At 37.4% G+C, this 125,164-nt stretch overlaps 16 protein-coding genes across 41 annotated transcripts in view; 8 read left to right on the top strand and 8 right to left on the bottom strand.

Moving 5' to 3' along the window:
* Positions 1-5,823: 5,823 nt before the first annotated feature.
* LOC135582427 (leucine-rich repeat receptor protein kinase MSP1-like) lies at positions 5,824-11,813 on the top strand. Of its 7 annotated transcripts, none has more exons than XM_065119420.1 (4): positions 5,824-6,079; positions 6,241-6,298; positions 6,817-6,896; positions 7,520-11,813. In XM_065119420.1, the coding sequence occupies exon 4, from the start codon at positions 7,610-7,612 to the stop codon at positions 11,516-11,518; it is 3,909 nt and encodes a 1,302-aa protein (XP_064975492.1). In that variant the 5' UTR covers positions 5,824-6,079; positions 6,241-6,298; positions 6,817-6,896; positions 7,520-7,609; the 3' UTR covers positions 11,519-11,813. The 7 variants fall into 7 exon arrangements, with proteins under 7 accessions (XP_064975492.1, XP_064975493.1, XP_064975491.1 ...); XM_065119421.1 differs by having other exon boundaries at positions 6,241-6,629; XM_065119419.1 differs by having other exon boundaries at positions 5,824-6,112.
* Positions 11,814-14,300: 2,487 nt separating this feature from the next.
* On the top strand, positions 14,301-15,988 carry LOC103994402 (uncharacterized). Its single transcript, XM_065121297.1, has 2 exons — positions 14,301-14,571; positions 14,657-15,988. Exon 2 carries the CDS (start codon positions 14,903-14,905, stop codon positions 15,986-15,988), a length of 1,086 nt encoding a protein of 361 aa, XP_064977369.1. The 5' UTR covers positions 14,301-14,571; positions 14,657-14,902.
* A 5,504-nt stretch (positions 15,989-21,492) lies between these two features.
* Positions 21,493-24,219, bottom strand: LOC103994150 (protein XRI1). Of its 10 annotated transcripts, none has more exons than XM_018830625.2 (9): positions 23,927-24,219; positions 23,281-23,339; positions 23,082-23,207; positions 22,877-23,007; positions 22,711-22,789; positions 22,535-22,637; positions 22,399-22,439; positions 22,144-22,233; positions 21,493-22,026 (listed from the first exon to the last, which is right to left on the bottom strand). In XM_018830625.2, exons 1-9 carry the CDS (start codon positions 23,959-23,961, stop codon positions 21,746-21,748), a joined length of 945 nt encoding a protein of 314 aa, XP_018686170.2. In that variant the 5' UTR covers positions 23,962-24,219; the 3' UTR covers positions 21,493-21,745. The 10 variants fall into 10 exon arrangements, with proteins under 10 accessions (XP_018686170.2, XP_009412742.2, XP_064975066.1 ...); XM_009414467.3 differs by having other exon boundaries at positions 23,082-23,204; positions 23,927-24,217; XM_065118994.1 differs by lacking the exon at positions 23,927-24,219 and adding an exon at positions 23,725-23,885.
* A 1,259-nt stretch (positions 24,220-25,478) lies between these two features.
* LOC103994151 (small ubiquitin-related modifier 1) lies at positions 25,479-29,545 on the bottom strand. The gene is made up of 3 exons (XM_009414468.3): positions 29,387-29,545; positions 25,777-25,926; positions 25,479-25,701 (listed from the first exon to the last, which is right to left on the bottom strand). Exons 1-3 carry the CDS (start codon positions 29,462-29,464, stop codon positions 25,603-25,605), a joined length of 327 nt encoding a protein of 108 aa, XP_009412743.1. The 5' UTR covers positions 29,465-29,545; the 3' UTR covers positions 25,479-25,602.
* A 2,376-nt stretch (positions 29,546-31,921) lies between these two features.
* LOC135618148 (uncharacterized) lies at positions 31,922-36,420 on the bottom strand. Its single transcript, XM_065119000.1, has 9 exons — positions 36,319-36,420; positions 35,671-35,797; positions 35,169-35,310; positions 34,823-35,086; positions 33,692-34,748; positions 33,352-33,587; positions 33,206-33,279; positions 32,394-32,502; positions 31,922-32,278 (listed from the first exon to the last, which is right to left on the bottom strand). Exons 2-9 carry the CDS (start codon positions 35,715-35,717, stop codon positions 32,246-32,248), a joined length of 1,962 nt encoding a protein of 653 aa, XP_064975072.1. The 5' UTR covers positions 35,718-35,797; positions 36,319-36,420; the 3' UTR covers positions 31,922-32,245.
* Positions 36,421-38,294: 1,874 nt separating this feature from the next.
* LOC103994152 (RPM1-interacting protein 4) lies at positions 38,295-42,872 on the top strand. 2 transcript variants are annotated; one of them, XM_009414469.3, is made up of 6 exons: positions 38,295-38,421; positions 38,611-38,719; positions 40,339-40,564; positions 40,652-40,842; positions 40,924-41,112; positions 42,474-42,872. In XM_009414469.3, the coding sequence occupies exons 1-6, from the start codon at positions 38,378-38,380 to the stop codon at positions 42,504-42,506; spliced, it is 792 nt and encodes a 263-aa protein (XP_009412744.3). In that variant the 5' UTR covers positions 38,295-38,377; the 3' UTR covers positions 42,507-42,872. The 2 variants fall into 2 exon arrangements, with proteins under 2 accessions (XP_009412744.3, XP_009412745.3); XM_009414470.3 differs by having other exon boundaries at positions 38,301-38,421; positions 40,927-41,112.
* An 873-nt stretch (positions 42,873-43,745) lies between these two features.
* On the top strand, positions 43,746-51,278 carry LOC103994154 (uncharacterized RING finger protein C548.05c). Of its 4 annotated transcripts, none has more exons than XM_009414471.3 (5): positions 43,746-43,900; positions 44,315-44,652; positions 45,292-45,370; positions 47,396-47,526; positions 50,918-51,278. In XM_009414471.3, exons 2-5 carry the CDS (start codon positions 44,338-44,340, stop codon positions 51,152-51,154), a joined length of 762 nt encoding a protein of 253 aa, XP_009412746.2. In that variant the 5' UTR covers positions 43,746-43,900; positions 44,315-44,337; the 3' UTR covers positions 51,155-51,278. The 4 variants fall into 4 exon arrangements, with proteins under 4 accessions (XP_009412746.2, XP_018685338.2, XP_064975485.1 ...); XM_018829793.2 differs by lacking the exon at positions 50,918-51,278 and adding an exon at positions 48,393-48,714; XM_065119413.1 differs by having other exon boundaries at positions 43,764-43,900; positions 44,365-44,652.
* Positions 51,279-53,163: 1,885 nt separating this feature from the next.
* LOC135618515 (stearoyl-[acyl-carrier-protein] 9-desaturase, chloroplastic-like) lies at positions 53,164-60,190 on the bottom strand. Its single transcript, XM_065119412.1, has 3 exons — positions 59,925-60,190; positions 54,423-54,924; positions 53,164-54,039 (listed from the first exon to the last, which is right to left on the bottom strand). Exons 1-3 carry the CDS (start codon positions 60,047-60,049, stop codon positions 53,479-53,481), a joined length of 1,188 nt encoding a protein of 395 aa, XP_064975484.1. The 5' UTR covers positions 60,050-60,190; the 3' UTR covers positions 53,164-53,478.
* Positions 60,191-64,514: 4,324 nt separating this feature from the next.
* On the bottom strand, positions 64,515-68,358 carry LOC103994156 (transcription and mRNA export factor ENY2). Its single transcript, XM_009414477.3, has 5 exons — positions 68,311-68,358; positions 68,130-68,217; positions 67,839-67,933; positions 65,860-65,936; positions 64,515-64,789 (listed from the first exon to the last, which is right to left on the bottom strand). Coding segments are annotated over exons 1-5 (336 nt in total). The 5' UTR covers positions 68,313-68,358; the 3' UTR covers positions 64,515-64,715.
* Positions 68,359-70,799: 2,441 nt separating this feature from the next.
* LOC135618514 (UPF0235 protein At5g63440) lies at positions 70,800-78,413 on the top strand. 3 transcript variants are annotated; one of them, XM_065119409.1, is made up of 8 exons: positions 70,831-70,964; positions 71,482-71,556; positions 72,547-72,647; positions 73,439-73,592; positions 75,531-75,627; positions 77,095-77,183; positions 77,351-77,419; positions 77,811-78,413. In XM_065119409.1, exons 2-8 carry the CDS (start codon positions 71,548-71,550, stop codon positions 77,868-77,870), a joined length of 579 nt encoding a protein of 192 aa, XP_064975481.1. In that variant the 5' UTR covers positions 70,831-70,964; positions 71,482-71,547; the 3' UTR covers positions 77,871-78,413. The 3 variants fall into 3 exon arrangements, with proteins under 3 accessions (XP_064975480.1, XP_064975482.1, XP_064975481.1); XM_065119408.1 differs by lacking the exon at positions 71,482-71,556 and having other exon boundaries at positions 70,800-70,964; positions 72,533-72,647; XM_065119410.1 differs by lacking the exon at positions 71,482-71,556 and having other exon boundaries at positions 70,830-70,964.
* Positions 78,414-79,703: 1,290 nt separating this feature from the next.
* On the top strand, positions 79,704-84,123 carry LOC135618512 (probable arabinosyltransferase ARAD1). Its single transcript, XM_065119407.1, has 4 exons — positions 79,704-80,268; positions 82,020-82,316; positions 82,428-82,523; positions 82,986-84,123. The coding sequence occupies exons 1-4, from the start codon at positions 79,768-79,770 to the stop codon at positions 83,409-83,411; spliced, it is 1,320 nt and encodes a 439-aa protein (XP_064975479.1). The 5' UTR covers positions 79,704-79,767; the 3' UTR covers positions 83,412-84,123.
* Positions 84,124-86,375: 2,252 nt separating this feature from the next.
* LOC135619360 (uncharacterized) lies at positions 86,376-87,134 on the top strand. The gene is made up of 2 exons (XM_065121290.1): positions 86,376-86,854; positions 86,966-87,134. Exons 1-2 carry the CDS (start codon positions 86,376-86,378, stop codon positions 87,132-87,134), a joined length of 648 nt encoding a protein of 215 aa, XP_064977362.1.
* A 746-nt stretch (positions 87,135-87,880) lies between these two features.
* On the top strand, positions 87,881-94,783 carry LOC135618511 (mitochondrial import receptor subunit TOM20-like). Of its 2 annotated transcripts, XM_065119405.1 has the most exons (6): positions 87,883-88,100; positions 88,299-88,377; positions 88,497-88,666; positions 88,758-88,805; positions 92,393-92,476; positions 94,294-94,783. In XM_065119405.1, exons 1-6 carry the CDS (start codon positions 88,002-88,004, stop codon positions 94,417-94,419), a joined length of 606 nt encoding a protein of 201 aa, XP_064975477.1. In that variant the 5' UTR covers positions 87,883-88,001; the 3' UTR covers positions 94,420-94,783. The 2 variants fall into 2 exon arrangements, with proteins under 2 accessions (XP_064975478.1, XP_064975477.1); XM_065119406.1 differs by lacking the exon at positions 88,758-88,805 and having other exon boundaries at positions 87,881-88,100.
* Positions 94,784-96,597: 1,814 nt separating this feature from the next.
* On the bottom strand, positions 96,598-107,744 carry LOC135618510 (uncharacterized). The gene is made up of 12 exons (XM_065119404.1): positions 107,409-107,744; positions 106,937-107,065; positions 105,981-106,073; positions 104,775-104,854; positions 99,385-99,498; positions 98,955-99,028; positions 98,684-98,760; positions 98,288-98,371; positions 98,100-98,192; positions 97,905-98,012; positions 97,752-97,820; positions 96,598-97,389 (listed from the first exon to the last, which is right to left on the bottom strand). Exons 1-12 carry the CDS (start codon positions 107,706-107,708, stop codon positions 96,931-96,933), a joined length of 1,680 nt encoding a protein of 559 aa, XP_064975476.1. The 5' UTR covers positions 107,709-107,744; the 3' UTR covers positions 96,598-96,930.
* A 5,462-nt stretch (positions 107,745-113,206) lies between these two features.
* Positions 113,207-114,847, bottom strand: LOC135618508 (F-box protein At5g50450-like). The gene is made up of 3 exons (XM_065119403.1): positions 114,426-114,847; positions 114,147-114,309; positions 113,207-114,062 (listed from the first exon to the last, which is right to left on the bottom strand). Exons 1-3 carry the CDS (start codon positions 114,713-114,715, stop codon positions 113,376-113,378), a joined length of 1,140 nt encoding a protein of 379 aa, XP_064975475.1. The 5' UTR covers positions 114,716-114,847; the 3' UTR covers positions 113,207-113,375.
* A 1,967-nt stretch (positions 114,848-116,814) lies between these two features.
* The window catches only part of LOC135582048 (calmodulin-binding transcription activator 4-like), a 14,548-nt gene continuing 6,198 nt past the window's right edge, over positions 116,815-125,164 (bottom strand). For 2 of the 4 annotated variants that reach the window (XM_065119401.1, XM_065119400.1), the window contains exons 6-11: positions 123,029-123,536; positions 122,261-122,541; positions 120,783-121,468; positions 120,059-120,650; positions 119,120-119,413; positions 117,777-118,144 (exon numbers count right to left, since the gene is read on the bottom strand). In XM_065119401.1, the coding sequence (XP_064975473.1) occupies positions 118,121-118,144; positions 119,120-119,413; positions 120,059-120,650; positions 120,783-121,468; positions 122,261-122,541; positions 123,029-123,536 (2,385 nt within the window). In that variant the 3' untranslated portion in view covers positions 117,777-118,120. Of the gene's footprint in view, positions 117,179-117,776; positions 118,145-119,119; positions 119,414-120,058; positions 120,651-120,782; positions 121,469-122,260; positions 122,542-123,028; positions 123,537-125,164 lie in introns of those variants that run through there. The other 2 variants (XR_010489042.1, XM_065119402.1) reach the window with 2 other exon arrangements.

Here is a 125,164-nt window from a genome sequence, read left to right as displayed (position 1 = left end):
ATTAATATTTATTAAAAATTATTTTAAGACTGAATTACCAAGTTAACAAATAGGGTTACAATGTTCTTATTTTAGTAACAATAAACATTATAATCCTATCCATAAAACTTAGTTGGTCAAACCAAAAACAATATAATTTGTTTGATTAAAAATAGGTTTCGATAAGAAAATTCAAAATTAAAGCTATACGTTATTAGTGAGGGCATCATCTTTGTTATTTAAAAAAGGAAATTCCCTTTGTAAATTTTGAAAATGAGGGATATTATTTACTAAAATTCTCGTACATTTCTAACAAAATCGTCGTCGTGGAGGTAGAATTTCTAATCTCAATTCTTTTTACATACGTAAAAAGGTTTTATAAGTTTATAAATTTATAAGTAAAAGAATTTATAAACTTAAATATTTTTATAATTTTATCAAATGATATTTTGAATCCATTTTAATTTTTAATAAATAAATTGATACATCAATATCGATGCTTTATATGTAAAGACATAAACATTGCTATGACAAAATCGATCAAGCTATTTACATGTTATTCATCGTATCATAGTTGTTAGTGAATAAATATATCGTGGTTGATGAGTTAGCATGGTTAAGTTCGTGGGTCGATGTTAGGAGCTTTCTGTAGAGTGAGCTAGATGATGAAGTGATCGTGCCCTCGGGAAGGAGTACTGGTTGGCATTGGTCGGGATCCGGGCTGATTAATAGCTCTCATTTGCATGGTGAATGGCGTCCGAGGTTGAGATACTCGCCGCTCGCGGGTGGTCGTTCGCTTGCAAAAATGGCCCTCGTCGGGTGATCTCCGGCTTTGGCCCCTCCGATGAGAAAGTCAATAACATGATGGATTATTTTTTTTATCTCCCCCCCTATGGTCGGAGGTCGGCCAAGGACTTTATACTATTACACGAGGGTCGGTAGCAAGTCGATTCGACGTGGTTGCTGACCTTCGAGAGATAGGACGACACTTTTGATCGATCGCTGTCTCAGGACGTGCAGAGCAGCGTCAGACGACATCGTCCCGAGCTCTCGGGACGGGACATATGGAACAACTTCTTGATACAGTTCTGACTTAGCGTGTGGCGTCAACTGTGATGCCTTTGGGCCCAAAATACATCGTATCAATAGTTATATCTTAGTAACTATCATTCGGCTTATGGGGATGAACAAATGCTTTGCTTATTGATTTTTATTTCTTTAAATTAAAATTATATATATATATATATATATACTTCAACCAGCATTAGTAAAAGAGCCAATGCAACTATTATTTATCATGCGAACGAAGTTTCGAATGATGATTTCACATTGATTCTTGCCACTGATGACTATTATTTATCATTATTATTTCGTACTTTAACATATTGTTATAGCATCAAATATTTATTCTCTTTTTACTAAAAATCAGGTAGCATAAAAGGACGAGCCCTCTTGCAATGATGGCTAACTGCAACCAAAAAGGATTACACCTACATGTTATCGGTCTTAGCCATGTTTGAGAAGGAACTAAAGCCATTCCTCGGAAATTGCAACTCATTATGTAACACGTACAAGATAGCCAATGAGACCATTATTGCAAGAGAATTGTGATGGATTGCCAATGAGATCGATGAATTAATCAATTAAAGAATATAAAATAGTAATATTTTTTTTTCTTTTTATGTCTTCCTTTCTTCGTCTCCTCCAATCTTTTTTTTATTGATGTATAAAATCGGATTAATTTTTTTAAACAAATATTTTTTAGACATATAGTGATAAGGGATCACTTGGTCCTCATCGGTGCAGTCCGTAGGCTCATGAAAAATTGTTTATTTTGGACGTCATCCTTTCAAAGCATATAAATTCTAAAAGATATAAGATAAGAAATACCTGACGAATTTATGAGTCATTGGTTCCCATACTCCGCAACTAACATGTGATTAAATAATCTTATCGTGTTGATATGATGAGTCATTTTAGTTCTTCAATATTTTTAATAGATTTATAGTATTTTGATATATATGTCAAATATAATATAAGTTTTTTCAGAAAAAATAAAAATCTTCCTATTTAATTGTTCTTACACATAAACAAATAAAAAAAATTATGTTTGCTTGTATTGATTATAATAGTTTTAAATAAACTTATAATATTTTGATAGAGATGTCAAAAATATTATAAATCCATTCAAAGACTTCATAACTATATGTTTTTTTATGAGATTAGTTCTGTATTTGTTTCCTAATTTTTCTTTATCGAATCGATCGGTCTCGTCTGATGATTTCGATACACGATCTTTCAACTATGCAACAACGATATACTAATCATGGAGATGCGAGAACGACATCGACGACTTGCCTTGTGGAACTTATCATAACCTTTCATTCTTCTCTCTCTCTCTCTCTCTCTCTCTAAAAACCTCGTGCAAAAAGCTGTGCCCGCCTGAGAGGTGAGGGAAGCAGTTGAACAGTGACCAGTGCAGTGGGAGGAGGTGCTGCCTGCACAAAACACCTAGAAAAGGAATTGTGTCAAATCAACCAACCTGCGTCGCTTCGAGATGCGTGCATGGAACGGTGATGGGAGCTTTGGTCTTATCGCGTGAGTACGTACGTACGTGCGGTGGAGAAGATGATCGGGCGGACGACGTAAATCGACCGGCGGTCAGTAGAAGGAGCACGATGGGACTGGGAAACGCTGGATGGTTTTACCGAGGCGTGCATGAGAAGGGGTATGATCACCGCAGGTGTACGTGCCTAAGAGACAACGTACTGACCACAGTGAGAGAGAGAGAGAGATAGGGGTGCTGAGGTTATCTTTCCAAGAGGAGAGAACGCCATTGATGCTAAGCTTAAACCCTTCACGTTGAACCTTAGACACTAAAACCCAACTCCATCCTAAAGTATGTACATCCAAATCTGGATAAAGAAGGACAAAGAGAGAGAGAGAGAGAGATAAAATAAATAATAAATAATATATATATATATATATTAAAGTAAAATAATATTTTTAGATTTATTATTATTATTATTATTATTATTATTATTATTATTATTATTATTATTATTATTATTATATACAAAAGTACAAAGAAAGAGAGACAGAGAAAAGAAAAAAAAACACTTTGATAACTTTATATTCTTTTAATTTCTCTTTCAGTTACAAATAGACAATTCATATACTTGAATTCTCTCTTAGTTACAAAGAGATCAATTTATATACTTGATTTCTCTTTTAATCACAAATAGATCAATTTATATACTTAAATTTCTCTTTTAGTTACAAAGAAACCATAACTAATCTTCCATTGGGCTGTTTATAACAAGTTTAGTGCAGTAATATGATATTTGTTCCTTTTTCTTAAGAGATCAGAATATGTACAAAAGTAAATCTGAAATAATATTTCTATATATCTTAGATGAATCACTTGTTTGACTTGGTAAGCCTTAAACCCTAGTTTCTCATGAAAAACGAATGATGTCCCCCTTCCAAACTTGCCCATCAAACTAGAGAGGGACTTGGGTGGGGAAAGATCATGGCCGGGGAAGTGAACTAGATAGAGAGGGAAACGAGGAGCAATGCAAACCTAGGATCTTATTGCCCTAATTAAGACAAACTCAGTTGGCTTTGGACACCTTTAAATTAGATATATTTGTGATAATTATTTAACATTACGAGAAAAATAATTTTGGCAACCTAAAGCAAATTCTTATTATTATCGTAGAAAAATATATCTCTAACAAATTGTAATGTATTTAATTAGTATATATTTTATTTTGTGGGAATAAATGATAAGTTAGTATATATTTTATTTCCAATATGTGTTCATTGTATATAGGTTTTTAGTTGTTAGGAAATATTTACGTCGTGGTCGAGGTGTCAGCACGACTCGATCCAATACCAGATGTACAAGGTTACCCACGCGAATGCTCGGATGGTGGAAGTGAGCGTCGAGTCGGGTTGAGTTCGAGCCTCGTTTCCCGAGAGCGGTCTTCTCCCTTGGCGAGTTGCTTGCTCCTTCGTCATCAGCTCCTGCACACAGGTCAAGGTCGGGAGGGAGATTTCCCGACTCGACCTATCCGAAGTTTAAGTTAATGTTGAGCAAAGTTAGAGGGAGTTGAATGCTCCAAGTCCTCCCCCTAGTGTTGGTCAAGAGGTTGGCTTGTATACTTGCGAAGGGGGGTCGATCGTACATGGTTCGTTAATGGTTGTTGACTATTTAAGCGATTGACTTTTACCTTGTGGACGAGCACCGACCGACTTGTACGGACCTGCGCTATGCAACATCGTTCCAAGCTTTCTAGAACGGCTATCCGGTGTTTGACGCCAAACAACGCGAGGGCATGTGGTCGTCCCGTTCGGGTCCGAGATGTCGCATCGTGTCAACTTGGAGCTCGTTTGTTAGCACTATCATGGTCGCTGTCTGCTGTCACATGGATGGTGCTGAAATATGTCATATCAATAATATTTTCATGAAAATATCAAAAATACTATAGTCTTATTCAAAAATATTATGATTCAACTTAATCAACTTATAAGTCGATCTAAGGCGATGGATCAATTTTCTTGGCTCATCTCATAAGGGTTATTTTGGGGTAGATAAAATATATGAGATACAAATACAAAAAGGTTCAAAGGTTTTTCTGGGAATTAAAATTTTCGTAATTTAATTTTATTTTTCAGGGCACCGCTAATTATACCTATTTATAAATATTTTCCAACATGTCTATGCAATTTTAATGACCTTCTTCTTTCATCAAAATTAATATACCACTTTTGATGCTCTCAGAAAACCAAATCCACTCTCACCTCTTCTTCCCACAATCTTCCTTGCTTATAAATCAAAGCATGGCACGTAGGCATGGTTAATTAATGGAGCCATGATTAGCCCACATTAAAGGAGTTAACTCGCTCGCCGTAGCCTTCGTGAGGAGATCTGTCACACACACACAGACCACCTTTCAGCTCGACACACTTTTTACCTGCGTTGCATCGGCAACCGTACTGCTTCCAGAGCTCAGCAGGAGTGGTCGTCGTCGTCGTCGCTGTGGCAAACAATAACCGTCTCGCTTACCAACTCTTTTGGCCTGCAGCTGAGGGAATCCTTCTCCCTCCAACCCTTCCCCTTCACGCTTCCCATGCCCGAGAAGAAACACCACAAGTTTACCGTACGCAGAGAGACAAGAAGAAGCAGGCAAGCAAACGAACCGCCACATTCCTCGCCTTTCCTCTCTCGCTCTACGTAGGCGCGGAGATTTCAGACGGTGGGGACGGACGAGTGGGACCCGGCAGCAGCGACGTCGGCTCCGGAGGGCCCCACGTCTCGATCTCCATGACCGGGAGGCCGAGCTGCTCGGTGAGTGGTTCTCGCTCTGCGCGCCGCTGTTCATCAATGGCGGCTCGATCCGATCCGTTGTTTTGCGGGGTTTGTGTCTGCTAGACCGGTTTCATATTGGTTTATACCTCCGATGAGACATTTCCTGTTCTTCTTCTTTACGAAAAAGATTGCCTCTTTTGTTCTCTGCTGCGGAACGAGTTTGTTCTTACGTTGGCAAGAGTTTCTCTCGTCTTCAACATCCAAGCATTTCTCTCCTCATCCCCACAAATCTCTTCCTCTTGACGCGAGAGAGAGAGAGACAGAGAGAGAGAAAAGGCACTTTTTCTTTGTACACTCCCAAATCGATCAAAACCCGAATAAAAAAACCCTAATGGGCGGATTCTCGATCATTTCCCCCCTATTTTATACTTGCGCATAGATTCTTCGCCTTTATCTTAATCTCGTAGTGCGCCAATAAAGAACCATGAGAGCATCCCACTGCTGCGAATCGTGTCATTATTTTATCCCAATCGTGTCATTATTTTATCCGATCCCTCTTGTTCTCTTGTCACAGAAAGAAATCGCTTTTCTCGTCGTTTCTGCGCATAAAATTGCATAAAGATGGCACCTTTCTCGCCCCCATCGCGTCTTCCCAATCCCGAGCCGTCCGAGAACCACAACACCACTCCGGTTAGTGTTCGGTGGGTGCCATCGTGAGGCTTGTGCTGGGATTCCGATGTTTTCCTGCAGCATGGACTGGTCGAGAAGCACACCTCCCCCACTCCGGTTCTCATCTACCTCGAGAGCTCTCAGAGTAGCGTAGTGAGAGACTCCTTTCTCTTCCTCTCTTTCATCTCTCTCTTTGTCCGGGCTTAGGAGGTATTCCTTTTATTAGCTGCCATTTAAAGCCGGCTTTTAATGCGGTTCATCTCTCTCTTCTCCTCCAGCTGGCTCCGAGGGAGACTTGTGTGGTGTGGCCTTTTGTTCTGCTGCTACAGTGGAGTGGTAGGTTCTACTATAGCTGCTGTTTTCGCCTCTTCTGCTTTCAATAAAAAAGGGTCTTTTAATGCTTGGTTGTGGTGTTGTGAGGGAAGAGGTGACTTAATGCTGGCTGGTTCAGTTTCACTTCATTGTGTAAAGCAGTTGCCAAAGCCTACGGCCAGCCACCATCTTCCTCTCGTGGGCCCTTTCATTTTATTTGATATTTTGGATTACCTCCGTTGCTTGCACTGTTCACATAAGCTTCCTTTTCCTTCTGCTTCCGGATTTTGAGGCAGAGTCTCCGTGAGGAATGTAAAACTTGAGGTGGAAAGCAAAGAAGATCACATTCTTCTCTGTGAGTTCTGGTTGTGTTCGCTTAACTGGTGGTCTCTACCATGCCATCTTTATGTTAGTTTTGTATGTAGTCATGGTAGTGGATTCCTACATATCCATTGCGCACTGTTGAAGCTAGATGATGGTGATTACAGGTGTTCAATTCGTACATGGTACTCAATACTCTTTTGTTGCCTTTTTCCTCTCAGGAATGAGGCTTGTTCAACGGGGCTGTTGATGAATTTGTATGTCCATGCTCAAAATTAAGTTCAGGCAGCAAAATTAAATGGTAATGTTGTCGTCTTCTCATGTTTGGTTTTTTTTTCCTGTTGTCGTTACTGCATATCTTTCTTTCTTATGTATTTGATTTTCCTAATCGAAGTTTTGATATTTGCTTTCTTCTGAAAACATGAATTAACCTCTAAGCTGTATATTTGTCTTACTTCAAACATTTTATTGAGGAAGACAATAAAATTGCATTATTTCATTTGTGGGATTTCTAAATAAATCTCTTTACGGATGAATGGCTGAGTCAACAAACTAAAAAGTGAGTTCTTGTTAGCCATCCAGTAGATTCTTGCAGATGGATATATGTGTTTCATTGATTTACCTTTGCTCACACATTATCTTGTGTACTAGACTATATATTACCCTTCCTCAAACTATGTTTCATAGTTTTCCTGTATGCTCACAGTGCATGCTACAAGAGTTAATTATTTCAGTTAAGATGATAGAAAAACATAGTGGCTTTACGATGTAACTAGTTGCAGTAGTTTGGTAGTTCTTTGTTCTTATGGATTTCTTCTTGAATTTTTTGCATATTTGCTTTCCTCCACAAATTATGATCTAAACAGCTAGCTAGAAAGGGAAGGAATGTATTGTGCACATCATATTGAATGTATTTTGCTTTAGTTATCCAGATAGCGCCTCCTAAATCTAGAGACTGAAGTCCTCTATACATCAGACTTTATCGATTTGGAATTAGCAAGTTATCTGCGTAGGATGTCAACAAGAGGAAAGAAACCTCAGATGCTTCGTGCCTTCTCATTCTTCATCATCCTCATTCTCTGTATGCCCATCTCGGATGCAACTTACACTGGTGATATCGAGAAGTTGTTCACTCTCAGAGATTCACTTGCTGAAAGAAGAATATTCCTATCTAGCTGGTTCAATGTGGAAACTCCATGCAACTGGTCAGGCATTACTTGTGCTGGTCCAACAGTCCAGGCTATAGACTTATCTTACACGCCCCTTAACGTACGAATCCCGAGCTGTCTTGGGGAGTTCAGACATCTCAGATTACTGAACTTTAGCAGTTGTGACCTGTCTGGTCATATTCCAGAAACATTTGGAGATCTGCAAAATCTACAGTCCCTGGACTTAAGCAAGAATCATCTATCTGGAGTCCTTCCTTCTTCATTTGCAAACCTGCAAATGCTCAGGGAACTTGTGCTTGGCACCAATTCCTTCTCTGGAGGCTTGAGCACTATAGTTGGACATCTTAAAGGTCTCACAAAGCTTTCTATCTCAGGGAATTCTTTCTCAGGTAGTATTCCACCTGATATAGGGAACTTACAGAATCTGGAGTATCTGGATTTGAGCGCGAATTCTTTCTCTGGGCCACTACCTAACAACATGGAAAACCTCAGGAGACTCTTGCACTTGGACGTTAGCCGAAATGAGCTGTCTGGGTCCATATTTCCTGGCATTGGTTCACTTGGAAATATTATAACCATCGACCTTTCTTCCAACAGCTTCACAGGAGCTCTGCCAAGTACTATTGGGAAATTGACAAGTTTGGAATCACTTTGGCTGGGACTGAATGGCTTCACTGGGAGTCTTCCAGTAGAGATTGGCAACATGAAGATGCTCGAAGTTTTCTCTGTCCACAGTTGCAAGTTAACAGGAATTGTTCCTGAGGAAATCTCTAACCTGAGAAACTTGACAAATTTAGACATTTCAGAGAACAATTTTGAAGGGGAACTACCGCAAGCTATTGGAAATTTGGTGAACCTTATGTACCTGGTTGCTGCTGATGCTGGGTTAAGTGGGTCTATACCAGCACAGCTAGGAAACTGCAAAAATCTAAAGATCCTAGATTTGTCATTCAATTTCTTTTCAGGTCCTCTGCCTGGGAGCCTTGCTGGACTAGATGCTGTTACTACATTTATTGTAGAAGGAAATCATCTGGAAGGTCCCATTCCCACCTGGATTTCAAATTGGAAGATGGTGAATTCCATAAGATTGGGCAAGAACCTTTTTAATGGATCTTTGCCTCCACTGAATCTGCCATTTTTGACTTCATTCTCTGCTGATGCCAACCAACTCTCAGGGGAGATTCCTCCAAAGATATGTGATGCCAAGTCTTTGTCGTCTCTCTCTCTATCGGAGAATAAACTGACTGGCAGCATTGAGAAAACTTTCAAAGAATGTTCTAATCTCACTGATTTGGTCCTAGTGGGGAATAACTTGTATGGTGAAATACCAGGCTATTTGGGTGAGCTTCCCCTTGTGACACTGGAATTATCACAGAATAACTTCTCTGGAATGGTTCCTAATCAGCTGTGGAGATCTCCGACCATTCTGGAATTATCTTTGAGCAACAATCAGCTTAATGGTCACATTCCAAGCAGCATTAGTGACATTTTGGAGAGGTTACAACTGGACAATAATTTCTTTGAAGGAACTATACCAAAATCAATCGGCTATTTGTGCAACCTCACCAATTTGTCTCTTCATGGAAATAAATTATCTGGAGAGATACCACCAGAGCTTTTCAACTGCACAAACATGGTGGCACTGGATTTGAGCTCGAACAATCTGACCGGTTCAATTCCAGGAGCCATATCTCAGCTGAAGTTGCTTGACAATTTGGTCTTGTCTAACAACCAACTTTCTGGTCATATTCCCTGTGAGATCTGTGCTGGGTTTCAGCAGGTTGCTTTCCCTGATTCAGAGTTCACACAGCATTATGGTATGCTTGATCTTTCTTACAATAGTTTAACAGGTCAGATTCCTGCAGCCATTAAGAATTGTTCCGTGTTAAAGGAACTACGGTTGCAAGGCAACATGCTCAATGGAAGCATCCCTCTTGAGCTGGCAGACCTAACGAACCTGACCTTCATTGATCTGTCATTCAATTCTCTTAGCGGTCCAATTCTTAGTCCGATTCTTGCTCAGCTTTCTCCCTTGCAGAACCTCCAAGGTCTTCTCTTGTCAAACAATCAATTTGATGATCTCATTCCGAGTGACTTGAGTTTGATGCTCCCAAGCTTAGTGAAGCTCAATTTGTCATCCAACAGGCTGACTGGTTCCATTCCAAAGTCTATATTTGATATCAAGACATTAACATATATCGATATAAGCCAGAATTCACTTTCTGGACCAATCCCATTCACTGGCAGCATTGCTAGGGGAACAAGCTCCCTTCTGATATTCAATGCCAGCAACAACAATTTAAATGGTGCAATATTGGAGTCAGTGTCAAATCTGACCTCCCTTGCAGTCCTTGATCTCCATAACAACAGTCTCATTGGAAGTTTGCCATCGTCACTTTCCAAGCTTGATTATCTGACTTATCTTGACCTGTCTGATAATGATTTTCTTGGTGATATCCCTTGTGGCATTTGTGGTATCACTGGACTTTCTTTTGTCAACTTTTCTGGTAACAAGTTAGACAGGTACTCAGAGGATTGTGCTTTAGTGAATTCATGTCTGTCACACCACATCCTTTCCTCTCCCGTTGTACCTTATCCACCATCTCCAACACTAACTGAAAGCTCAGTCTGGGGTATTACTCTTGGTGCAGCTATAGGATTGGTAGCTCTGCTATTTGTTTTTCTTAGGTGGAGGGCAATGAGGCAGAAGTCTTTGGACCATGTCTCTGCTGACAAGGCCAACTCAGCAATCATTGAGCCAGCCTCCAGTGATGAGCTACTGGGAAAGAAGTTGAAGGAACCATTAAGCATCAATGTAGCCACATTTGAACATGCTCTGCTGCGGCTAACTCTAAGCGATATCTTGAGAGCTACTGAGAATTTTAGCAAGGCTCGCATTGTAGGTGACGGTGGTTTTGGCACTGTCTACAAAGCAGTTCTGCCTGAGGAATGCATGGTTGCAATCAAGAGGCTTTATGGTGGAGGCCAGTTCCAGGGTGACCGCGAGTTCCTGGCTGAGATGGAAACAATTGGGAAAGTGAAGCACCAGAACCTTGTTCCACTGCTCGGGTACTGTGTCTTTGGTGATGAACGGTTCCTGATATACGAGTATATGGAAAACGGGAGCCTCGAGATATGGCTGAGGAACCGAGCTGATGCTGTTGATGTGCTCAGGTGGCCTGTAAGATTTAAGATTTGTCTAGGATCTGCCCGTGGCCTTGCCTTCCTGCACCATGGTTTTGTGCCTCACATCATACACCGAGACATGAAATCCAGTAACATTCTGCTAGACAGAGACTTTGAGCCAAGAGTCTCAGATTTTGGTCTTGCACGTATAATCAGTGCATGCGAGACGCATGTCAGCACTGATCTAGCAGGGACATTGGGGTATATCCCACCGGAGTATGGATTCACAATGAAAGCCACCGTGAAAGGAGATGTTTACAGCTTTGGGGTGGTGATGTTGGAGTTGCTGACAGGAAGGCCTCCGACGGGAGAAGAGGAAATGGAAGGTGGTGGAAATTTGGTTGGTTGGGTAAGGTGGATGGCAGGGCAGGGAAAGGAGGCTGAGGTGCTTGATCCATGCTTGTCAACTGGTGGCCTTTGGAGGGAGCAGATGATGCAGGTGCTTGCGGTTGCCCGGGCATGCACAGCTGATGAGCCATGGAAGAGGCCCAGCATGCTCGAGGTTGTAAAGATGCTCAAGGAGGTCAAGATGAAAGAGGCCGGTGACACAGTCACCAGAGATGTCTGATCTGCAGGTATGTGATTGAGGAGATTCGAAGTAACACAATCCTTATCATCATGTATCATATTGGAAGTTAGGATGCATACAACTAAGCTAATTGTAGTAAAATGAAATGGTAGATTTTATATTTTATATGTGGAGGTGACATTCTAGCTCAGTTAGATCACTATAAGGACCACCGAGCTTTCTACAAATTCACTTGTAAACTTAGCATCGCTCTAAAATTTTCCTTTCCTGGAAAAGTGGTTTCTTGTCCTTAATGTTCCCTCCAGAAATTATGAGACTTGGAATTTGTTTGTTATGCTGATGTCGTCGGCACTGACTCTTGGAAGGCTTTCAATTTAAAATGATGTGAATGAGCTTGCTGTTTAATTCACAAGAAGTCTTATAGAATCCATTCTGGTGTCCTCTGGAGTGTGAAGAGGGCTCAAGCAGGAAACCGGCATTTACATGTTGGCATCCTCAAAGAATTAAACCTATTGAAGGGAACTTGGTCATTGAAATTTGTTCCAACAAAATGCAGAAATCTGGCAGTATTTTGCCATCATGTTTTAACAGCATGATAGCATTAGGCGATGAAGTCACGAAGCACATTTTCATCACCGATACAACCATAACCTGTTTCATCAGAGATGAGCAGTTGAATTTACTAGGAAGTTTCTTATTGAGAAATCCGGAAACCTTTCTTCCATTTGTTTAAGCTCAATGAGCTGAATCAATCTGGTCTTTTGAATAAGGTTACATGTTAAGGAAATTAATCCATAGTGTTTTCATGCTTTGCTTACTCTTGCTGGCTGGTTGTAGCTTGAGGTCAAATTCTATTAGTTGTTGTCAGGGAACCTTTGTAGAAGTAAACTTTGTGAGCTGACAGATGAGCCTTGATTAGGTAATAACAAGATTGTTTTTGACAAAACCTGAAGAGAAGCATAGGTAATAACAAGATTGTAGAAGTAAATTCATTCTTTTCCTTGTTACATTTAACTCCAGCTTTCTTTGATGAGTTCAAGATCTGAGGTGATGAATGATGCTGTATGTTTATAGCAGTGTTTATTTAATGTACACTGTTCTGCTGTGACTTTTCAACTGCATTGCAACAGTGAAACCGAAGTGTTGCATAAGCCTTTTTGACCCATTGTGCATGATCATGTGATCTTGTTCCTCTTGTTCTACTTTGTTTCTTTCTTTTCATGATTTCAGATCATTAGCCTTTTTGATTCCACTAAATTTAGCTTTTGATGACCAGTGAAGAAAAGGGACTTCAGATTGGGTGTCTACAATATCTATAGATTCTGTACTGCTTTTTCTCTGCACTTGCACAAAAAGTAAATCCAGATTCACTCTTGAGATTTGCCATCATAGATCTGTATCCTTTTTCTATCTGAAACAGTAGAATAAAGAAGTAGACATCGGATAGATTGGGACTCTAAAGTCCTCGTAGTGCTCTGATGATTCCCAAGTTTGATTGCGATATGGCCATTATGTTCTACCATACTGGACGAGTCTACTCAAAACCTACTAAATATGTTATTCTAGCTTTCGGAGACGACAAAAAAATGTTCATTGGACATACTGATATGTCTGTCTTGAGATAGTATGATTTCATCAAACCAGTGGTTACACATCATACAAAGCGATCTCTCAAGGAATGACTTGATTCTCCAACTTTGAAATGAATACTGTTCTTACATACTTTTTATACTCAGTAGCAACTGAACAAATACTAACTTCACCGCCGGTCGGATGGGTTTTCTAGTAATTCACCGTCGGAAATTTGAACAGTTGCATTATGATTCGTGCGTCGACTTGTTACGATAATATCACATAAACGCGCTCCTCCCCCGCGCCCACTATAAAAGAGGTCATATAGGTATGCTAAGAAATACGTCATATAAGGGATACTAAATAACTTAGGTTCGATCTATCCGACTTGTCTTTATGAGATATGTTGCGGGAAACAACTGTATGCCGTGGCCTCGGGGCCGACACGGCTTTGTTCGGGTCCGAATGCGCGGGGATCTTGCACGGCGTTCCTCGGGTCAGCTGTGGTGGCCGGTTGCGATAATCCGGGTGGGATGTAGCGTGGGGGAGTGAAGCCTCGCCGCGGCGTTGGGAAGGTGCAACCTCGCCCTTGTTCCTGCACACAGGTCGGGTCGGAAGCTCGGCCCGACCCCTCCGACGATCAAGTTAGATGATGTAGAAGGAGTTTTTCTTAGTCAAGAAGTGTCCCCCCTTTCGTTTAGAACTCGGGGGTATTTATAGGGCAGTTTAGTGTTACCTGATGTGCCTACCTGCGGGAGGCAGGATCGTACCTCTGATGGTGTCTGACATTGCCATTGACGTTGCGTGGGGAACCGAACTGCCGCAGGGTATGGGCGAGCTTCGGTCGTCGTCCTCCTCTGCCTCGGTCAAGCGCGCGGGGTCAGACAACAATGAAGTCGTTGTCTGAGAGCGGATGACGTCAGCGCATGTCGAGTTAGCATTATTGCTCTCCTCCTCGGACAGAGTGGCGTTAAGGTGAGGCCGACGTCGTGACACGTCATGTCGCCGTTATTACCCCTATCAAGATATATAAGTCTTTTAGTTCCCACGTATTCATTCTCTCTCTTCCATATTCGGATTGCAATTTCATCACTACAACGATATATACGCAATTTCGACTTATTCTCTTTTAATCTTTTTAATATTTCGAAAAAAATATTATTAACATTTTTCTATATATCTCAAAGCACTTTTAATGACCGTCCATCGTGCACCTGCAATCACGTCTGATGCAGCCACCGGCCGTTACGGCTAGTAATATCGGTTCGTATGTTGATCGTTGCGAATCGGTAGAAGAGCACAGCGGAAGACCCGTTCCCGTCCCCCGACAACTCTGTCCTCCACCACCACCAGCCACAGCGGACGATGAGGAGGAGGAGGAGAAGAGAGAGAAAGGACGAGTGAGATGGTGTACGTCTGTTGCCCGCACGGTTTAAAACGACAGCGAAGAGAAGAAAGAAGACGACGGCACGGAGAAGCACTTGGATTAATCGTTCGACGACGATCCCCTCCCTCATTCGGTAAGGTTCGATTTTCTCGCCAATTACACTTTTGTTTTCCTTGCTCTCCTTCCTAATGTCGTCTTTGTTGTTGGATCATGAAAAGATCGGATTTTTTGGCTGCTCTCTTGGTCTCGGAGGAAAACAATGCGACGCCTGCTCTATCGATGTTGGCGGTCTTCGCCCGCGGACTGAGTCGGCAAAGATGCAATCTTGTTTGATGCAGGCTTCTTCATCGCCGGATCTCGAGCTCGATCGCTGGGCTTTTGTCGTAGATTGTACTCTGTGTCTGCTGGAAATCGACTTTAGGTTTAATCTTTTCGGGGTTTTCCGGTAAAAATCTGATCTTGGAATGGAAGGAAGGGAGCTGCCGCGCAGCATGATGACGTCGGAGCAGCTGTCCAACGTTGATTCTTCCGATCCCCGAGACCACGTCAAGGTTCGGGAGGAGGACGAGACCGACCAATCTTGCCGCCAGAGCAGCGATTCGGTGGCTATCACGTGCGAGAAGAGGGAAAGCTCCACGGCCTCAGGCGGCCTCCGCGGCGGCGGAAGGAGGCTGTTCGACGTCATCCAGCAGGTGCGCGAGGCGAATGCGGCCGCCGCGGGCGGGAATTCCTCCGGCAGCGGCTCCAAATGGAAGTCGTTAAGGGACCGCATCCGCCGCGCCGGCGCAGCCTGGGCAGCGGCGTCCTCGGCCCAGCCTCACCCCATTTCGGACCCCGAGCTCGTTGTCCCCTCCCGCCGCAGCCCCTTCCTCGGCCGTTCTGTCTCCCGCTCGGTCTCCGTGAGGAACCCGTACCCGATCTCCGACCCCGAGCTCGTCGTCTCCTCCCGATCCAACCCCGTCCGCGACCGCTCTGTTTCTCTCTCCGTCTCCGTTCGGAACTCCGAGCCTCCCGTCCCAGAACCCACGGTCATGGCGGCGGCCTCGGAGAAAGCGGCCGCGGTCAGCAGCGCAGGAGGAAACACAGAGTTCGGCGGCGGCCAAAAGTACGTTCCTGGCGGTAACTACGATTCGTCGCCGCTGGCAGCCGCGCGAGCGGAGGAGGAGGAGGAGGAGGATGATGATGATGAGGAGGATGATGATGAGGAGGAGGAGGAGGAGAAGGGGGACGGGGAGGGAGATGGAGGGGAGCAGCCGGCTAGGATGTCATTAATGGCGTTACTGGACATGCAATGGGGCGGAAGCGGAAAGGAAGGGTTAGAGGCGGAGGAGGAGGAGGAGGAAGAAGAGGAAGTGGCGGAGGAGGAGGGGGAGGGGGCCGGAGATGGGATGTTGTACGTGTGCTGCGTGTGCATGGTGCGTCACAAGGGGGCGGCGTTCATCCCCTGCGGCCACACCTTCTGCCGCCTCTGCTCCCGTGAGCTGTGGGTCAGCCGCGGCAACTGCCCCCTCTGCAATGGCTACATCCTCGAGATCCTCGACATCTTTTAGCAGCTTTCCTCTCTCGATTGCCATCAAAACTCTTTCTTTTATCTTTCTCTCTCAATTGCGCCTTCTTATAATAATAATAATAATTCAGCAAATTTCTTTTGTTAGGATATAGGGAAGCGGAGATTAGTGTCCAATTTAATTTGATGATGTGTTAAAACAGTTGTTAGGTGTCCCATTTGATGTCATTTTTGCTGGGTTATTATAATCCATGAAGATGGGAGAATAATCTGTTGGTAATAATTATGTAACACATTATGGGGGATTAATATATTATATTAACGAGCACATTGTTGGATGCTGATTTATTTGTTGGGGTTTCTCTCATGCTCATCCAGAGCTCACTATTCTGATTCATGTCAAGTGCACATATCTCTCTCTTGTAAGTTTGTTTTCAATTGATTTCTAGATTATTTTGATTGCAAATGAAATGATAAACTTCACTTCATCGAGCAATGACGTCCTTATCTCCTCTCCAGTGACAACAATCTTATCACCTCTTCGATCAAACGGTATAATCTTTATTTTACCACAAAAGTAAGATATTGAAAAGAACCTAATTTTTAATATTGCTGCTAATGTCTTCTTCAATACTTTATAACTGAGTTGAATTTAAAAAAAAAGAGTCAAGACTAATATATCTTGGAAAAAAATCTCTTATTTCATCACCTATTCACTCTAAAATAAAAAATATATAAAAATTAATATGTTAGTAATATATTATTATATTTTTGAAAAAAATTAAATAGGCTTAGAGATAATTAGAGATATTTATACGAGTTACACTTAAGTTATACTCGATTTACAGGTAGTGGTACTTAACTAAATCCGCATGCAACTTTTGAGTCCTATCAGAAAAGAGTCAAAATTTACCAGAAATTTTGAAATAATTTAAATCTCTAGTTAATGTATGTCATGAATATTGAAGGTTAAGAAAGAATAAACAGAAGCTCCAAATTGGATGTTAAATGGACAAAAGTAGTTATGTTGCAGTGCAAAAATTTTAGACTAGGTTAGAATAGTTCAAACAACAAAAAACAGCAAAACAGTTCTGGCACATATGTACCTTGAATCAAGGCTTATTTTATCATTTACATCTACAATTTAAACAATCCAAATTCGGTAATTGGCCATCCAAAGAAGAAGCAAAAGTATTAAATCGAATGCCTAAGAAGCATAGCATTGATGAAAAATTAAACAAGATAAAATATCATTTAGGCAGTTTTGAACTTTTATTCCACTAGGAACTAAAGAAGAAATCAAGTTGAAAAATTAGAAAAGAAACATGGACAGATATGTTGTAGTGGCTGGCAAGCTAATGCCTTCAGATTAGGTCATAAGCCTCTAGCACCACCAAGAGTTTATTTACCTACATGCAGAAACAAAATAGGAAAGCCTATGCCTGTATTCTTCTTAAGGGTCAAAATACAAGCACACATCTTCAAGTTTAAGCATCAAGCAAAGATCTGCAAATATGACCCTATCTTGCCCTACCAGCAAAGACAAACTGCAATCTGGATTAAGCAGTGGTCTGTAAGGGGACCTTGAGTGCTAAAATTTCATGCTATGCTGCTCAAAAGCTATTTAATCTTTAAGCCACGAAGCATAACAAAGAATTTGTGGTGTTACAAATCATGTCCTACTTATTCAGCATCAGAATCTAATATCGTGAATTGCAGTAAACAGTCCAACATTATCATTCAGCACAAAGCAGGTTTCACTTACAAAAATCCAATGTGGAAGATATTCTGTTCCAGAAAACCAGAACCAATCTTGTATCAGTTAACTCTGCTGTGCAGAATCATGTCCTTGTGATCTTCCTAACCCAAGCCTATCACTAAACAATAAAACTCAGATAATGAATTCCAATGCTCGAACTGTTTGATTTGAACTACTCTCAGCATAAACATTGGCACAGAATTCACCATCAAATGTTCATGAGAGCATCTATCTTCTGTAGCAAATGCCCAAGAAAAAGGATCCATGAACACATACCATTGGAATTCAATAATCGGTTGTACCTGATAGTTCATTTAACTTTTCATCAAGAATGGTCTGCATCTTGCTGCTTGATTCTGGATCTCCTTGTAGTACTTCCTTTTACATAACCTCTTCTATGACTAGGTTGGATCTTCCACAATGAACACTTCTTTCAAAGGCTTCTTTAATCTTTCATTTGTGCTTCTTCTGACTCTTGCAAAGAGAACATCATTCAACATCTTTATCCGGGAAAAAAGTTGCTTTCAGTGGAAACATGAGATACAGAGTGAACATCATTCAAAAGTGGATATGACAGCATTTAGCACTATGAAAGTGGAGACAGACTTCAGCCATTGACATTTGGAAAGAGCTTACTACATAAGACTTGACCTCAAGCTAGATAGCGCCCAACTCCAAAATACAGTTCCAGAGAGTCAGAAAACATTTATTTATTTTAATCTGCCAAACTCAGATACTTGCATCGAAAGGCAACTATAAATCAGTCTGCCAACCCAAAGATTTTGCAACTTAGAAAAAATAAGTCCGCCAAACTTTAAAAAATGAACTTATCCTAATGATAAGAACCCAGAGATTTTGAAATCAACCCAACCTAAATTGACATAATCATTTCCAATATTACCAAAGACCAGACCCATGCTTAAATAATAAAATCAATCTAACTAAACCAACATGGTATTGACTTCTGAAAATTCCTTGCACTACAACATAGGATCCATTGGAACTTGAATTTCAACTAATAAACACCTGCAGAATTTATTCTTTTGAACTTGCATTGATGAACAAAAGATGATTTCACTTTTGACATAACAAATAACGTCAAAAAGAATGACAAGTTTTTGGCACATTGACTAGGTGATCTTCATCCATCAGAGACTCAGCACACTATTCCATCCATTATCTCACACAGATTTACCATCCCACGCAGGGTTTTTAATTCCATTGTATACCATTCAGTACACTATTGACTTATGAAAATTCCATGCAGTACAACATAGGATCCATTGGAACTTGAATTTCAACTAATAAACACCTCCAGATTCATTTGTTCGGACTTGCATTCATGAAGTGATTTCACTTTTGACAAAACAAATGACCTCAAAAAGAATGACAAGTTCTTGGCACACCGGCTAGGTGGTCTTCATCCATCAGATTCTCAGCACACTATTTCCTCCATTATCTCACATAGATTTTCCATCCCATGCAGGGTTTTTAATTCCATTGTATACCATTCAGTACACTATTGACTTATGAAAATTCCATGCAGTACAACATAGGATCCATTGGAACTTGAATTTCAACTAATAAACACCTCCAGATTCATTTGTTCGGACTTGCATTCATGAAGTGATTTCACTTTTGACAAAACAAATGACCTCAAAAAGAATGACAAGTTCTTGGCACACCGGCTAGGTGGTCTTCATCCATCAGATTCTCAGCACACTATTTCCTCCATTATCTCACATAGATTTTCCATCCCATGCAGGGTTTTCAATTCCATTGTATACCATTCATATCAGGTAGTATGTACCAATCCAGTAATGGACCAGTATGCAGACCACCCTATTCTAACAGTGAACCCCAGGTTGCATGACCTTAAAACCTATATACTGTATCTTGGTTCACCTTAAACTGGTCTATGGTATAAATTTAGAATTGAGGTTCATAAAAACCTCTATAATTGTATCTTGGTTCACCTGAAACTGGTCTATGGTATAAATTAATAATCAAGGTTCATAAAGACCTCTAAAATTTGTGTTTTCAGTTCAAGGTCCCAAAAGAAGAGAGAAGAGGAGACAAGAAGAATTAGAATAATTTGCATTTCCAATTTGATGAGAATTCCGATCCAGTAGCTGTAAAAGTTTTTTACTTCTCTTGCTACAAAACTGTTTTCCCCGCGATCCTTTTTTTCCATTTTGTTTTATCCCTGATTAACACCAACCAATCCTAATTGCTATATATTTGTATTGATGTACAAACCGGTCCAAGCGACAACTGGCAAAGAGTTTAGTATGATATTAAAATCCTTTGTCCCATTCAACTTAGACATACAAACTATCCGGCACATAATGACATCGAATGTTATAATCCCACAGGTCATGTCGTTCTGAGATAACTAATGGATACAGTGGTTCATTGGCTTCAACGGGAGGATCACTCATTATTATGATCAAAATAATTGAACATGGAGTACATTGTTATGGATGATTAAAAAGAAAAGAGAAAAAATGAAAAAAACTAAACAGAGAGATACTATATCATTGTCCAACAAAACTTCAGCCTTCAATCATCAAACTGAAATCCAATATGACACGTTGTATACCAGTTTATATATACATTTACTTAAGTCCTAATTTAACTTATGGAAAAAAATCCTATATTGCAAATTTGTAATTCAACAAAAACTTATGTAAAGATACCTCTAAAATATCTAAACTTGAATCATAATGACTTCAAATTTTAAACCGAATTATACATAAAGCAAGGCTTCCAAGCATCAGTATAAGTCCAGATACTAGACACTAAAAAGCAACTTCTAAAAGTAACAATAGAAACACTACAAAAGTCACAAACAAATGCGAACACCCCTGAAACCTGCATTCAGCATGTCACAAACTTAAAATGGAATAATGTAGACCTAAACTGAATGTCTACATCATACCGATAGATGATACTTTAAAACAAAGATAAAGATATATTAATGGACGTACTAGAAAAATTCAAACCCCATATTACTCTTTCAGTAATTCACCTACAAGAATCAGTAACACAGAAAATCACTCCCCAAGTCACTGCCAGGGCATTGATCATTGTAGAAATATTAATGAATGGAAATTTCAAAGATCAAACATATTTTCAGTTTTACATTTTATGTCACTCTAAATATACTGAACATAAATACATAATCATAGAAGGGTTTGATGATAATTGAAAACATTCCTGAGAAAAGATGTTTAGCTACCACGGATAAGGTAGTAATACCAGGCTTGTCTCTATAGCATAGCATTAACATGTATAACAGACCATATTCCATGCACCACGTTATCATCTCATAATTCACAAGCTTTGCTATCAATTTTCAGCAAAATCAATTATACATTTTCCCACTGTTTATCATGTCAAAAATCCACCAAAACTGACATAACAAGTTTCTTTTTCTATTGGTTTAAGGGCAATTTCTGAAGCTGACAATGATAAGAAAAACATAGTTTTATTGCTTGTGAAAACTGAACGATACCGGATGAAGATGACCTGTGAAAATTTATCACAGAAGAATCTGCTTCCTTGATATTTGTATCTTCATTTGTCTTAGTTTGAATTCAGAAAACTTATCTGAAAATTGCTATAAGAAGATTTCCTGCAATAGGGAGAATGCAAACAGGCAAACCAAATTTAACTCATGCACCAAAGAACATCCTACAATGTCGATAATATTCTTGATGCAATGCTTCTCAGATCGGTTAGAGAAAGTTCAACTCAAACAGCTCAAGTAGAAGGTGATAGATACATGTAACACATTAAAAGTTTCCTATCATTAGATGCACAACAACTGTCATTACATAACACCTGAAAGTGTGAAAAATAAGCCCCAAAACACAAGTTCAACAAATAACTCCAACTGACAAATTCAACACCACAAGAAGATTCCAAAAAGCCTAGCATCTCTACAGTACTTGGCAAGTACTTACCATGCAAACCATCAAATGATGATACACATGAGCAAGGCCAAACAAAATATTCAAAAGACTATCAAATATCTACTCAACCTTTCGTTCTCATAATTGTAATGCTACCTTGTCCACCTTCAGTGCGTATTTTTGTTTTGACAACCACAGGCTTCCCAGAGAAAGCCGAGGTTGGATAAGAAATGGATGGATCCTCATCCTTCTTAAGCTTTGATTTTGATGGCAGTGGAGCAAGAATCCGTTGATTTATGTCCTTCAAAGTCACATCCCCGTGAACTCCACAAGGCTTAATAAGAGCAAAAGGATAAGCAATTGAGGTAGTCAACTTTTTTGGACCTTTGATATATGACATTTTACCTGATATGAGAAAAGGTCAATAAACATACTGGTTAAGAGTAAATTTTGGAAACAATATATGGCTATACAAGCCAAAGTGTGCATAAGCAACAAAAATAGAAGAACAAACTCAAGTACCAAGCACACCATTAAAGAATTTCAGATGTGCTGGAGCAGGAGTCTCTGGCACCATGTCAGTTTCCATGGCAGGTGAATCATGGTAGAACTCTGGATAGAAACATGAAAAGTAACAAGCTAATGATGAGATAGACTTCTCAGAGTCAATCATGTCTTAGTATTGGAAAAAGAATTATGTTCACAATTAAATTACTTTAAATCAGTAAATATCAACACAATGTTTGCAACACATGCAGAAGTTTATGTTCTACCAACCAGAAATATCAACTTGCTGATTGAAGGCTACAATATTGTTCCTGCAGGAAGCCAGATAATGACATTAAGAAATGCATGTTAAAATAAAAATGATGGTGGCTGAGCATGATAAATTGAGAACATTAAAGCGGCAGACTTTTCATCAGGGCTGCAATGTGTCTCGCTTTCATTCAGGTAATCTACTAGCCACCCATCGGATGACTGATCCAACCCGTCAGAGTTGATGGCAGACCTATCATCTTAATAAAGAAACAGACTTAGAACAACTATTTAAAGGACTTGAATGTTTCATATTAGCAGAAGACTACAAACCTGAGAAGCCCAAAGTCCACTGTGTGGTGCACTCTAAACTTTCTGAAATCCCATCTTCCATCATGGAGCTCTCCATCAACTGAATAAATATATGATTGAGTTATCATAAACTTAAAACGAATTAACAAAATTCCTTCAAATAAGAGAAGTAAATAACAAAGTCAACCTTAGATTTGAAAACTGTAGAGGTCATTTGGTCGTTTGCAGCCTCATTGGTATCAGTAGTGAACTGGAGCGTGCGTCTCCTCTTAAGTTGATTAGAATCCTTGCATTCTTCCAAACCTTTGGTAGTTTCATCTGAATACAACTTCCCCCTAATTATGAAATTTTCAGTAATTTACAAAGTGAAGCATCACAGACGAAAATTGTACCTCCAACATCAGAAACTTGGTGTCCCAGATCTGCACAATCTTTAATGGGAGTATGCTCATCCAGCATGTATAACAGATCATCTTCATTTTGGCATACTTCGTCCCAGAACAAGTGAGAGAATTCTGCTGAATAGAAAACCATGAGAGGCAAAGCCATGACAGGTCCTCTAGAGAATACAGTTATGAGACAGCAAGAAACCATTTCGCGTGTTTCTCTGAAGACTGTATTCATCTCCTTGCCACTCCCACATCCCACAGCTACAAAGACGATAAAAAACAACGTGGTAAATTCTAATGCATCTACAAGAGGTAAAATACTCAAATTGTACCTTAAGATCAATGTAAATGGAAGGAAGATCAGCAGGAACTAACTGCTTGGTTGATGACAACTATAAAGGATGAATCAACAAGGGAAAGGGCTTGGATTTGAAGGACGTGAGAATCGAAATAGCAACATTTCTCATGTACCGACTGATTCGTAAAATACGGATCGACGAATAAAGGAATTAAAAAAAGGGGGAAAAAAAGGAACAAACGAATCAAACATATTCCGTACATCGAAAACTCGCGAACTTGTGAAACGATCGCAGCAAAAAAAACATCGCGAGAACCGCCGATCTCAATCTTCATCCGATCCATTTACCAGGAGGGGCGAATCAACGGTAGAAGAAGTCCAAGATCGGAAAACCAAACAGGAAAACCCCAACCCCTAAAGGAGCCGCCAATGCTACAAATCATGCATCGCCTTTCGAACCATCTCTGTCTTGAAGTTCCATCAAACAGTACCATCGACAAATAAAGCAAGAAAGCATAGAAGAAAAGAAAACCCCATAACAGAAACCCACTTGTTGCTCTTGCCATTGCCATCCTCGAACTCCATCGTCCTCCGATTCGAAGCCTTCAAACCCCAGAACGACTCGAGCCCATTACCGATCACAATCGAAGGATCAAACACGATAAGAATATCAACAAAAATTGGCCGGGATAGCAGGTAGCATCACTCTCCGTCTCAGCTCTCTTTCTCTCTCACTCTCTCTGTTTGACAGCGACCAGTGGATGGATCGGTTGATGGAAGAGAGTAAATGTTAAAAAAGGAAAACAAAATTGGAAAATAATCCAAAATGGTAAACGGTAAATGAATATTATTCTCGAAGGCGGTGAGAAATAGGCGAGAAAGAGAAGCGACTTAATTTACATGATTTGTGTTTGATTTAATGGGTAATGGCCTTTTTGGATCAAACTTAAAGCGCACATTTCTCGACAATTCACATCATTGCCATTTGCCTCAGATGAGCGCTGCTTGAGCCACGATGGCATTCTGGTATATTTTGTAAAATCTTAGGCTGGTTTTTGGTCCGGCAGGATCCGGGATTCCCGACCTAACCCAATATTTCCGTTACCTGACCCCATCCATGACTCGGAGCGGACTCGTTCGGTTAACGGGTTCAGGGCATGGTCCGGATCCGATAGTTCCGGCATCGAGTCCTTACCCTTGGGAGACTTGCTAATCGGATCCGGGGCTTTGCGTAACAGACCCGAATTAGCGCGTGAGCTCCGAGTGGCAGAAGCTGCCGTTGATAGAAGAATTGTGGGGGAGACGAGGAGGCGTGGGGGGAGTGGGCCCCGCGAAGCACGCTTCCATGTCTCGAAAGTCCTGATACGCCTCGTCCGACACCCAAACAGTACCCGGAACGGTGCCGCGGCGACCACGCGTGGGGTCCACATGATGGCTGTCTAGTCGTCACACAGCTGGGAACGTGAGTACGGAAAGGTCAGGTGGAGAAGGTCCTGCTTCTCTTTTGTTGTGTTGTGTTGTTGTTGTGTTTTGGGACGTGCATCGCTTTTTACCGCGACGGCGTGGCGTGGTCAAAAGACGCGTCACGTGGATCCATACCTCCCCATTATCTCGCCAGCAGCGAGGACGCAGGGCCCCACTTCCCCAGTATCCCCCCCACTGCTCTGTTCCCTTCCAAAGCTTCCAATTGTTGCAAACTATCCCCAGTGGCATTAATCAAATCGTCGTATGCTCTGCAGGAAGCTTTTATGGGAAAACCTTGTCTCGCTATGGCCGTCCCTCCGTCGTGACAAACAGGAGGAAGCGCGACATGTATCATATCGGTATCGATCAACAATGTCTTTCGGATCATTCAAGAAGCTTCTTACTGAAAACAATAATCCATATCAGTTTTCGTTCAAACATAGTTTTTAGTCGCTCATGACGGAAAGCGAATGCCTAACAACAGCCCCGATGGGTGTATTCAATAATCATTAGTTATTAAAAAAAAACAATCAATGAGTTATTTAAGATCAATTATTAACACCAAATCACACTTCAAGGGAATAAGGTATTGATAAGTCAAAAAGAACAACTACTAAAGGAGAATGGAAATAACAACATCCCAAACGTAGACTTCTTGTCTCTGTTATGTTATTAATTCATCCACAAATAGTAGTAGTTCATACTGTAAAACTGATCATTACGTCCAGCAGCTGCTAGTCTGTCTTTACAGAGTTCTTAATCTTAGCCTAAATAGAACATAGTGATCTCTGTGCACAGCAGACCACCACCACCAGTTTGGTGCAACATGGCATCGATCTCATCACCATCTTCCATTTCAAGCTGCAAGAACCAAGTAAAATAATTATGGAAGAAATCACCTGAGAATAAAAGATGTATAACGAAGTGATCAGTTACTTCATCAGGAGTCTGTTCCCCCCTTAGCCTACGGCCATCAAACAAGAAAGCAATGGAATTGAAGTCCACCGATTGGCGATCACAGTAGGCATTCATGAGCTTCCGCAGCTGAGTGCTGCGCTTAATCCTGAAGAAAACCTCATTTCCATCCTAAGGAACACAAGACCCGCAAGCAATTAGCAGATGTTTGATGTGACACTCCATAGCAAAAATTCATGCTACAAGACTAGATAAATCAGTCCATGTGGTGTCGGTTAATATTCATCCAAATAATCAAGGTGGTAGAACAAGGAAATAACTTTTAGCAGAAGTTCATAGCAGTCAAACATAAACTGAATAACCTTTTTTTAGAAAAAAGAAAGCATATCTATATATCAAAATCAAGATATGTTACAAAATGCTCCTGTAATATATAATTTTAAGGGAGAACAAAATAAATACCATACATCACAGGCACAAAGTAAAAAATAAGATGTCCCTACCATTTAGTTGTTTCTAGAGTCATTAAAGAATAATATACATGTACTTGAAAATATTCTTTTTTTGTTTGCACTGATAAGGTATGCAACTATTAGGCAAACTATAGCTATTAAACTTGACCGAACTGACTGGTCAGACCGGAAAAACCAGGAACCAAACCCCTGATTGGTTTGGTCCACTAGTTAGATCATTTAGATTGTAAAAAGACTGAGATACCCTAAATTTTCAAATAATCTTAAAATTTACCTGAATTGGCAACACGTAATTCATATGGTAACTGGTTGTTTTATGTGTTCATTAATTTTGCATCCATTTAATTTTGCATAAGGTTATTTTTCTTACTACATTTGTGCATTAATTCCTATCTCAATTCTAGTATTCTCTGTTTTTTTTCCTTCATTTGTATATTGATCTCTATATCAAATCGACTACTTTTTAAAAAAAAATTTATTTATACATTAATCTTTGTTTCAAGTATAGCTATAATGACAGAAAAAATCTTATACATTAATATCTATTTCAAGCACAGTTACAAAAATAAATATTCACTCTAAACTGATTTGGTTTACTAAGTAAACCATTTAAGCCTTAGAAAGATTTAAACACTCTCGATATATATTTATTATCAAATATATTTGAATTCTAAAGGGTATTTGTTGAAGTCTTCTTTTCTTTATATGGATGGAAGAGAGGATAACTATAGTATCTTTATCTCTCTCACCCTCTTAACGTGTTTGCTCTTTATAAAATTATTTTTATAATCTTATTCTTACATTTCATATTAGTTAATAAATATATTTTTATATTATTCAGAAAATAAGAAACTTGTGGTCCAAACAATTGTCCCAACTGTCCAATCAAGAATCCAATGTGCTAAGACTTGACTTGGGTCAATCTCCAATCCGATTCTGATAACTATTTGTGAAACCCAAATAGTTCTATCAGTTTTACTACCTAAAAGTGTAAGTTAATAACTAATTTTACTTATAGAACTTTAAATCTATAACACAAATCACAATATCAGGCATAAGCATAGTTAGTCACAAATAGTCACATTTGGAAAATTGATTCCGCTCATATATCCAATTCATGATGCTTTTGGTGTCTATATTAAGAAGATATCCAGTTACTGCCAAACTTGTTAACCCAATTTCTTAAAACTTAAATAAGACAAAGGAAAAAATGGATGTGAAAGAACTAGATTACAATATGATTCATGTATTTGAACATTCAGTTAATTATGATAATGTGAATTCACACAAACAAATCTATCTTTAATTTTCTGCATCTTCAATAAATATGGCTCTACAATCTCCTTCAGTGTGTTTTCTGTAATTTTGACATCAGTTGGTTGTAGTTTCTGCAATTTTTGAAGTACAACACTCTTTTATGAGTTTAACGCAAAAAATTATATACGTTATTCTAATGTTTGACTTCTCTAGCACCCCAAAATATCAAACAAAAAGTGGAAGGCTCCAATAAATACTGACCACTATGTTTATTGAAGCAACGAGTTGCCTCAAACACTTAGCATGTAACAGTTGATGACAACCAATTTGTCTCGAAGAATAACATGATACAAAATAAATGAACTAATTAACATAGTCCTCAATGTGCTCAGTCTCACACTGATACCAAGACCTCTGACATAATGCTTTCAAAGCAATCATAGATGTTAACAAACTGCCTGCACTTTTTTCTTGCGAAACTGAGAAAGTTTTTTGATACTTTCATGGATGGAACATATGAGAATCAGGCCACTACTCTTGCAAACTCTTTTTATTTTGTCCTCAAAGATGTTGACACATACATGTGCCATAAATCCTAAAAAAATTGCAGTAGATTAAAATTAAAAATGGTTTTTTTATATATGTTCAGATAATTCCACCATTTTTTTGTTTGACATATATTATTAAGCAGCATCATAAAGTTAAATCTCTTGCGCAAAGAAGGTAGTAAACATAAGATCTAAGCAAGGTTCCTAGATACAAACCACTACTCAATGAACTTCCCTTCTTCACCTACCTAATTCTGCCAGCTGCACATACACTCTAGCCTCTTCAGGCTTTATATATGAAGTTTCACTTAAAAATAAGGCCAAGTTTCAATTGGATCAACAATATATTCTAACTAATTGAAAGTTCTATTGCATAATTGACAAGTGGGTCAACAAGACTGGATAACTTGTCCAACAACAAGAAGCCAAGAATCCAGGTCATCAGGCCAGGCTACATGGATCTTTACGCACATAGATTCGACAATTATGGTGGAACAACAAAGTATTTAATAATCAGATTATACATGCATTAGAACACCTACCAAATATGTCCTCGTTCAATTATATCAACATATTATATTTCTTAAATATCAAGTCCGTCCAGTTAAATTCTGTTGTTACTCTGAACTTAATGTTGTTTAACCCCAACCGAAGATAAGATAGAAACCGCACACGCACTCTATCCTACATGAAACCCAGCATAAAACTCAATCAGTGGCTCTGCAGACCCACTACTTTCGTTGACATATCAATGTCCTCGGTGAACCAAGATCAGCTTTGTGAACCTTAACACACTCTTCCCCAATCCATTGGACCAGACAAATCTATATAGCAACTGAGGAATTCATGAAAAACACAGTTCTAAATATAGGGTTAAGAGTATTTGAAAGGAGTCAGCTTTTTCTTTCGGGAAACGAAAAGCAACAGTCACGAACGAAATGGAAGTAAAAGAATTTAAGCTTGAGATATAGAACATGTCTAATTGATATGATCCAGCATACTCCATAGTCTCAAGTTCAAGACTTAATTTGACAGTAGACCTTCTCATGGGCAGTAGCCAAGTGCATTGGGCCGCTCAAATTTAGACTAAGAGCATAAGCATCGTTCCAAAGACCCAAGCAACTCACAAAACGTCAAATCTTTTGGCGAAGATTTCCATCGCCAACAACCACGCTTCAATACGCGAACGAAACACCAAATCTTTTAATGGAAAAAGGCGAGATGATCTACATCAGAATCCTCAGGCTAGCAACGAAAAAGCAGAAGATCACATAGCACAACGAAATCCATTACATCGGATATAAGTAAAACAGAGAAAAAGGGGCGAAGGAGAGGAAACGGAAGGTATTGGACCTGCCCCTTGACCTTGAGATTGATGTGCGCCGATTGATCCGCCGGCTTCTTGTCCTCCTCTTGCCCCGCACCCGACATCCCTCGATCGATCTCTGCCTTCCCAACCTTGGTTACCGGGACGAGAAGACGAGGGAGGGGAGGTCGAGCGAGGGCGAGATGCGTAGCCCGCGGATTTAAAGGCGGTATTCAGAGTCCGAATCCATAAACTTTTCACGTCCGCCGTAGTGGGGAATCCTGCGGACCAACGGAAGGTGACCGATGGAGTCGCCTTTTCCGGGCCTCCGTTGTGCGAATTGGGCGGTCACGATCTCTCGGTCGAGAATGATAGGCCGTTGGATCGGAGGCACGGGGAAGTGTAAAAAGCTATTTTCGCTTCTCTTTTTGCAGTCGTACGAAAAGATGGTGTGTTTTCTTTTTGCCAGTTTGAGATTCCCTATTGATCTTATCTATATTAAAAAGAAGGAATTTTTCTTTCCAAAAAAAATTAATATCTCAACTTTCAAAAAGTCTCACTATAACACTCACTATCTTTTCAAAACGATAAGAATATTTTTTTAGTAGTTTTTTTTTTAATCTTAAAAGTCATTTTCTTTTCACTCCCATTAAATGCTGCTATTTTTTCTTTTCATCTTTTTAATGAACCAACTAAGACAATTTAATTTGTTCGATCAATCTAAAATTTAAATCGATTCAAAATAAATAATATTAAATAATTTAAAGATATATAATATTTATATTTATTAAAAATAATATTGTATATATATAATTATTAAATATAATAAAAAACGATTAAAACAATTTATCTTATTGTAAAGTTAAGAGTAATGTAATAATAATACTATTTATGTAATTTAAAAAACAAAATATAAAAATATTTAAGATACTTAAAAATAAATTTTAAAGGTCTCTAACCTTTTTTTTATTTTTAAGTTTTTTTTAAAAAAATATTTACTAATTTTGACTCTTAAAAATAATTTATTGTATACAAGAACTAGTCCAAATGCTTTAAAAAATCTTAATTTTGAGAAATTCTTATAGAGCGACCCAACTTTTAAAAATATTCATAAAACATCTCTTTCTTAATCATTTTACTCTTATCTTCGCTAGAGCTATTGTCACATCTGTTGGACTCGTTATCGCCTCCACCCTATATTGTCACATCTGTTGGATTCGTCATTTCCTTTCATCCCGAATAGTCACCTGTGGTGCTCTTGGCTACCTCCAAATGCGAGCCCACCCACCCTCCTTTATCGCTTATGACCCCCTCCTCCTTTGTCCGTTGGCCTTCCTCCCTTTTTTTTCTTATTGTCCCCTCCTTCCTTTACGACGACCCTCTCATTTCTCTTTTTTCGTAAGCAGGATCACGTTGGTGTGATCAGTGTGGAGTTAGCTAACAGTGGAGGTAGCTAGGACTAGCATGACCGATATGTGGAGGTGACCAACGATAGAAGTGAATAGGGTAAAATCATCATTTATGAAAAAAAGAGCTCTTTGTGAAATTTTTTTGAAAGTTGATGCTTTCTGTAATAATTTTTCAAGCCCGAGGATTTTCTTTTTAGAATTTATCCTTAATTTTATTTTTATTAAAAAAATATAGAAGTAATTGATTAAATTTTGATTATGGGTCTCAACAATCCGAGATCACATCCTATCAAATACTTTATAAGCTGATGTATCCACATCAGCGCCAACTTGATATCATCATGGATGGTCACTATCTCGATATGTTAGTCAAAGCTTTGACTAAGGGATAATGACCGATGATTTTACGTAGCTATCCCATTAATCAACTTCCCACTTAACTTCGTACTTGAAGTACATGCCACATTATTCCTAATCCTTTCACTGAAGAATCAGTGGGCTCTTTTTATTTATGATAAGTTGACGTATAGAACAATCTATTATAAGAACAAATAAGGTAACACTTACATATAGTCTATAATTGTCATTTATAGTTATATGTCTAGCAAATTGATATATATATATATATATTAGTAGTATAAACTATGTATAATGTAGGCATATTACCGGGTAGAAGAGTTGATTGTCTATGTATGGAAAATTATGGTGGGTGTGTGAAGGTTTGTGCGGCTTGGGAAAAAAAATATAGAAATTTATTATTATTTTATTATTATTCATATGTTGCAAGAACATACTTATATGATAGTTATATATGATGAAAAGAATAGGTGATATTTAGTGCATGATGTATATGGTAAAATCACATTATCAAACAAACAAATCGAGATATATTATTAGGGTCAAAACTCAAAAACAAGAAGTCATACCACTTCGTACCAATGATATTTATCAGTCCAATCATAGATCGGCAACAAATCATAGAAATCATTTTCAGTCGATACGGATCGATGTGTCATCCTATATACTGGTACTATACTGATCTAATTAGTCACCAAAACCAATATTGAACAGAGATACAAATTCTAGCTCAAAAGCAATCCAACCAGTAGTTTTGAAAGTAATACTTTCATCTAGCATATTGTGAAATACAATGATCATTGCTATCACATAATCTTTGTGAACTCAAATCAAATGGATTATTTGCATTTATTATTCATTTACAATGTTCTGTATCCACTTTTCTTTGTGCCATATACATTTTTCTTTATGCACTGTTCTAATTCTAATGCTACAAGACTTTGACATCTGCATATGGTAACTACTACATGGTAGAAGAAAGGTAAAAAAATGCAGTATTTACATGCATAGGTACAGATATGCAGCATTACATCTAAAATGAAGGTACACGTTTTGCTCATTGCAGGTCCAACGCATAGTTTGATAGGTTCCCTACACAGTTCATGCATTCACTGCACAGTGTCTTGGAAGTGGAGGAAATTACTTGCAGAGATCACATTCATGATGATTTTCCTGAAATAAAATAGATTTTGTTATTAGATTAGGCAGAATTTTATGTTGAGCAAACAAATTTGAAGTATGAATTGCTGGTCTATTTGCTTATTGTCACAGATAATCTGGCAATTACCTGATGACTATGCTCCAGTTGTCGTGCTTCCCCACAATGCCGTTTATGAGGTGTCATTCTGATGAGGCCAGCTAAGTGATGAAGGAATGCGCTCATGTGGTTGTACAAGCTGCATTAGGACCGAGTTACTCATGAGATTTATTGAAAGGAAATTCATAGCTAAATAAATTTGGATAATTCACTATTAAATGTTCCTAAAGAAACTCGGAATCCAATAATGTTCAATCTAGCATTGTTACGTTTGTTGTATTTGTCAAAAGCATATTGAAGTTGCTTTGAAAAGTTGGATAATTGTGAGTTCACTATATCAATAGAACTAGCTGTTTGAATTCTTGGAAGGTGAATCTTTTGTAGCAACATTATAAGCTAGTAGAAAACTGATTATCTGACTATAGTTCTATTATGGTATAAAAGCAGGTCAAAAGATCAAACACACGGACTCTACCCCTTCTTTCCGAGATTTTGCCAAATGTTAGCGCATATATGTGGCTTTGGCTAGCACCCAAAGTTTGAATTTGAGTAGACATGCCAAGTCTAGCGATCTTTCTTACAGCTTGTTTATAAGACCAAATGCCAGATTTTGTATACGTTTGATCACCCAACTTATCATTTTATCAATTGGTATGGCTTTTGATGCAATGGAGAAAGATAAGTACGACCATCCATCCTCCACATATAAAAGGAAGAAACTGTTATGCCATGCGTCTAGTAGCTATGACACGACAGACACTGGGATATATGCCTCTATTGTCAACCCAGCATTGATCAAGCCCAAATAAAATTATTAAGGCAGAATGAAATTTTGTCGATACCTTAGGCGGTGCCGGTTGCATGAAATAAAAAATGCTAGAAGACCATTTATGATGCTTCGAATGGCTCGAAAAACCTGATAAGAAACTTCTGTTCAATTCTTTTATATCAAGACATCAAATTGATGAATCACAGTTTAGATGCAAACCTGCGAAAAGAGATCATTCCATAGCTCTTGCAAAACTGAGCTATCAAATGTACTTTGTTCCGTCTCTGATAGATATGAAAACTCAAAAGTGCTACTGATAGTCTCCCAAATATCCTTTAGCAAGTAATATGATTTTGATAGTAAAGACAGGACACAACTTGCCAAAGTCATACCACAACGAGCAGGAAGAATACAAAGTTCCCAGATGCAACAAAAGATCGGATAAACCAATGTTGCTGAAATTGGAAGAGGAAGAAGACAATGATACTCAAAATAGCTTAGCTGTATAAGACAATATGAAATGAAAATTGATAAAAAAAATAGAGTAGCTGTGGGGTACCTGTAGTGCAGACATATATGTAGGCAACCTCAAATGGCCACAAGAAAACCTCAGCAAGAGCGGTGATCACATTGTACAAGGATTCCATTGAAGACCATATAGTTGAAGAAAATAGCCCACCAATATCTGCAAACACATTCCACAAAGGAGCGATGAAACTTGTGATTTCTGCAAGTGGACCAAATAATGGCTTTGATATCACTGTTAGTATCGCTTTTATTGTACGAGCCATCACTAGAAGCCAATTAATGCTCTTCTGGACATTTTGGAGAAGAAATATTGTCCCAAGGTACTGTATCCGAGTAACCATATCCCATGCTTCTATCCAATCAAAAAGTGGACCGCAAAGGCGAGCTGCTGTGGCCTTTAAAAGAGGTACATTTTTGTACAAATCATAAAACCCAATGATGACTGTCACCAATGATACCAATACATGAAGGGTCTTCACTAGAAGCCGCATCCATGGGCGATAGAAGTGACAGAACAGAGGATAGGAATGGAAAAATATAACCCATGAAGGAAGACCACTCTCGAGCAAAGTTAGAAGCCTAATATCAGACATGATAATTTGCTTCAGCTTGAATGGCAGTAAACTGTCATTAAATCGAAATAGGATTAGAGTATCAGCATAATTAGTAGGTGAGATAAGAGCATCATCCTTCGCATCTATGTCCATCAATGATTTCTTTTCATCAGATGGTACTAACGTGCACAACTTTTGGTCGGGAATATAGTCATTCTCATACTGGATACTTTCCTTATTACATAGTCCTTTTCCATCAGTGTCCATATCTTTCGGTTTGAAGGGAGTCTCTTGTGCATCTGAGAATTCTTTTTCATGTGGAACATCTAAAGAAGATACTTCAAGACCAGATAAGGATCGCGAACTGGAATTTTGAAGATCCAGGTCAGTCAACTTTTTTAGATAGTCCTTGAGTGATTGAGTTTCTGATATGCAGTCTGAGAACCAATGTGATATACAACTTGAGGCATGCTCGGGATCAAAGAATTCCCACTTCTTCATGGTTCTCACTTCCAGTGCTAAAGATGTATCTGTCTGAAAACAAGATATAACTCTCCTATCAACTAAAGATAACAACATGACAAAGAGATGAGTTACATGATTGATACCTGAAGTTCATTTAGGTAATTGATACCATGCACATCTTTCCATGCCACTTCAAATACTATAAAGCCATGGAGTGATTTGCTCAAATTCATGACTGCATGCAAGTACTTTTCTTGCAATTTAGAAGAATCCATTAAACGAAGCCATCGGTAGAACTTCTTGGATTTATCATGGTAAGACTGATGACCATCATGACTGTCACATCTGCTTCCTATATCTAAAGTATTTTGTGCTACCCTAGTGTTCATAAATGGAGACATCCTATACTGAAAGTTAAATAGCAAAATGAGCGATGATCCTTTGAAATGAAGCAGAAAGTGCCAACAAAGAAGGGTGAATAGGGCAGACCTTTGTGACCATAAATTGCCATATCCTTGTTGAGCTAGACTGCTTGTTCTCTGACCAGGGTCGGTTATCAACCATAACAAGGAGTCTTCTGCTTAAGGGAGCAACATATAAGAATGCCTGAGACACATAGGACTGTATGTCCCTGAGGAAAAATCCATATTAGGTATACGTTCATGAACGCTATCCATCAAGATGAAGCGCATGTATGCCGTCTGGACAGAAATCTGAGGGCAACTTTTTCCTTGAAACAAGCAATCCAAGGACTAGCTAAAGGAAAGAGTATTTTTTGAAGCAAAAAAAGTTTCAACTTTTAAGTAGAACTCTTATTTGAAGTATCCTTTAGAAAAGAACTTGATAGAATAACACTATCATATGCCAATTTGAATTTTGGGCTAGAGCAGTCCAAGAATAAGCAAAATCTAACTTCTTGCAGAAAAATGTTTTAGGAGATGAGCAACAATTTCCAAATTTCAGGACTCGATAATTAAAGCAAGCAGCTTACCCAATTTGTAACCCTGTTAAAGGGTAGACATCAGGAAGAGTTTCCATCACTTGCAGTGAGGCTCAAGCTCCCCACACTAGCAGGCTACTCCCCGTATCTGCGACCCATCCTCAAATCTCTACAGGACCTATACCACAAGCAAAATCCAAAAGCAAGGATCCAGATAGGCTTAGCTTCACATGCTCTATCAAGAGGGAAGGAATCAAATATAGGAGACAGAATCTAAAGGAAAGGTGCAAATCAAATCAACCCTTAATATGTAGAGAATCAATTCCAAAGTAACAAAACCATGACATTCTTCCGAAACATCAAATTTCGTATCTAGAGTGAACACAATCCAGCTTCATGGCAACAAAACCCCGAGATTCTCCACAAACATCAGTGGTGGCTAAAGGGAAGCCCTCATGTCTCACATTAACACCTTTAGCCCCCCAATTCCATAAGGAACAGCAGCAAGATTGAGACTTGCACTACTTAAACAAAGGCAAGAATCTGCGAGAATCAAATTCCAACAGGATCTTTGAAAGAACAAAACGATTCTTACATGACTTACATGTTAAGCCAAACTCGCATCAACACTTGCCACAAGATTAAAGGTTTAAGCAAGGAAAAATAGAAGCGTAAAGCCAAGAGGAGGAGAGGGATTACCTCTTCTCGCTTCCGATGGAATGCTCGAGCAGAGAAGGGGGAAGGGCTGAGGCGAGGCCTTTGGAACGAGTCTAATAAAAGCACGACCGATTTAGAGAGGTGTCGACGTGGAGGGAGACAACAGCGACGGACCTCTCTTTCGTTACGACAGCGGGGCGCGTTTCCCGACTCTGGCCAGGTCATCTCCTCGGCGATCAATCGTGCCGATTAATTGATCGGATGATGTCGCGGGAAGTTGACGCCCTACCGAACTTTTCAATTGTCACGCGCGTAGATTTTTAGGCGATTAATTGAGGGGAAAAAAACCATTTTCTCATTTTTTAACGTAGAATTAATTTAATATCAATTTTATCTTAGTCAGCTGCCATAATAGATAACAAAGTATGAAAATAAAGTCAAACTCTATATAAATATTGGTAGAATGACTTTGTAGGACGCAAATAATTTTATTTGGAACCCTACGTTTCTTAGAAAGATCTTAGTGGATATAGATAATTAAAAATAGTTTTTAAAAAATGTTAGAGTAAATTTCAGTGAAATTTTATGAATTTTCATATACAAAAGAGATGCCCTATTTAAATATATATATATATATATATATATATATATATATATATATATTGTAACTTAGATTTGGATAATAATAATAATAAATTTTTAGGAATATCAAATGATGTGAAAATTAAATATAAAAATTTGAAAAGTAAGTTAACAGTCATTCAAACCTCAAATTCACATCCTTGATGTTTTAAATAAGATTTGGGTGTTCCTAAGTATTCAAAAAATCTAGTTTTATTTACCAATTGGCTATAACTTTATCGAGTTAACTTTTTGTAATCTATAAATGAATGCACATTGTATTTTCTAAATTAAAATAATATTTTAATTATATTTTATGTCAGAATTATTTTTGACATACTTATGTTATACTTTAATTTAAATTATTCTTAAGTGATGGAGACAGCATATATATACTATCAGAAAAAAATTTAATTGACACCTTCTAATTTGAACTATATTAATCCAAGATAAGATAAAATAACTTACGAGATACTAAAAAAAATCTCAAAGCAGTTTTAAATGGTGCTTCTAAGATATAGTCCATGATTAAGCCATTATATGACCTTACAAATAATATTATTAGAGATCTTTTGACGACTTAGAGATCATTTGATGACTTAGTCATCCTTGACCATATGTATGACTATAAGACTCAAAGCACAGCACAACTTGTAATAATATAGAATAATTGATGGTGTAAGCATAAAATCTTATTCAATTATAAAGGACCATATAATCTAACAATGAAAATTAATGAGTACATGATTCATATCATTTTATATGTATGTAGAAAGGAGACCTACAAGATTAGTGATCACTTTTCTATCTTCTCTCATCCTCTATGCTTAAGAAAAGTATTTATCTCTTCAATATTAAAGGATACAAAATTATCCATCTAATGTTTGTAGATGACATCCTCTTAGCATAATATGACATATAAGCACTCATATATGAGATTATAAAATAATAAAAAAATTATATTTTTCTAGCAACCTAGATGGGGTTTGACTGACAAAGCTTCTTTCAAGAGCACTTATATATGGTATTTGAATGTTTATCCAAAAATTAAAATCTTTATTTCTCTCTAACTTTAACAAAATGTTAAAAGTATTTTAACTTTTAATATTTTGAACATAATTTTTTATTTAAAGGAATTAATATATTAATTCCACTTAAGAGTGCTTTAACCTATATTTTGGTAAATATATGCTATAATAATACATTTTCTGTTCGGTCGGCGGATCTTTATATTGGAGGGAGAAAAGGATTCCTTATTCAAATAGGGAAAGGATTCAAGACCGTATCCGACCGAGTATGTTTTAATGGATTCAGCCCCCCCCCCCCTTTGTTTCTCCATAAATCGGTTCTGCGGTGAGTGTGGTGTCGAAGACATCCTAAGGTTACCCAGAAACATACGAGTCTTTCTTGAGAGTGCGGATTTCGAACTTGGATTTCTTTGTTGTTGTTGTTAGAAAGCGAAGAATCTGAGCTCTTCTCCATGGGTGTCTGCAAGAGTGCGAAATCACGTAATCGCTATTTCAGGTTTGCGTTCCATTCTTGGTTCTGATGATTGCCTCTCGATAAAGTACAAACGGACATAGTAAAGGTCCAAGTCTTCGCCTGGTCAAACAAGTCGGCAGTGGCATCCAAGTCAACGATTCACTCTCCGCCTCTGCTTTGCTGCTGAAGGTGGCCTTTTTATCTTCTGACGAAATATTCTGCCCCTTGCAGACCGAGAAGGAAGGAGACGAGGTCCACCGAAGTGAAAAGAAGGCGCCTTTTAGCCTTTCAAGGGATTTCTCTTTTTCGGCTCTTCGGCAAGCGTGTCCAGGAAATGTCGGTGAGTGCTCTTTTGGCCTCTTGAACGCCTTCTAGGATGTTATCCTGATTCAAACTCTTGGTGGAAATGATAAAAAGTCCCGATTTTGGCAGATAATTAGGGTTTTCGACTTCTTTTTTGTTACAAGAGAGCTGTTGATGTTATCTATCGTACTTCTTTTTTGGGTATCAAGGAGGTTCTTGATTAGTCTTTTGCACAATCGATAGGGTTTGGGGGCACCATTATTTATCTTTTCTTCGGTTCGCTCTCAATATGATTTCTCCGGATATCATGTGAAATTTCAAGTTTAATGTGTATGTTCTATCAGTTAAATTCGACTTTTAATGTGCTGCTTCCTCGGGGATTGAATTCGAGCTTTATGATTTTTATAACGAGTTAGCGATTGCTGTTGATGCCTTCCAATTTCCTCTTCTGATGGGGATTCATTGTCTGGCACCGATCACGAATTGGGACACCCGAATATAGTTGACAACTTGCATATCCATGATGATGGCTAAGAAATAGGAAGTTCTTGGGAGCATTTGTTATGATCACAGCAGTCCTGCTAGATTAAGTTGTTAAACCTGCTATCCCAGGTGCTAGTTGTAAGAGTCGAGTTGAACTCGAGACTTGCTTGAAAACGTAGTGTTTCCTCTGAGGCTTTCTGACATATGTTGTGTTCTTGATGAAGATTTTTCAGCGTGAAGTTGTTTCTTTCATGTTAATCATATGGTTGTTGCCGGGTTAAGTCTGGTGGTTCTGCAATTATCTATAAGCAACTAGTCATTTGTGCATGTGAAATTAGATTTGATGTTTATAAAACAGAGATAATGGATTTTAGATGCAGTGTGAGGGTTGTGTTTGCATTTTTGTTCTCGTCATTGAATGAATGATAGTTAGTATTCTAGACATTGTTTGCAACTGGTATTGGTTCTTAATTTTAGATTTTCTGCATACAAGATATACTAAGGAAATTAGATATCATAAATTGAATCATGCCAATCCAAGGGGACGTCTACATACACTACAAGCTCCACACCTCTAAAATTTCCGGTGAGCCACATTCCTGCTCATGGTGCAGGTGTAGTTTGTGATTCACATTCACTCGAGGCATCACACCTCTGCTTATCCACCAATGTAGCTTTAATGACCTCAAACCAATTTTGTAGAAAGATTTATTGGATGAATGTAGCTCTTTTGAACTCTGAAATTTGCAGTAGGCCAACCAGGGACTTCTGTGGGTCTCGGAAAGAAACTTAAACCTTGATAAAAATGTGTTATGGAGACTGATATTTAAGAAACTAAGACAAGTCTTTAAGACGAGAATTTAATGGGTGTATTGTGGCTCTGATTACTTTCAAGATCTGGTATACTTTGTTTTTACTTCCATTTTTCTGTCACTAAGATTTACACACTGATTCTTATTGACCAAAAGTCATGTACATATAAGCACCTCAACTAGTTTGACTTATAGCACTACAACTGGTTGAACAATGACCCAAACTGTTACCATTTTCTACTTAAAATGGTAGTTTTTGGTTGATAGATCTTTATCTGCTGGGACATTATGGCTTGTTGTTTGTTGTATTGATCTTCTCATCCCGGAAGAAATAATCATCTTTTGTTCTCTTTTACTGCAGCAACATGCCCATATTCCTAAATTTGGAAATTGGGGAAGTGATGGTGGTCTTAATTACTCACAGTTTTTTGACAAGGCTCTCAGGGAATTGGAAGCAAAGAAAATGAATCATCATTATGACAACCCCAATGCCTTTCATACAGAGATGCCGACAGTTCATGCCCCATCACTTGGGACTTCACCTTATTCAATAGCTAATGGTGTGCTACATTTAAGAGGAGAAGATGGTATTCATCAACTTAATGATTCACCTTTCTATCGTAATTCTATGGCTTACAAACTCACCCTAGACTCACTTCATCAAACAACTTCAGGTGATTATCAAAGGACTGGTAGAGTATGTGATGGATCTGATTACAGAGTCAATCACTCTCCAACACATCCCAATTATCATATGAAGATTGGTGCATGTTCTTCTTCCAAAGGATTGTCAGGAGGTAGCCGTGCGGTCACTTTGAGCTCTGCAGGAAAATTGAGGATGACTGGTGTTCAATATGATAAAATAGTAAGTTTAACGTTTCATTCAATTGATAATTTGGGACAAAATGTATATAGTCAAATTCATACCAGTGGATCTTTCTTGTAGCAGATGAGCAAGGGGTCAGCTATTCCCAAGTTTGGTGACTGGGATGAGAGCAATCCTTCTACAGCTGATGGTTATTCACGCATATTTAACAGTGTGATGGAAGAGAAACAAAGAGTGTCAGCTGAAGTTTCTCAAGTATCAAGCGATAAGACATATGACAAGGATCATGATAGCAACCATGAGCCCTCAGTATGTGACTTTATATATTCTTATGCATATGTCTGTCGTTAAAATTTTTATCAGAATTCTTTATATGGTTTCAATACTCATGGTGCTGATACTGGCCGGGTGCTGTATATTCTGGTTTATCTACTTTAATATTGAGATTAACAGTAGATAGTTTATCATTTTTGCTGAGATAGACAGTAGATAGTTGTTTAAGAGAGAATTCTTATTGGTCTTAAAAGACTTTTAGACACTTGAACATGAAATACTTGACACCCTACTTTGGTTTGTTCACATCAGACGTTCGTCATGGTTAAATTAGTTTCCATCTAAATATTCAAATCTGTGTGCATCTTGAGCATTGCATCCAGTTCATGTTTCAGGAATAGCTGCTTTAATCATTATAAATTGATTAATTCAGGTTTGAGATGTAACCACTGATATCTTTGTCTTCTTATCTATCTTGTAAATCATCAAAATTTGAAATTCTCATGGATGGTATAATAACTATTATTACTTGCTCATCATACAAGTGTCGCATGCTCCACTTAAATGTGCCCAACAAATGCCATTCCAGTTTGTTTACTTCATGTGGAGTCTTGACATGTGGTGCTAGTTCATACTTCACATGAAAGGCTTGGTGAAGATAAACCACTTAAAAGGATGCGAATTTTAAGACTTAGAAAGACAAAAAATGAATTTGTCTATAAAACTTGATAATTCACAATTGATAACTTGGGTTTAAGTACCATGCCTGAAAGACCTGTTCTATGTAATTAACCAAGCTTGTGGATCTTTTGACTGTTGTAGATGCTGTTAGAGCAGTCAAATGAGCCTGTTTGTGTGAGTCAACATAATCAAAGCTAGCTTGGCATCCAAGACGTGGTCAATCTTAAGTCTAACGACGGGAGTAACATTACTAAGTTATGCGAAAAATAGTGTGGATGGAAGTTGTCTTGATTTAGCTCCATGTCGAGAGTCATATGTAGAAATCTGATTAAGCTGTCAGGATTTTTATTAAAGTAGATTGTGACACCCCAATAATTCCATATGATATAGTAAGAGGCAGCCTAAATACTACTCGACCTCAGAGATTATTTCTGAGTACCGTTCCTTGGTATGTAAAGCCCATGAAGATATAGTCATGAGTAACAGTTTGGCACGTTCTACCCCTGAAATATCAACTTTTAACCTTAGTTTGTTGTTAAAGCCATTCAAGTGTTTTAGCCTTCGCATGCCTGCCTATCTTTATCGGTAATCTCAACCAAATTTATTCATTGCTTGCTAGAATGTCAATTTCATGTATAAAACATGTAAAAATTGAGTTTATTGGTAGAATTCTGATCAACATATTTCTCATTCTCTTTCTTCTGTTCTCTTGACAGGGTTGTTGGTGCTTTCACTGGTGCAGAAAGTAGAAAGAGGCTCCTTAATAGATCATGAAGCTTTGGTATTGTAGATAACCACTAGAGGAACAACACACTTTGTTGTTGTTTGTGTGTGCCGGATTTCTTCAGAGGTGCAATCTGTTTATGCTGTGCCTTCTGATAGTAATCAAACAATGGAGAGTAGGTCATATGGCATTGCTTGTGTCCAGTCTCTTATCTGTGACACTACAAAGATCACAATGTTGCAGATTATCTCAATGTGTCTTCATGAGTTGGTATCATAAATCCACCAGATTCATGTTCTGTGTGGCATCGTGGATGAGAATAGTTCTTCGAGCAGTTAGATTCTCTTTGTTAAGCAATTAATGAAGTGTTGGTTTGGGAATTCCAATTGAATTGTATGTGCCGGGCAAGATGGAAGGTTGTCACTTCTTTGATCTGATCCACTCCATCACCATTACTGGGTTACAATTGCTGATTTCTTTGCCGGGAAAAAACCCCATCGACCGATTGTTTAGTTGATATTGATCAATATATTATTGTAGGTGGGTGTTAGGACTTTCATGTAAAATTTACCTAATCGATCCTTATTAAAGAAGTGAAGAGATCGACTAAGGTTAGGATTAGTTTGAAGATTGTTTCTTAGAAAAGTATTAGGAGTTAATTAGAAGTAGGAGTTTTGAGTAGAAGCACTATTAAGAATTGAGATTTAGAAGTTTTATAAATAATTATGTATTCATCATCTTCTGAAAGGAATAGATGAATCTTTTTAATCATATTTAAGCAACAACCTGGAGGAAGAAACAAACCCCCGTAGAGTTTCAAAAAGATAGACGGGAAGGGAAGATAAATGTTAGGGTACAATAGGGTGTAGGATAAAATAAGAGGTTATTGAGAAGAATGAATGGAAAAACATATAAAATCGATAATATAAATAGTAAAATTATATTTTTATTATTTTTTAAAAATATTATCAATATTAAAGGGATTGTGAATACTAAATAGATGAAAAAAAAAATTTTAAATAAAATTATTAATAATAAAATTATTATTTTAAATGTCGTATCTGTGAAATTTACGAGAGCCGTAGGATTTGCAGGCTCCTCCATCCACCACTCGACGTGTATGCCCTGCGCCAATATAGTCCGTTGATCTCATGAGGTGGTCCAGATGGAGCAAATCCAGCGACCGCAAAAAACCGGGCCACGTATGCGCTCACATCAGCCCAACGGTCTGGCACGGAACCGGCTATATAACCGGCGACGTGAGCAGGGATGAGCACGATATCAAACTTTTGGTCTCGCCCTCTCCGTTTCGTAGCTCCTCGATCCATCTCGATCGTCTGCTAAAACCCTAGGGAAGAATTAGGGAACAGCGCCCCGGTTTGTCTCGGCCCGATCGTCCCGAATCTTCGATCGGTGCTGGTGGGTGAAATTTCTCGGTGTTTCTCTCCGGCGAAATCTGAGTTCGTTTTGGGATTTATTTGAATCTTTTAAGATTTTGTCTTTATTCACGTTTGGATTTGTTATTTCGTTGATTCAATTTCTTTTGCCCCTTTTTGTTTCTTGCCTGTCATGCCTTTCTCTTTTTGTTCTTCTAATCTTCTTATAGATTTCGAGTCTTTGTTTCGAGAAATTTTTCTTGAGAAGAACTTGGGCTATTTGGATTTTCTTTATCGATTATACGATTAGTGTTGACGCTGTTCTTTCCCGCTATTCCAATTGTAAAAAAAAAAACAATAGGCGAAAAAAGTTGTCTTTTCTCTATCTTCTGCACAAATTGTTCTTCGATGAAAATTTTGGATTGATTTTTATGCTGTGATGCTTTTGGAAATTTAGGTTTTACTGTATTGGTATAGAACATGAGCACCCTTGGACCATCAAGGCAGGGTTCAAAGAGGCACGCGAGGGATGGTATCCACGCTAAGATGGTTCCGAATTTGGATCTGAACTTTCCTCCGGTGGAGTGCCAGCAGTGTGATGGCACTTCTGGCTCTAGACATCCACAGATTTCTCGAGGAACATCTTTTTCCGCTGTTCCTCATCCCAGCCCTGCTAGTGAACAGCAGCAAGGGTCCTCTGCACCATCAAGTGACCGTTCACACAGTGATTTTATTGATCTAGAATTGATGGAGGATGAGGTCGTGACTCTTTCTTCCTCGAGAGGGCTACCCCTGGTAATTCCTAGTCTCTTGGCTTATTATATACTAATACTTGTCTATGCAGAATTGTATTATCTTTTCTGTCGTATTTGAATTCGTAAGATAAGACACTTGCTTTTAGCATCAGAATATTTATTTTATCTCTGGAGTTTAACTGTCTTACCTTTGTCTTTTGAACTTTCTTGTAATTTTCTCTTTTGTATTTGAATTCCTGTGTAGCCTGAAACTCTTGCTTGCTTTTATCATATTTGAACATTTATTGTGTACTTTTGTGTACTGTAAATTGCATCATTCTGAGTAGATTGAAGAACTTGGTTTTTAGGAGATTTGAGCAATGTTCTTATCTTTGCAGTCATGTACTATATTATGTTGTATATTGAGTTCCTAGGTAAGCTAACACTTATTTGCTTTTAGCAGATTTGACATTGATCTAATCTTTGAAGTTATAGTATAAAGCCCTCATATATTAGCATGATATTCGCTAACATTATGATATTTTTTTGTTTAACTCTAAGGGTTTTTTATGCTTTTTGTTATTTCTTTTATCATCATGCTGTAACTCCTACGTTGACTTGGCTGATTGTTGTTTCGATCTATTTCTTTATCTTATCTTTTCCCCTGTTCTTCATTTGATTTTTGTTCTTATCGGTTTAGGGGAGGAATCACTTCAGAAGGAACCAGCCTGTGACAATGATCCTAGAGGAAGACCTGGAAACAAATTTGAGACAACCAGGTCAGTATATGCCAGAAACTGCTGTTACGTGGGAATCAAATAAACTGAGGCATGTGCTAGTTGGAAAATAAAATTTTCTTTGTTGTGAGAATCATTTATTCATACTGTAGTGGTTATTTATTTCTTAAATGACCTTTTGCTTTTTGTGCATAGATATTATTTTAAAGAAATACTAAGTTTTTAATCGTCATACACATCTAAGAAGATCATTAAAAGTGTTTGACATCGTCAGTAAGTTAAAAGTATTTCTTAAATTCAAGTTCATATTTGTTTTGTTTAGAAGTAAACATCAATTGTATAAGGGCAAAAATGATGTCATTTGAGGTTTGCAATAGGTTGTACTGAGAGAAATTTATTGTGTCAAAATCTGAAATAAATTTGAGTTTGGGTTGAAGGATTGATACAGGTTTTTTAATGATCTGTGAGTTGGATAAATGAATCTGGAGGGCTAAACGGTACATTCTTAAGCTGTGAGTCTCACATTCTTTTTGTCTAGAGACATGATATTTACTGTTTGAAAAAACTATTTTGTCAGGTAGTAGCCTGACTCCTGAGGCATTTGACCAACGAGGGCGAGTTACTCAACCACACAGAAATGTTGTACTTTGGTTTCGCTTGAAGATTATTTATACTGTCTATTTATATTGATCAATTTCAATGGTTGAATAACTTAATATCTAGCATTCTTGTGATGTATATTGACATTATTTTTGTGTGATCATATGGAAATGAGAATGTTGTGGACAATGAATCAAGTAGAGGGACTAAAGGTGATCGGTGGAATTAAAGCATAATATAAAATTAACAATATAAGCCATTGTATAATTTGTGACGTTTGATTTGATCTGGTTTGAAAATAATAGGAAATAGAAGTGTACAGTCTATCTTTATTTTCTAAATCTTGTAATCAGAATGTTTTATCTTAAAATCCAAACTGAATAAAACAGCTTATTTGGTAGGCAATATAAAGAAAGTTTTTGCATGTATGTAAAAGGTAATTATTAATAGTTTTTTTGAATTTTTTAGCTGTTCGATGTTTGGTCTTTGGGTGTCCTCCAACTCCTCCTCTCTTTCTGTCTCTTCCTAGATTTACTGATTTGGTAGAAATAATATTGTACATCATGAGGAGGATGGATGTCATGAGGGTGATTATGATGGACAAGAATGTACCTTTGCACTGAAAAGAAAACTGATAATGATTATCGTATCAATGTCTTACCCATTGACAATGACAAGTTCCTTGAAGGATTTTCCAAGGTAAAAAGCACATTGGTGATTCTCCTTGTTTCAAGGTTCACAATATTGACATTATCCTGGTATAGCCTGTGTGATCTGCTTAGTGATGATCCAGATGGCTGGATAGGATTCCCATTTAAGTTGGAAAGTTATTTAAAATAAAAAAAGATAACACTAACTATTAGACTATAAATAAAAAAATCAAAGAAAATTAAAAAGGTTAAGAAACTTATAAAACTGTACTGTAGCAACCGCATCGAAGTGATAATAAAGGACTGGTACGGTTGTTATTACTGATGATTTGATAGTTATCAATATTATGTGGCTTATTTTTAGGGAGTAGTTTGTTTATTAGAAAAATAATCAAATGGGGGTGAGAGGTGGTGAAATAATCTAGCGGTTCTTTGGCCCCTAAGGTAAGGTATAGTTTGAGCTTTTCTTCGTTCTTCGTCTTTAGCTTCTTCTATTACACAAGTCGGTTCGAATCATGAAGAACCAATCACTATTGGTTTAGGTAACTTTAGCCGATTTTAGCCCCTTTTTGTTTCTGGCAACCCAGTTGATCTATCTCAAGATATCAAACAAAATTGTTTTGGCTACTGCAGATTCTTATCCATACTGAATTGTATATTCCTGCAAATTATAATATAGAAAAACTTCACATCCTGAGAAATTTGATTGGTCTGCTCTTAATGTCTACTATTGTTACTGTGTCTACTATTATTACTGTCATATCTGCTGTTATTCATCCAGTTACTGGTGTTAGCCTGACATTTGTCCATTTTTAAGTCATTATTGTAGAGGAACAAGTGGCAAAATCACCTATGAACACTCGTAATAAGCGGGCTAGAAGTTCGATGAGCAGGACAGCTATTGATTGTGATCATTATCCTGATTTGGAAGAGGAGCATAATGCCAAGGTAAATGTGTTTGTTCTGTATTTTTCTTTGCAATACTAAATATAATTTTCTGTTTATCTATCTATTATTTCTTTTATTATAATGGTAAACAATTTAATCGATTTGTATTTCATCTAAATGACATTGGTTGCTTATTTTCTGGAGGGTTAGTAGATCAAAGTTCTTCACTTGACTAGACTACACCTTAAATGATCTTTAATATTTTTAACTTCTGACTTCTTATTATGCTAATAATCATTATTCATGAAATGAGCTCTTCTTTTTTTGTACAGATGGCAATAGGTTATCACATTTTTCTATACTGGGTTTAAGAAATGGAATTGCTTTCGCAAGTACATAAGTTAAATATATTTGAATGTTTAGTTAGGAGTCAGGGAACTTGATCGTTTGGTTATGAACCTTGTGTTTTCTTTTATTCTGTTCTGGGTGGCATTTCTTGAAAATGCAAAATTAAAAAAGAGGAGAAAGAATTGAGGTATTCATTTTAGCTGAGTTAATTCTTTTGTGAGTTCATTGGAATTCATTCAATAAAGGATGTATTCTGAGCTTATGAGTTACAGGTCTCAAGGGATTAATTAGAAGCTTATTCATGCTTCTTGTTGAGAAAACAATCCACTTCATTAGCTATCTTTATCCAGGTTTTCTATCCCCTTTATGTAATAAAGAATTGAATAGTCATACTTAGTTCACATCTGCTCCCACAGTCCCACTCAAACTCTCAAATCACTTTGAGTATGTTCTTTTGAGTTAATTGTCTATCAATGCATCTATTCTTAATTCTTTATTAAGTGAAAGGCAAGAATAGCAATTGTTGGAATTACTCTCTTGGTTTTTGGCTTCATGATGTTTGTCTCTTTTTCTTTCAGAATCTTCTCAAGGTAACATGAACCTTGAGAAGCTCCATTGTTGGAATATCATGTGACAGTTGATTAATTGAAGGACTGGAAACTCTATCAGCATCATTTTGGGTGGTTGGTGTTTCTGATCAATATATTGCATGGTTGAAGGAATTTGGTGCAGCAGTATCATAGACCATGTTGAACGATAAGAGTAGCATGTTAGAAAGGGTAATGAGTAGTTGTTTCCCCAGGAAGACACTAGCATCTCACCCTTTTGCATTATTAAATTTGTAACATGATATGTATATAGTTTTGATTATCAGTATCTAAATGTCTCGTGGCACTTCAATTGACATGCATAGGATGAGAAGGCCTAGTATCATATCTAGCATGTGACTCATAGTTCATCAATCTTTTGCTAGTCATGCAGTCATGCTGCAAGTACTGAAATAATTAATCGATTGAGGTAACCTACTTTTGAGTGCTTCAGCAAGTAAGATTTAAGACAACTGGCCTGCTATCCAGAGCAAGTTTATGTTAGGCTTAGATAACTAATCTGGATCATTCATAAACATGCCCTCAACCAAATACTTGTCCAAACCAAATGCTAATCCTTATGTGCTTAAATTGTGGAGTAGTCTCTTCTGTCTTTTGTCAAGATGGTTCACATGTTGCATCCTTGCAACAGTAGTGGTGTCACATCAGCTATTATAGCATTCTTAACACAAAAAAAAAGATTATTAAATTTGTCCTGTAAAAGGGTTCAAGTCAGGACCTTTTCCCTATTTGCAGCTGCTATGCAACTGGTAATTAGTGAAATTCCTACAAACAAGAATCTGAAAGATGTCATGTAGAAAAGGTTTTAAATTTCGGTCCGGTGCCACCAATTGGTGACCAAACCAGTATGATGCCCTTGCAAGTTTGCCATAACGGTACTTGGTATGGTTTGAAACTGCCCAACACTGGTTATCTTTCAACCATATAAGTTGACTTCTGCATTTTGAACAAAGTCCTTTACAATTGAAAAAAGAAAATTATTGTCAGGCCTTTTGGTGTATTGTCACTTATTAAATTGTTGGTCCAGTGGAGGCTTGAATCTTAAACCTTTTGTGGGTAAGTGGGTAACAACAATATGAAGAAGAAGCAGAAACTATTCTTTTTTGACTACTTGAAATTGGCTGTGTGAATCTTTTCCCTTCGATCCAGCGAAGGCATGTATACCTTTTGTGGGTATGTGGGTAACAACAATAAGAAGAAGCCATTCTTTTTTGACTACTTGAAATTGGCTGTGTGAATCTTTTCGCTTTCTTCAACTCAGTTGAGAGCTATGTGAGAAATCAAGTTAAGAGGAACCAAGCAAGATTCTTGTACTTTGGAGTTACAACCTAGCTCGATAATAAATCTTGAAAAATTCACATTTTCTGAAAAGATGTGACAAAGTCTTTGTTGGTGTCAACAATTAAATGTCATGCTGGGAATCAACAAGGAAGAAGATTAAACAATAAAAATGCATAGTCAAAGTTATCTTTATGATCACAAGGTAAATGGTAATATTTTATATATGGTTCAAAGCAAGGTTTTCAATTTTGGGTATCAGACCCATCCTGGTCAATGGACGGACCATTACAGCTCCAATCCATTCTGACATAACAACACATGGTACACTAGAACGTATCGGGGTACCGATGTGTTGGTAGGGAGGGAGGAAGGAGGAAGAAGGCAGAGAAAGGAGGACGAAGAAGAAGAGGAGCTAGAAGATGCAGTGGAGAAAGAGGAGAGGAGAAAAGGTTTAGGAGGGTAAGTATCATAAAAGAGGTTGATGGGCAGGCGGCAGGTGATTGGGTGGAAGTGGCCACTCAAGCATAGAGACGAGAGGACTTGTTAATTGTGAGCCCTAAGAGAAGGAGACCTAAGGGTTTTTTTTATTCAGACCGGACCAAACTACACTAAATGGAGCAGTCCGCATACTGGTTGATGCCTGTACCAGTAAATTTTTTGAACCAGTCAGTATGGACTGGTTGATGAGAAATCAAATACCTTGGCTTGAAGGGAAACCATCTCTCTTGCTGCATCAAATTGAATTTTCTGTTAGGAGATGAAGGTTTCCTTGGTTGTTGCTAGTCTAAAGATCACATTGCCTTGGAAAAACGATGTTCTAGAAACAAATTATTCTTGGGATTTGATGCAAGAACATAGTTCTCTATGAATATTTTTTTCAACAATATTGTAGGAACGAATGATTCTTGGGACTTGGTGCATGAGCATAGTCCTCTCTGAGTGTTTTTATGATAGGTAGATGGGATAGTTTGACCTTTCGGAGGTAACTGTGGCATAAATAGTTACTGGAATACTATCATCTGATGCTGCAATGCATATTTTGTGATTCAGTTGCTGGTCATAACATAAGCTGCTTAATCAATAACTTTTAAGTTATCCACCTCCACAACCATAAAAATTTTATTTTCCTTTGTGTATCTGCCTTTTGTTTCTCCTTTCTAGTGATCAAACTTGTAGTTAAAGATTTTAACTAGATTCTGACTTGGAAATTGCAGAGAAAGAATGTGATTAAATCCAAACCGGAGCCTGTTAAGGTACTTACACGGGAACCCATCTTCACCTGCCCTGTCTGCATGGATGCATTGGTTGAGCCAGCATCAACTATTTGTGGTCATATTTTCTGTCTAAAATGCATAAAAGCCTCCGTTCAGGGACAGAAGAAATGCCCAACTTGTAGGAGGCAACTTACCATGAAAAGTTTTCATCGTGTGTATCTTCCATCATCTAAGTAGTGCAAGTTCAGGTGTAGTTTTCTTGTGCTGCAAGAGCATCCTACTAATCCCATTTATGTGTTCCTGAATTCTTACTTGATGGTTTTACATGTTTGATTATTAGATCATGTCCAATTAAGTTCAAGATCAATGTTCCCAAATGTGTTTGAAGTTTTTTTCTGCTGTATGTAATATAATTAAGCAGCTGTACCTGTTTCGCAATCTGATTTCACACCAAAACTCTTACTAGTCTTCGGGTTTCATTCAGTATGTGGGAAAGTTCCCATGGCTTGAGTGCCTGCACAAACAGCATGAATTGGCACACCCAGAAACTTGGTTCTTTTGCCTTTTGAGTGCTGAGACAAATCTATTTATTGAGATTATTGAGACGATTTAGCAATTGTCTTATGTTTCATCTGATAAAATGTTTGGTTCTCCCTTGCCCTCATATCCTGTCTATTTATGATGCCAGAAAATGCAATCCACATGCTTATGGTGCTTCTTTCTGGTTTTCTTTGTTGAATTAAAGTCTTGCAAGTGTTCCGAGAATTCGCCAATTTCTTAAGTGAGCATATCATCCAACTCTTCCCAACTCTTAGTTATGTTTTCTTCTTCCCTCACTTTTTGCTTCTATTGGCTTCAGATTACTATATCCATATGCGGGTGATTTTGGCATTGCATCTCTGATTGCCTGTTGTGCCTTATCACTTTTTTGTCTTGTCTTTTTAGTGCCAAAATGGCACTTGTGAGGCTGCTTTTACAAATCTAGCAACCCATTTATTTCACTTCTTTGGAAATATGTTTTGCTCTTCTAATAGAATATGGTTGAATGAATCTATCATATTTTCTGGTTTATGAACGAACTCATGAAATCAGAAAACCACTTAAAATTATTTTTATTGATTGTATTCAATCATAAAAATTTTGCAGAGTTTTTACCGGTTTTGTCGAAAATGTGACATATTTCTCATATTTTCTACGAGCAGAGTGTTCGTCCATTCTTCCAAACACAACATGATATATATGCATGCACATATAGTTCAGAACATGGAGAGAAAATAATAGAGAGTTTGTTTTTGCTCTTAGAAAATAATTATCAGTGTTGCACAGAGAAATAAAAGCTTCTCTCCCACATTAGAAATGTGATCAATCATCCAAAAATATGATATTTTTGGAAGATGTCATAAACATACTGATGTAAGCTGAGCGATTATTTTTGCTTTAAATTTGTAAAATAACAAAGTCAAATTAAGATCTCTCAAACCTTTCTTCCATTTTAGAAATAAGATGAATTGAAAAACTCTATGATAATTTTGGAAGATGGCATATAAAAAGGTTGCACGTTATGATGCAAACAGAAAGGTTACCTTTTCCTTCAGAAATACCTATCATTATTGAACAAAAAAAAAAGAAGAAGAAGAAGAAGAGTGTTTTCTCAAACCTTTCTCCACTATATAATTAAGACAAACTATAGTTGAAAAAGTTGCTTAGGATGGTTTTGGAAGATGACATAAAAAGGTTGCACATTATGATGTAAGAAGAGAAGTTGTTTTTTTTGCTTTAGAAATGTTTATCATTATTGAACAAAAAATAAAATAAGTGCTTAATCCTTCCACCTTAGAAATAAGATAAATTATAGTTAATATTGCTACGATTGATGATGTAATTTTGTATTTATTGGGTACAAATTATTATTTTGAAAAATTAAAACAAATATGTTGTTGGAAATCAAACAGAGAAACACCTATGTTTGAATCACATTAAGCTTCAAGTCATGGTCAAATAAATACCATGACTCCCCCCCCCCCCTTCACACAAATTTTCTTTTCCAAAATTAAATTTACCAATAATCAATTTAAAAATTCCACTCTGGCTTGGTTGGTTTGGTTTGGTTTGGTGAAAGCATTGGTAGGCCATCCTGCTTTGGTTATGTAAAAATACTGGCAGTCACTCTAAAAAGGAATTGATGTGCTCAATGATGACATGCCATTGTGGATATTAACATATACAACATTTTCAGTTCAACAAGATGACAGAAAAGAGCAAAGGCTATGTTTCATATGCATCAATTATTCCACTCAGACAAACAACAGCACTTGTCCATGGGCAAAAAGGGGACAAAAGAGAAAGCATACAGACATGAACCTGTCCATCTCTGTAAACTAACTTATGCAGCAAACACCTGCTCATAAGATGATACTTTGATAGCTTGAAGAGAATCTACAGCTCCCCTCCCAACTCATCCATTACTTGAACAGAAGAAAAACAAAACATGGACTTTAAGTTACTTTCACAAATAGCAAATCGACAGCATCGAAAGGACGATTTAACATTCTATTTGATGCTCATAGCTGCACTTCCCTGTCATAGATCCAACTGAAAGGTATGGCCGGTGCTTTCTTGGCCCTCCCTTGTGCTCTTTCTTCAAGCCTCCGGATCCTCGGAGCTAAAGTGCAGACAAAGTCCTGGGCTTTATTCCCTTCACCAGAGAGGCCAGTTAGCTCACCTACTTTCCACCTTGTGACAAGGAACTCCAGTATGTCGGCATAGTCCTTGGCCGTGTAGATGCCCAGCCGCTGGGCAACTGCCGAAAAATGCTCAAAGAGGTTATCGTCACGACCATCGTACATCAGATGAGCAGGCATTGAGATTTTCTTCTTCATCATGTCGGCAAATGCAAGAACAGTGCCATCTGGGTCTATCTCAAACAATTTCTCCACTATCTTAGTGTATGCAGTCTCATGACGCTTCTCATCAGATGCAATGATTCCACATATCTGTGCCAATTTGAGATCACCATGCTCCTTGGCAAGCCGGGCAGTGTTCCCATGGGATATGAAGGTTGCCCGCTCCTGAAACGAGGTATAAATAAAACCAAGATATGGATTGTTCTCCGTCCTAGGATCCTGCAAATGCCAAAGCACTTTCAAATCCCAAAGCAATCACGACAAAACACTAGGCAATGGATGGACATGCCATTTTGATGATCAACTACTCATCAACTTGGGGAGAAAAGCAGTTGATTAGAAAATTTAGGGGTTCCTTTTTATTTTCTTTCCGGACAATAAGGTGAAAAGCCTCGTACCTACGTATGATGGGTCTCAAAAGTTAAATGCAGTAGTTCGTAAGGTGGCCTCATCTCAATAAATGTAGGATTCATATTAGTTTCATGATTATTGGTTCAATTTCTTTTATCAACATGGCTCTTTTTAGTTAAGGAATGCACCCCAATTAAAAATCTTAAAAATCAGTGAAGGCATTAGCAACATAGAACGTAAAGAAATCTTACCATTCCTGAACCAATAAGATACTGAATTGTCTTCTCAATTTGTCTCATGTCCACTCTTCCAGACAGGTACAGATACTTGTTGAGAAGATCTCCATGTCTGTTCTCCTCCGCAGTCCAAGCCCTAGTCCAGATAGCCCAAGACGTAAGACTTGCTCCTGTCTCATCTCTGACACCATCGAGAGTGTTTAGCATTGTTTGGTATGTAGGAAGAGCTTCTTCAGTGATCATGTCTCCAACCAAGCAAACAAAATAATCATCAGGGATCTCCTTAGACCGCTCACCCAATTCCTTAACCTCCTCATAAAAACTCTCCGATGAAGGATCGGGAAGAAAATCCTGTGGTTGCCAACACTTCTCGACAGGCTTCAGATGCACCAGTATATTATTTTCTGCCCAATCCTCTAATGATTTAAAAATCTCGATCTTCTGAGGTGGCATGGAATGAGTGACTTGGACATGTACCTCACGAGGAGGAGTGAAGGGCTTTCTTGGAGTCTCAACCCTAGAAGAATAGACAAAATTTGTTCAGAACACAGATTATTGATTCTTGATCATGATGCCTAAAATATTATTGAGTAAATTCATCATATCCAATACACGTAAGTATCATTACTATTCTTGAGAAGTAATAATTTCTAGTTCTGAAACAGAATCATTGAATAAATTACTCACACATAAAGCTGGAAGTTGGACAAGTATACATTAAAAACTCAAGAAAACGGAAAGAGTAAATATTACAGAACCGTTGCCACCATCCAAGTATTGAATAAGTAAAACACAGAGGAGACAAGTCTAAATATTTTAAGAGAATACACCAAAGTTAAAATTGTAAATGCTTCTGATTATGATTGTGATGTTCTTAAAATAACAATCATATACAATGAAGTGAAGAGGTTGATCACAGATACACTACTGAGGATACTTTCTTCATTGCAGGACAAAAGAATATATAAACTATCCAACTTTGTCATGATTATGTTACATAGTCTCATGAAATCAAGAGTAGTACAAGTACATCAGTCATTTTCCTCGCATCAATAGTAGATTCTAGAAAATGCAAGATTTCTTTGCATCCCGATATGACATTCAAGTTATAAGCAACAACTTCTGTTATCAAATCAAACAACTAGTCAGTCATTAGAAACAGAGGAGTGATCCCGAAAGGTTAAACTTTTGCTTATAACAGAGATAACAGTTAAGTAGTCAGTTCATGGAAAATGTCAATGAACTCATAGTATGTACTTCAAAACAGAACTGATAACAGTATGTAAGCAAATATTTAGTTTCTAATTTCTCCAAACACATATGGGAAAAAAGTCACTTGTTACACCTAGTTAAAACAGATAAGATTGATGCCCTGATGATATTTGTTTGATTATTTCAATAGAGAGAATGATTTGCTGCAAGTTAAAATTGCTCACTTGCCAACTATAATATATTAGTTTACATTAGTTTTGTCTACCAACTTATGGCCATGGTCCAATAGCACAAACGCATATCTGAATATTTAATCCAGACTTCCTCGATTAGAATCTAAATTGAAATATGTAGAATCAATTTTTTTTCTACTTCCTTTCTGATACTGCCCAATGAATTTGTTATAATTTAGTAAGGGGCCTTTGAATTTGTATAAGGGTCCATATTTGGTACATAGTAGATATATAGTTAAATTTTTAAGACTTCAAAAATAACTAGTTGTGCTATTTGATGGGAGGGGTCATCCAGTTAATATGAAAATATAGGTTTTTGCTGCCATACAAATTCTGAAAGAAAGTGTTCTTTTTCAGGTCACATATATCTTCTCTCAAACTTCCTCTGTTTCTAAAGCAGAGCACCTTTTGCATCTCCCTCTTTCTTTCTTTCTTTTAATTCTTTCCTTTTCCTAATAATGTATCTAAAGCTTTTTACTATCATAATAGCAACTATGCTGCTGCTCTGAATGACCTATCAATAATTGACCTCTAAAGCATATAGTATGATTGCCGTATCCCCAGGATGCATCAGTTGGCTTCAGAATCTTTCATGTTCCTACTTTTAATCCTTTCATGCCAATTCAGAAATGGCAACTGGTCCTTCCCCAGACATGGTACTAACGTAGAATGAAATAAGAGATCGACAGTCTAGTGAAGGGCGTCAAGAATTTCTATATGGTTGATACAACACCTGAGGATATTTACCTAAGAAGAGAGTCTGTCAAAGGGATGCTTGGTAAGGCACAAGAGAAAAGCATAAACTTTAATATGAATATCGTCACCCATCAAACTGAAAGATGCCTTCCCAGACAAATTCAGATAACAAAGATAAAGATCAAAGCAGGTATTCCGACAAGAGGTACTATCATCAAAGATATTAGTTGTCAGGCAAAATTAGGTGCATGCCTACAAGTTAAAAGAGTAGATCTCTGGATGAGGCTCCTGCCAACACAAGATATGGGTAGGTCAATGGATGCAGTCTCTTACCTCACAAGCACAAGGCCAATGCATGTACCCCTAGAAACAAACCTACTTTTATATTTACCTGGACAAAATTGAGGACATCATGTGATCTCCTACAAATACTAAAAGCTTCAACAAATGTCTGCCACAAAATCAACTGTCCCAAAATAAATATTGATCAATCAATTTATCATATTACCCCTTATGATATTTTTCCTCAGATCTTTCCATCTCACAAGCACCAACAGTTCTAACTTCTGTTTTTCCTTCAGTTTCATTCTTTATTTGAAGATCCACTAGTCTTCCTGTAATATTACTAAAAGAAAACTTGAATTGATCCAAAAGTACAGCAGCAAATAAGGTTTGGGCAGTCAAATTGATGGATGATAAGATCAACTGCGAGCAGTGAATTCAAACATGCCAATCTAGAACAATGGAGGGTTAGCATAGAAGCATGGGGATGAGTAGGAACATATAAACAGAGGCAATTAGGACAATCTAAGAAATAACATAATATAATTTTTCTAGTTAAGATAAAGTACTGATAGTTGGTGAAAGTTAGTGCAAGGAAATGGCATTTGCAACTTCCTAGGGCGTACATCAGATTTCTGGATTTTTCAAGGATACATATGCAGTAGCTCAAAATCACAGCCCATCAATTTTTTATTTTAGCAGAGTATTTAGAACAAAATAAGCTGGAATTTATTAAAGTGATTGTTTCTTGATGATGGTACAGGAATCCATCCCTTCCTTTCCACCTGAAGTCAATAAAATCAGAAAATTAATCAGGAAGATTGAATTAGATCTGCCATATTCCTTCAAAGATATAATGTATTTAAGCATTCATGTACCATTGGTATTCATTCTTGTATTTCAGTGATTGAATTGGATTACCAAGTGCTCCAGCATCAAAAATGTCAACGATGAGATCTCTGCATGGAAGGAGAAAAGAAATGATCCAAGGGGTAATTTTTATCAGATTTGGCTTATTTGGGACAAGTCAATTGCTTATGCCTTTTGTTTATAGAGTTGACAAAGGTTTAGCAAATTTTCTGTAGTGATTTTCACCATATTTTTCCTATAATCATTTTAAAGCTCAGTTAAGATGATCATAGAGAGCATTTGAGTTTCAATAAAATTCCAATCTCTAGGTAAATTGGTTAGTAGTTGTATGTTTTTGGTTTAGGGAATCAAAAGTCATCTAGACTTCCTAGTTAGAGGACAAGCTTGAATGTTATACATATAATAGGCTTGATTACTATAATTAACAATGTACAAGATTCCAAAAAAATAAAAGATTGTACAATATTCTTGAAAGAAAAGAAGAGTATCCTCTAAAGGTCACATACCTTTCTAAAGTCCTCTAGTCTGGACTACAATATGGATGGCATGCCACCATATAAATGCAATTATACTCATAATATAACATCATTACGAGTGCAAAAAATCCACGACTTGTTTTGTTGGTGTATGGTGTATGTAATAAAGGACTTAAGGGTGTAAAACGACAAATGATAATATTGTTAACAAATTGCAGGCTCCTACACATAAAAACTGTTAAAACCAACAAAGACCTACCACTGTGGGAGCAGCCTAATTGGTCATCTATAAAATTGGTGCTGAAGATAATTCATGGTTAGGATTGAGCATGAAAGAAAAAGTGAACCATGACATTATCAACCATTTTGACTGCAACACATGTCCAAATTTGCCAATGGAAGAAAGGTGACATTTATTGTGAAACAAAAGAAGATATTATGCTAGAATGTGCCCAGTTGATCTCACAAGTATTTATCCTAGCAAAATATTTTTCTGCATGTGTGGCATGCACTTGCTGTTACGGTAAAGATATATTTTCCACATAACTAGAACTGGTAAGTGAAATGTCAAAGCATATTTCACAAGAAGTATATGATGTAAGGTGTCTCACCTATTATTTCATTCTTTTGAGCTAGAACTACTGGCTACAATTTTTTTTAATATGATTGAACAAATAAAAATATGCATGAAGACAGACGGAGACATGCGCTTTGAGATCTATCACACATAACACAAGCAAATTTATGCCAAGATTCAGACTTGTCTAATGGAACGATCATGTCTCCATAAGTGCTTGAAAGTTGCGTTCCTGTTCATATGGTATACAATAATTCTCAATCTCGAACAAAGACAGATGTGACATGAAGAGATTGCTATAATAAGCATCCAAGAAGTTAGGATCAGTACAGGAAGCATTGTTGTGGACAACTAAGAGGATTCTTTTGATTAGAATACACATTAAAAGGTGTTAATTTGGCCATGTGCAATTAAATTACCAACCAAAACGACCCAACAGAATAACTAAGAAAATAAAAAACGAAGCATATTCATTAAATAGGAACAAGAACACATATATTCTGAATAGATTCAAGACGTATTCTGACATGCCACGAGAAACCTGCATCTAGTACACGCTAACCATTCCGAATCGCGAGGCCACGCATTTATCACCATTAACAAGATCAGTTGAAATTATATCAGTTAACTTCAACAAAAGCTTAACCTATGTTGTTAACTTCAACAGAAAGACAACACGTCATTCCAGCGAAAACGAATATGTCGCCTGACAATAACAAAAAGGGGAAACCACTAAAATGTCTTCTAAGGCAGGATAACGCCCATATTTCACAAAATTGAGGCCACGAACTCAACACGAAACCGGTGCCGAAAAATCATTAAGAACTATAAACCCAAATTAATACCCAATAAAAGAAAGGGAACACCGATAGGTCGACTAGGGAAAGAAAAAGATAAGGGAAATGGCATCTTGATAGCATGGAAGGAGTAAAGTTGCCAACTTTCCGCCAATCACAAATGAGAAACAGCAGAAAAAGTAGTAACCTGAATCAAAAAAGAGTTTACAGACCTAAACCCAGAAAATTTTAAAAAGTTGGATGCATCCAAATCGCCCGAGCCAGACATTTCACGCAAGAGGAAATTAAGAGACCAGATCGGGGAAATAGCACCAAGGAGCGTCAAAGCGTTCAATCCAATGCGAGGATAGATCACGAGAAGGAAAGGATCTCACTTGGTGGCGGAGGAGGAGCGAATGGTCGAGGCCATGGAGACCCTGGAAGATCTGGCATTCCTTTTGCTCCTCGCGGGAGAGAAGCAGAGGATAGGCTCCGGCCGGAACGCCACTCGAGAAGCCATCGAAGCCCTTAAAAGCTCTTCTTTTGCCTTCTTCTTACTTACCTCTTCCTTGGAGACGGCGAGAGGAGTGGAGGGAGGCGGAGACAGCTCTGCGCTGCCGTTCGCGTCTTTGCTTTATTCCAGAGAAAGAGAGAGAGAAAGAAAGAGGAAAAGGAGGCGATTTAATGAGCCACAAACATGCGGTTGTCAATTTGATCGAGTAAGTTACGATTTTACCCTTCTCATCTTCGCAACCACGTAATATTCCTTTCAACAAACGCGAGATTACATACAATAATAAATTGATTGATAATAAGGTTTAAGTTATTATCTTTTCGTATTATTGGTAGAAGAATATCTTCTGTGTCCCTGGTTTTTTATTATTTTTTAATTATATTATTTGGGTTGACAAGAATTTAGTTGGGATTAATCCTTAAAAAACAAACTTTATATAATATATATATATATATATATATATATATATATATATATATATATGCGAGCTTCAAAAGATTGTTTTTTATTAGGAAATGACTTATAACCTCAATGAACTAAAAAAATCCTACTATAATTTTTGAAGGATAAATAGTAATCCTAAACCTTGTTGTCGATAATCAAAAATTTTAATGGCTAAGATGGTTGATTGACTAATTTAATTTGATTCTCTTAACATTAAAACAAACACAGAACCTTCAAACTTAAAAAAAAAAAAATTAATTTATCCATATTTCAGAAAACTTCCACCTTATTTTCCATATTTTATAATAAGCACGCAAAGATCATTTAGTTATTGAATTCCAAATTTTAATTTTATTTTTTTAGAAAAATATATATATCAAATTATAAATTTCATATAGTAAGCTAAAATCTCATTTATCTTGCTAACATGTATTTTTGTGGGGAAGTACTTGCAAAAGTCAACGTATTATGCAAAATTAAATTCTGTTTCATAAGTCATACAATTTATGGGTATTGATAAGACACATTTTGGTAACATATCCTTTGATAACACCGGTAGGGATTTAAGAGACCATCATATGTTGGCTTGAGATACTCAGGACAGTGTTATTGGGTACAAAGCTACCTCGAGAAACTCGGGATAGCATCGTCGAGTACGAAGCCGCCCTAGAAAGCTCGGGACGACACCACGTGGCATCGTCCCGCACTATACGGTCGACTCCCAGGTATAAATGTCGATTGTCCGACCAATGTCGAGGGGCTAAACACATTCGACTCACTTTTATTCCGCTCAATTCTAACTTGAGCTTCGGAGAGGTAAGATCGGAAAAAACTTTTCTCGACCTTGACCTGAGTGTAGGAGCTAGCGATGCAATAGCATACAACAACTCTCACGACCCATCCCGACCCGACGTCCGTCTCACTCACGAAAGTTTTCACATGAGCACCCTTGGACATCCGAAACTAGACCGAGTTGTGCTGACTCCTCAACCACGACATAAAGGTGTACTAACATGTAGTCACAAATTCTTTTTTATTTTCCCTTGATGCACCTGTTATTCATATGCCAACATTTAGTCATTTACGATCATCGGGCAATAATAAGAATTGAGTGTTGGTATGTGAATGACTAAATATCTACGCAAAAATTAGAAGAAAAAAAAAAGAAACTCTAAATAAAAGCTTTTCTTTTACCCTCTCCAATGGAACGACAACATCGTTCTTTAAAACGTCAAAGAAGCAAACCATGGTTCAACACATCTTCCTGTTGTAATATAAGTATAGTAGGTCAGAAGTGTCATCCCATTTCTGTTGTAGTTCGAGCAGCAGTGTTGGGCAAACTTGGTGTCAGGAAGGGTGCTGCCCCATGCAGGAGGAGGAGGAAGAGGAGGAGATTGCAAGTGTCCCTTGTTGTGGCAAGTTTGATAAAGCTGAACATAAGAAAGATTCTCCACTTGGCATCATCAGCCTCCTCCTCTGTGCATGCAGTCCGCAGCAACTCTGACAGTTGTGTGTAATTTATTTTATCGTTTCTCTCTTGTATTTTCTTTCTCCTCTTGCCTTCTTACTTACCCATCTGTGTGTCTTCACCAAAATCCATCAAAGCATACACACTGTTTGCCAACTGATACAGATGGTTTGGAATTCAGGATTGATTTCTTGCAGTCATGACAATAATTTCATTTGATATGAAAGACAAAACTGTATATTGATAGAAGCCTTGGGAGTCGACTGGTTTGAATTGATGTTATTAATATTAATAATACTGCTGCTTTTGTGTGATCTACTCTTACAATCCTTTGTGACAGGGGGAATATAGTCAAGATGAAGCCGGCAATGGCCAGAGTCACCTGTTTGAGTGGATCTTGGAATGTTTAAGAAGATGAAGTTGGCAGTGGCACTGAAACGTGTTTCAATGGATTTAAAGGTTATGGGGGTGGGCATGGCACCCATTCCATGGCATCATATGTTAACAACCTGGCTTGATTATAGTCCTGCTATAAGACATTGAGATGCACTCTGTATTTTGCTGAAACTATTGATGAAAAAAAAGATGATTGTCAAAGTTATTATGTTAAAAAGGGGTCTTATATCCCTTGATATGATCATCATATATTTTTTTTTGTACTTGTTATGATTTGACATATCTAGATTTCTTAATTTATAGAATTGATTTGATTATGACTTTTCATCCAGTTATGATGTACACAGAATGAGTAGGACTAAAACACCAAGTTTCTTTCTCATCTTCCTCTTTTCAGCCTTACAATGATGAGGAACCATTTTTTTTTTTTTTTTGCTTGGTCACTCTGCTCTAGCATTGATTGACCTATAAGTTCCTTTTCTTGGGCTGGTGAGTAAGCAATTCACATCATAAGTCTCAAGTCATATCTAATGGGGATTATTTTGGGTACTATAATTTGACTTTTCTTTTTTTTTTTTCTTCTTGGAATGAAGGTTTTGATGCAGCATGAGTGCATTCAATCTCAAAATGTCATAACAACTGTTATTTCAACAATAATTCAAACCAATACATGCCAAAGAGGGTCCAATTCAGTCTTTCATGAGCTCTTATCAGTCCATTAAAGGCTTCAGCATGAAGTTTGTGAGCTGATTTGATCAAAGAATTTCTGATTAATACTCCTCTTTAAATTTCCATATATTAACTAAAGAGCATGCTTTAGTTTAACAAACTATACCATCAAGTTACAATTAACTTTATAAGGGAATCTGAAGTTTAGTTCCTTGCAAGAATTACAAGTTGTTAATGACAACAAAGTGCCACAAATGATCCTTTAGTTAACATTGTATCATTTGGAAGACTGCGACTTAGTAATGCTTTCAAGTACATATTTGTTGGCATACTTTGCAGATTGTTCTTTTGTCCACCTTAATGTTAGGATATGACAAAATATGAGAATATTAAAGATAATAGCGACTGACTCGCTGCTGCATGGCATTAATTAACATCATTTTGAGGATGAAGCCTCACCAAACTTTTCGGATGCATTAAGAACAGCGTCCAGATTAAATCGCCATGCCAAGTTGTCTCTCCGACCTTCTACTACCTGAAAGTGATATTTATTTATGATGGCTTATAACATATTGATAAATCTCGGATCAGACATCTCGATCGGATCACACAAAAAAATAAAAAAATAAAAAAAATAAAATAGAGAACAAGATTCTCGACACACTTAATGAAACTATTTAATCTTTTTGTATTATATCTCTTATATTCCTTATCATCCTCTTTCTATGTTATATTTTTTTAATATTATTTGTATAATTTATATTTTTCACGTAATATAGAGTTGGATCGGTTGATCCACTTACCAACCAATGACCCACTAACCAAAAGACTTTAACCAATGACCAAGATATACTTATGACTTTTAATGCATATGAACACAGCAGACAACCCAACCCAACCCAACCCAAAGCCAGATAATGATGAAGAGACATAGATAATTATGACGTTTAAATTTGATTGTGATGGCTTCGACTCGTTGTCGTCCATTAGAATAAATTGATAATGACTCTATTATCGAGATAAGTGATTAATATTGATTTCTCTAAATAATTTTGATTAAAATAGAAATATTGCCTCGTGCAAGGCTCAATGATAAGACAACCTGAAAGGCTAACTAGTTGGAAAAGAAACAAGAAACAAAAACAAAAAGATCTTAAAGACCTTGCTTGTTTCATGCATAAGATGAGTTCTTTAGAGCTTTGGACAATGTGTTTCATAAATCCTGCGTGAGTCTGACGGAGACCAGAATCAATGATATTTTTAATATTTCCACTCTCTCCTTTTTTCATTTTAAAGTTACTGACTAAATTTGTTTCTTTATTCGTTTGGCCCCTTATCTTTCTCGATCCTCAAGTTTAGCATATCTATTTACACACTCATATAGTATCCACTACTTACTGTAAGTTACTACTTATTTAGAACTTTAATTTAAATAGAAACTTATTATGACACAAAAGTAATGTTAATCTCTAGCTAATTAACATTTTCCACCCATTTCAACTCCACAGTAAACATTTTATAGATAATGGGACCCCGTAATATTCTGAAAGACTAACAGTTACAAGCCATGTATGAGTCGCGATAACTAACAAACCTGTAGGTTCGACACACTTCAAGTTTCATAGATTACAGGAGTGGCAATCTCATCTGATAGAACTACTTCAACCTATCAGCATATATCCAGTCCAAAGCAAATCAAAGTGGAACTGAGGTCAGGAAAGATCGGATTCGCTGCAACAGTTCAGCCTTCACCGAGTCTGGCACCGATGCTGCATCACAGGCACAGCCAAATTTGTATAAGCATAAAAGGAACGCATTTAAATGTCTTATGAGGGGTGAGCTGTGAGCTGACCACTTTGCTACCAGATTAACAGAGCAACTCACCCAGACATCAAGCAAAGTAGTCGCTGTTCTTTGTTAGAATAAAGTTATCATCACAGTTATACAAAACAGCATAGAGCATGCTCAACAAGGTTATCGTGTGAACCAACTTTTTAAAGCTGCTTATAGACAGCATGCACGCACCCAATGGATAGAATTTGAAGTATAAAGAAAATAATGCCATAAATGAATAATTCAACAAGGTAACTCCTAAAGAAACCAATTGGATATTTGCTAAAGAAGATCTGATTTCACTGAACCGTGTATATTCAGCAAGGCAAAGTTTAAAGGCTTGGAAAAAAAAACGTGTAAACATGACTACTGATTGTACCAAATCACTTATATAATGAATTCATTAAGCCTTCTAAAGAAGAAGAATGTGAAATTATAATATCGCATAGTGGTCATGACCAAAGTTGAAGAGGGTACAGCGGTTGTAGTACCATATTAGAAGCTTGATTAATAAGCACAGATATTTGTTACTGGATCACAACATTCTTTACAGGTACATAATAAAATATATCTATTTTTAGCACAACAAGAAAACCAACCATGCTACATTTTACAGGATATAACAATCCATAAAAAGCAACTAGACAAACCGAAGACTTTATAATGAAGGATGATTTCCCCATTTCAAACTCCACAATCAATCAGCAAATTGGCTTTTCATTAATTTATGAATGCATGACAGTCTAACAAAAACAAATTTGTTGTCTGCTAAGTAACAAAAGCTAACTTAAAATTAATTTTCTCTTATGAAATAAAAAAGAATAATACAGATGGATACATGATTTTTTTTGGGTTCATTGATCAAAAGATCTCAAGGCAGAAATTGCATTCCTGGCTCAGACCTTGAAGCGCACAAGCTTTAGAAGAATAACCACCAGATAAGACAAGGTTGTACATGGAGAACCTTTAACTAAATGACAAAAAAATTCCTCGTAGAAATGCTCACCTCTGCCTTTCGGGGTGATTACATGTACAAGGTCATCAACTGTGACATTATTTCTTCCTTTTTTCCTAGCATATGCCCTTGGAGAAAGACAAGTATCAACTTTTTGTATCATTTATAACAAACAGACGTAGACGTAAATTCTGAGAAATATAGATACAGATTGCAAATGCATCCATGCATGACAGATCCATATATAGTTAAACAAATAAGCTAAATGGATAAGAGGCCACATGGCAAAAAATGATGACCAGATGGCTGAAATGTGGCTGCTATGTTGCTGTCTTTCTTCCTTTGCTCCTAAATTACAGCATTTAGATATATGGTTCATAAATATACTAATTGTAATCTTACACACTTAATCATTGGTTATAAAAATAAGTTTTTTTTTTCTTTAAAAACACAAACTCGTCTGACATATACTCATACTATGAGCACAAAATATGCTACAGTTATTGTACTTCATTTTTTCGATAGTGATGTTGGTCTTTTTCCTAGTCATTTTTTGTGCACATTTAATATTTGCCTGCCAACATGGCCACACAGCTCTCATGTGGGACCTTGGCTGTCTGCTTGAAAGTGCTATTTTAGAATAATGAAACAACAATGCACATGGACGGCCACATGTAGAAAAAAACCTAATCTAAAATAGTTAAACTGGTTAGAGAACATTCTAATGTCACCTAGTAAGATCTGCCCATGCTCTGGCACCAAGTTGACAAAGCAGCTAGTGTGGTTAATTTAGGGATCAATCAGAAGCTTCCAGAGCACACACAACATTTTGGAAAAATATCTCATGTTTCATTATGTGCTAAGAAATTCAATTTCTCTTGTGGAAAACACAGGTTGAGGTAACATTTTCTGCCATAGAAGCCCACACATTCATGTAGAAACATATGATGTTTCACGATGGCTACACAATCAATTTAAAGACAACGAAGATCGTGTATAAACAGACATTTACGTTTAGCTATTTAAAGTAGCTAACCATGTAATTTTCACAAAGTGAGAACATTTGAAAGGAAAATGTGAAATTTTGGAATTAGGATCAAAGTAATGTTATACATTCAAGACTACGTGAATGCTCGATACCTTCTGCAAAAAGACTGAAATCAATCTGAAATACATGTTTAAATATTTTTCATCTGTATCTTACATGTAACAAGAAATAGCTAAAAAAAAAAGTAAATAAAAAAAAGTTCAACCCTTTCTGGGTCGTTTAACCTAATCCCGTCTAAGCTTGAAGATAACAAAGATCCTCTCTTTGCACCATTCAGCAAGGACCCCTTGCTTAAAGACCTCCTCAGTCACTGTTTTACATTCTTATATGTCACCACTGGTTTTCAGGACTATTTTATCCAGTATAGTTCCAACTCATGCACACTTCCCATATGCTCGTCTCCAGACCAAGCCCAGCATGCTGCTGCAGACCCTCTTGTTCTTCAATTATATGTTACTTTAATTAAGTCTCCAAAGGAACAATGCCCATGAGAATGACATAAAAGCACCCATGCGAGATGATAATACTAGGGTAGACAAGGGGACCAAGGGAATAAACCACTAGGGTGAGTCCACAGACTTTCTTCAAGACTGTATGTAGACTAACTAAAATAAACTTCTAGTTCAAATATATGATTTTTTTTTTATATATAATCCTAGGTACAGATAGTTCTTGTTCTTCCAACATCGTTTATGTACATTACATCCTTGACTCTAATAAGAAAAGTAAAAGGTGTATGACATTCTTCCATCACAAAAGAGCAAAGTAAAGGATATGAAACAAACATGTGTAACAATAGATGACCGTAGGCACCTCAGAGTCGACACAATAGCAAACAGAGCATGCTAAGGAATTTGTACCTAAAGATGCCCTACCAGACGAAGAGTATTGAAGTCACCGTTGTTTATAAGCTATATGTTTTCTGAAGAAGCACTTAATTCTACATATCAGATATGCCAACAAAGGAAAAGAGAGTTCAAACCTGCAGAGGGCTTTCATCTCATCCCTCCATCCACACTCGATCAGCCGTTCTCTCAGAAGCTCCATCAATTTCTCCTTCTCCCCACTCTCTATCAACTTAGAGAAAACCAAACCAGCTGATCAATAATCCCAAATTTCTACAAATAACTCCTAGTCATCCCGATAGAAGAGCAAAAAGCACCACCTAAAACTCTAAAACCTCGATTTCTTTTCCATCCTTTCCTTCGCCTCTCTATTTGCTCGAAGGATTATAGTGCGATTCATCAGAGATAGGGAGTAAATAACACGATACCTTGATATTGATCATCTCCTGAAGGGTGAGTTCCTTCTCGGGCTCCTCATCGGGATCGGGCGTCGGAGGGCGATTGATCGAAGCCCTCCTGTTGGTCACGAGGAAAACACAAACCAAGAAAGCAAATCAGCAGAGAAAAAACCCGAAGACAGAGAGAAACATCGCAGTTGAAACAGCTTACATTGCCCTATGTGCTATGTTGTCTCCCTTCCGCTCCTTTAAATCTCGATTCAGCCAAGCCCTATTTATAGGCGGGATCAGAGGTATACTCACCCGCGGATAAGTTTAATAGCACGCGTGTGGTCGAACCGGTCGCCCGCCCACTTGGTTCGACCCCACCACATATTCGACCGGATTGCGGCCGGCCGAAATTGGAGATTCGGGTTATCTGTGATAGATAAATATTATGATGATTTCACTCTGGTATGGCATTTTCTTCTGTGGTGACTTGAAATTGATGGATTCTTAAATCTCTATCATTCCGAGGTATGAAAATAATATATATTTGTTGTTCCTGACATTTTTTCGTTTAGTATCCATTTAGAAATTCTTGATTATCCATCTATTGTTAACTTAAAATAATATAAATACAACAAATAGACTTTATCAAATATTTTGCAATGTATATATATATAATTATTTGAATTTGTGTGATAGTGGGATTGATAGACAAAATCAAAAGATAAAAAATAATATTATAATCACTTTATAAAATATTTTTGAAATGATAATCCTTCGACATGTTCGTTAAGTATAGGAAATTGAAAGATGAAAATAAGTATTGAAAAAATAATAAAGTTATCAAAATAAGTGAGGCGATGCCCTATACTTAAAACCTAATTAGAGACTATACCAAAATGTTTGTGTAAATACATCATAGCCAATATTTCGTAACTAGTACAAAAATATACGTAAGATAAAAGATTAGCTAGCACTACTATAGATGATATTTTTAAAATTCTAATAAGCAATGAGTGGTAAATATAATATCCAAATAAATTATTACTTTAAATATCTAATAAAAAAAATATTTAATCTATATAGGGTCTTTCTTTGATGCAATGGTCTAAAGATATCACATTAGACAAAATCTAATCGAGCGTATGAATACTATAAATGTCAAGACTATTTTTCTCTTTTGATCATTAAAAGAGTCTATTCTCTAAAAAATCCGAGTCATAAGCTACTCAAGGGTAACTACCTTAGGAAATAAGAAAGAAGAACATCAATATATAATTTTGCTTTAGAGAACAATCTTGATAAGAAAGGGATATACTCTTCTAGCTTTAGATACGTGAGAGAATAGAGCCAATAAGATCATGGATAGTAGAACTCTAAGAAATCTAACAAGTAGAAATCCAATGAGCATGTTAACAAGATCTAAAATAGAATGCTTAGCTCATTAGAGCAACCTACAAAGAAAATATTGGATTTATGTAGATATACAAAAAGCCCAAAATATTCCGCAAACTTAGTGAGAATATTATGTATAGCAGCTGAAGATATATTAATATAGAGAAAATAAATAGGTCATCCGTAAAAACTAGGTAAGTGACCAAAGGATTATATGTTTTGTGTAAGTTTATCTTCAAACTCATGCTGGGAGCTTCATTTTTAATTTGATAGCTATGCATACTCTCATGGCAAAGGATAATATTTCTTCCGATAACCACTACAACTTTGAATTGTCTTATCATGCATTTTCTCATCATACATAAACTAACCTTCTGAATTAAGGATAGATATAATATCATTTATATTATGTTGATTGATCATGAAAATAAGAATTATCAATTACCCAAAGTAAGCCATAGATGTCTCAGAATAATTTTTTCTTCTTCCAATAACCACTACAACTTACCCTAGAAGCTACTCGATACGATGGGTAGACTCATCAAAGGATCATTTTTGAATAGCATAAAGTTTTGCTTTGATAGAGGAAAGTAAAGAAGAATTGTTCTTGAGAAACTTACATGACCATATGTTTAGTATTGCTTTAACTATTTTAACTTTTGAACAAGGATAAATATATCAGTGCAAAACTACCCACTTTGGTTAGCAAGAGAAGCATGTCAAACTTCTTCAATTACCTTGTAAAAATTAACATAATTAGTCTAGTAAATATATATTAATCTTTACAGATGTAAGAAGTAAGAGAGTGGATATTTAAATCAAATAAAAAATTGATAGTTGCTTGCTTAGAAGGCATATTAAGGACTTATTATTTTTATACAATAATTTGAAGGTTAGCAAATATCAAATTTTGACTATCATTCATCTTCGCTTTAAAATCATCGCTCACATCAATACTAACGAGAACCCCGAATCTATTAAAAGTTATTATTTTGAGACTATCCGTCGTAGTAATAAGTAGCTATTTGGCTAGTCAGAAAAGTGAAAATATTTTTTCAATGATAAAAAAGTATAATATTATGTAGAAGTTATTAGCTTCTTAAGAATTTATTTAGTATATGAAACATATTTTCTGTAATTCCTAAAGACATATATAAAAATATTATAATACAAACATTCGATCCACTTTCAATTCAATCATAATAGTCTTTAATATTATTAAAAGAAAAAAAAAATTAAAGAGTCAACGCCTCGGCCCGGTTCTCTATTGCCTCGGCCCGGTTCGATCCTTTAAAGCCTCTCCCACCGCTCGCTCGTCTCCCTTTGCCTTTTGTCACAGAGAGAGAGAGAGAGAGAGAAGACGAAGAATGCCGAAGCGGACGACGCACACGTACTCGAGCGAGGACGCGGCGCCGGACGGGCCCAACTCCGATCTCTTCGTTTATTACTGCAAGCACTGCAGTTCCCACGTCCTCATCACTGGTCCGCTCTTTCCCTTCCTCGCTCGCTCTCTTTTCCTAGGGTTTCCGATCCTCATCGCCCTTGACCACTCATTTTAGTTCCAAGATTCTGGGTTCTGCTTCTAAATCGATGACTCCCACTAAGAGAGCTTATTCTCGTTGAACGAAGTGGAAAATGGATGAGTTTCGCATATTTTGTTCCCTAAAGAAGTTCTATTTTTCTTGATAAACGATGTCGAAAATGGATGGTGAAGAAGAAATTAAGAGTGTGGATAATTATGTTCCTCTCTAACGTATTAAATTTGTTGACAATTCGTGATGTTTTGATGTACAATTTCTTGTGTTCAACTTGAAATTCTATTGGAAAACATGGGCTCTCGGTTTTGAAGGCAAGTGATTCTTTTGAATGTCTTGATGCTTGTAGCATTCCATATTTCGGATTCTTATCACTTTTTGTTGCTGTCTCCTATTTCATGCTAAGACATTTTTACATCCATTTCATGCTACAAGTGATTAAGTACTTTACATATTTTGTATAGGCTGACTTGGCCCTTGAAGCAAGATATCTTCGGCTTGCTGGGCTCTTGACATACTTTTCCTTTGGCATGCATGAGGTAAAAATGAGTGTGCTGAATGATTTGGAGTTTGAGGGGCAGACCAGTGCATTTGCACACTAGTTTGGCTTTATTGGAAGTATGTGTACTTTGAGAAAAAGCTTGTTTGTCCAAAGCTAAAAATAGATATGGCTTTGTAACTATTTTTAGCTTATTATATATACAGAAATTTATATTGGGGGATTGGGCATGGATCCAAAGTTTGTTGGTAGCTTGGTTATCTTTGTCAAAAAGTAAGAGAACAACATATCACATCCTCTAATCTTGTAATTTCTTCAGAGAGCTTTTGTCTACTTAAAGAATCACTCAGTAATTTCATTCTTCTTTGTTTCTCTGAAGGGGTGATGGGTACATGTTGACACTTTTGTTTGATTAATGTGGTGACTTTACTAGTTCTTTGTTTACAGTATGTTGCCAATTTACCTATGAATAACTCTTAGATGACTGTTGTCCAGAGCCCATGTGCTTTGTAAAAATGTTTCTGTCTCCCTAGGTACTGTAACTTCAAAGCATATTAAGGTCAAAAAAAGAGGCACACAAAACTTATCTTTGCATCATATTTGTTTTAAACCTAACTGGAGTTTTATACATCTATTGCTAAATTACTAGCAATGAGAAGTTTAGACGACATAAAAGTCCATTTAAAGTAGTAGGAATATTGCATGACTTTTGTGTTTTTATTAGTTTAAGGTCATTTTAGCAACAAGCAATCATCTACAATTCCCTTGGCATTGGAATGGTCAAAAGAAAATAAATTTGACACGAATGTATAAAATTATAATCTGTATATCTAAGGTGCTCCATGTTTCCTGTATCTAAAACCGATTTCAGCTGTCGAATTTCTTGTTTGTCCCATTCTCAAATCCACCTGTTGTTAAAACTTAAAATATCATAGAAAATTGTCCCTTCTTTTTTTGCAGTTTCCCATTAGATCAAATTGTTGGTAGTCTTCTATATTGATGTGTTTGTTATAAAGATACTCAATTGCAGAAAATGCCAAAGCGCAAGACTGACAAAGCACACGTGCTGGATAAGACAAAACATCTTGCTAGGCTCAATGTTAAGGAGGCAGGAAAAATTCTTCTAAAACGGTACTTTGATTTCTGTGTCTTTTAACGATTATTATTCTATCTCATAGTTCTTACTGGTCTGTATTTTTACTGGGATGATACTTTTGTGTGCATATCTTAAACTTGCTTATAATTGAGAAATCTAGACTAAGCTACCACTTTAATGGAGTACAGACTATTTCAGTGGGTTAGCTTCACAATGAAGTTGTCAACAGAAACCAGAAAAGTTAGACCTATGAATGTATCCAAAAGGGGCTAACAACAGTATATTTATATATCATGAATACTAAATGAAAATCTGAAGTGTCTTGCACGACACATATATAACTTTGATTGAGGACCTATTATCTACTGGTTTTCCCATGATGTATGTGCTTTCTGCAGTCTTAATTTATCAACTTTACTTTTCACACTAATTAAAATCTTAAGTAGAATATTAAAATTTTAAGCTTAACATTGCTTGCATAGATTTGGCTTTTTGCAAATGTATCAATAGTGGTATAGCTTTGAAGTTTGAAATTCGAAGTGTGAGGCATCTATATCATTTACTTCTTATGCCAGTCCACTTATTTTTTATTTTTTGTTAATGTTTCATAAATTTGATCCCCCTACAGAATGGAACGCTTCTCATTGTAGTGATTGGGTTCATTTTTATTCTCTTCCCCTTGGTTATAAGTTTTGGTGGCTTCCTATTCTCTTGGCGAGTATAATATTTCTGTGACTTGCTTCTGCTGGTCAATACCTGAAACTCTGGTTTTTTTTTTTTATATGGATGATCATGAGCTTATGGAGCATATGGATCTTCATTGCAGTGGTGAAGGAAAATTAGAAAAGCAATTTCGCATGAGCTGTACTGGTTGTGAACTTTTTGTCTGTTACCGCTCAGAAGAAACTTTGGAGCATGCCACTTTCATTTATATTGTTGACGGTGCTCTGAGCTCAGTTGCTGCAGAAACAAACCCACAGGCAAGTTTTTAGTTACCTTGTTATGACATATTTATTCCTACCACTAGTAATGGTTCTTTTATTTTTTATTTTTGTCCTTACAATATATGTCAGTTTTATTTCTCTGGCTATCTTGCTCTGTATGTCATATTATTGGAGTATATAAATGTGATGCCATTAGTGAAATCCTAGAATATTGTTCAATATGACAAGTTTTTAAGTTTTGGATGGGTCTAGAATGGATGGTTACAGCCACGGTTGATCTTGAACTTCAATATCTTGGTCAGCTACAGCAAATTTTACTGTTTGGACAACAATGATGTTTTTTGACGAAATATACTGTTCACTGCATCACATAATCAGGCCTTGAGAGTTATGAATGGATGGGGCTTCCTTGTGAATCTCCAAAATATAAGAATGTGCTACTGATGCGGGTGATTTTGACATTGGGAAAATCCAGACCACATCCAACAATGTTTTGGGGCTAGATTTGCTGATTTTGAGTATCTCAAGCTTTATTTGGCACTTCTTATGAACTTTTTTGATCTTTTGGTGATTTTGTGAATGTCTTGTCATTTTTTATTCTATCTAGTACCCATATAAACTGTTTAATATAATGATCATAACATAATCTGAAATTATGAGTGCTTATGTTCATTCAAAGACATGATCTGTACAGATAGTGAATAAACACCTAAAAGTATACCTTTGAATCTTTGACCTAAATCTGTATAATATCAGCCTTATGGAGTCTAATATCACTTGTTATAAGTCGAATACCATCATTTTCTGAAGTATTCAAACTAGTGCGTTCATTTGGCAACCTGAACATAACAGAATCATTTGTCCACTTATCAATCTGGTTAATGTATGACATTGGTTCAGCTTAATTTAATCCAGGCAAGCCTATTTCCTGGAATTTAATTTTAGATTTTATTTAAATTTTCATGAAATAATTATTCATTAATGGAAGAAATGAAAAAAAAAACAAAGGCCAAAGAAAGTTCAAACTGCTAGATAGAAAAAATCTTTATTAATATTCTTCTAGCCACGAAAAAAAGTTCTTTGCTGGATGATTTTTGAAATTTCTCAAACTCTAGCAGTGCTTTGGTCTAAAAGATTTTCTCCAACCTGTCACTAACCTGTTCGTTGGGAGGGTGGATCTGATTAAATTTTGAACCTACTTGTTATGATGCGTAGCTCCATATTTGCATAATTCAGCTTGATATAATCATTTGAATTTTTGGTTGCTGAACGTTCTGTTTTTTTCTTCATCCTATGCGGTTTGTTTTTTATTTTGTTTGCTGCACATATGCAGAATAAATTTGTCTACTGCATTTTGTGCCATTTAGTTTATAATCTTGAATTAGGCATGGATATTCAACTCATCTTTTTTTTTTTGGCGAAGATTAAGCTCATCTTTATCTTGAAGTGTTTATGTACGTGATAAGTCTGCTAAGAAACTAGGAACTTAACTTATATATAGTAGTGTCTTCTTAAGTGAGTGTTACACTGTTGATTTGCAAAATTAACATACTTATTTCCATACCTGGTTTTGCTTTTTAATATTGTAGTCTGATTCCTTATCTGTCAAAAAAATTATAATTTTCTTTACAACCTTGAAACTGTTTTGTTTCTTTGTAGCAAATCTTTCGCCTTTTTCAATTTTCATTCTGTACGTCTTTATACTGTAGTTCTTTAGGTGAATCCAGAACTCGAATTTAGTTTGACTTTCATGTCATGTTTGATTTTACATCTGATGGAGGCTATATTGTTACTTTGTGTTCAGAGAAGTGTCCTTTTGGTAGTTATGACATTGCATGCTTGTTTCATTTTTTATTAAAGATAAATTTACTGTCTCTGAGATCATTGTGAATAATTTGCATGAAGCAACACAATGTTTTAGTTTTCATCATCCTTTTGTAACAGCATTTTTCCACATAAACAAAATAATTGCAGGATGCTCCTGTTCCCCCTTGCATATCCCAATTGGAGGGTGGTCTTGTTCAAGTTGCAATAGAAGTAGAAGACCGTGCTCAACGTTCAGCAATAACAAGTAAATATCTTGTTTGCGTATTTGTCTATGTTGTCGATGCAGCATATAGTTAATTGTCATTGAGGTTAACTATTATTTGATCTTGGGCATGATCTCTGTTATTTTCTGTATTTTGAGTTGTATTAGTGTCACAAATTTGCAGTCCCACGACTAGAGAGATGATTCCTCTTAAGCAAAAGAAGAATGATCTTTTGGCGCTTTTGATGTGGAGCACCTATTTAAGCACCACCCATGTGAAACAAATTTTGACCAACTTATTGTGGCCTAAAGAGGGATATGGATGTCATGGGCAAGCATCAATAATTTAGACTAAATTGAGAGATATTTTAGTGTCAATAACCTATTTGTGCAGGTAAAAGTCACTGAGGCAGGCCCCACATCTGTTGGTGGAGAACCTTTTAGACTTCCATCAAGTTGATGCTTCCTCCTTATATAATTCTCTTCATCTTTGTCTATCCTCTTCTATTTTACCTCTTTTCTCCTTCTTGGTCCTTCAAACCTGTTGGTATCATAGTAATGACAGTATGTTTTTTAATTTTCTGCTGAAATTTGAGGTATTTTCAGTCCATTAAACAGGTATACCCTATGATCTGGAGTACCAAATTCCATTTTTTCATTGATGGGATGCCCAAAACTGAGGGGTTTAAAGGTAAGCTATTTTGAAACCATAAGATCTATAATAGTATTAAGGTTTGATTCCATCATCTGCTTCCTTAATGTCTACATTCATTGAACCCTTTTCCATTATCCTCTTCCCTATGGTCACAACAGTATAATTTCTTCTAGTGGCTTAATATCTTGCTGGTGTGTTTTCAACCTCCACATAGGGCTTTTGATAAACAGAGGGAAAAGAAGTCGTACAACTCAATGATTATTAAAAATGTTGACATTAAATTTTAAAAGAATTGAAAGAAGAAATGCATCTTGCCAAGAATACTAAGTCTTTCTTCTCTATCCAAATTGATCTTTAGTTGATGTAATTTACTATAGACGGATTCAAATTCCAGTCAATACCATGCATACCAACTGCTATGCAGCATTTCTTTTTTATTGATTTTTTGTGATATGGGGCATTATTGGTTGGTGTACCACCTGGTGTACCATTACTCTTCTGATCCTTAGATTCATAGAACCAATTTGAGATTTAAATCTTTGCTACTGGTGTCTAGTAAACTGCCCAGGGTTGCTTCTTATCCATGATATCCTGACTGCAGTTGGATGATGTAAAATATAACATGGTTACTGGCTGTCAGAGGGGGATAATGTGTCAGGACTTGAACCCACATGTATTTGTATACTGTACTCTAATTTTCTGCTTTTGCTTCTCTATGCTATATATTTAGAACCTGCTCTTGCATTGGATTACCAAAAAGCTTTCCATATCCAAAATCTTGTCCTCATTGAACATGTTCCATAACTTTCAGAGTAAGTCCCAACTCATGTTGAACTACTAATATTTTTCATCAGGAGTTAATGCTGATGATGTTCGAGTTACTGTAGCTGCTCCAGCTGCCAGAGGAGAAGCTAATAGTGAGCTGTTAGAATTCATGGGCAAGGTTGGCTTTTCTATGCTTCATTTTCTCATTCACATACGAACAAACACACGTGTGCAGTATACCTTGGAATGCTTAAATATCATCAGATGATCTTATTGGCCTAACTTTTCTTATAAAGATTTCTGTTATTTGAAATACAATTCATTCCTGAGTTGCTTCCTGAACAGGTGTTGGGCTTAAGATTGAGTCAAATGACCCTTCAGAGAGGTTGGAACAATAAATCAAAGCTTCTCATTGTAAGTTATAACTTTCTTGATGTCTGCTGCTACTTTCAGCGAATCATATTGTGAGCTTTAAATATGCAGGAAGAATCTCATTAACCATCTTGTATAAAATTTCTAATAACAAAGACCTTTTGGAATACCAGAGTACATGTAATCGGACCATTTGGTTGCTTGCAACTGGAGCTGTCAGATGTCTACTCATTTATTAGTAGATCAGATATAAAGGTGGCGGTCATTTCCATTTCTAGGCGATTTGACTTGTGATTTAAAATGCCACACGTCTCACTTGAATAAAAGAATTGCAAGTCAATTTTTGTTGAATTGTGCAAACATGCATCAAACTTAGAACTTGAGTCATAAAGCTCATGTGGTGCATATTCTAACAGTTTGCAGCTTATTTCAGATTGAGGACTTATCGGCAAGACAAGTCTATGAGAAGCTTCTCGAAGCTGTGCAGCCTTGAAGCAGCTGATCAGAATGAAGCAGACACCACTTTTACTGGATGAAAAATCTAATTGTGATTGCAGCTGCTGGTGGATAATTGCTTTTTAAAACCTGATCAAGTATCATAATTGCAAATCTTGTTGCATGCCGTTGCCAGTTCATCGTCATATTGTCTCCCTGTCTGTAAGAATATCGAAGCAAGCTGAGGTGGTGCTTAATGCATTGGTTGGAAGACTTTGCTATTTTATATCAGACATACAGGTTAAGTCCCAAGTTGACTGCCAAATCTGGAAGCCCAGATATGTTATGAATAAACCGAGCATTGTTTTGTTGGACTGTGAAGCAGTGTTGACATTTTCAGCACACCAAAGGTTAAGTATTCTGTGATGATATTGTATCGAGAGCATGTTTGATTGGGCTTCTGACATATATTACATGGAAGTCTAGCTAACAAAGCTTGCCTAAAATTTGGAGTTCTGGGTGGCTGGTTTTTGTTTACAGAGTTATAATCTAGCTTGTATGAGGTTATCAAAGTTTTACAAAATTGTCTTCATTTCCTTGATTCTTGATCTGCCAACATAATTTGAACTTCTCGTAATTTGGAGTTCTGGGTGGCTGGTTTTTGTTTACAGAGTTATAATCTAGCTTGTATGAGGTTATCAAAGTTTCACAAAATTGTCTTCATTTCCTTGATTCTTGATCTGCCAACATAATTTGAACGTCTCATAACATTGATGTATCTAGCTGAGTGGTTGATGGCAATGTTTCCTCGAATGGAGCACTTCTTTACTCTTTTGACAGCTACTGATATGTGGTCAACTCGGGCTTTTATTAAATCATCTTGTAATACTCTGTTAGATCCTCTTAAACATCATTTTCTAACGTTAAGCGAATTAGTGTTTAAATGTCTTATAATTGGGTTATTTTTTTTATAAGTTTTAGTTTATTTTATGATGATCTAATAATTCAAAATATTATATTTTGATATATTTTTTTTCTCATATACCGTTTAAAAATATAAACATATGAAATTTATATTAATATGTTTTGAGTTTTCCACCGAAGCCCAGCTAGATCGAATCAATCAAATTGGTTTGATGTTAACCCAAACTGATTACAATGTTTTTTGAATATTATTATAGTGTTTTTTTTGTTTCAATTGAACATGTTATAATGTTTTTATATAGGGTTATAGTGATTTTAATTACTGAAATAAAAACTTTATAATCCTACTGAAAAAGGGTATAACCTAGCCTTAATTAATTTAAATTTATAAAAAATTATGAGACATTATCTAATTATAATGTTCAACGATAAAAAAAATACTATAAACCAAAATAATTCTATTAAAAAATATTGTGTAATACTCCACTGCTCTAACCCAAATTGGATTTTGATGAAAAATCACTTTCTTAAAGGTATTTTATTTTTCCAGAAAAGAAGGAATCCTTTTTGAAAAATATAAAAGTGAGATATATATATATTATCAATTGAGATTTCAAGTCCTAAACCCTTATTAAATATGGAAAGTAGGGTTTTTAAGCACAAAAAGAAATGATTTATTTGCTGAATCTAAAATTATTTTAAAAATAACTTATAATAAATACGATTTTAGTAAGTAGGCGGCAAAATGATCCGTAAATAAAATTATTGTGAATTATTCGAAATTATCGACCGTTGAACACTTACCATCAGCGTGTCTCCTCTCAGACAGACAGTCTCGGCAATTTACTTTTGTTTTCTTGGCGATTTGTTGCAGTTATTTTGCTTCCGGCAACAAAAACACTCGTGCAATGACAACAAGCAAGCAATTTGGACATCGTGTCCCGTCGCACGCTATAATCATGCCACATGCTCACGTTAATGCAGCTCCCCCCAATTCGCCCATCCACGGACCTCGAACGAGGGGATCTCCCATGGCGAACACCAAAGCCATCGCCTCCGTCGCCGCACTCCTCTTCCTTCTCGTCTCCTTCTCCGTCTTCTTTTCCTCCGACCTCCGATCTCCCTTCTCCTCCTTTTCCCTCCCATCCTCTGCCTCCCTCCGTCCCCGCTGCTCCGACATCGGAGGCGGGGCCCGGCCGCCTCCTCTTAGGGTCTTCATGTACGACCTGCCGCGCCGCTTCAACCTCGGGATGCTCGGTCGCGGCGCTCATCGGGAGGTGCCTGCGGCGGAGGGAGTCGGCGGGTTCCCGCCGTGGCCCAAGACCTCCGGGCTCAAGAAGCAGCACAGCGTGGAGTACTGGATGATGGTGTCGCTAATGCCTGGCGGGAGCGGGGAGGGGGCCGAGGCGGTTAGGGTTCTTGATGGGGAGGAGGCGGACGTCTTCTTCGTGCCCTTCTTCTCGTCGCTTAGTTTCAATACCCATGGGCATAACATGACTGATCCGGATACTGAGATTGATCGCCAGCTGCAGGTAAAGCTTCGGTTTTTTGTGTCTTCCAATTTTGCTTGAGATTCATCGGACTCCTAGTGGTTGTTACGTTATTTTTGTTCAATCTTTGATAGTTGGGTAAAGTACAAACGAGTATCTATCGGGAACCGACTTAAATTTATTTTATATTAGCCTTCCTTTTCTTTTCCAATTAGAATCTTCGTCTTCACGTTACTTGATTTTCAAGGAACCTACTAAAGTTCTGAACGTTAAGAACAGGACACTTGACACTTACGGAATTTAAATGAAGCTTGGAATTTTAATAATGTTAGAACCAACGTTTCAAATATGGGTTTCCGATGGACCGGTATTTTATCATTCGAATAAAGGGCCAGTTGCGGATCATATAGTCTGATACTTGTCGGTATCAGTTTCTTACTTCTTATTTTACTGGCATTCGATGTTATGCTGCCTCAGACACTGGTACCATACTGATTTAGTGGATTATAGAAACAGTGACAGACTGAGATTTAAAACCTTAGTTAAAACCCTTCCAAGAATAGTCTGTTAGATTTGTGATTTACTGAAGTCCTACCTTTTACATCAGGAGGTTTCGTTAATGAGATTGGAAATTACCAAAGTGTTTAGCTCTAGCCTTCAATCCCAAAGGAGTTCCTTCTAGTGACAGTTTGTTGGTCACAGTAATTTGGAACTGGAATTGGTTCCTATGCTGCTAATTTCTATTGGCATTTTTGGGTTTAGGTTTACATTGTCCTAAGCAAGGTTGTGTTTGGTTTAGTTGCTGAAATTTTTTTGGGCCATTGGATAATACCATTAGTGTAAATTGAGGATAAGTTTATCTGGTGTAATATGATTACACGACTGTAAAAGTTAAATCATATAATTAATATTTATGATAAAATGTGATTTGGAACTAAGTTGTAGTATTGAGACATCTGGTTTTGTGTTGTATGTGACTATGGCAATGCTAGGAACTACGAAGCATGTAGAAAGCTCCTTGCAGAGCTTCAAGCTTTATCATTTTGATAGTTTGAACATTTTCTTCAAGCCTTATCGTTTCAAAAGACTCAACGCTCAACACACCTTTAAGATGCCTGTTGCAAACTAAGCACTTATGGATGCCCTTGAACTTTTCCATTATAGGCTTATTGTTCAGAATATGTGGTTAGGATCCAAAGTCTATCTGTGCCTTAATTTGAAGAAACTGTAACTGATACATTTTGATGGTTCAAGTCAAATTTGTCTTTGGGAACTTGCATGATATTAACATTAGTGATGATATTTTGAAAAACAGAAGCATTGAGCCTTGTTTTATCTTATGGAACGTGAGCTCAGTAGTCTAATTGATGAATGTTTAAACAATATTTAAGTCAGCTGTGTAATTTTGAGATTTGACCTTTTTACCTGTTTCCTGCAGTATGCCTCATACACAGCAATGCTAATGAGAAGGTAGAAAATGTTAGGTAATTAATATGCTATTATTTTGATGTTTTGAATTCTCTTTTCAATATTCTTTATGAATCAGAATTTCGTTAGCCGGCAGGTACAAACAAAAGCTTAATTGCTTATGACTTGTTTTTCATTCATAATTCTTTGATCCAGATGAGCCGATATTTTCATCCTAAGTTTTCATATAGATGATATTAGTGTTATTGGAAAAGAAAATAGAAGCCTATATCAATTCCATATACTGCTTGATTTTCTGTCATTATCATAGTACTATTCCTTGGAAAAGAAATTCTTGTAATCTCCTATATGATTTTTGTATGCAGATTGACCTCCTGGATATTTTAAGGAAATCCAAATATTGGGAACGCTCTGCGGGTCGTGACCATGTAATCCCCATGCATCACCCAAATGCTTTCAGATTTCTGCGGGATCAGGTGAATGCATCCATTCTTGTGGTGGCAGATTTTGGGCGATATCCCAGGAATTTAGCTTTCCTTGGGAAAGATGTTGTTGGACCTTATGTGCATGTCGTGGATTCTTATCTGGAAGACGATCCTCCTGATCCATTTGAAACCCGTCCTACTCTACTTTTCTTTCGAGGAAGAACAGTTAGGAAGGATGTAAGTCTTATTATTATTTTCAGATTGCATCAGTTTCAGTGTGCCTCTACTGACTAAGTTCTTTAGCCCTTTATGTTTGTTTATCATTAAATTTTCTTGCAATTTGTACAGGAAGGAATTGTTCGTTCCAAACTAGCAAAGATTTTGAAAGAATATGATGATGTGCTGTATGAAGATAGCTTTGCCACTGGCGAAGGCATAAAAGCAGTAAGCTGCAGACTTTGTTATATCTTCTTTGGTAACTACATTTGGACTGTTAATTCACCTTAGTTGTTAGTCCTCAATCTAGTTAGGCTGGTAAGCTCCTGATGTATGAGGGTATTTATTCTGTTACAGTGTAATTCTGATTTGTGTATGAAGTATATATTATAGAAAAAATGATTTGGTCCTTTCTTATTGTAAATACTTGTTAGATTTTTATCTCTGCCCATATCCTGTTACTAAGATTAAGCTGTAGTTTGTATTCATGGCATGTTTGCACTTTTATTAGAACTTTTATTTGGTTCTCATGTGAAAAACTGTTGGTAGCATATCTTGTTCACCTTATATGCTTTTCCTAGCAAAAATATATCTATGATCATTGTTTTTGTAGTTTGATGGATTTCTGAAGTCTCTTATGTGTTTATTCCCAATAAATATATTTAACTTCTCTTGCTTCTGATATACCAGTCCTCGCAAGGCATGCGGTCATCCAAGTTTTGTCTGCACCCTGCTGGGGACACTCCTTCGTCATGCCGTCTGTTTGATGCCATCGTAAGTCACTGTGTCCCTGTAATTGTGAGTGACCGGATTGAGCTGCCCTTCGAGGATGAGATTGACTACAGTGAATTCTCCCTTTTCTTCTCTGCGGAAGAAGCCCTTCGGCCTGGCTACATGGTGGGTCAGCTCCGGCAGATCCAGAAAGAGAGGTGGATATTAATGTGGAGGAGGCTGAAGAATATCTCTCACCACTATGAGTTCCAATACCCAACTAGAGAGGAAGATGCTGTGAACATGATATGGCGGCAAATCCGGCATAAACTTCCCGCAGCCAATCTTGCAGTACATCGGAACAGGAGATTAAAAATCCCGGACTGGTGGAGTAAAAAACGATGACAGTCTACACTGGCTGGCGGAATTAAAAATTCTCAGCACTTGATGGGCCGAAGTATACATTGATTACATGTGTACATATATTGGTCCGTAATTTGCAATCCGTGATGATAAGCTTATGATATAGATTCCAACTGAGCTCTTCCAAGATGAGTGAACAATTTTTTCTCCCTTACTGTAACATCAGAATGGTTTTCTTCCCAGTTGTATTAAAGTGATCAAGAGCAGTTGAATAAACTGAAGCACTTTCAGATAGTGCCCCATATGTAGACAACAAGCAATCGGATAAATGAAAGGATATTTTTTTTCTTGTATAATTTACTATGCGAATTGATCTTCCAGGCAACGCCACAATCAGATGCAGGAAATTCGAAACTGTTTTACATGTCAGAAAGGGTTTACATAAGCCTTGTTATATTTAGAGGGTTCAAGGGGAGGTTCATAGGAGTAATACGAGAAGGCTTTTGCCGGAAGGTGATGCTTTGCTGCTTGTGAATGTTTTTAGTAGTAGAAGACTTTTTTTTTTATTAGAAAAGTAGAGCTGTAATAACAATTTGGTCGTCATTGGTTCAGACAGATTGTTTGGCTGTTTTTGCATGGAGTTCTTTTATTGGCTTAGTTAGTGGCAATGTGGCATTTTGCTAAAGTTGTAAGTCTAGGTGATGTTTGTCTCAGACATATAAATTGCTCTCAAGAATGTGACACACATTCTGAATCTCTTATTTCAACTTGATCTCTGCTGATAGATCAGATACTGAAGGCTTAAAAAATTATTTTGTGAATGAATGTTGGAAAGTTATGATTGCAAAAAGGGAAGAAGTGGTTATCTACTCACACTGAAGCTAAGATGATGTTATAATGGATGATCTCTGGTACAGACTGCAGGTTTCTTGATCTCATGAATGAGAAATGGCTCCCAAGTTCTTGCAGAGGATTCTCTTATTACAATGATCAAAGGTACCTCTTCACAACAAAGTACTCGTGATGAAAGGGGGGGGATGTCCAAGAACCTCAAGAATAGGTGTCAAAATTCTTCTCTTGGAGGTTGGTAATTAGCAAGAATAGATGCTGCCTCAAGAGAAACTACAGTTGGTTGCTGAGCTACCAAGATAGATCAGCCTTACATAAATTACTTTGCTAGTGAATATACAATGTTTATGAAGCACAAGTAGATACTTAGATTGACCAATGAAATGCAACCAAGTCAACTGCGAAGTTGACAAAGGAAAAAGAGATTTTAGTTGTCAAGATTGTATTCATTCCAACTAGTCATGTTTGAATTGAAGAAATTATATACGAAAATCGCTCGACTACATGTGATTATAGTGTTCATGGAGAACATCAAAATTGTATCATTGTCAGTCCGGATCATAAATCTAAATTTCAAGAACAACCAACTCTTGATTCTGAATCAAAACATACTGCAAGACAGATTATGTTAATGATTGAAACATCACTCAAGAGTCATTTCAGGTTAGAGTTGAAGCAAGAGAGAGATATTATCATCCATTGCGATATATTTTTGATCTTAGTAAGAATTCCATATATTATGCTCAAATCAAACATATTGATGTTCATTATTATTGGATCAGGAATGTGTTAGATATGAAACTAGTGAAATTTTTCATAAATCAAATAAAATTGATTTTATTTGATCAAATAAGGAATATATATATATATATATATATATATATATATATATATATATTCTCATCGTGTGGTTTATTGCGACCTTTAAAATTCTCTAGTGGAGGTCCGGGTCCCACGGGTCTCCCGCTGACGTGGGCCCCGCAGCGGATCTGCTACACGACGGTCGCCTACGGGCGACCCGCTACCGCAGCCGACGGTTGGAGATGGACAGACGAGCATGAGATCAGATCAACCAACTATTTTGTAAGATATGTATCTACAGAGTGATCTTGGATCCGATCCCCATGAGCAGAACCGGAAGCATCGCTCGGCCTCCCCCTCCCCTCTATCGCTCCCCCCTCTCCCATTTCGTTCCCTGTCGTCGAACGAAGAATGAGAAGTAGCGAAAAAGCTGTGATTTTTACCGTCCAACTCCTGATTCTGATCCTAAATCTGAAGGTTCGTACAATGGCAGTTTACCTCTCCCTCTCTCTCTCTCTCTCTCTCTTTCTCTCTTTCTCTCTCTTCTTCATGGATTCGCAGCACCTTTGATTATATCTGATCTTATTTTGCATGATGGAGAAACTTGCGTTTGCATGCTTATGTTTCCTAACGATTTGTTTGAAAGGCGATGAGGGTCGATAGAGATGTTGTTGTTGTTGTTTCCTGAGCAGCTAATTCGACAGAGATCGATTCTAAGATTGTTGTGGATCCTCAAGTCTTGGATTCTCCAATCAATTATTTCAGGATTGTTCTTGAGCAATATTTCATGATAATGATTTGAGGATTGAAGAAGCCCATTGTTTTCGATTTATCCCTTTTGCACTCCAAGATTATGTCGAAGACAAATAAATCTCCTTTGCTCATTCACCAACTCTTTTTGGTGTTGTCAACGTATGTTCTAAACATACTGTATTTATATTAGTCAAGCACGATATGATTCTTAATGGCATTGGAACTAACACATTGGAGATTTATGGCACATTATTTCCGCAATTGAATCTGTTAATTGACCTTTATCTTCTTATTTATTGCACATTATTTCTGCTATTGAATCTGTTAATTGACCTCATCTTATTCTTATTTCATGTCTTGCCAAGCGTACGTATGACCCAAGTATTTGAACTTGTGCAGAGAGAGTAGTGTGCTGTGCCGTAGAAATAGAAGGTCAGAGGGCGAAGCAAAAGAACATTCGACTGAGGAACCGAACATCGACATCACCGTCGCCGAGGATGATTAACACGCGCAGCCTACACTAGGAAAGAAACATCTTCCACCTCTTCTGATGAGTCATCATCGGAGGAGGAGTTCTTCCGGTCGGACCAAGCTGAATTCACCATGTCAACCCCACTGCCTGAACATGGAGACATCCCTCGAGGACAAGCAACTCAAGCTGGTGCAGCTACAAGTGCAAATGATTCTGTAAATCCTACTGACATCAGTTTACCTCAATCCGACATTCTCGAACCGAGGCAGTCTCCTCCGGTTCAGGTAATGGAGAAGTCAGATCCGGCCGACCCGAATCGAATTCCCTCCTCCATCTTCGAAAGATCCAAGTCAACGACTCCGATGGAGTGGAGTGTGGCCTCCAACGAGTCGTTGTTCAGCATCCATGTAGGGAACTCCAGCTTCTCCAAGGAGAATGTCGTCAGTCCGATGGCATCCTACTCGGTCCACGCGGAAAGTGGTGCGCTACAGGCCGCAGCGGAGGCAGCGAACGCCGAGGAACATGCTCACAAGGAGCGGCGTCCAGCTGAGCAAGCAGCATTGCCCCCCAGCTTATCTCGCAGCTCAGCTGAATCCTTTGCGTTTCCAATGTACGATCTCTTCTCATGCACTTCAATTCGTCCTTCTTGACACTACGCTGCACATGAAGCTGTGAAATTGGAATTAGATTTGGGTGATCAAACTAAAGAATGTTGAGACAGATTGACAGGTGAAAGGAAAAGTGGTTCGTTCAAGGGGGAACCTGGACACCCACTGCAGCCAGACAAGGCAGAGCAGCTCCCGCTGCAGACCGGAACACCAAAAGAAGCTCCGGCTGCAGGAGAATCCAGATGGTTCTCATGCTTTTCTTGTTGCACATCTTGCTGTTGAGAGGAGGGTAAGAAGAAGCATAGCAGGTCTCATTCAAAAGCCTTGCGATTTGTAATGCAGTCCCTTTGCCCCCCCCCCCCACAACTCCTTCAGGTTTCTTCTCATCCTACGAAGGGAGATTTTGCAGCATCGGTTCATAGTCATCGACGTCTCTAACGAGAACAAATTTGATCTACTGACGTACGAACGAGTGTCTTCGGCCTCATAGAACTTGGAAGAAAGTTCACGTGAAGACGGATGAAATGAGGCTTTGACTCTGTTTGCATCTCGTCCTTTTGATGATCGATGTTAATGTTAGGATATGCATTGATCTTATTATTATTATTATTGTATCTATGTTCTTCTATATGTGTGAACAGTACAATGTATGGTGTCTTATCCTAAAGGAGGCTAAAAACCATTACAAATCTTAAACAAAATTTAAAATCTTAAATATATTCATTGTTGTCTTAGCTAATGTGATTAGTAGAGATGTAATGTGATTCGCTTCAAACAGATTAGTAGAGATGTAAACACCACTGCGAGTAAAGCTCGTACATGACGTCACCATAGAATCGGGGAGATGATTTTGACCGCCGAGATTTCGTCGTCAACTCTTTCTTTTCGAATTTATATCGATAATTTAATATCTTTATTTTTTGGAAAAATAACCGTTCATAAACCGACCCAACCGATGCGGGCCGCCGTCATCGTGGCGTCACGATCGGCCCCACTGAAATTGTAACCGGAAACTTGCTAAACCTCTGACCTCTCGCCGCTCTTTCGATAAACCCTAATCCCCTCTTGACAGCTGCTGCGCTCACGCGAGGGGGGCGGCTCAGGTGATCTTTCGCGTCCGCCTTTGCTCCTCTCGATCGTTTGCCACCCATGGATTTGCAGCAGAACGATTTCGATCGGCTCCTCTTCTTCGAGCACGCCCGCAAGACCGCGGAGGCGGCCTATTCCAGTAACCCCCTCGATGCCGATGTGAGTCGCGACGCCTTTCCTTCCTTTCCGTTGCTTCTTGCCCGTCTGTTTGGGGCTTTCGGCGCTTGGAATGATCGGTTTTGATGGCGTCATTTGCTATCTCGACTTATTTGGTGCTTCCGAGACCAAATTTCTTGTGTGTTCCTGACTGTTCCTTGCGGAGTTCTTGGTAATGGAATCACGTTTATGTTCTCGTAGAATCTCACGAGGTGGGGAGGAGCGCTTCTTGAGCTGTCCTCGTTTCAGAGCGGTGACGACTCCATAAAGATGGTAAAAGGTTCGTAATATTGATGTTAGAACAGATTCGTCCTGACAGATGCGATAAGAAAGTAGCTTTCTGCGAACTTGATTCGGGGGAAGAGAAATCTCGGCTTCACGAATTTGAGTGCTTTGCAGATGCTATATCAAAACTGGAGGCAGCCTTAGAGGTGAATCCGAGCAAGCATGACACTCTGTGGTGCTTGGGAAACGCCCATACTTCTCATGCATTCTTCACACAGGATCGCGAGACAGCTATGGGTTATTTTGACAAGGCAACTCAATGTTTCCAACAGGCTCTGGAGTTGGTAACCCTTGCACAAACAAATAGTCCAATCCAGTCATTTCTCTCAAGTATTTCTACTTGTTTTGGTGCATTAAGATTTCAAATTCTTGTAGGATCCTGGAAACGAGTTGTATCTTAAATCGCTGGATTTGTCATCCAAGGTATATATATATATATATATATATATATATATATATATATATATAATCAATTGCATATACTGAGACAATACTGTGTCAATTGGTTCACAGAATTATTTTACTTATATTATTCAGCATTTGCTTTTTTTTTTTTCTTGTCAGCCATCGGTTAGGATAGTTGGTTCTACGAAGTTCTTTTTTCTCTTATGTTCAGTGGTTCTGGCTTCTTGTATGAGTTACAGTGATAAAAACAATTCTTGTTTCGATGGTAACCAGATATCCTTCTTATGCTGGAATTGTAAAATCTTACCTTATTATTATTATTATATATATATATATATATATATATATATATAGAGAGAGAGAGAGAGAGAGAGAGAGAGAGGGAGAGAGAGAGAGAGAGAATCAAACATGTGTAGGAAATGAGCTAATGTGCCTCAGCAATGCTGCACAATTGAGATACCTGGTCATTATTTATTTATTACTTAAAATAGCACAAACTAGTTTGAGGTGTGAAATTAAGCATTAAATGTGTACTATATAGTTTGTTTTTTTCTTTTTCTACAACAACAATAACAAGCCTTAATACTCCAACTTCTTGAAGTCAGTTGAATATGGAAATATCCCTAATTAATTACGAACATTCAAATCTTTTTAATTTCCTTTTAATAACATTTTATTAGTTCTCTCTCTATCCATCCTTGTACCACTGATTCTAATATTCACATTGCACAACGGTGGCATCTATAGGTTCTTGCTTTTTTTCTGTAAACAAATATTCCTTGTTATTTAGAGGAAGCAACTGAAAGGGCATATGTTATATTGAAGACTGTATATTGCTGTGGAAGCTCTCTGTTAAATTCTTCTTTAGTGGCATATAATTAGTAGCCATTCTCTCAGGGATAGAATATTGATCCTATTGTTTCTTTCGCGAGCAGTTGGATATGACCAATATTCTGTATATTATGCAGGACTGTCAATGTTGAATATAAGATGTCTTTTGGTAGTTGGATCTTGTCATTAATGATTGAATACTCATGGGAACAAGTCAGTTTTGACATGATAAATTTTGGTAATATGTGTTTCCTTGGAATGAGAGCATGTTTTAGAATCTTGTTTATAGACATGTACACAAATTAATTCAAAGTGGTATCTCATTGTGATATCTACAATTGAACATACTTCAACTTTCCACACAATTTCTGTCATGGGAGAATGTTTCTTGTGGATGTCCTGCTTCGATCTTTACCACACAAATTCCACGCAACTTCATCATTTGTTTAATCATAATAATTCATCATTAATGTTTTGAAAATTATTCAAGGAATTTCGTTTTTGTTTAATCCAGTGGATTTAGGGGTAAAAACAATCTGGATGCAGATCGAATATCAGAAGAACCATGTCCGTCCACTTCATCTTGCATAAATTCTAATAGCCATTCTAGATGGATATAAGTGTTTTGACCTTGTATTTTTAAAACATATATGGATATGAGTCAGATATATTATAGATCTGGATTTAAATTGCATTTGAGATAGTTATTGCATAAGTGCTAGAGAGAAATTTTATACACTCCCAGCCAATATGTAGGATACTAGTTCAAACCTCTGAATTATGCTTATTGGGTACAAAAACCATAAGGAAAATTGTAAACGATCGAAAGGAAGACAGAGAAAAGAAAGAATATTGTGCTTAGAAAAAAAAATCAAACAAGAATATTTTGCTTTGGTCGCTGTAGATTTTATTTAACCCTTTGAACTATATTTCAACATTTAGATATCTAGATAAAAAGGGTAGGTTGGTGCACATGACTTCTGCTATGTGGGGACTGGGTAGGACCAATTTTGATATGCATAAATGGGTAGAACTAAACCCAAACCCAAATCCATATTCATATCAAAATGTTTCAGCCTTTCAGGTAGCAAAATTAGGTACAAATATGAAATGTGGTGAAAATTCATTTTTTTTAACCCTGTCCGGTTCCACTTGGAATGAATTGATTTTGTAAAGTTGTAATCTGACCTACTTTCACCCTAGCAGATTCCATAATAGGCAAGGTTTTTCATCATTTATTATCTGTTACTTGCAATGCTGATCTAGTTTAGCTTACTAAGCCAAAAGGATTCGATGTTTAATGAGTTCTGCTAGTTGTTTAATCAGATTCTTAGTTAGCTACTTTCTTTTTTGTTGTTGCCAGATATCTTTAACCAGATTTGTATTTCCGGTCATCTTCTATAGTCCAACTCTGGCAAGTAGCTCAGAGACAGTTGTCCTATAGCAACTTAAATAAATAAAATTATTTTGAACATTAAAGTAAAATACCTCCTTCATCATACCCTTCTATAGAGCAGGAACACGTCTCAGGTTCATGTAATTGAAATGTGGATCAGCTTCAATGGTAGTATATCTTGGATAATTTACAAACTTTATACCAACATGATGTGGCAAAATGCTGTGGAAGGATTTCAAAAGACATTCTTTGATATCAATATAATGCAGGACGATGCATGGAAAGCTCTTGGACGAAAGCAGATATTCATTTTCCTAGGATTTTATAGTTCTAGGATAGAAAAAGGAAAATTACATGAGACAAAAGATAACTATCACTCATTTGGCTTATGGATTAACTGGCTAAGGTGGAAGTCTTACACTTGGACTTTAACACATGTCAATGATGTCATTGCTCCATCAGGGATAAATACTTGATCTCCTCTGGCTTTAGGATATCACTTCAGGCCACCCACATGTAATGCGGGAAGACAAAGAATATCATTTATTTGGCCAGTATTTTACATTCCATGTTACAATACCTTCCCCCTTTTTATAGATACCCAATGTACAAGAAGGATAAGGAAAGAATATAATCAAGGAAATATATCCAACATACTAATCAGATTTTCTTGGCTTCTTTGGGGAAGATACATTTTCAGATTTGTTTTGACAAACAATCTTACCTTTTGTTGGGACTTGATTGATAAATATTCTTCTTTGTATTGATCTTCAATTATGATCAAATTTATTTGCAGGGATTATATCTTCGGTAAAGCCCTAGAATCTCCAATAAAGCCCAAGATTAGTTTTATTTGGCTTCTTTCTTCATCTCTGCAACAACTTATGGTATTATAGAGCCCTCTAAAGTTCTAAAATAATTCCAACATTAATTTTCTTTAACAAGTTGCCTTGAATTTGTCTTTTAATTATTTTGCACATCTATGGATATATGGAACTTTACAATGGTAGGTTTCTGTCTTCTGATAATGGAATAAAATTCTTTGGTTCAGAACTAGATATAAATTTACTTGTCATGTTTTCCATTCTTCTCTTTCACCCATTGTTAAGTTTGTTAATTTTGGTGGTTGTTTTTCTTATTGGTTAGAAACTCCACATTTGGAGATGCTGTTAATATATACTTTATTCTGATTGTTGATTGTATCAGTCTGTCGCATGTTGGAGATTGCTTGTCATGCTTATTGAGAAATAAAAACTGAATAGAGATGTATGGCTAACTTTATAGGGTATGAGGAAATGCTATTTCATGTTCTAGATTAGTCAGTATATGTATCATCCCACAATCTTCATCTGAAAGGTAGCCTAAACATTTTCCTCAGGCACCTGAATTACATCTAGAGCTCCAAAAGCAGATGGCAAGTCAACAGGCTTCACAGGGAACAACCTCAGCTTCAAATGTGAAGGTACTGTTGTGCTCCTCTGAAGAAAATATTTTTTTTGTAGTACATTTTAGCATGTCAGCCTGCTAGTTAGATAAATGCAGTATCATCTTTGCTTGATATTTTCTCTTCTTTCTTCAACACTTTTCATGTTTAGTAATATGTTTTTGCTTTTATGCTGCACATTTGAGTACTTTAACATGTTGATTAGTTCTTTACGTGAGGTCTGATGTGGTGGGCAAATGATATGATTTATTCTTTTTTTAAAGCTGCTGAATTCCCCCTTGTTTAAAAACACCAGTTTGGTGTCTGGTAAATTCTGCTAATAGCCATCTTTCTTGTATGTGTGTATTTCTCTTAATTGATTTATCTTGCTTTTCAATGTGCAAATTTGTAATAGTTCATCCTTTGCTGGTGAAACAAGTACTGATATATCCTACTACCTTTGTCTATTTTTGATGATTTGGATTTGTTTAAAGCATTACCATGACTATAATTTTTTACGAAAGACTTTATTTTGATAAATCTCACCATGATTTTATTTTAAAATTTCTCTCTTTTAATGGGTCAAATTATACAGGACCTAGTTCACTTGGGCTTAAGACAGACATCCAGATTTGATTTTAACCAATATGCACCCAGACTGCCCATGCAGTTTCTTATGTCCAAATACAATCCGCTAGAAGGACATGCAGTTTCTTCTTCTAGAATACATGCACAAGCTCTTCTGTCTTTCTAAAAGATCCGTCATTTTCATCCTGTTTAAAGAAAGCATTTCCTGTAGCATATATTCTGGGTCAGGTCAAGTTATGTGTATGTAGGACCCAACTGATTACAGGGGCAGCCCAATTCCCAAGGCTCCCACCAACACAAGGCCTTAGGAGGGTTGATGATGTACATTGCTTTCATGGGAGATATCGAAATTCAAATATAACCAATAGCGAATTATATTATAGACATTGCACTTTTTCATGTTTTTGTTACCAGCAACTGGGAGTTAGAATAATAGGGTGATCTCAAATTTGTGGTCAATTTTGTACATTAACACTGCAAAACATGCGTCAAAACTAATGTAGTATCATGAGTGAGTTCGAAGCTTAATCGAATGACAAAGTGGGGAGTAGATGTTGCTTTCTTATGTTATGTGTCTTTGCAATCATGATTAGATTAATAGAGCCATTTCTATGCCGATAAAAGAAATAAAGAAAACTGGGCAATATTTAATTAAACAATTGGATATTGTCAAATATTTAGAAGTTAGGGGCATATGATATTAGCTATAGGTCATATATATATATATATATATATATATATATATATATATATATATATATATATATATAGAGAGAGAGAGAGAGAGAGAGAGAGAGAGAGAGTTGTTTTTATCAGGATATTAGGAAATAATTTTTGATCATATTCGGTCTCTATTCAGTTAACCAGGACCAGATTTGGACAGCATGTTATGACTTCAACATAATCTCTGTTTTATTTTTTTTATAGAAAAATTCTATTTGCTAGTATAAATGAGTTGATAGGGGTCCTTTTATGTTGAATTGAGTTAGTATAAATGAATCTTCTATCCCCTTCTAATTTTTTTTTCAAACGGATTGCTCAAGTTTTGTGAGATTAGCTCCACTTTCTAGTCCTCTCAAACAACACACTCATGAAAGTTTAGTAAGAACAACCTTGTTTGAATTTTGCTTTGGGTTGATGAGTGTGTTTCTGTGTTATGATGTACACCAGAAATAAGTTCCTCGACAAATTGTTCTAAACTTTCATTTACGGAGCCCCTACTTTGATATCAAGGCTTGCAGTTTCTGATTCTTGCTGTTAAATCTCAGGCGCCCAAGAAGAAGAAGAGCAGTGACCTTAAGTACGACATACTTGGCTGGGTAATTCTTGCGGTTGGTATCGTCGTATGGGTTGGATTGGCCAAATCACATGGTCCTCCCCCGCCTCCAAGGTAAAGATGTCGGATGTTTTTATTCATCTGCAAGGGGAAGATTCTACCATACTAATTGATCATGAAGTGAACATGAAGGCAGTGTTAATGTGATTGTTGGAGAATACTAATGGGTGCAGCTTTCTAGTTTGCTGCTCCCTTGTGGCAAAAATCATCTCAAGTCCAATTCATCATTTGCTTTAGTAGGTGCATTTGTCTTGTTTTTTTCATATTGATGAAGAGAGGTTTCTATTTGCAATATGCCGAAGTTTGGCATTTCTGAGTAATCTCAATACAGCAGACTGACAATGCTGGTGAAACAGTAATGGCCATGAACAACTATTGCTTACCCTAAGTTGATAAATGCTTCCAAAATATTCTGGTCGTTAGTGCGGTGTTTCCAACTGACTCTGTGGAACTCTTTTTTTTTTTTTTCCTCTTATTTAGTCTTAAAAAAGGGTAATTTGTACCCCAATCATTTTGGCTGGATAACCATTGATCGGATGAATAAAGATCGATTAAAATATTACAATAACAACAATAAAATTGTAGGTCTTGAATATTTAATTTTTATTATATGAATTTTTTTTGTTTATCATCATCATTGAAATTTGATTAAGATCGTATCGATATAGTTTTATGTTAGTTGTCAATTGATTGTAATAAATGTTGATTTGGAATATGGATATTTTGTTGTCTAAATTTAAGACTATTATTCATTAAGTGATCGAATTTTATCTAAATTTGATATTATTCGTTTCTTTGATAACATACATTCATGCTTTAGCAATTAAAAAGAAAAAGAGAGTTTACTTTGTCTGACATACCTCTAACCTACTACTACTTCACCTTCTTCTTCCCAACCGATTTCGAAGCATTTCATTGTTCCTACCAAATGATCATCATATCATTCTTCCTTCTCTGCCCCATCTGAGAACCCTACATCTAGACTTCCCCTCTCGTGGATGCGTTTACTTCGTCAATCGAATGTTGCCTTTGAAGAAAAAATTAGAAAGTAATTTGTCTCATAACTTGAGATCTCAACATGGAAGACATAAAACTCAATGAGATCAAAGTTTAGATGATAAATGTTTTTTGGTAAGATTCTATCTCTTGAAACTGAAAAGTAGGATTACTTTTAACTATGGTAATTAAAAACTCGATTTACCATTGAAAGGCCTTTCAAATCTACATCGAAAGGCACATTAACAATGCATTTTCCTAAGGATAAACACTGATAAACTGTCCAACGCTTAACCTAATTAATTCTCCCTTTACTCATTCGCCCTACCATTTACCATAACCTTCATCCTCTCACTTTTGGATGGATGTTGAAGGCTCGGTTCCTCTTGACATCCTCCATAAGCGCTTTTCATGATCTTTCACCTTCCAAGCCACTCCTTCGGAGTCTTCCCAAAAAGATCTAAAAAGCAACACGGTTAGGATTTTGTCCTTGGGTGATATCACGTTCTAGGCTTAGTTTAGGTTACTGGTTTGGTCTTTTAATAAGCTCGTTTTATGTGTTTTGGCTTAATTCTAATTGGCTCAAAATGATCTCGATCAAGACCTTGATAAATTAATCACTCATTTGTATGTTTGAAACTTTCAATATATTACACACTTTTCTTGTATATCGTTTAATCTTCTAACACATCGTTCATTTCATTTGTCGACATAATATATGATCCTTCTGGTACAATACTTAAAACTTTAGCACGAACTTCGATCTTTAACACATTGATCAATCTTTCAAGTCGACATCTAATTTTCAATATGATAAATTCTTGACATAACATTCGACTCTCTTGCTTAACAGTTGACCTTTTAGTATCGAAGTATTTTTCTACATCACTTATCTCAAAAACATATTAGTCTCATAAATTTATCAATTGATTTCATCATCAAAATATAAGATTTAACACAATATCAAAATAATCTAGATTAATTAAAAAAAAGAGTTCCCAACATCGATTATGATTGAACTTGTCTGGATATTTAAACTTGTTCCCAAATCAAGATTTGAAATTGAATAAATGAGTGCACAGAAAAAAAAAAAAAAAAGAAAGAGAGTGAAGTGGTTCCCATTGTTATGCAAGCCTAAGCAAACCATTCAAGTGGACTAACTTTAACCTGCTGACCCAGAACTGTATATGAGCCATCAATTCAACCGGCAGACGTGTTGTTACATTCTAAGATAACACAATTAGATAGTAAACTTCGTGTTTTGTATTTCCCTTCTTATTTTTCAGGTTGATGAGAAGGCAACTGAGTTTTGTATGTCAAACTAAACGCATAATGAGTGACACTTAAGGGTTATACAAATAGACCTTTTGACCGAAAACAGAGTTCATTTCAAGGCTACTCTCCCGTTTGGAGTGTATGGCCGTTAAACAATGAAGTCATGAATTATACAACCATGCTCTACCAAAGAGGGAAAAAAAATAAACAGCTCAGCATAACACCACATGGAACACAAACTCTTACCAAAAATCATGGAGGAATGATCGCTGCATGTTGTTATACTTGTCTTTAGAAGTTACCTTCGACACTTGACTTTAGCCAATTTCTTTCGCCGCTTCTTCTCAGCCTTGGAAAACTTTTTATTCTTCCTTTGTTCTCTCTTCTCTTCTTTCACTTTCTTCTTGTGTTCTTTCCGAGCAGCTCTTTTCTCCTCCGGGCCCATCTCGTGCTCGCTCTCAAACGACGAACCATCCCCATCGGTATCTTCTTCAGACGTCGATTCATCTTCAGTTCCGACTTCAACAGTGCCTTGCATAGGTCGTTCTGTCTGCTTATCCTCTAACAAATTTGAGGGACCATTTGCTCTATCTGAGATTTGTTGATGTTGTTGGTTACATTCATTTCTAGTATGTACAAATCCTAGCAAAGGTTGATCATAAATCTCTTCTGCTTTCAGCTGATATGCCAACGACGGCCGTTGGAGCATAGCCATCTGAACTAGATCCTCCTCACACTTTTTAACATAGTCAACGGTCTTGAAATAGTGAAACATGCGAATAACAGGCAACAGGAAGTGAAGATAGTCTTAGTGTCGAATATCTCGAGTAATAAAGACCCACAAGAAAGTAATGACAAGTCAGCAGAGTTACAATCATGAATCCTACTACTGAAATTATGTTGAAATAGAAAGAGCCATATATTTGCACCTAAATTAAGTTATCCCACAGGCCAAAGGTGATTCGATTATTTGGGCCTCTGACTAATCTAGGCCAAAGGGATATCTAAGCAGCAATTATAAATATCAGTACCAAGAACTTGCTTGGTTAATGCCATGCTTTGCATGATCTCATAAAGTACCAGCATCGGAAAAAAAAAAAAGAAAGGATGATAAGATACCTGCACAAACACAGTAGGTGCAATTTCGTCTTGGTTAACTGTCTCTCCTCCTAAAACCATTTGCTGAATCTGAAATTATTCCACAAACATGATGATGATAAGGCACTGATTCGGCAATTTTTGAAAGATTAACTATATAGGGCATAGAAGTACCTTTTCTAGATAATCATCCACATCTTCATCAGCAATAGATGCATCAATGACAAAGTCAAGTAATTCCTTGACAGACATTACGGACACTCCATTTTTTCTGAAAAAATCCTGCAACCAACACGAATAAAAGCACAATTCTAAAATATCAGACAGGCACAAAAGGGGCTTGGCAACTCATCAAAGCATATTACTAACTGAAACATGAACACAATCTTCTTTCAGGAATTCCAGAGCACAGGGGTGATCAAGGTCTACTGATTGGGAAACATCAATTATGTACAAGTGACCCTACAAAACGAGAAGAAGGAAAATATGAATATTCTTGGTTTACTACTAATTTAGGACGGTAATGAGAATGGTTTAATGGAACAGAAACTACTTACCTCAAAATAAAGTATGTTGTATTCACTTAAGTCTCCATGTACCAATTTACACTTCTGGTACAATGTTCTCATTGTTGTAATAATCTGAAAAATGAGTGGTGATAATTATTTTCACAACTGCTAGCCTGCAGCTTCTTTTAGATTAGGAAATATTAAATTTGATGATCAGCACAATCATCAAAAGCACTTCTATATTCCACGAATTTAAGAAGTAACATTGCAGATCAAATATAAGAACCATGTAAACAACTAAGTTTGTTGCTTCTCTAAAACCACTGTTAGCTTGTTTTAAAAAGTTGTAAGTGGCATTTAGTAGCAACAGCTAGACCATAATATGCTCTATGTTGTGAAGCAATTGATAAGTATAATACAGAAACATCAAATTATGACAGATACCTCCACATAGCATTCGTGTAACTTATCTTCAGACAATGCAGCATCCTTAAGGCGAGGTGCAGCCCAGCCTGCTTTCCCTGCATTACAAATTAGGATTAATTACAATTATTCATGATGTTTGCGATAGTTAACCAACTAAAAAATATTAAATCAATATGAAAAGCAAATGGGATATCATAATAGCAGCACTAAAATAATAATAAAAGAAGAGATTTGACATTCTGACAACTGCAACTTTAGAAGAAAAAAAATCAGAAGAAAATATAAACACCTATGAATTCCATGACCAGAACATGAAGCCTTAAGAGCAATGGTGTCGGGCATCGAATTCCGGCAGCTTTTACTCTACAAGGACAAAGGAGCATTAATAAATAAAACAGCTATAGAGTTGCCTGTCCAGAAAAAATTATTACATAACTAGCATCTAAATCTAATTAATGAATTTCTGCAAAAAAAATATCACCCAGCTATCTTTAGATTTCCTCCGCTTCATGTTATGCATCTTGTCTTGTTCTTTCTTATTTAGAATATGACGCAATGCAGCATGCCACACACAAAGTAACAAGGGAATATCCACATGATTTTGCTTTGTTACTTTGACATCATTAATTTAATTTTTATTTTTTATATATATGGTTAAGAGAGTACACAATTTATCTAAATAGAATAATACATATCAACAGTAATAGGAAGGCTCTCACCGCATGAGGTTTCTCATTTCTTTTTCTGCCCAAGTCTTTACCATTTTCCTAGGGTTGTTCTTGCAGTAACCATTTCTGAAACGGTAGTCCCCTTGTACATATCGGTCCCTATCTCTGCAGTTATAAAATAATAATAAGAGCTTTTATATGACAAATAGTAAGTGCTTACAATAGTTTTGAGGCTTTGTGCACAGATGACTGTACTTCAAACTATATCTTGGTTCTAAACCATTCATAGAAGCAATATATAAAATGTAAACAGAAACTATATACCAAAAAATTCAATTTCTTCTCCTAACTGCTTATCAACCATCACACGATAAGCATCTTACAGTTTACGTAGATTTAAAAGCAGAGCACGTTATAGCACACTGAACCATTTTGAAGCCAAACAATGAAAATATAATCATGAATGACCATGAAGGGGAATCTTCAAATATTACAAGGTAAATCCAAGAGACACCATAAACAATTATGTACATGAATGGCTCCCATTTTCACCTATATGACAATGTGGCAATGGTATCAAAACAACCTCATTAACTAACACACTATCCTATATTCAAACAATCAGGCAATTACTGGATCCTAGTAAATGATGTAAGTCTATATTTGGCAGCTCATTTGTTCCATGACTAGGTTGCTTCCATCTGAATCAGAAAAATCACTCCTTTATGAATACTTATATAGTCATTACAACTTCATTTTTTGCTGATATAAGAATTTTTTTCTCCTTGATAGATGTGTCAACCAAAGTTTCCCATTTCAGATACCTATTAAGATCCTTTTTCTGAGCTTTTGAATAATGTTTATTGAGTCTGTTTAATTCAGTTGTTTATTGAGTTCAGTTAGAGTCAGATAGAGATTTATTTAATATTTATTTATTATTAAGAGTCCAAGTCCTGGACTCTAGGTGGAACTCTATAAATAATGATGTAATCCTTTCTTTTGAGAATCAATCAATCAATGAAATGTTATTCCACTCTATGGACAAATCCTAGGAGGCCGATCCCCTCGAAGTGATCAAGGAGGGTCGATCCCCTCGAAGCGATCAAGGAGGCCGATCCCCTCGAAGCGATCATTATCATTCCCTTTTCTCCCCTTTCTTCCACGATAAGACTTTAGAGTCTTATCATTTGGTATTAGAGCATCCCCATTTCTCCCCTTTCTTCCACGATAAGACTTTAGGGTCTTATCATTCGATATCAGAGCGGCGATCTTTGGCGTTCTTACTGCAGTATTGCCATAAAATTTTTTGTGTGAGGAAGGGTGAAGCCGGCAACCACGAACGCCGATCCTTCTCAACCGAGAAGGAACCTCTGCATCTTGGTCAGCGACCATTGTTTCCCCTTCTCCACCGCCGTCGCTACTGCCCAGCCAATAGCCGCCACCACCGTTGCTGCCCCCTTGCTGCAGTTATCTTCATCTTTGTAAAAAACAAAAAGAAGAAGAAGAAGCCGCAGCCACCCCTACTTTCCCTGCCGGACCCCTGCTTCCGGCCAGCCCACCCGCCGCTACTGCTTCCCGACCGACGGACCACCACCGTCGCCGCTGCACCCCCCCCCGGCTAGCGACCTCGCCTCCTCGCTACCCGCATCTCGCTCGAGCGAGAAGGGCCGCGGCCGCCATTTCCCTACCAGCGGACCACCCATCGCCGCTTCTACCGTCGGCGACGCTGCCCTAGCCGCACCGCCATCGTTGCCTTCCCTTAGTTGCAGCTTCGATCGTGCGATATGTCGACGTCGCTATTTTTGTGGTGCGATAGAAACAGAGCAGTCGTCGGTCCCTCTGCTACTGCAGGCGCCGGTTGCCTCTACCGCCGCCGCTGCTTCTCGGCCACTTCAACACCACCCCTCTCCTTCATTACCGAGCCACCACCGCTGCCAGCCACCGTGCAACGACCGTCGCACGCCTCCCAGCCGCTGATCCTCCTTGCTCTACATCCGTAGTGACAAAAGCAGGGCAACTCACCGGTTGTCCTTGTTCCCAACCGTGACACTGCCGACTCCTTCTCCACCGTCGCCGCTGCTTCTCGACCGCTCGACCACCGCCGCCGCCGCTCCCCAGCCAGCAACCTCCCCTCCTCGTTGCGCCGTACCCGCCACAACCACATCCTCTCCCCTTTGAAGCCCATCTGGTCAAAAGAGGCCCCTGCCTCCCCTGCTTTTGGCCAGCCCCACCACAGTCGCTGCATTCCGGGCAGCGACCACCGTCGCCACTGCTCCCCGACCAGTAGCCTTCCCTCCTTGCTGCTCCACCCTGCTCGAGTGAGAAGGGCCACGGTCGCTGTTTCCTGGCCAGCGGACCAGCCCCCTCGTCGCTTCTACCGTCGACGACGCTGCCCCAACCGCGCCACCGTTGCTGCCTTCCCTTGGGTCGTAGCTGCAATCGCTCGACCATCCCTACTCGCGGTGATCAAACCAAGGCAACCACGACCGTTACAGCCATCGTCGTTTCCTCAACCGGACACGATCCCTTAGCGTCACCAACGCCTCCTTCCGCAGTGCTACAGAGACAAAGCAACACTGCCTTCCATCCATGCCGTCGCAGCCACCGCAGCAGTGAGCCCTTGGCGACGCTGCCCCAGCTGTACCATCACCACAGGTTGCCATCACCACAGCCTCAACCCCGCTGCTCGGCGATCGCCCCTTGGGTCGCAGCAACTGCAACCACATCAACGCAGTCGCCTTCCAACCCCAGTGCTCTCACCCCACGCAGCGATAGAAACAGGGCAGCTACTCTTCCTCCAACGCAGCGACCGCAGCACTGCCCTCGGCGTCCACCTCCTCGGCAACTTCGCATCAATAGTGTTGATGCCCTTGACCGACACCAAAAATAAAAGTTGAGATTACAGATTTGCAGTCTTACGCAATGGCCACTGATAACTCGATGAAAACACAAATGGAAGCATTGAAATTCAGAATTGAGAACCAACTGCAAGAAACACTTAATGATTTCAAAAAGAGCCTACTGGAGAGCCTCAACAAATTTCAACAAAATTGGGGCTCAAGTTATACGTTGCACAGATCTGAAAATACAAGAAAAGGGCCCCAAGATTGTGACACAAATTACTCACACATGAAGGTGGAATTTCCGAGATGGAAAGATGGAGATCCGACCAATTAGATCTCTAAGGCAGAAAATTTTTTTCCGTTTTCACATAACCCCAGAAGAATCCAAGGTAGAAGTAGCCTCAATCCAGCTCGAGGGAGATGCACTCTAGTGGTACGATTGGTATGAAACTTTCCACGGAGTTCCTTCGTGGGAGCAGTTTAAAAGAGGGCTTCTTGTTCGCTTTGGTCCATCCAAATGTGAGAATGTTGATTGTTAGCTCGCCAAAATTCGTCAGGCTTCTACAATGTTAGAATATCAGAGTAGGTTTGAAAGATTATCAAATCAAGCTAGAGATTGGTCGGACCGACAACTTCTGGATATATTTATTGAAGGGCTTATTCCAGAGATCTGGTATGAAGTTAAGGCTCGTCAACCCTGCACTATGATAGCTGCGATCTCATTTGCACCCTGCACTATGATAGCTGCGATCTCATTTGCACATCTACACGAGAAAAAAATTAGTAAGGAAAGATCAGCAAGGAGTTTGTACTATGATGAAAAATGGAGTATGGAGCACCGATGTAAACAAGGGCAACTTCTGATGATTGAACCAATTGGAGAGGAACCGAAAGCTAAGAATGTGGACTCCGATCATGAAGGTATAAATTCTAATGAAGATGTTGAACCTACCATACATACAATGTATACATTAGCCGACTACTCTAACCCGCAAACTATGGAAGTTGGCGGAACTCTAGAGCATTAGCCTATTATAGTTTTGATTGATACTGGTAGCACTAACAATTTTATGGACAGTGAGACTGTTGACCGATTGACCCACCACATTGAAGGCTATGACAGATTCGAAGTACAGATTGTTGATGGACGGATTTTCACTTGTGATAGCAAAGGTTCAAAGATAAAATTCATTATACAGGGCCAGAAGTTTCTTGCAACGATTACTACACTGAAAGACCGACCTGTTGCTTACACTATAAAAAAGTGGATACCATACTTACTTGATCCACGGGTTGTGATGCGTTGCAGATAGTCTATGACTAAAGTGCTGAAAGAGAAGCTCCCCGAGATTGATGCTACTCAGCCTTAAGGACAAGGTTGATTTGAAGAGGGAGGAACTGTTAGGACCCTTTTTCTGAGCTTTTGAATAATGTTTATTGAGTCTGTTTAGTTCAATTGTTTTTTGAGTTCAGTTAGAGTCAGATAGAGGTTTATTTAATATTTATTTATTATTAAGAGTCCAAGTCTTGGATTCTAGGTGGAACTCTATAAATAGTGATGTAACCCTTTCTTTTGAGAATCAATCAATCAATGAAATGTTATTCCACTCTGTGGACAAACCCTAGGAGGCCGATCCCCTCGAAGTGATCAAGGAGGGCCGATCCTCTCGAAGCGATCAAGGAGGTCGATCCTCTCGAAGCGATCATTATCATTCCCTTTTCTCCCATTTCTTCCACGATAAGACTTTAGGGTCTTATCAATTGGTATCAGAGTAACGATAAGACTTTAGGATCTTATCAATACCAAGCCTGTGCCAGTCCATGGCCTGAAAAATATGGTTCTGACACATAATGCCAGTACATACCACATTATCAAAGGGTGGAGGAGGCGGAGCATCCAGTGGGCTGACAGTGGTGGGTGGCAGGAGCAGCAAGCAACACGAGAGAGGTGAGCATGAGGCAAGAGAAATTGCAAGCAGAGAGAAAGGGGGAGAGGGAGGGAGAGAGAGAGAGAGAGGTAGCACTAAATAAAAAATATAAAAGCACTGGACTATCAAGGTGGGAAACCCTGTAATGGACTTGGACTGCTTGAAAAAAGGCGATCCATGTCTTGTGACAAATATTGACCAATATATACCAGTTTGTGCGCAATGGCAAACCTTAGTGTCAACACCACTTATGGCATGTGCCATTCTATTTCAATGTCGAATTTAAATATCTGCATCTCTAGACAAGTATCATTTAAGGATTAACTGTTGTCATCTAAAGAGTGACGCAATTGAAGAAATCATTTGATGTTTCAAGGTGTATGTTCATGGCTCATGCATCCAAACTGTAGATCAAGAGAATGGTTCAAAAATTCCTAATTTTAACATTTCAGCTTGAGCACCATAATCTAATTATCATTCTCATATGGAATTAAAAAAATAGCTAATAATTACTGAATATACCTATGATCATACAAAGGAACATTTTTACCAATCAGAAATTATTATTGACCACCAAAACCGAACCTTCTTGAAGTTTCAGCGCAAAGAAAAAGCACTATGAAAAATAAAACTCAAATGTAACAAGATCTCAGTCTAAGATATTCCTTACTTAAAAACAAGAACAGATGTCTTATACACCTTCACTGCCAGTTCCTGACCATCAGCTTTTGTTGCATGATAAACATTTGCCTGTGTAAAAAAAAAGTCATGCTATCTAGGATTTCTAGAACTAGAAAGATTATTTATAAACAGACTGTCAATCCTTTTACTAGGTTTTTATCATAGTCATCATATATGATATGCCTAATCCATATTTGTAATATCTCATTACGGAACCATTCTTGGTTTTATAGCTGGAAATCGGACATAATCACCTATAATCAGTCAAACACACTGGTCTTGGCCAATTCTAAGCAATTCAACAGTCTCAAAGTAAGAAAAAAGGAGAGCTGTGAAAGGGAAGGAAAAGAAAGAGAGAGTCAAGGTGGAAAAGGTCAAAAACGAAACCTAGATCATGGTGAAACAAAGGAGAGGATGTTATTAATTCATTCTCTATTCATTGCAACCATAAAACGTGGTTTGCCACCATCGTTGTGAGGCTTATTCTTCATCACTAATAAATAAAGAGAAAATGGCAATGGAAGAGGAAAGGGCAGGACAAAGAGTAGCTTTAACCTATTAAAGAAATAGGTTCCATACTAGACAAATGAAATATCATACATTTTCATGATAAATTTCAGCTTCCACAAGCACTCTTTTCAAAGAATTTTGTTCTTTTCTTTGCTTTATCTTTATCTGTATTGTGATTCAGAGACATCCAAGCAACTGCAGTGTCCATTGCTATAATAAGCTATAGGTGCACAAATTTTGAATCTTTTATATATGTCTTTGTCTGATACAGTTAATATGAATGGTTTACGAACAAATAATTAGTGATTGTAATGATTTATTATATATTCTTTTTTTATAATCTTTTAGGCAGTTTTTATCTTTTAAATTTTGGTCTAATGTCTTCTCTAAAAGTCAGGAAATATGGGGGTACAAGAATTTTTAATATTTCCAAATTATATTTGATATTTTTATTACTTTGCCAGTTTATGATTTTTTATAATTTCAGTTTCAAGTTGAGTGATTTTGCCGATATCGGTTGTATTGTCCCTAGCCAAACTTGACACATATCTGATCTTGCAAGTATGGTTTCTGTCTTGTAGCAGCAATTCCAAAGTTCTACATGTCCATCTGTTTCCTTTTTTATCCAAATAAACACAAAAAAAATCAAATTTTAATACTATAAGTTTCAAGATTAAAGACATACCTCTTTTCCAGTAGATATGCAGCCATTAATATCATGGAAGACTCCACGGTTCAGCATCTTGAACAACACCATGCGAGTTCTAGGGTCAATGGCCTGCCAATCAGAGATGTTATCTCAAGACAGACATAGAGATAGCTAATCCAAGTGCAGATATCAAGAAGAATGAAAGGCTCTTAAAAAGTTGAAATGATATAGTTAGTTGATTGGGCATTATATGCAAGTTCTGAGACACGAAGATATATTCCACACAAAGTATCAGCAGAATAGCAATAGAAGGTGAAAGAATCCAGCGCACCAATCAGGACAAGGTTTCAGAATGACAAATGAACTGGTAATTTGCCCAGAAGAATCCAATGGCAGTAACAACATATTCAAGAGAAGTAAAACCAGCCAAAAGCCAAGATGTTGTCCATTTTAGTTCTACATCAACCAGATAACAGTAACCATTCTCCTTCCATAGACAAAACTGAAAAGTACCAAATGTGAACAACAGTCGAAGGAAAATACTCCCAAGAAATGGACCCTTTTGCTAGTTCAAAAGTTAAGTAATGTCTTGACGCCATCAGCACAAGTCACTTGAATAGTTAAAAAGCAGTAAAATCGGCTATATTTCTCTAAACTAATGTTGTGAACATGTTACATGATGTTTTCCTGATATTTCACATAAAAAAGGGAAAGCATGAGGTCACAGTTGCAAACACCTTCCATTGCTTCAAGCACAATACTTTTACAAAACTGGATGATCAAAATCCTAAATATTGAAGAACTTAAACAAATCATAGACTTTCTTTTCCTGGAAAAGTAAATCACGCAGGGTTGCCTCCTATAAGTAAGCATTTGCTTAAAAAATTGTCAAAACTTCAATTTGTTGACATCGAAATTGAAATGTTGAAATTCAAATTTAGATATATAGACTACATTCTTCTCTAGAAAAAAAAAAGTAACGAAACACTAACCTGCTCAACAGTAGCCCTGTCAGCTTTCTCTGTATTCTTTGTTCTACCTATCGCCATATCTCGAACACTGTCCCTGATTGCAGTTGTCACCGAGTTTGACATGCCCACGTCCGTTCTTCCTTCCCATTCCTAAACAAACATTTTGCGTTACAGAAGAAATTAAAATTAAAAAACAAGACCAAATAGTACAATAAACAAAAAAAGGGAATAAACTAATTCAAAAAGTCAACACATGCAGATTGAAGGTCAAGCAACCTCAAGCTGTGGACTTCTTCATAATCGAACGATCACATCCATAACTTTGGAGAAAGCAAATTTGTCGGGAAAAAATTAAACTGTTCTACTGAAAATTCAACCAAACGACATAAAAATCCAAAGTTTTACCATTCTGCCAACGAAGGAGATGCTTCCATCAACAAATCGATCAACAGAAGAGAAAGAATATACTCAAAATAGGGAGACTGAAAGGCACCTCTAAAGGATTAGCCCGGATGTGGGTGGAGTATTTCTGGTTGCGATTGGAAAGGGGTTGGAGGGGCCGGGAGAGGAGGCCGCCGTGGGCGTTGGGGCGATGCGAGGACGCGAGCGAGAAGGAGGCCGACGCGCCTTCGCCGTCGGGTCCATCCCTCAGGTCCAGCCAGTCCAAAGCCTCTCCCACCTCCGACTCGGAGGACCACGAGTCCTCCTCATCTTCCGATTGCTCCTCCGCTACCCTTGGCACTTCCTCCTCTCGGTCTCCCATGACGAACTCGGCGACGACAAGCCCTTCCATCGGCTTGCGTTGGATTCAGGGGATTTAAGAGAACCAGAGCACGATGACCCTTAGGGTTTTGTTCTGGTTATTAAATCTGGACCGCACTGGACCGGACCGGACGGGTTGGTGGGCCCCAAAAATCGGTCATCGGATCTCAACCGGTCCGATCCATTGATGATTTGGATTTAAAGGATCGAAATATATTTTTATTTTTATTTTTATTTTTTAAGAATATTAAATCTCATTACTTTTCTTTTTGTGTGGCATTAGAGGGCCTAGTTTTGCAGGGCACATAAATGGATCAAGTGATAACAGATCCCAATCCGCGACGACTGGATTGAAATCCGCAACTTTGATCCGACGACCCAATGACGAATGATCCTCCTATTCGATCCGACTCAAAAAGGGATCATAACCCGATCCGAATAACCAATATTGGGCCGGGCACGTAATTGGACCGCATACTAGTGAAGTGGATCCACAACTTTGATCCGATGACCCGAATAAAGAACAATCCAACCCAACCCAACCCAGTTTTAGATAGATTACAACTAAATCCAGATGAGTCTACTTCGATTGTAATCAACATACAAGCCAAAGCATTCACATCAAAACATATACTTTTCTTAGCTTGAGTTTTAGATTTATATTTAGCTCCAACGTGAGAGTAAAAAGTCCATTATATGTAGTTAATAAATTCATTTCGAAAGGTGTGAAACGAGAAAAGAAGAAGAAAAAAGAATGAAAAGAAAAACAAAGAGTAGAGACACACTAGAAGCAGATTCAAGAACATGGAAGACACAAAAAAACTATATATCGATCATCGTTAGAATTTCCCACTTCCTTTCTTTTTATTTTCTTGTTCTTCATTTTTGCCAGAAAAACTATTATGTCTTGAAAGAGAAGTGCTAAATTCTGGACAAAATATATTCTTTTCCCAGATTTCCATTGGCTTCTTCTTCTCACAAGAAGAGCGGGGAAATCTCTTCGACCTTCGGAAGTGCCTCACAACTGAGACATTAGGTAGTGGAACTTTTGACATGGGGCCTGTGGAGTTGGGATTGGCAACATCAAGCGCCGGTGGAATAAGATCTCAAGTCAACCTTCAACAGATCCGAAGATTTCTGCAATGCAGGTCTCCAGCTTGCAGTCGGAATAAGATATCAATTTTTTACTTGGGCAAGATACATGATTTGTTTCCATTTGCAGAATTCAACTACATTATTATGTGGCAATAATAAGCTTGCAGACTTTCTGATGACAACCATCGTTTTGTTTATACTTGTGTTTAGTTGGATCACGAGGATCTTCATCCCTTCCAATAAACTCAAGGTCTGTTAGCCAACTAAAGTGTCACTGGTTGCTGCATTATTTGGACACCTACTCCCTTACTCTAATCTGGAAATAGGAATCATGGGAGTGTGCAGGATCCTGTGCGAGTCTGAAGCATTGAATCTGAAGCTCTTTCAGCATGCTATTATGGGACACCATAAAGGAAGATTAGGTATCATGCTCCCATGCAAAGCTAACTCTAAGAACAGGTCATAATATAACTTCGCCTCCTCATGGCATCGGCATCCATCGGGCCCGACCGGGAACACGGCGGTCCGTCGAAGAAAGGGCTAATAATGATGGTGGAAACACCATGAGAGCATCATGAGGTGGTTGTTCGGGTGACAGTAAAGGCTTGCTGGTGTGCAACATGGGGTGTTGGTTTCCTCCCCCACACCAAACTCACTGACTTGGGTCTTTGTTGATCCTTCACTCCAAGGATGAACCCGGAAGGAGGGTGATTAATTGGGCATCAAGACTCGCATGACATGGGGTCCTTCTCGGGCTCTAAGTTTAGGTGACGCAACTCAGAGATGCCACCTCTTTTGGTCCTTCCCTCTTTGCTCTTAACATGCAGTGCAAGTCAGTGATCGGACTGAGGAGGATCCAGAACTGCACCCACCATTGCCCTCGCAGAGGCCATTAACCCTGTGGCCCCATGATCACGCTTGGAGTCAAGAGAGAGGGTGGCCAAAACATTAGTTAACGATAGGTTAGGGGTGGTAGCTCATGACTGACCTACTGTTGCAGGACAAAGACCAGTAGATGGTTGGTTGGTAGGTATGGTTGGTTCAGGAGGCTAACTGGTGGCCATTTGTTGAGCTCACCTGACCACCAAAAATTAAATGATCAGGTGGATTTAATACTCTTTTAATATATATAATCTGAAGAGTTTTTAATATTTTTCTTTTTGCAGAAACAAATTAAATATTATTAATTAGGTCATAGCTATGATCTGTGTCTTATCAATGAACTGAGCTTGAAGCAAGTAAAAAGGACATCTTGCTCAGGCATCCAACTGTGGTGTTACTACACCCAAATGGGAGTTGGTCATCCTTTCTGGTGGATGGTTTTGTTATGGCATCAGTTTACAAGATGTATCAAAGGAACAAAAGTGACTGAATCAGCATGGTAGGCATTTGTTTGTTTACTTGTGAGATTGAGATGAATGTTGTTTTGCTCAACAACATGCAAGTTATGCACTGTTGGTCCCCCTTAGTAATGGAAAAGTTTCTGCCTTGATGATGAATTCACTTTGCTTAGAAGAAAGAGGCAATTGCCATTCATGAGAATAAGGAATTCCAAGTTTTATTTATTATGTTAAAACCTTTTTTTTTCTTTTTCTTTTATCTTGTTTGTAAACTGGATATGCAATAACTATATATCACCACTTAATCTCAGCCTTAGCAAGCACTATATTGGGTAAAGATTTTAAGATCTTATTAGTTAAATCTTTTACAATAAAAATAATTGACCTCTCTGAAAAATCATTGGATGGAGCCAATTTTGAAAATCAATCCGAGATATATGACAAATCAAAATATCAACCTTGAGAACAAAATTAGTACCTAAAAGTAACATAAACATAAGGATAAATTTTATGTGATAACTGAATAATATTGAGGAGATAATTCCTTTTACTTAGTTAGGTTGATAGGTCTCTCGTATGTGTTATATAAAGTGAGTAATTGAGCACTATTTCACTTGAGATATATTGATGACAAGATAGACAATTATGTTCGAAATTGATCATTGAGTTGCAACATCAAATGACATAGTTGAGATTTGTGAGTGATGCAACTAAATGATCATTATAAATATCATATGTCGCTTTCTCATTCGTTAACTCGGGGCCATTAAATCCCCCCCCATCCAAAACCACATGTTACCTATGCTCATGGAGATCTTTCTTGCCTTTTTACGCTTTCCATCACACTAACTCTTGCCTTAGTCGTTTTCTTGTTCTCTTACTAACATGTATGATCTTTAGTATATAATTAATGTTGAATGTTTTGGTTGAACTATAGAAAAAGTTATATTATTGAAATGAATTCAAATAACATCATCATCATTATTATTTTTCTCAAGGAGCTACTGACTAGTATTTGGGAAGAAAGGGAATTCTATCCATATGGTTATAACCTGAATTATATAGTCTCGTGTAAATAAGGGTGGAGCAAAGGATATTTGGGAAGAAAGGGAATTATTTTCATATGGTTATAACCTGAATTATATAGCCTGATGTAAATAAGGGATAAGCTAGTAGATCGTTGTATTACATAATTTATAACTTTAATCTTTGTAACAAAGATGGAGTTAAGATAAAAGATTATGATTTTTTTTCTAGTGTGTTTTTTTTTTTTTTTTGAAGAAAAACACATTCTCTTTGCTTAATTTTGCCTTAGATTTTTTTCTATTTTTGTTTTGAAAAAAGACCGTCTTCTTAATTAATCAATGAATCACAATAGTGTCTGTTTAATGATTAAAACAAGATTGAATCTTTACTGTAAATTAGGATGGGAATTATACGAATGTAGGTTTTCAGGTGAGCCATATAATGGTTATGTAACTTTCAAGAGATTAATTTGATTTTAAGAATAAAAATTACAAAAGAAATATGTTGCATATAATTACAATTGAAAGCTTAAGTAGGAACTCAATATTGTGTAGTACATTTCTAAGTATATATTCCTTCAAAATGTATTCTATTATTCCATGAAGAAATTGGATAAATTGCTTATTACATGTGACATAATTGAAGATTTTCATAAACACTCTAATATTTTTTTTTTAAATTTTTGACTCATAAATATCTTCTGATACATAAATGTCTTGGGATTCCTTCAATGTAAAAATCATTGTATAATCAGAGCATTTTCTTTGTATGATCATGTAAAGATTATGACAGTGAATTGTAAATTTGAGAGTGATCACCCTTACAAATTGTAAGTCAAAATTATGTAATTATGGACCTTTTATTAGTCTAAGCATATACAAGATAAAAGGATTTATTAATGATGAAAAAAAGCCAATTCTAATTCTGAATCCTTGATCCATTTTTCATGTTACCAAATGCACCCTCGAGATAACAAGAATTAAGTGATGAGAACATTTACTGTTCATGGTTGCAATGAAGGTACTTTGGATAGTGATTACTTGTGTTCATCAAGGACTTTGAGATATTAATGGGTGGAAGCACTTGGATGTTGTCACTCAACCCCACGGAACAGAAGCACGAGAGACGCACACACTCCTCCCCTTTCTCTTTCCAACTACAGTATTCATGTCATGGTGTCGGAGATGATGGTGTTGCTACTGACCACCACCTTCCCACCTTTAGACGCCCTCCTCCACCTTATGCCCTCATCTTGTCACACAGCCTTGAGATTTCTATGCCAACACCTAAAACGCTAGAATCCATTATTATTAAGTAGGAAGACAAAGTCAACAGTATGCTTCACATAGGATACCCAATAAAATAAAGTTTCTGACACGGTAGGCCTATTAGAACATGCAACTCATTTCCTCTTGTCTCTCTCTGTAATTAATCCATGAAAGAAACTGGTGGCATCGCCATGCGAGAATAGTCCAAAGGAAACGAGAGAGAACACAAGGAACGAGAGAAGGAAAAAAGCAGCCAGGCTGAGGACAGTACACGGGAAGGTGGGTGGGAAAGAATCTGAAAGAGGGGTGCGGTCAGTGCTCACCCTCGCATCTCACATCCCATCAGTTCATCACTGAGCTCCACAAGTAGAAGAAGCATCACCACTCCACTTGCTGACCCTTTGGTGGAGCTGAATTCACTGAGGGATAAGATAAGGAAAGACCATGGGGAAGTTGGATTGGCTTTTTGAGCTGGCTGGGAACCAAATCCCACCTTTTGTTTTCCTTTCTTTTGACCACCAACAATAACCTCAATAACTAAAGGAGAGGAGGAAGAAGAGGTTGGTGGGTTGTGGGAATATTGGATGCTGATCTCTCTTCCAGCTTTGGATTCCTTGTAGCTCCACCGTCTCCTTAACCTCTCTGTGTTTTACATGCAGATGTCATGAATTGTCAGTAATCAATATTGAATTAGGGAAGCTTCTTCACTTTATCTGTGGAAATTATATGAGAATGCAATCTCTCTCACTCTAATCTTGCTTCCAGCATGGTGATCCTTTTAAGAATCAGGGATCGCAATATATTCATAAGGAAACCTCAGATTGAATTAGAACAGCCATAATATTTGAGAGATTGATGGAACCTGAATTATTGGGACTAAGCTTAATCCTATGGATGGAGTAAAAAAAAAGAAGAGCCATGTAAAAAGTGGCAAGAACACTGCTCTCTCTCTCTCTCTCTCTCTCTCTCTTAGTGGGTGGCAGCGCCGCCCTCGACCGCGGCCCATCCGTCCGTCGGGTTGCACTTGGCCTTGTGCGACAGCTTCCAATCCAGGGCTTGGCACGCCCTCGAGCAGTAGTTGACGAGGCCGCACACCGAGCACCGCCGGAACTCATGCCGCCGCGTCTCCGGCCGCCCGCAGCCACGGTGGGAGCAGAGCCTCAGACCCTCGCCCGCCGCGCCGGCCCTCGCCCCGAACCACTCCGCCAGGAACTGGTTCGCCGGATGCGGTTCCGGGGCCGGTAAGCTCCAGCCGTAGTCGCTGAGGAGCGGGCAGCACCCTGGCAACGTTATGCCCGCCGCTGCGGTAGCCTGGCGGCGTTGCTCCTGCCACGCGGGCCAGGACGAGACGGCGGCCGCAAGCTCCCGGGCGTTGGCCTGAATCAAGAAGCGGCGGCCCTCGGTGACGTTTCGGCGGACGCCGTAGCCGTCCTGGAGGCAGTGGCCGATCTCCCGGAGGGCGTCGACGTGTCCGAGGAACGCCGCACGGGCGCACAAGGCGGCGCCAGCTCTCAGATCCTTGTCAGTCTTGGACCCGCCGCTGCCATTGAATTGGATGATCGCCAGCGAATACAGCGCAGCGGCGTGCGATCCGATCGCCGCCCTGGCCATCAGCGCCGCGCCGCTCCCCCTGTTCTCCAAAGCGTAGAACCGAATCTGATTCCAAAGAAAAACCAAAACTTGAATCCAACTCCCAAACGTTCTTCACTTCCAATACCACAAGTTCACCGAGAAACATACCATCCCAAGAACATAGCTCGCTTCGAGATTCCCGCAATCCACGCACCGCTTGAGGAATCTGTGAGCCGAATCGCACCATGACTTGGCTCGAACGGCGATGCAGCTGGCCCCGGCCTTGGACAACACCAGAGGGCGGTGCCCCAGAACATGAAATCTCTTACACCTGCCGCAGGATACTACAAAAATCAGTTTTTTATGCACAATATCGAACAAAGATTCAAATTTTAGCCTATCAAACTTGTCGGAGAAGCGAAAAAAGAGCCAGATTAGTAGTCGTACGTCAAAAGGGCGCTTATAAGATCCGACGGGCGATCAGCGGAGGAGCTGAGCTCGGAGAGCACGGACACGACGATATCATCCGGAAGCCCGTCGAAGTAATCGACGCTCTCCTCCTCCATCGCTGCCGGCGCCGGCACGGCCGAAGACCACGGCCGTTTCCGGGCGCAGGGTTCCAGACCCTGCGAAAGAGTCGGCGGCCCTCGCCTCCTCTTGCACGGCTTCCTGCACGCCGCGTGGTCGTTGATCTGCGTCGGGGGTCTCAGGCATTGGGAGGCCCTTCTGGTGTTCATCGTCGCTTTGCGAATTCGCAGCGAGGCCGAGGGGAAGGCGAGCGGCTAAGGAAGGCGCTCTTATAGGCGGAGAAGAAGCAACCATCGTATCTATGACTTGTATCGAGAATACGAATCCCGACGTGGACGACTCGGAGTAGACTCCTCCCGCAAAGGAAGATACCACCAACATGAAACTTGCCTTCCATGGAAGAAGGGCGTCATCTGGTGGTGGAAACACGGTAGAATTGAAGTCACACCAGAATCATAACAACGAAATCAAAGCTTTTACCTATGAGTTTTGATCCACCCCTACCACATTAATGTCTTGACCAACTCCTCATTAGGATTAGGCAAGAAGGTTGTCGTCTTAGATTCCACCATGGGAGGCCAGATTTAGTGGCTTAATTTGTGTTAGTCCAAAGGAAATAAAAGACCATCCATATATTATTAACAGTATCCTTGCAAGAACAAAGACCATCTCCGCGCAATATGCAACGATAGATTTGAGAATCTATTAACTGTGGCGGTTACAGCCGATGAATCGAAACGGTTGTAACGAACTCAGGTAAGAGAATCTGTGGCCTATATATTTCTGTGTTTTTATTTTATTTTATCTTGTTTTGATGAATCCGATAGATACTTTAAGGCCTGTCGATTAGGAATTGGTGAGTGCACTGATTGAGGAATCATGTTCTTCTTAATTTATCAGATTGTTAGATTATTGATGAGGACAAGATCTATACAAGAGATGTGGAATTTAAATTTAATTAGAAATAATTTGGTAAAATATAATGGTTTAGGAAATCTACTCCTTAGGACTACTGTTTGAGGAAAACTCTACCAAGAATTGCTTCTTTGTGATATTGTCCTGTCATAAACCAAATTCCAACAATGTGAGGTTAATTATAGGAATTTTGTTTTTTTTGTCATTGAGATGTGTACAAGGTAATATATTAATATAAATCATCATTATTTAAAATTTTTATTCTTATTTTCTAGTAAAAATTTATTCAGAATCTCTCTCTCTCTCTCTCTCTCTCTCTCTCCTTTTACCATTAGTATCAATTATCACATCTCATTTAATTACCATATTTATAAGTTCTTTAAATAATTTATTATTATTATTAAATAAATTTTAAAATTTTAGCCTATGAATATAATTATTCATAAATAAAAATAATTTTTCTTCTATATCTTTTTGCTGTTCATAGAGGTTTCTCATTAGTGATGGTGGTGATCACTTATTGTTCCTCATCGTTGATCTCCTCCAAGTGGGATTTTATTGGTCTCGACGGATGGTCTCACCTCTTACCATGCACGGATGCATTTCGTGTGATATGTTATTCACCTGCTGCTCTTTGGATGATGTTATAATTTTTTGCTCCCCTCATCCACTAAGCACTCAGGAAGGTATGCAAGGGCATGGGGTTCATTGTTCACTCCAATTTCGAGGTCTTATTCCATTAAAGGCTTTTCACAAAGAGCATTTTATTCCATAAACCTTCATATTTCTTTTAGAAATTCTCAAAATTTAAATGTGCAAGGAAGAATTTAATAATTGGTATTTTGTTCACTTAGTGAACAATGAACTCCTGTAATTTTTCACTTGGTGATGCTAAAGACTGTGCTATTAGACTGAAATATAATTAAAAATCAATGAGATGTTCATATCTTTAGACATACTATCAGGATTTGGATGAAACACACACCCTTTACTAAATCGATCATGAAGCTACTAGTATAGAAGCCACCAACGTTATAGACTAATATCACATATAGATGATACAAAAGTTATCTCTGACATAGGTGGCACAAAAGTCACTAGCAAGATAGAGCCAATATCATGAATTTTTAGGTGGCTCAAATGTAACTTTCAAATCAGTGTCTCACAAAACCAAAATCTCCATCACTAAAGTATCATGAGGCCATGACTCTATCCAGTTGCTTATTCATTGTGTGATAGTATGTCAAACCACCTATTAAGGGATAGAAGTAAGTTGACCAATTAATCACAATTAAGGTGGATGTTGGTGTTATTGATGGAAGGTTGTTTTCTAGGCATTTATTATTATTATTATTATTATTTGTGATAATTGCTTCCTAGAAAACTTATCATGTGGCCCACTATAAATATTGGTGATCGATGATAAAGCAGCATGTTCAAGAGAATAAAATGAAGCACAAAAATGAGCACTACTAGAGGAGAAGGTGTCATACATAGCAATAGGAGCTGTCGCTCCTTTTACATGTCATGCTTCCCTCCACAAATCCAAAGAACATCTCCTCCTAAAAAATATTGGATCAATCACCATCTTAGAATATTTGTATATACTAAAAAAGATAGATATACCCTGCAAGTTGAACATGTGGGAGTGTTTGACTATTTCTCATCTCTTTCTTTGTTGCTTGAAGCATGTAAGGAATCATATTGCTCGACATCGATCTCTCATCCAAACTTTGTGCTTTACTCGTTGGAGGTACCTGAAAAGACATGAAACACAAGAATTATAACAAGTTGGCACCAACTACATCCACATAAATTACATGTTAAGAGCAGGAACAAGGGCAGCATCCTATGTCTCTCATCCTAGCTTGTACTGCATGCTGCTTTGATTCTTCCAAGGCCCGACCCTCTTCTAAATCTTGTTTGCTAGCTCAACACATTTTTGTTAATTTAGTGGTGATTCATGTTTTTTTTTTCCTTTAATTTTGTTTTTATGCTAAGTACTTACTTCAATGTTCACATTCAAGGAAACTTAAAAAGGAAATAAGAAAAGAAGAAGGAAAAAAAAAAAAACGAATTCAGTGAGGCATTCAAAATATAAAATTTTCTAACTGGCATAGCTCATTCTCCATCCCTGCAATAATTTATTTTCGAAGAACCACAATTATGAAAGTTCACATCATTGAATAGTTGGAAAAGGACATATTTTAGCCAGATAATGAAGTTCTGAATGACAAGGAAATCTTAAGATACTGAGAAGATTGGCATCTCCAAACAACAACCATCTAAATCTTGTACTTACTATAAGCTAATCTTTTTAACTGATACTGTTGTGAAGAGGATAGGAGAGACAAATTCACATGATAATATTCTATATCACTTAAAAGTGTTATAATATTCTACAATCCATTTTTGTAGAATGGTTATACAAATTGAGAGAACATAAATATACACATCGTTAATACAAAGATTAATCTAACAAGCAAACATATGTTGATGTAAACAGTTATACACATCACAACCACTAGAATGCATTTGCACTAACAAAATGAAGAGCTTACTGCCTTGCTGGGGAACAAAGATGCCATTTTTATTACATACACTGATATCTACATGTTTGATCAACTTCAGTCGATCTTCTCGGGTAAGTGAAATATGTTGTAATGGTATTTCCACGCTCAAAGTTATCTGTGGTTACATTATCCACACTGACTTAGCTCAGCCTGCACAGAAAGAGAAGGAAAAGGCATAAGTTATCATCCATGTACAGACCACAAAAAGATAAACTGTTGTCATAGATATCGCTGCCAACAACACAATTAATTTTTTGGGTAAAAATGAAAACTTTGTAATAAGATGTCAGCTCTCTTATATGCTCACCAATAGATGGAAAGAACATGGGAAGCAGCAGTCATGAATTTGTATTTCGCTACTTGCTCCGTAAGGTGCTTTACATTTTTCAATATGTAGACAATAGTTTCAATAAAACATTTATGACAGTTTTTTTTTTTCAAAAGGAAAAAAATTAAACTTTAGTCAAAAGAGGAAGAACTATGCAAAACATCATCGTTCACATCTGAGTGAACCAAAAAGTCCAGCTCTGCTGGAGGATTCCCAACCCAAACCCTAGTATATTTGTTATCTTCTGCTAACCTAGCCAACCAGTTTGCAAATCGGATCCCTATGACAGTTTTGAGAACCATCAAAGTGTTCCTAGGATTCTTCTGGAGGAAATAAGAACCAATAACTGGACCTCAAATTCTCGATTCCCAACTAAGAATTATTCAGTTTCATTGGCTCATGATTTGTGCAACCAAAGACCTCCAAGGACATGTTTGTCTCAACTGAAAAATTAAATAAAGAAAACAACAGCAAGAGAAAACAGAATCTGCTTATTTGCTTAGCACAAATCCACATTAACATGTGGCTTATATACTCTAATAGAGCCCAGACACTAGTGCTTTGGTTGCAATCACAATGTCAAAGCTAATCACTTGGTTTTTGACAAAGCTATTAAGATCCGATAGTATAGTTAAAATATTCCAATAGAAATGGTCAATGCAAAATTTCATACTACATGATATATGTGAACCTTTCATTCTTCATGCTGGTTCAATGGTATACCACCACCTCCACATTGGAGTTTGTTACAGCAGTTGGGAAAGCATATGGTGTCATATGAATATTAACTTTTATACCTTAGCTTGTTGGTAGGTTTCGAGCATCCGGCGGTACTGCAACCGTGCTTCAGGACTCTCTACCACAGATATGACCCTTGATAGAGCTTCATCCAGAGCTTTATTGACTCTTTGTTTGCGGAAAACCTTGATTACGTCATCTTCTTCCTCCACATCAATAGGTTCCAGTTCAGCTCGGAACCCTCGTAAGCCAACTCCTTTTCTATACCACCTTAGCATGATCTTTTCTAGTATACCAACACTCCAAAGAAATTCTTTCTCCTTTTTGTTTGCTAGATGAGCTCGTACATGAGTCTGCCAATGAAAACAGAAAATAAAATGAATGCAACACCAAGTGACACATACTCCCTGAGAGTTTAATGAAAGGGCAACCAACTAGTATATACTCACCATCCTTTTAACTAAAATAATTTACCATGTTAATGATTTTAAAAGTTCTAAAAAACCATCAAGTACTCTGTCCAACCTGAAGATGCAAGAATTTTTTAGATTCCAGTTTTAATTTTCTTCTCAATGGGTTGAAAACTTGTGAGCACACTAAACTCAGGTACAACATTGTTTAAGAACTTGGTATTTGATAAAAAAAAGTATGATGTACAAGGATCAATTTTCATGCCTCATGATGCACTATAATTGACTTGATTTACAAACAATTATATTTCCATAGTTACTACCTCCAAGTGCCAATCTCTCTAACAAACTAATATCAGGAATTAAGATTCTTTAACTTTAAATAATCTGGTCATATTTATTATACAATATATATATATATATATATATATATATATATATATATATATATATATATACATACATACACACACACACACACACACACACAAATAACATAATTTTCTTCCACGGATAAAAATTATGTTCAATAATTTTGTGCAAGTGATAACTCAATTATGAATTGATAAAAATGAAAAGTTCAATAACCTGTATCTTCACAACATTAGCACGCAGTTTTATGAACTCTTTGCGTCTTCTCCAACGTCGATAGTTCTTTTGAATTGATACAGCTGCTTTATCAAACTTTTGATCATGATAACCAAAAAGAGTTTTATGCGACCTGGATGCAACTGAAAGTCCATGGACTTCTGTAGGAAATATATCATATATGCCTTGAAGTATATCAGTTTTTTGTATATTCTTCCTGAAAGAATAGGCACGGAAGGCTGCTTGTATACGGGCTGCAGCTTGAGTGGCATTTCTGACAGCTGCTAATGAATCTTTTAGTGAAAGCTGATCCTCCGTCCCACCTTGCAAGTGGGCCCTTCTCTCAGATATGTTGTCCACACCTCTATCAGCTTCCATAGAAGCAGACCCTTCCAAAATCTTTGTTTTCTCAGTTGTAAGAGAAAAAAGATGAGTAGTTAGTGCAGCTTCTGAAAGATATCCAGCAAGACCTTTGTGACCATTATCAACAGCTAGAGAAGCTGGTGTTTTGCCAGCTGGATCTTCTGAGGTTGGATTTGTGACTGCTCCAGCCGAAGCACCAGCAGCAAGCAGTGCAGCAACCATTTCTTCCCTGCAAAATTATTAGAGGTTAGTTTGAAATTTTATGATTTAGGTCAATATCTTCTCCTTTAAATTATTTTGACAGACTATGTCATTTCTAGGTCAGTCTAAGGGAATCAATAATTTCATTGATTTCAGTCACCTTCCAAATCTAGTAGCCCAGTGAAGTGCAGTCCATCCATTTGAATCACGGTAGTTTATGCACGTGCCAGAGTTAAGAATTGGGTGTAAGGCCCACCGATATCCCAAGCCAGAGATCATGTGTATGATGCATTGCTCATGCTTGGACAACACAGAACCCTCATCAGGATTGCCCTCATGTTTGGATGTTAACCATTGCTGCAATTTATCCTTTAATAGTTCTTGCAGAACTAAATTCATTATCACTTCTGGAGGCTCTGACTCAACTAGGATTGATTCAATGATCAACTCCAACTGATTTTTCAGTCTTTTCGTCTCCCATGAAGGATTGACTTCTTGTTCACGCTCCAGTTGAGAAGCTACAGTACTATGTCCAGAGAAAAGTATCTGCACTAAATTGACAAGCAATAAGAGTTCATTGGAGCTTTTTATTGCATCAGCTGGAGATAAGGCTCTACTGGAGCTTGTTCTTTCTTGCTTTTCATGAAATACAAATTCATGCACTTCACTGCAGGGTTTCCCATTGCCAGATGTAATGCACAGTTTGACCTTTCCTGCCATATGCTGTGGAGACTGGCAACGTAAAACACCATCCTGAACAATTTCAAGTGGAACTTCAATATCTCCAAATAATACAGCCCATGCACACTCTGAAGGACTGCAAAGAAAGTTTCCTGTGATTAAAACCTGCAATATCATGATATCCAGTTGAGATGAAATGAAGAAATATTATCTAACAAATTACTCTCTTAAAGATGAGAATTCAAACCAACTGGTAGTAGAAAAGGATAGCAATTCCAAATATTTTTCATATGCTCACTTGTTTATATATAAAAAATAAAGAATAATTGGAATATATCATAATAGCAAAAAATTAAAATTTGGTCATAAATAAAACATTGAAGTAAAATGTATTAGATCTTTCTTCATATTTTCTTACATCTGAATTACATTATACTATATTTAAGATGTTAATACAAAATTGAATATTTAAAACAAGTACACATTATAAAGTAATAAACTTATTACATATTGAGACACTTCCTGTAACACCCCCGATTAGTCCCACATTGGAAGTAAATAAGATTAAGATTGATTTATAAGGTTATGATGAGTATATTATTATAAACTTCAACTTAGTTATTTTGGTTAATGGTTTAGACCAAACGAAGTTGATAGGCTAGTTAGGCCATCAAGCCTAGGTGTTGTGACACTTCTTGTCATATAATTTGTTCTTGCATAAGATATCATTAAAAGTAGCTATGCATATTCTGCATCATTATTTCATTATCTAGGTCCTTTCATATTGTTAGTACAATTAGACGTAATTAAACATGATTAAATTAAATACTTATCATCATATATATGTAACCACAATTGTAATGAGAAAAATATCCTGTGGATCTTGATTTTTCATTTCCAACTCCTATCATGCTTGCACAACATTACATAATGTCATGGAATCGACTTCATCAATACCTTTGTATTCTCAGAAGAAAATGCCCATTCAGGAGAGACTTCACGTATAGTAAACAGATGTCCTTGTGGCACAGTCAAACTCAGTTCTGTTCCAAAAGGCGCTTCAAATTGACTCTGCTCATACCATATATCTGAAAGGTAAGAGGCAAATGCACTATTTTCAGCTGAAATGGGAGCTTCATCCGTCCCTAGCTTCATACAACTGTGGTTAGCTACATAATAATCTGCTTCAGAAGAATAGCTTTGCTGAAACGGAGATCCATGAAGCCATCTAAGATTATCTGATGCTCAATGGTAAAAACAAAACCATCATCAATCATATGGAACTACACCATCTTTAAGGTATAAAATGTCAATGTCAAACTCAGAAGCTTATAATATGCAAATATTAGCTAGTTGGCAGGTTAAATAAAATTTTCATGATTGGGGAATTCATTCTTTGTAAAGATATAACTAAAAGTGGCAACAAGTTCATATAGTGAAGAAAACTATCAACTGCTAATAGTTATTGACTAGTATAAAAAAAAATTCAAAATTTGAATAGCTATCATAAAGGGCAGTTAAATCATTCGTTGATAAATGTTTAAAGTTTAAACTAAGTTAATAAAGGGCAAAAGGATTGCTTCCTAAATTCTGATAAAATTTTCTTTTTGTGTAGAACTATTTTCTTTAGTTAAGTTAATCAAGCACCAAATAATATATACCTACCTGCCTTAACCAAGAGAAATTTCAATCAAAACTTATCCAACTAGATCAAACAACACATACCTGAATTATTCAACAGATTATGCATGCTATCTTCAATATGACCATTTGACATTTGTTTAAATTCATCAAATGAATTTCGATGTGTTTCCTCTTGGGGGTTTCTTGTTTCATGATTCAGAAGCTGTAAACCATGTGTTTCCACGTTTTGATTGCTGCATCGAAGTAGTTCCGTTTTGGAGCAAACAAAACTATCCTCATCATCAGTATCTAAACTTAACTGCTCTTCAATATTTCTCAGTGCTATATTGATCTCTGGCAGCTGTAACTGGTGACAAGATTCTGATCTCTCCATTCCATTTAACTGGGTTGTTCCATTACTTCCTCTATCAAATTTAGAATTAACTTCTTCCACTGATCCTGGACTGCACGAATTCTGACAAGGTTCATTAAATTCACTAGTGTGAGAAGGAAAACATTGTGGTTGATCATTACTGACACTGGTACCATATCTCAATGTCAAAGAAGATTCATTTGAGATGCTTGAGGTTGATTCAGGCACATTTATTCCCTAGATTGCACAGAAAACTATAGTTAAATCACTTGATGTTGCAACTAAACATTGTTTCATAGCAGCATGCTAACTTCAAAGAGGGAATGAGAACCATAATAATACTGATGATTTATGTAAGAAAATTTGCACTCGACTTTCAGTTTAGAGAATACAGAAGAGCTCTAAATAATCTTCATAAAAGCTGATCTTAATCTAATATCTTTCCAGTTATTTTGAGGACCATTATTAGAAAGTTCTGTATTCATATTTTAAAATTCGAGAATCAAAATGAATTTATAGATTTCATGATGACAGCCCAGTTGATAGTAGACTCAACCCTCAACTCATTCAATAATGAAAAATATTTTGCTTGCACTCAACATTCAGATATCTCATAGATATACTTTCGACCTGATGTTTCAGGAAGCATTTTAAGGGCTATAACTGGAGATCTTTAAAGTTATTCACATTTTGTACTCATAATCATTTTGAGGGCTACAGCTAGAAAGCTTTGAAGTCATTCACATTTTGTTTTCATATATAAATCCCTCTTCCTTAGATACATTAATTTGACTATGATCATTCCACAAAAATATGGTTTGTGCCAAAAAGATTAAAAACAAATTTTCTTCTTTTTCTTTATAAATATTTCCTTATATTTTTATTAAAAAAGAAAATAGAAAAAAATAATAATTATAATGGATTTAAAATGAAAACCCATTTTTAAGTAAATCAATTGCAAAATGCTTTTGTAGAGTTTCTGATATCTCTTTTACATCTTCTATGTGAAAATATTCAATTCTCATAATATCTTCTTTACTCTTATTCAAAAGGTCCAAGAATTTGTGTATATTGGACTTTTGAAACAATTACTAGAAGGTAATTCTAATTGGTCAATAAAAATAAATTTCAATGGAATTTCTTTTTTGTTTTTGTTTAGATTAGTTAACCTATTTGAAAGGGGTATACTGTTTTTATAATTTTTGGAATTAACATCCTCTTCCTCTTCATGCAGAGAAGAGATAAATAAACCAATTAAATCATAAGAATCATCGTAAAGTACTCTCTTAGGAGTTAAACTTCCATTCATCCATATTTCTAGAAAAGGTATACCTGTTTTTCATTCCCGTTTGTATAGGATAAAAATAATATAATTTTTCCAGTTGGTTACGGAACCCATAACTTCATTTGCCCTCCCACCTTTTCCAATGAAAAAACAAAGATACAAATAATCATATAATGTTCAAAATCTAATCCAATTGTCAAGTAATTTAATTATATAAATTCAAATTCACAGGATTGACCAGGTCTTATTTGATACTCTGTAGCACCACCAATACTAAGTAGAACAATTGAAAACTGAAGAGCATAACCAACTGATCAAGTAGCATTTCAGAATTCATGCAAAGGTTCACAGAAAAATGTGAAAATAGGTCTCCAAGGAGAGCGCTAAAGGATAGGTTGTCTCTTAGCTGCATGCTTGAGGAATAGATATTTTGATCTTTGATTGCCTCCTTTGATGAAGTGTTTACTCTGAGACCCCTTCTAATTTCACTCTCTTCTTTTTTTGAATAAATTATTATCATCTACCTTACTCATTTCAGAAAATTATAATTTAAACAACGGAAAAAAAAAGCATGTGCAGA

Source organism: Musa acuminata, chromosome BXJ2-8 (assembly GCF_036884655.1).
Source record: "Musa acuminata AAA Group cultivar baxijiao chromosome BXJ2-8, Cavendish_Baxijiao_AAA, whole genome shotgun sequence".
NCBI lineage: Eukaryota > Viridiplantae > Streptophyta > Magnoliopsida > Zingiberales > Musaceae > Musa > Musa acuminata.
This window is presented reverse-complemented; position numbering and strand designations above follow the sequence as displayed.

Excerpts from the sequence above, each read along its gene's own strand:
- LOC135582427 (XM_065119420.1), top strand. The coding sequence starts at position 7,610 with ATGTCAACAAGAGGAAAGAAACCTCAGATGCTTCGTGCCTTCTCATTC.
- LOC103994402 (XM_065121297.1), top strand. The coding sequence starts at position 14,903 with ATGGAAGGAAGGGAGCTGCCGCGCAGCATGATGACGTCGGAGCAGCTG.
- LOC103994150 (XM_065118994.1), bottom strand. The coding sequence starts at position 23,870 with ATGGTACTGTTTGATGGAACTTCAAGACAGAGATGGTTCGAAAGGCGA. Across the intron at positions 22,790-22,876 it reads CTACAGTTTTCAAATCTAAG|TTGATGGAGAGCTCCATGAT; the intron begins GTTGACTTTGTT and ends ATATTTATTCAG. Across the intron at positions 22,440-22,534 it reads CATTGCAGCCCTGATGAAAA|GAACAATATTGTAGCCTTCA; the intron begins GTCTGCCGCTTT and ends GGCTTCCTGCAG.
- LOC103994151 (XM_009414468.3), bottom strand. The coding sequence starts at position 29,464 with ATGTCGGGTGCGGGGCAAGAGGAGGACAAGAAGCCGGCGGATCAATCG. Across the intron at positions 25,927-29,386 it reads ATCTCAAGGTCAAGGGGCAG|GATGGAAATGAGGTTTTCTT; the intron begins GTCCAATACCTT and ends TGTGTTCCTTAG. Across the intron at positions 25,702-25,776 it reads GGGAACAGACTCCTGATGAA|CTTGAAATGGAAGATGGTGA; the intron begins GTAACTGATCAC and ends TGGTTCTTGCAG.
- LOC135618148 (XM_065119000.1), bottom strand. The coding sequence starts at position 35,717 with ATGGAAACTCTTCCTGATGTCTACCCTTTAACAGGGTTACAAATTGG. Across the intron at positions 32,503-33,205 it reads TGCAACCGGCACCGCCTAAG|CTTGTACAACCACATGAGCG; the intron begins GTATCGACAAAA and ends GTCCTAATGCAG. Across the intron at positions 32,279-32,393 it reads AACTGGAGCATAGTCATCAG|GAAAATCATCATGAATGTGA; the intron begins GTAATTGCCAGA and ends ATTTTATTTCAG.
- LOC103994152 (XM_009414469.3), top strand. The coding sequence starts at position 38,378 with ATGGGTGTCTGCAAGAGTGCGAAATCACGTAATCGCTATTTCAG. Across the intron at positions 38,422-38,610 it reads TCACGTAATCGCTATTTCAG|ACCGAGAAGGAAGGAGACGA; the intron begins GTTTGCGTTCCA and ends TGCCCCTTGCAG. Across the intron at positions 40,843-40,923 it reads GTGTTCAATATGATAAAATA|CAGATGAGCAAGGGGTCAGC; the intron begins GTAAGTTTAACG and ends TCTTTCTTGTAG.
- LOC103994154 (XM_009414471.3), top strand. The coding sequence starts at position 44,338 with ATGAGCACCCTTGGACCATCAAGGCAGGGTTCAAAGAGGCACGCGAGG. Across the intron at positions 45,371-47,395 it reads AACAAATTTGAGACAACCAG|TCATTATTGTAGAGGAACAA; the intron begins GTCAGTATATGC and ends TCCATTTTTAAG. Across the intron at positions 47,527-50,917 it reads AAGAGGAGCATAATGCCAAG|AGAAAGAATGTGATTAAATC; the intron begins GTAAATGTGTTT and ends TGGAAATTGCAG.
- LOC135618515 (XM_065119412.1), bottom strand. The coding sequence starts at position 60,049 with ATGGCTTCTCGAGTGGCGTTCCGGCCGGAGCCTATCCTCTGCTTCTCT. Across the intron at positions 54,925-59,924 it reads CGCTCCTCCTCCGCCACCAA|GGTTGAGACTCCAAGAAAGC; the intron begins GTGAGATCCTTT and ends CTATTCTTCTAG. Across the intron at positions 54,040-54,422 it reads ATCTTATTGGTTCAGGAATG|GATCCTAGGACGGAGAACAA; the intron begins GTAAGATTTCTT and ends TGGCATTTGCAG.
- LOC103994156 (XM_009414477.3), bottom strand. Across the intron at positions 67,934-68,129 it reads AGGAGATGATCAATATCAAG|TTGATAGAGAGTGGGGAGAA; the intron begins GTATCGTGTTAT and ends GTTTTCTCTAAG. Across the intron at positions 64,790-65,859 it reads AATCACCCCGAAAGGCAGAG|CATCGGTGCCAGACTCGGTG; the intron begins GTGAGCATTTCT and ends CCTGTGATGCAG.
- LOC135618514 (XM_065119408.1), top strand. The coding sequence starts at position 70,850 with ATGCCGAAGCGGACGACGCACACGTACTCGAGCGAGGACGCGGCGCCG. Across the intron at positions 72,648-73,438 it reads GGAAAAATTCTTCTAAAACG|TGGTGAAGGAAAATTAGAAA; the intron begins GTACTTTGATTT and ends TCTTCATTGCAG. Across the intron at positions 73,593-75,530 it reads CTGCAGAAACAAACCCACAG|GATGCTCCTGTTCCCCCTTG; the intron begins GCAAGTTTTTAG and ends AAATAATTGCAG.
- LOC135618512 (XM_065119407.1), top strand. The coding sequence starts at position 79,768 with ATGGCGAACACCAAAGCCATCGCCTCCGTCGCCGCACTCCTCTTCCTT. Across the intron at positions 80,269-82,019 it reads AGATTGATCGCCAGCTGCAG|ATTGACCTCCTGGATATTTT; the intron begins GTAAAGCTTCGG and ends TTTTGTATGCAG. Across the intron at positions 82,317-82,427 it reads GAAGAACAGTTAGGAAGGAT|GAAGGAATTGTTCGTTCCAA; the intron begins GTAAGTCTTATT and ends CAATTTGTACAG.
- LOC135619360 (XM_065121290.1), top strand. The coding sequence starts at position 86,376 with ATGTCAACCCCACTGCCTGAACATGGAGACATCCCTCGAGGACAAGCA. Across the intron at positions 86,855-86,965 it reads GAATCCTTTGCGTTTCCAAT|ATTGACAGGTGAAAGGAAAA; the intron begins GTACGATCTCTT and ends ATGTTGAGACAG.
- LOC135618511 (XM_065119405.1), top strand. The coding sequence starts at position 88,002 with ATGGATTTGCAGCAGAACGATTTCGATCGGCTCCTCTTCTTCGAGCAC. Across the intron at positions 88,101-88,298 it reads GTAACCCCCTCGATGCCGAT|AATCTCACGAGGTGGGGAGG; the intron begins GTGAGTCGCGAC and ends ATGTTCTCGTAG. Across the intron at positions 92,477-94,293 it reads CCTCAGCTTCAAATGTGAAG|GCGCCCAAGAAGAAGAAGAG; the intron begins GTACTGTTGTGC and ends GTTAAATCTCAG.
- LOC135618510 (XM_065119404.1), bottom strand. The coding sequence starts at position 107,708 with ATGGAAGGGCTTGTCGTCGCCGAGTTCGTCATGGGAGACCGAGAGGAG. Across the intron at positions 98,761-98,954 it reads TCTGGTCATGGAATTCATAG|GGAAAGCAGGCTGGGCTGCA; the intron begins GTGTTTATATTT and ends TTTGTAATGCAG. Across the intron at positions 98,013-98,099 it reads AAGATTGTGTTCATGTTTCA|GATTTTTTCAGAAAAAATGG; the intron begins GTTAGTAATATG and ends TGTTGGTTGCAG.
- LOC135618508 (XM_065119403.1), bottom strand. The coding sequence starts at position 114,715 with ATGAACACCAGAAGGGCCTCCCAATGCCTGAGACCCCCGACGCAGATC. Across the intron at positions 114,310-114,425 it reads CTTATAAGCGCCCTTTTGAC|GTGTAAGAGATTTCATGTTC; the intron begins GTACGACTACTA and ends ATCCTGCGGCAG. Across the intron at positions 114,063-114,146 it reads CGAGCTATGTTCTTGGGATG|ATTCGGTTCTACGCTTTGGA; the intron begins GTATGTTTCTCG and ends CTTTGGAATCAG.